Raw genomic sequence first — 127,667 nt, forward strand, 5'->3', positions numbered from 1 at the left:
ATTTCGGAGACATGGATAGAGCAGGGAGAGGAATGGTTGTTGCAGGTGCCGGGGTTTAGATATTTCCGTTTAGATATTTCAGTGAGATAAGCTCAGGGAAGGTGGTAAGAGAGAGGGGGGGGGGGGGGGGGGGGGGGGCATTGTTAGTTAAGGACAGTATTACGGTGGCAGAAAGGACGATTGATGAGGACTCGTCTACTGAGGTAGTTTGGGCTGAGGTTAGAAACAGGAAAGGAGAGGTCACCCTGTTAGGGGTTTTCTACAGGCCTCCGAAAAGTTCCAGACGTGTAGAGGAAAGGATTGCAAAGATGATTCGATAGGAGCGAAAGTAACAGGGTAGTTGTTATGGGGGACTTTAACTTTCCAAATATTGACTGGAAACACTATAGTTCGAGTACTTTAGATGGGCCCTTTTTTGTACAATGTGCGCAGGAGGGTTTCCTGATGCAGTATGTAGATAGGCCAACAAGAGGCGAGGCCATATTGGATTTGGTACTGGGTAATGAACCAGGACAGGTGTTAGATTTGGAGGTAGGTGAGCATTTTGGTGATAGTGACCACTATTCGATTACATTTACTTTAGCGATGGAAAGGGATAGGTATATACCGCAAAGCAAGAGTCATATCTGGGGGAAAGGCAATTATGATGCGATGAGGCAAGACTTAGGATGCATCGGATGGAGAGAAAAACTGCAAGGGATGGGCACAATGGAAATGTGGAGCATGTTCAAGGAACAGCTACTGCGTGTCCTTGATAAGTATGTACCTGTCAGACAGGGAGGAAGTGGTCGAGCGAGGGAACCATGGTTTACTAAAGCAGTTGGAACACTTGTCAAGAGGAAGAAGGAGGCTTATGTGATGATGAGACGTGAAGGTTCAGTTAGGGCGCTCGAGAGTTACAAGTTAGCTAGGAAGGATCTAAAGAGAGAGCTAAGAAGAGCCAGGAGGGGACATGAGAAGTCTTTGGCAGGTAGGATCAAGGATAACCCTAAAGCTTTCTATAGATATGTCAGGAATATAAGAATGACTAGGGTAAGAGTAGGGCCAGTCAAGGATAGTAGTGGGAAGTTGTGCGTGGAGTCCGAGGAGATAGGAGAGGTGCTAAATGAGTATTTTTTTGTCAGTATTCACACAGGAAAAAGACAATGTTGTCGAGGAAAATACTGAGATACAGGCTACTAGAGTAGAAGGGCTTGAGGTTCATAAGGAGGAGGTGTTAGCGATTCTGGAAAGTGTTAAAATAGATACGTCCCTTGGGCCGGATGGGATTTATCCTAGGATTCTCTGGGAAGCTAGGGAGGAGATAGCTGAGCCTTTAGCTTTGATCTTTAAGTCACCTTTGTCGACAAGAATAGTGCCAGGAGACTGGAGGATAGCAAATGTTGTCCCCTTGTTCAAGAAGGGGAGTAGAGACAACCCCGGTAACTATAGACCAGTGAGCCTTACTTCTGTTGTGGGCAAAGTCTTGGAAAGGTTTATAAGAGATCGGATGTATAATCATCTGGAAAGGAATAATTTGATTAGCGATAGTCAACACGGTTTTGTGAAGGGTAGGTCGTACCTCACAAACCTTATTGAGTTCTTTGAGGTGACCAAACAGCTGGATGAGGGTAAAGCAGTTGATGTGGTGTATATGGATTTCAGTAAAGCGTTTGATAAGGTTCCCCATGGTAGGCTATAGCAGAAAATACGGAGGCATGGGATTCAGGGTATTTAGCAGTTTGGATCAGAAATTGGCTAGCTGGAAGAAGACAAAGGGTGGTGGTTGATGGGAAATGTTCAGACTGGAGTCCAGTTATTAGTGGTGTACCACAAGGATCTGTTTTGGGGCCACTGCTGTTTGTCATTTTTACAAATGACCTGGAGGAGGGCGTAGAAGGATGGGTGAGTAAATTTGCAGATGACACTAAAGACGGTGGAGTTGTGGACAGTGCAGAAGGATGTTATAAGTTACAGAGGGACATAGATAAGCTGCAGAGCTGGGCTGAAAGGTGGCAAATGGAGTTTAATGCAGAAAAGTGTGAGGTGATTTGTTTTGGAAGGAATAACAGGAAGACAGAGTACTGGGCTAAGGGTAAGATTCTTGGTAGTGTGGATGAGCAGAGAGATCTCGGTGTCCATGTACATAGATCCCTGAAAGTTTCCACCCAGGTTGAGAGGGTTGTTAAGAAGGCGTACGGTGTGTTAACTTTTATTGATAGAGGAATTGAGTTTCGGAGCCATGAGGTCATGTTGCAGTTGTACAAAACTCTGGTGCGGCCGCATTTGGAGTATTGCGTGCAGTTCTGGTCGCCGCATTATAGGAAGGATGTGGAAGTATTGGAAAAGATGCAGAGGAGATTTACCAGGATGTTGCCTGGTATGGAGGGAAGAACTTATGAGGAAAGGCTGAAGGACTTGAGGCTGTTTTCGTTAGAGAGAAGTTTAAGAGGTGACGTAATTGAGGCACACAAGATGATCAGAGGATTAGATAGGGTGGACGGTGAGAACCTTTTCCCTCGGATGGCGATGTCTAGCACGAGGGGACATAGCTTTAAATTGAGAGGAGATAGATATAGGACAGGTGTCAGAGGTAGGTTCTTTACTCAGAGAGTAGTAAGGGTGTGGAATGCCCTGCCTGCAACAGTAATGGACTCGCCAACACTAAACGCATTCAAATGGTCATTGGATAGACATATGGACGATAAGGGAATAGTGTAGATGGGCTTTAGAGGGGTTTCACGGTCGGCGCAACATCGAGGGCCGAAGGGCCTGTACTGCGCTGTAATGTTCTATGTTCTATGTTCAGGCCAGCTCCAGGGGATCTCCGAGGCGGTCACATAAGAACATAAGAACTAGGAGCAGGAGTAGGCCATCTGGCCCCTCGAGCCTGCTCCGCCATTCAATGAGATCATGGCTGATCTTTTGTGGACTCAGCTCCACTTTCCGGCCCGAACAACATAACCCTTAATCCCTTTATTCTTCAAAAAACTATCTATCTACCTTAAAAACATTTAATGAAGGAGCCTCAAATGCTTCACTGGGCAAGGAATTCCATAGATTCACAACCCTTTGGGTGAAGAAGTTCCTCCTAAACTCAGTCCTAAATCTACTTCCCCTTATTTTGAGGCTATGTCCCCTCGTTCTGCTTTCACCCGCCAGTGGAAACAACCTGCCCGCATCTATCCTATCTATTCCCTTCATAATTTTAAATGTTTCTATAAGATCCCCCCTCGTCCTTCTAAATTCCAATGAGTACAGTCCCAGTCTACTCAACCTCTCCTCATAATCATAATCCAACCCCTTCAGCTCTGGGATTAACCTAGTGAATCTGCTCTGCACACCCTCCAGTGCCAGTATGTCCTTTCTCAAGTAAGGAGACCAAAACTGAACACAATACTCCAGGTGTGGCCTCACTAACACCTTATACAATTGCAACATAACCTCCCTAGTCTTAAACTCCATCCCTCTAGCAATGAAGGACAAAATTCCATTTGCCTTCTTAATCACCTGTTGCACCTGTAAACCAACTTTCTGTGACTCATGCACTAACACACCCAGGTCTCTCTGCACAGCAGCATGCTTTAAAATTTTATCATTTAAATAATAATCCCGTTTGCTGTTATTCCTACCAAAATGGATAACCTCACATTTGTCAACATTGTATTCCATCTGCCAGACTCTATCCCATTCACTTAACCTATCCAAATCCCTCTGCAGACTTCCAGCATCCTCTGCACTTTTTGCTTTACCACTCATCTTAGTGTCATCTGCAAACTTGGACACATTGCCCTTGGTCCCCAACTCCAAATCATCTCTGTAAATTGTGAACAATTGTGGGCCCAACACGGATCCCTGAGGGACACCACTAGCTACTGATTGCCAACCAGAGAAACACCCATTAATCCCCACTCTTTGCTTTCTATTAATTAACCAATCCTCTATCCATGCTACTACTTTACCCTTAATGCCATGCATCTTTATCTTATGCAGCAATCTTTTGTGTGGCACCTTGTCAAAGGTTTTCTGGAAATCCAGATATCCACATTCATTGGCTCCCCGTTATCTACTGCACTGGTAATGTCCTCAAAAATTTCCACTAAATTAGTTAGGCACGACCTGAACCCATGCTGCGTCTGCCCAATGGGACAATTTCTATCCAGATGCCTTGCTATTTCTTCCTTGATGATAGATTCCAGCATCTTCCCTACTACCGAAGTTAAGCTCACTGGCCTATAATTTCCTGCTCTCTGCCTACCTCCTTTTTTAAACAGTGGTGTCACGTTTGCTAATTTCCAATCCACCGGGACCACCCCAGAGTCTAGTGAATTTTGGTAAATCATCGTTAGTGCATCTGCAATTTCCCTAGCCATCTCTTTTAGCACTCTGGGATGCATTCCATCAGGGCCAGGAGACTTGTCTACCTTTAGCCCCATTAGCTTGCCCATCACTACCTCCTTAGTGATAACAATCCTCTCAAGGTCCTCACCTGTCATAGCCTCATTTCTATCAGTCGCTGGCATGTTATTTGTGTCTTCCACTGTGAAGACCGACCCAAAAAACCTGTTCAGTTCCTCAGCCATTTCCTCATCTCCCATTATTAAAACTCCCTTCTCATCCTCTAAAGGACCAATATTTACCTTAGCCACTCTTTTTTGTTTTATATATTTGTAAAAACTTTTACTGTCTGTTTTTATATTCTGAGCAAGTTTACTTTCATACTCTATCTTACTCTTCTTTATAGCTTTTTTAGTAGCTTTCTGTTGCCCCCTAAAGATTTCCCAGTCCTCTAGTCTCCCACCAATCTTTGCCACTTTATATGCTTTTTCCTTCAATTTGATACTCTCCCTTATTTCCTTAGATATCCACGGTCGATTTTCCCTCTTTCTACCGTCCTTCCTTTTTGTTGGTATAAACCTTTGCTGAGCACTGTGAAAAATCGCTTGGAAGGTTCTCCACTGTTCCTCAACTGTTCCACCATAAAGTCTTTGCTACCAGTCTACCTTAGCTCTCTCATCCCATTGTAATCTCCTTTGTTTAAACACAAAACACTAGTATTTGATTTTACTTTCTCACCCTCAATCTGTATTTTAAATTCCACCATATTGTGATCGCTCCTTCCGAGAGGATCCCTAACTATGAGATCATGAATCAATCCTGTCTCATTAAACAGGACAAGATCTAGGACCGCTTGTTCCCTCGTAGGTTCCATTACATACTGTTCTAAGAAACTATCGCGGATACATTCTATAAACTCCTCCTCAAGGTTGCCTTGACCGACCTGGTTAAACCAATCGACATGTAGATTAAAATCCCCCATGATAACTGCTGTACCATTTCTACATGCATCAGTTATTTCTTTGTTTATTGCCTGCCACACCATAACGTTACTATTTGGTGGCCGATAGACTACTCCTATCAGTGACTTTTTCGCCTTACTATTCCTGATTTCCACCCAAATGGATTCAACCTTACCCTCCATAGCTCCGATGTCATCCCTTACTATTGCCCGGATGTCATCCTTAAATAACAGAGCTACACCACCTCCCTTACCATCCACTCTGTTCTTCCGAATAGTTTGATACCCTTGGATATTTAACTCCCAGTCGTGACCATCCTTTAACCATATTTCAGTAATGGCCACTAAATCATAGTCATTCACGATGATTTGTGCTATCAACTCATTTACTTTATTCCGAATACTACGAGCATTCAGGTAAAGTACACTTATGTTGGTTTTTTTTTTACCTCTGTTTTGAATCTTAACATCTCCAGTTTTATTCCTTTTAGTATTACTGGGCCTATTCACTGAGCTCCCCTCAGTCACTGTACCTTGTACTGTCGCCCTTTTTGATTTTTGACTATGTCTTCTCTGCCTTGCACTTTTCCCCTTACTTCCTTTTGCTTCTGTCCCTGTTTTACTACCTTCCAACTTCCTGCATCGGTTCCCATCCCCCTGCCATATTAGTTTAAACCCTCCCAAACAGCAAACACCCCCCCAGGACATTGGTTCCAGTCACGGATGATGTGTCACAGATATCACCTGCACCATTGCAGAGACAAGCACTTCTTTGGGTGAACCTAGTAGACAGGCTTCTGGGTCACTATCTGGTGAGCACTGCAGTGCTTCTGATGGACAGGAGATGGAGACATAAATGTCCCAGGGATCAGACAGTTGTAGGTCTGCTGGATCCCAGGACTCAGCTGTGCCCCAAGCAAATGCCGTGCCTCTGGCCACATTCGTCCCTCAACTGCTGGAGATGCAAAGGCAGAGCCAAGGTTTCCAGGAAGGGTGTCAGCGCTATTCCTGTGACTGCGAGGCCGAATGGAAGAGTCCCAAAGTCTTCCGTCGCAGGAAATGTTGCCGGCATTGCCTGGCGCCCGGGCCATCCCTGCAAGCGTGGCATCTCAGTGGAAAGCTTGGGGAAAGACGTCAGAAACCTGACTGGAGAATACCCGAAGCATAGATCAGTCCCTAGTGAGCCTGTGCATACATCTCAAGTCTCCTCACTGGCATCATTTGCCAAAACCTCAGCGGGTATCCCTTGATCCTAAGAAGCCATCCCTGCAGCCTGAGGTGACCCTCAAATATTTCAGGGATTTGCGATTTCCCAAGAGCGAAGCTATCATACATGCTCCCTGGAAAATGTGCAAATGCGTACATGATTCTCGTAGTTACAGACCATCTGGACCTCAAGGGAGTCCCTGATGCCACCAGGCACATAGAGCTGTGAGTGCCATCGATAGCCCCCTGCACCTGTGGCAGACCAGCTCTGCTGCCAAGTCCAGTATCTAATTCTAAAGTAATGTAGTCCGAAGGCCTGGCATAGAGTGCATTTGTGACCTCACAGATGCATTTGTGGGCGGATTCCTGTGAGATGCCACACAGGTCACCCGTTGTGCCCTGGAATGACACCTTTGTATGTATGTCTAGAGTTGCGTTGATCTTCACGGCCACAGAGAGCGGGTGCCCGCCTCCTCCACATGGCGCCAAGTTGGCAATAATGTTGCATAGCTGCCGCACTGCCTCCATGTTGAGGCCGAGTCTCCAATGGCAAATGTTGTCCGACAGCTCTACGAAGGACCTGGGTCCTGTAAACCCTTGGTCTCCTTCTTTGCCTTTGAGGCCCCTGTTTGGCTTGTGCTGCATCCAGCCCTTGAGCCTGCCATGCGGCCCCTGGACTCCTGCCGCTGGGTTCTCCCTGGGAGAGGCCGCTCATTGCTGCTGGAATCTGTGTTCCTCCAGCGCTGTTATAAGCAGAATTTCCAACACCACTGGCTCCATCCCGAGATCTCTCAGAAAGCTGAGAGGGATGAGAGTAAGTGAGAGAGAGTAAGAGAGACAGTCAGGTTGGTGTTTCAGTCGTTTAACTTCAAACCCTATCCTCACCCTTTGTCCTCCCGATCCTAGAAGCAGCCATTCCTGCACCTTATCATGCGGCCAGCGTGACTCTCATGGCTGGTGCCCTTCCAACTTCAACGAATGACCGGCCCAATCAATAATCTTCCCTCAGTACTGATGCCAGTGAAGCAATCAAAATCCCTCCTTCCAACACCACTCTATGAGTCACACATTTAATCTGATTGACCATATGCCAATTTGGGCATAGTTCAGGGAACAATCCGGGGATGATTACCTTGGTATTCTGCATTTTAATTTGGTCCTTAGCTCCTCAAATTCTCCCATCACAACATCCTTCCAGTTTCTATCCATGTCATTGGTTCCCATGTGGACCCCAACAATTGGGTCCTCTCCCTCCCACATCAAGTCCCTCTCCAACTGGGAGATGTCCTTAACCCTGGCACCAGTCAAGCAACACAACATTCTAAGCTCCTGGTTCTGACTGCAGGGAATAGTATCTATCCCTCGACTATACTGTCTCCTACCACCATAACGTTCCTCCTCGCTCCTGTAGGGAAATAGGTGTTTAATGATCAGCTTCAGTTTAGCTTAAACACAAAGTATGTCAACCATCCTAATCGTATACTATCCTTTTAAACTGTAATCAATAGGGAATCAGCATTTGACATCAGGTGACTTTGCTTAGCCTCATTTGGCAGAGAAAGGCATCATGGAACTTTTAGACAAGCTTAGAGGCAACATACTTGTGAGTTGATTACAGAACTGCCAAGGGGCCCCTGTTACACTTATTTCTTCAGCTTTCAAGGTTAAGCCGACAAGCTTAAATCTTTGTACAGTAGAAAACATTATCAGAACTGGGTGTTATCATCAAAGGAAAAGTGTAAGGGATGTGGGAAGGAGAAAAGAATGACAACAGCCGTGCTCTTTATTCAATTAGTTTTAATTTGTCGTATTTTAGGGAAAAAAGCATTTGGCTCAATGAATTCTTTATATTAGAGTTCATTTTTGTAATACTGTGTGGCTAGATTAGTGACTGTTTAATCATTTTACAATTGTATCACACATGACTATGGAGTCATACCTGGCACAAAGGAAGATGGTTGTGGTGGTTGGAGGTCAATCATCTCAGCTCCAGAGTATCATTGCAGGAGATCCTCAGGGTAGTGTCCTCGGCCCAACCATCTTCAGCTGCTTCATCAATGACATCCCTTCCATCATCAGAAGTGGGGTTGTTGAGGGTGGCATGGTGACACAGTGGTGAGCACTCCTGCCTCATGGGTCCCAATCCCGGGTCATTGTCTGTGTGGAGTTTGCACAGTCTCCCTATCTGTACATTGGTCTCACCACCACAACCCAAACATGTGCAGAGTAGGTGGATTGGCCACGCTAAATTGCTCCTTAATTGGAAAAAAAAGAGTATTGGGCACTTTAAATTTGTAAAAGAAAAAAAAAAGTGGGTATGTTTGCAGATGACTGCACAATGTTCAGCACCATCATGACTCCTCAGATAATGAAGCAGTCCATGTCCAAATGCAGCAAGACCTGGACAATATCCAGCCTTGGGCTGATAGGTGGCAAGTTACATTCATGCTACACACGTGCCAGGCAATGACCATCTCCTACAAGGGAGGATCTAACCCACCGCCCCTTGGCATTAAATGGCATGAACATCGCTAAATCCACCACAATCAACATCTTGGGGATTACCATTGATCAGAATCTGAACTGGACTAGCCATATTAATACTGTGACTACCAGAGCAGATCAAAGGCTAGGAATCCTATGGCAAGCAACTCATCTGCTGATCTCGCAAAGTCTGTTCACCATCTACAAGGCACAAGTCAGGAATGTAACTCTTCACTTGCCTGGATGAGTGCAGCTCCAAAAACATTCAAAAAGCTCAACACCATCCAGGACTAAGCAGCTCATTTGATTGCTACCCTTTTCAGAAACATTCAATCCATCCACCACCAAGGAACAGTGGCAGCCATCTGTACCAGCTACAAGATGCACTGCAGCTACTTGCCAAGGTTCTTCAGGCAGCACCTTCCAAGCCCACTACCTCTCGAAGGACAAGAACAGCAGATATCTGGGAACCCCACCACCTGGATGTTCCTGTCCAAGTCACTCACCACCCTGACTTGAAATTATATTGCCGTTCGTTCACTGCCACTGGATCAAATTCCTGGAACTCCCTCGCTAGCAGCACAGTGGGTATACCTACACCTCAGGGCCTGCAGGGGTTCAAGAAGGCAGCTCATCACCACCTTCTGAAGGGCCACTAGGGATGGGCAATAAATGCTGGCCTTACCAGTGACGCCCACATCCCATAAATTAATTTTTTTTAAATAGGAATAGGGGGATAGAGTAGCTGAATTCATGACTGAAAGATGGTCCAGGAGGAAAGGTTTTCATTTCCTGGATCACTGGGTCTGTTTCTGGGGAAGGTGGGACCTGTACATGTCAGGCGGCGAGCACCTGAATCGTGTTAAGAATTGGGGAAGATTCAAAAAATGAAATTGGGATAAAAGAAAATAAAACAGATTGATGGCTGAAGAGATGTGTTAGCATACCAGTGCGAAAAGCTTGTGTTTACCTGGATGACTCGAGGAAAACGGGGTGTAGAAAAGGTAACTTTGAGGGGGTGTAGACTTCACAGGGTGGATAACATCAAGGTGAAAAATGATAGATCCATAACACCATGGACTGTGGACAAGGGGAGACCAAGACAAATACAGACACAGCTACTATCAGCCACACCCAGTGGCAGGAACAGTCGCCCGAAAACAAGTTATTGCTGAACATGCAATTGGTTAAGCTCACAACTTGAACTGAGCAGATTTCATTTTCACTGAAACTGACGCAAGTTTTCCTAAATGTGGCCACGTAACCTGTGCATGGTAATTATTTACTGGATTTAACTCATAATATAATATTGCATGTTGTTTGGGAACAAAGGGACGTCTCAGAGTTCCAGGGAACGTAGGTAGTTGGAACCAAGAGGTTGTGTGTGTGTATAGTCACCATTGTACTTACATGTTGTAGTGTATTTAGTGTTGTGTTCGGTTGCTTCCTTGATCATGAAGGTACACACAGAACACGAAGATATGATTGCTACAAGTATTTATTCTTGATGGTAACCATCCATCTCTATGTACTTACGATTCCGTCTCCTTTACTCTAAAACCATGGAGGAAGATGCTTGTCCTTTTGTCCATCCTACTGCCAAGTGCCCGCCTCCCGTCCGTCCCCAAATATATATATGTCTGTGTCTGGTTCCACCTGCTGGCAGGAGGTCAGAACTGTCCCTACATGTATTGATCAGTGGCTATGTGCACGTCATGCTGTTATATGCAAATATATACATTAGCACAACTATATACAATTATACATAAATATATCTTTCTGATATCACCACATCCCCTTTCCTTTGAAGAAACATGCTTTTACAATCATGTGCCTTAAGCATCCTTATTTACAATCACATTTTTGTTTTAAAATCAAATATTCAGTCACGGGTTCAGTCTATCAGGCTTTCGCCACATTCTGCACGACCGCCTGAGGACTATCTGGGTTCGTGAGTGTGCCCCATCTGCACCAATTACTGATCCCTTCCCCGGCACCAGTGCAGATGCATTGGTTGCACCAGGGTGTGGTGAATCATCTTTGCCTATTTCTTTCTTGGGGGTATATTCAGACTCATCTGCTGGGTTGAGTACAATAGGTCACTTCACCTTGACTAGGGCTCTTCAGTTTGGCGCAGAAGTGAGCCATCCTTGGTGAGCACCCTATACGAGTGCAGCTCGCTTTCTGGACAACCATGGCTAGCCTTGTCCACCCTCTGCCATTGGGAGCCTCAACTCTGATGGTATCTCATATTTGCAAAGGCTGGAGTGCCTTTGCAGATCTGTGATATGCCTTCTTCTGCTTTTTCTTCTGTAGGACGAGCTTCGTCTGGAGCTTTCGATCAACTGTGGGGGGCCACCATGGAGGGCAGGGTTGTTGGCAGCTGCCTGTTCATCAACAGTTGTGCTGGTGACAGGCCATCTACTAGTGGGGCTGACCGGTAGCTGAGCAGGGCAAGGTACATGTCTTCCCCGCTGTCTAAAGCCTTCATGAGCAGCTGTTTAACTATGTGAATGCCCTTCTACGCCTTCGCGTTCAACTGTGGATAGAGCGGGCTCTATGTGATGTGTTTGAAATCATACCAGCGAGCAAATGTGGTCTATTAATAATTGCTGAAGCAGGGATCATTGTCCGACATGATAATGGACGGTATGCCATGCCAGACAGAAATCGATTTTATTTGCTGGATCACACAGCCAGCTGTCGCATTGGGCAACTGCGTCACCTCAGAATAGTTAGAAAAGCAATCGATGACAACCAGGTATCTCTCCTTCGAAAGTGGAAAAAGTTCATACCAACTTTGTACCATGGGCTGGCAATAATGTCTTCCACCTGCATAGGCTGCAGCGGAATTTGTGACAGGTATCACACTGCTCCACCATGCCTGCTACGTCCTGGGTGACGCCAGACCTGTATACCCGGGCCCTGCTTTTGCATTTTTCAATGCCCAAATGTCCTTTGTGCAGCTGTTTTAACATGAGCGTCTGTAGCGAGTGGGGGATGACAATCCTGTACTGCCTTAAAAGCAAACCGTACACCTCAGAGTTTGGGGCGAATGTCGCAACAGGTGGGGCATGCACTTTTTGGCCAACTCCCCTTTAGACACCTGGTTACCTTTTGAAGCACCGGATCCTTGGCAGTTTTTGCCTTGATCAGCTTCGATTTCTCATCCGATATCGGTATGATGCAGCCACCATGTTGACATGCACTTGGACTTTGTCTCCCCCGGACAGACTTCATTGATGGACGCAGCACTTGAGAGTGTGTGAGCGACAGCCAGAGATTTGCCTGGTGTGTAGATCAAGTTGAATCAGAACGCTGAAGCTTCATCATGAGCTGTTGTTCTATGGGGACATCTGGCATAGGTCCTTGTGGACTATCACGACCAATGGCCTGTGGTCCGTCTCAACCAAAAATGTAGGAAGCCCATACACGTAATTGTGAAACTTTTCAAGCCCTATGACAAGTCCCAGACATTCCTTCACGATTTGTGCATACCTGCACTCTGTATCCATCATGGCCCTCGAAGCATATGCTACAGGCAGCCAATCCCCATTCGCATTCTGTTGCAACAGCACCGCTCCGGTCCCATCTTGAGATGCAGCCGTGGAGATTTTTGTCCCATTGGCTGGGTTAGAAAAGGCCAGCAGGGGCGCCATTGTAAAGGAGACACAAAGCGTTCTCCATTGCTGCTCATGCTTCGCCAACCACTCGAAGACCACATCCTTCTTAATGGACTCCCTGAGTTGGACGTCTTGGAGGCAAGGTTGGGAATGGATTTTCCAATGAAATTGGTCATACCCAGAATTTGCAGTACACTCTTTTTATCCGTGGGCCTCAGCGTATTAATGATGACCTTGATTTTCTCATCATCCGGCTGTACGCCCTTTTGACGATATCCTGTCTCCCAGAAAAGTGATGCTATCCACACCAAATTGGCATTTCTCCTGATTAAGTTTGAGGCCATTTTTACTGACCCTTTGAATTACTTGCAGGAGCCAAGCATCATGTTCCTCACGTGTGGATCCCCAGATTATTATGTCATCCACATATCACATATGTGATCTATGGCCCGATTAAATATTTCTGAAGCAGAGATGATTCCGAAGGGCACCCACTGAAAACAGTACCGGCCAAAGGACGTGTTGAAAGTGCACAGTCTTGTACTTGGCTCATCCAGCTTGAGCTGCCAGAAGCCCTGCGACACATCCAGCTTGCTGAAGCATGTCGCCCCCGCCAACTCAAACGCAATTTTCTCCCTTTTTGGGATGGGGCAGAGCTCTCTTTTGATGCTCACATTGAGGTCCTTGTGGTCCATGCAAAGTCTCAGATCCCCTTTCCTTCTCTTGATGCATACCATTGAGTTCACCCAGTCCGTGGACTCTTCAATGCGCTTGATGACACCCAGGGTTGTCATCCGCTGCAGCTTGAAATTCGAGGAGGTGACTAGGTGTGTCGATGACACCAGTGCAGTTGATGCAGTCTACATGGACATCAGTTAGGCTTTTGACAATGTTGCACATGGGAGACTGGTCAAGAAGGTAAGAGCCAATGGGATCCAGGATAATTTGGCAAATTGGATCCAAAATCTCTGGAGTAGTACTACAGTCTGTATGCTTCACCTGACGTATGTATCTATGTATTTCTATTGTGTAACTATCGTATGTCCTATGTGTTTTCATGTATGCAATGATCTGTCTGGACTGTAAGCAGAACGATACTTTTCACTGTACCTCGGTACATGTGACAATAAACCCAAATCCAATCCAAATGACATGAACTTTAGTCAACAAATGCTAAAGCTTAATTTGGTTTTGAACCATCTTGACAAAGTAGTCCATATCTTTTAGGGACCCTTTTGCTTTTTTTGTTAATCCTGATATGTTCAGTCTGAGTAGACCTTCAAATCCAACTACTCGGCTAATATTTATGGTAGTTGAGTGGTCCAGTTGGTGGGTAGGGAAGAGGGAGGTGAGGCTGTACTTGGTATATTCGGCAGGGATCAAGGAGTAATTGCTAGTATCCAGGAGTTAGATATGGTTTTAATTCTTTTCATTTTTCCTGGGTAACTATTATGAGACCCATCCAAAATCTTCAATTTAGATTGAAGTACCAGATGGTTCCTGGTGCAAGGTAATTACCCACTGAAAGTTTGAACTTCCCAGGTAATTTCCATGCAGTCCTTTAGTGAGACCCGCAACGTATCTTCTGGGGTACCTCATGGGTACAGATCACACAGGGAATAGAAATCCTGCACCTGTAACTAATTGTGCTTTACTTCTCTAAATTGGTAACTTCAGAATAATTAACAAAACTCAAATAATCGATTTGATTAAAAAAGTTAATTAACAAATTAAAAAGAACCTTGGGAGGATGGATTGCTTGTGTAACTGCACCATGTCAATGTTTGTGGACAGCATTTTAATCCCAAACAGCCATATTTATGATATGTAGCTGCAGCTTGATGACATTTCGCTCAGAGTTGTTGAGTGAATATTTTGATGAAGAAATTTCAACTGTCCCCAGTCTGCAGGAATTTGCTGTTCAATTCCTATAGATTTGCGATTTTAACGGCATTGGTATTGACAGTAATTGAGACTCCATCAGAGACTGACAGAAGCCTCATTATATCAAGTTTTATTCATTCCGCGATGAAGTAACAAGCCATTCAGCCCAACAGTTCTACGTTGATATTTAAACTCGACATGTACTTCCTCCCATCCCTCTTCATCTGATCCTACTGGCATATCCTTCTCGCCTTTTCTTCTTCATGATCTTCATTTTTAGGAATCCCAAAGACGTCAATAGGCATGTAAATAGTGAAAGGGTGGTAAAAGGAGTAGGGACCTAAAAGGGAATTTAGACATGGAGGCAGGGGATATTACTCAGGTGTTAAGATAATACTTTGCATCTGTCTTTACCAAGGGGATAGACACTAACAAGGCCATGGTGGCAGCACCTTATCAAACACGTTCTAGAATCTAGATTTACCACATTCACAGGTTCCCCATTATCCACCTTGCTGGTTACATCCTCAAAGAACTCAAGCAAGTTTGTCAAGCATGACTTACCCCTTATAACCAAGCTGCCAATGGTGGATTGAGGTTTGTCTTTCTAAATGTTTAGCCATCTCCTCCTTAATGATTGATTCCAGCAACTTCCCCACCACAGAGATCAAGCTAACAGGTCTACAGTTTCCTACTTTTTGCCTCTCTCCCTTTTGAATAGGGGCATCACATTAACGCTTTTCCAATCCACCGGGACCCTTCCGGAATCCAGGGAATTCTGAAATATCATAACCAATGCATCAACTATCTCCGCTGCCAATTCCCTTAATACCCTAGGGTGCAGGCCATCAGGTCCCAGAGGCTTATCTGCTCTTATTCCCATCAGTTTATTCAATACCGTCTCCCGAGTAATAGTTCCTCTGCATTAACAGTAGTTTTTGGAAACTGTTTATTATCTTCTACACTGAAGACAGAGGCAAAATAGTGGTTCACTGCCTCCACCATCTCCCCATTAGTACCTCACTAGCCATGAAAAGCTGTTGGAAAATTAGCGAGGCCACTGAAGAGAATTTACAAAATATTCCTCAGGGGGACCAAGAGGAATTCAGGAACTAAATGGAAATCTGGGCCTCTGTCCCGGGCATTTCTCCACTTTCTCACCAGCAGACAACACCTTCCATCCTACCATCCTGCCTGCCTCCTCCTCCTGCTTCTGGCAGGCACACTCCACTGTCCAACCTTTGGGTGCTCCTATCAGTCAGCTGCCACATTCTGTCAGAAATGGCTGCGCAGGTAAATAGCAACATTCAAATGACACTGTGGAGCTAAAACCTGCCAAGCCTTCTACTCAATTTAATGCACAGAATCATAGAGTTTAGGAGGATGTGATGGTATGGTGGCAATGTTGCCGTAGTAGCAATCCAGAAGCTCATGCCCTGGCAACATGGGTTCAAGTCCCACCATGGGATTTAAATTGAATTAATAAGCCTGGAACTTAAAAGCTTAGAGTCACCATGAAACAATTATTATACAACCCCCCACTTGACAGATTAAGTAATGCCCACAAGGGAAGGAAATAGTCCATCCTTACCAGGACTTACAGTTTGGTTGATTCTGAACTGCCCTTTGAAATGGCCTCGCAAGCCACTCAGCTCTATCAAACTGCTATGAATTTTACAAAAAGGAATTAAACTGGAGAGACTGCTTGTTATTGACCTGGGCCCTGTCAATCCTGAAAAATCCTTCTTACCTTGGGAGTTTGTGCCAAAATTTGGAGAGATGTCATACAGACAGCTACAACCTGACATTGTCATACACTCAGAATTGTACCTTACAGATAATGTCCCAGACACCGCTGTTGCTAGCCTTGGGTAGGTCCTATCCCAGAGGAGGAGGTAGCACTATGGTACGGTCAGGAGGGAGTTGCTCTCGTAAGTCTCACGTCAAACATCGGCAAGGAAACCTCCTGTTGGTTAACGTGTACCGTCCCCCCCTCAGCTGATGAATCAGTACTCCTCCATGTTGAACACCACTTGGAGAAAGCACTGAGGGTGGCTAGAGCTCAGAATGTACTGTTGGTGAGAAACTTCAGTGTCCATCATCGAGTGGCTAGGTAGCACCATTAGCTGGCCTAGTCTTAAAAGACATAGCTGACAGAGCTGAACTGCGGCAGATGGTGAGGGAACCAACAAAAGGGAAAAAACCTTTCTGAGCCCATCCTCACAAATCTACCTGTCATAGATGCCATGACTGTCTTGGTAGGAGTGACCAGTGCCGGAGGGGATAGTTGGCACTGAAGACTTGTGCCCCAGACCTAGCTGTGCCCTTCACCAATCTGTTGCAGCACAAAACTGGCAACTACCAGGCAATGTAAAGAACTACCCAGGTGTGTCTTTGACACAAAAAGACAGATCCAGCCCAACCAATTACCACCCCATCAGTCTACTCATGATCATCAGCAAAGTGATGTAACGGGTCATCTACCGCACCATCAAGCGGTCCTTATTCAGCAATAACCTGTTCGCTGATGCTAATTTTGGGTTCTGCCAGGACCACAGTTCCTGACCTTATTACAGCGTTAGTTCAAACATGGACAAAAGAGCTGAATGTCAGAGGTGAGGTGAGAGTAACTGCTCTTGACACCAAGGCAGCATTTGACTGAGTGTGGCACAAAGGGATCCGAGCAAAACTGGAATCAATGTGATTCAGGAGGAAATCTCTCCACTGGTTGAGGTCATACCTAGCACAAAGGAAGATGGTTGTGGGTGTTGGATGTCAATTATTTCAGTCCCGGGGCATCACTGGGACTGAATTCCTCATGGTTGCGCCCAAGGCCCCACCAGCTTGAGCTGCAATGACCTTCCCTCCATCATAATCTTTGGAGTGGAGATGTTTGCACAGAATTGCACAATGTTCACCACCATTTACAACTTCTCAGATACTGAAGCAGTCCATGCCCATATGCAGCAAGACCTGGATGACATTTAGGATTGAGCTGACAAGCGGCAAGTTACATTTGCGTTGCCAGGATAGGCAATGACCATCTCCAACAAGAAAGAATCCATCCACCCCCCTTGACATTCAATTAGAATCGCTGAATCACCCACTGTGCATGCAAGAGGTCAGAGAATGGGATTGCTGCAGAGATTAACTCACCTATTGACTCTCCAAAGGCTGTCCACCACCTAAAAGGCACAAATCAGGAATGTGATAGAGTACTCTCCACTTGCCTAGAGGAGTGCAGCTGTAACAACACTCAAGAAGCTTGACACCTTCCAGGACAAAGCATTGATTGTTCCCCATCCATCGCCTTAAACATCTACTTCCCTCCTTCACCACTGGCGCACATTGGTGTGTGCCATCTACAAAATGCACTGCAGAAAATCTACAATGCTCCTTTGACTGTCCATTTGGAATTCATAACTTCTACCACCTAGAAGGTCAAAGGCAGAAGATGCGTGGGAACACCGCTACCTGCAGGTTGCTGTCCAAGCCACACAACATTCCGACTTGGAAATACGTGGCTGTTTCTTCACTGTCACTGGGTCAAATTCCTTCAACTCCCTTCTCAACAGCACTTTAGGTGTAACTAACCTAAGGAACTACAGCGGTTCAAGAAGGCAGCACACCATCACTTTTCTGAGAGCAATTAGGGATGGGCAATAAAAATGTTGGCCCAGCCAGCAACGTCCACATCCCTTGAAAGAATGCAAAAATGGTGGGATTTTCCGCCCCCCCCCCCCTTCCCCTGGCGAAGGCAGCCCGACATTGGCCAGCGGCAGGATCTTTTCCCGTCATTTGCATCTTGTGCCGCCGGGCTACCCATGGCAGTGTGTTGCCACTGACGGCGGGGCCATAAGATCCGGCCAACGGGAATGGATGGGAAACTTCAGTCGAGAAACTGACCCTAATATTTTGCAGCACTGGCATCTCAGGAAGTTCAGTCAGTTAGGGAAAGTTTATAATTTGGAAAAAATAAAAGTACATTTGTATTCACCACGAATAAGGAGAGAGGGGTGGGATCTAAAGACAATGGAGTCAGGATCAAATGAGGTTCACCTTCAGTCTTCCGGTTTGTCATCTATCAGTTAAGTAACTGTCCTTCTATCTCTTTCCTGATAAGCATTAGTCCATGTGTCAGACATGTGTGAGTGTCAGTGAGGGTTAATTAAATTCCGACAAGAATAAATTGTTCATTGACCTGTCTGTGAGGTAACCTTGATATCAAATTCCAGACAGGAATCATTTAGTCTACTCATTGAAACATAAACAGACCTAATAATTGACAAATCAGCCACAGACAGCAGTTTAAAAGAGTTTACCAATATTTTATCATGGTGCTGCCATCAGAAAAACACATTGCAATTAACCTAAAGCAGTTTGTGAGTGTAATAAAACTCCCCAAACTGATATTCTTCTATTTTTGTCTTTTGGATGTAGTGTTAAAGCAAAGTAATATCCGCCTGTCAAATGTAAAACAATCCATTGTCGAAGGAGAGCAATAAAGATCTTTCAGAGTCATGTCAACATGTATCCTTAATGAACTGGACCAAATGTTGTCTGTCGCCCCTTGTGGACACAACATTCCAGGTTCGCCTCTATAACTGCAGTGGCTGCATATAAACGAGTAATCCATTGGTTGCGAAGTACTTTGGGGTGTCCTGAAGGTGTGAAAAGTGTTGCATGAGTGGAATTAGTGAGTCATATTCGGCTGAGGCGCCCAGAAGATCCCAACAAACTTTAAGAGAATTAATCTGCTGTGAGGGTGGTGGAAATGTATATCGTACATACCCTTATGATGATGTATCAGTGAGAGGAGTTCACACGTAAGCTGGGAGTTTGTCATACCATGTGGAAAGTGACATTTGGGAGGTTTAAAAAAATGTTTTGGTGATGTGGAAGCCATCCCTAATTGACCTTTAGAAGGTGGTGGCGGTTAACCGCCTGCTTGAACCTCTGCAGTCCATGTGGTGGTGTTTGCATTGAGTCCTGAGAGGGAAGGGCGATCCTGGGTGATTAGAACATAGAACATTACAGCGCAGTACAGGCCCTTCGGCCCTCGATATTATGCCGACCAATGAAACCAATCTAAAGCCCATCTACACTACTCCATTATCATCCATATGTTTATCCAATGAGCATTTAAATGCCCTTAGTGTTGGTGAGTCCACTACTGTTGCAGGCAGGGCATTCCATGCCCTTACTACTCTCTGAGTAAAGAACCTACCTCTGATATCTGTCCTATATCTATCTACCCTCAATTTTAAGCTATGTTGCCCCGTGCTAGCCATCACCATCTGAGGAAAAAGGCTCTCACTGTCCACCCTATCTAATCTTCTGATCATCTTGTATCCCTCTATTAAGTCACCTCTTAACCTTCTTCTCTCTAACAAAAACAGCCTCAAGTCCCTCGGCCTTTCCACATAAGATCTTCCCTCCATACCAGGCAACATCCTGGTAAATCTCCTCTGCACCCTTTCCAATGCTTCTACATCCTTCCTATAATGCGGCAATTAATGCACACAATACTCCAAATGCGGCCGCACCAGAATTTTGTACAGCTGCAACATGACCTCATGGCTCCGAAACTCAATCCCTCTACTAATAAAAGCTAACACACCGTACGCATTCTTAACAACCTTATCAACCTGGGTGACAACTTTCAGTTATCTACGTACATGGACACCGAGATCTCTCTGCTCATCCACTCTACCAAGAATCTTACCATTTGCCCAGTACTCTGTATTCCTGTTACTCCTTCCAAACTAAATCACCTCACACTTTTCTGCGTTAAACTCCATTTGCCACCTCTCAGCCCAGCTCTGCAGCTTATCTATGTCCCTCTGTAACCTGCAACATCCTTCTGCACTGTCCACAACTCCACCGACTTCAGTGTCATCCGCAAATTTACTCACCCATCCTGCTACGCTCTCCTCCAGGTAATTTATAAAAATGACACAAACAGCAGTGGCCCCAAAGGGGCTGGTGGGGGGGTAGCCACAAGGGGCAAATGCGATGTTCCTAGGAAGGCGTGGGAGCTACTCCAGGGCGGGCCACCACTGGGGTAACATTGACGGGGTGGGGGTGTTATGGTTTGCACCATGAGAGAAGAAAAACACTAAAGCTGAGTGAACAACAGCACCACTAACATATGTCACCCATCCTCAAGCTGCAATCCACAGTTGTAGGGCCTGAGTAGTGTAGAAGGGCTCTGCTACTGATCCGGAAGACTGGCCATCAGGTGGGACGACCCTCTCGATCACCCGCTGCCTCGGCTTGTTTAAGGCGAGTTTGGCCATAATCAGGAACAGGTTCACGAGGAGATCCTCCTCTTTCCCCCACTGGACCATTAACATTCCTGAGCCTCTCTGCATGTGCCGATTATGCCCATTCAGTTAGTTGGGCGATATATGATTTTGCTACTTATTGGGCTCACTGATGAACCTTTTCAGCGATGAGCCCCCATTCACTAAAGCCCACGGCTTGCAATCAGCATTCTCTGATAGGGCCAGCAGAGCTTCTGCACCCAATATAAAAGGCAAAGGTTTTTGAGCTCACCAGGTCACCCTGTTCCAACATGTGTGTTGCAGTGGCCTTCCCCAACACTGCCCCACCCCACCCCCTCTGGGAGGTCTGCGCACAGGGCCATTCAGTTCAGCATGGCCCTTAAGGGAGACCTGAGGGCCACTAGGTTCTCCAAGGTAGATGCTCACCTTTGTCTCTGAGTTGCGAGAGGCTCATGTGGGATCTTAGCCAGTGTGGCTGAGAGTAAGGGAGTGGAGCTCAGTGAGAAGGTGCTCATAGCAGTGAATGGCCATCAGTGGTATGCTCCATGACTTGAATGGGCAATGGGTCAGAGCAACAGCAGGACTCCTCAGTGCTCACCTCCTGTTTCCTTTCTTTCAGCTATTGCAAATATACAATCATGGAACCTGTGGAGTTGGCTGTCATCTTACTAGCTATGGCACAGGAGAGGCGACACTGGCATCAACGCGTGGCTGCAGCGGCAGAAGCAGCACCCTGAGGAGGAAGGGGTGGCCTGGTCTGCTCAGCTGCCAAAGGCTGCAGCACACAAAGCCAGGTCAGAGTATGCCGATGGCAGATACGTTACCTGTAGATGAGTGAGAACCGTGTGCAGGAGGAGACTGTGGATGTCCCGGTGGACAGTTGTCCACCTTTGCCAGGTTATTCCGGAGTTGGTGCCACATGGGCTCAGAGTTTGCCCACTTCCTGCCGCCCTGAAGGTTACAGCCGCCCTGAACGTAAGTGGCTCGTTTCAGGGTTGCACCGTCAGGTGGCATTTCCTCGTCCACCACAAATAAGTGGCGGGATCAGGCTAGCTAAGGTACCAGGGACTTAGGGTCCGCTCACATTTCTGGATTCCCCCCAAGTCCTCCAGGACTACGTGCTCCCTTCATGAACCGTAAGAGATTCCACACTCTGAATGTCCAGATCGTCTGCGACAGTGCCAAACACATCCTGCAAGTGTCTGCCCGGTTCCCAGGAAGCGTTCCATGACATTTACATCCTTGGCCGCTCTCAGGTCCCGCACCTGTTTGATGGAGCTCAGGGCTACAGAATTAGTGCCTCAGGAGCAAGGGGTACCCCCAACAAGATGTGGCTGATGGCGCCTGTGCAGAGGCCACAGACCGAAGCAAAGACTCATTTACAACGGGGCTTATGCTGCAACGTGCATGTTGGTGGAGCAAACATCAGCATCCTTGAGATTTATATCCCACAGAGGGCCCGTCCATAATTGCCCTTGAGTTAAGAATCAACCACACTGCTGTGGATCTGGAGTCACATGTATGCCAGACTAGCTGAGGACAACAGATATCCTTCCCGAAAGGACATTAATGAACCAGATGGGGTTTTACAAGTAGGAACTTCATGTTCATCATTAGACTTTTAATTCCAGTTTTTAATTGAATTCAGTTTTCACCATCTGCCGTGGTAGGATTTGAACCCGGATCCCAGATCATTTCTGGATCTCTGGGTTACTAACCCAGTGACAATACCACTAGACCACTGCCTCCCAATCATTGTGGTGTTGTGTGCTGTGCGCTGTGCTCTCCATAACTTGGCACTGCAATGGGGCGAGGAACTGGCACAGCAGGAAGTAGACAACAGGCAAATCTCCTCAGATGAGGAAGACGTCGAGGAGGCCGCCTATGGGAAAACCCCGGTGGAGGCAGAAGGCCTACGGCGGTGGAAGAACCCGAATGGGGCACAAGGTTAGAGACGCCCTGACAGCGTCTCACTTCAAGGTTGACCAGGACTAGGGTGGGCACTGATGTCCCACAATGGCGGGTAGGCCTTCTTCCCTGTGTGTTGTCAGCAGGACGACAGCCCTAATATTGCTCTTTTCATGGGCAGGCTGCAGGTACCCAAGGACCGTACGATGCAGGAGGATGCTGAATTGCAGGGAGGTGAGAGCTTGTTCCTCAGAGATCTCCAGCAAATGTGACTGATGCCTGATGGAAGGTGATTGATCAGGGTAATTTCACGGGGTTGAGAAGCGGAATGACACATCTCTGCTGATATAGGCTCCTCCGAAGTTAGGATGCCATTGAGATTCTGTACTACTGGTTTAAATTGAACAGCTCTCACAAGGCTTTAGCCGCTGGCTTCCTCACACTGCAATATCAGGCTTCCCCATATGAATGCCTTGGCAACTGTGGAGGGGGGAGGGGAGGTTTCCTGATTACCAGGGTGACACCATCATTACTATGTCATGTCATCATGAGGGAAGGTCAAACAATTGGCTGACATCCTGACAGACAGTAGATAGAGGCAATGCCGGCAATGGCCATCCAGCCTAGATGCAAAGATGGAAGGGCATGCAGCAATAAAATCAGAGCGGGGAGGCACTAGGCAGGTGCAAAAAGCACCGCATGGACTCACCAAGGGTCCTTAGGCAATACTTTCCAAACTCATGCCCACTACCATCTGGAAGGACAAGGGCAGAAGGTGCATGAGAACACCACCACCTGGAGGTTCCCTTCCAAGTCACTCACCATCCTGACTTGGAAATATCCGCCATTCCTTACCTGTTGCTGCGTCAAAATCCTGGAACTGCCTCCCTAATAACAAAATGGGTGCACCTACTACACCACATGGACTGCAAGAAGGCAGCTCACCACCTAAAGGGCAATTAGGGATGGGCAACAAATGTTGGCCTGGCCAGCGAAGCCCACATCCCGTAAGAATTAATTTTTTAAAAAATGAATTCCGAATATGACGGCTAACATCATCCATTCCCACTCTGTGATACTATGAGGCGCAGATTCTTGTGCCGGGTTTTACAGGGATTTTCTCGCCGGCTCTGCTGGTGAGTTACCCACCGCTATTTAATGACGCTTAGTCACTTTTTTGGGACCTGGGGAGTTTCTCACTAGCTTAACCCACACTTAGAATTTTTTAAAGCATTGCGGAGCTGACTTCAGAGATCGGGGCGCCATTTTGAAAGGGTGCCCCCGATCTTTAAATGAGCTTGTGGGTCCCCCCCCCCCCCCCCCCCCAACGCATCGGCAATGTCACCCCCTCACACATAGACACTACCTCACATCTCCCAAGTGAGGACACTGCGCCATGGGGTTCCCCCCTCTTTAGGCCCCCCAACCCCCCTTACAGCACCTTTTCCCTTCTAGAACCCCACCCATCACTCCTCCAACCTCCCGGAGGCCTCTACCTATCTGCCCTGCACTCTCCCACTATTGAAACCACCACTTCAACCTAATTTCATGGGCATGGCCCCCCTCACCCCCTGGCACTGTCACCCTGGCACTGAGGAACTCTTGCACTGCCATCCAGGCAGTGCTCCTGCTGGCTTGGGAGTGCCATCTGGGCAATGCCAGAGTGGCAGTGCCAAGGTACCCATGTTTCAGGGGGAGGGCCAGGGAGCCATGCCCATTACCCATCGTTGCTTGTTTCGCTCCCAACAGCGTCGCCAATACTGTTGCTAATATTAATGATGTTGGTGAACCACAAGCCTTCCCTTATATTGATCAATGACCACACAACCAGTTAGTTAGTTCAAAAGACGGTTTATTTACAGACACAAGAGTTACCTTGACATGCAAACACAGTATCTACTATGAGTTAAACTACACCTATCAGCTACAATAACCTATACTTAACTTCAGGGCAACCGGCACTGTGCAAATGGACAAGGCCTTTATCTGGAGTTCACTTGGCTGGTTCGAAGAAAGCGGCTCTTTCTCTGCTGGGCTCATCCATCAGGTAGCGATCGTTCATCTTGAACTTGGTTAGCTGTCCCTGCTGCAATTGGTTTGGCACAGGCCGGATCCAAGAGACAGAACCCATGGCTCTATTCTCTTTTATCCCTCTGGGATTTTGCGCTCTTTGGGGCGGTCCATAACCTTGGACCCAATAGTTCGACAGGGCTCTGATCACTGTCTTCAATTTCGGCCAATAAAGGGGCGGGTGCCTTGGTAGCTGGGCAGGTCCTCAGAGGTCATTGACCTTGGCAGTTGGGCTTTCTGAGTGAAGGGAGTGGTGCCGATCAGTCTGTGGTTGTACCGGTTGCTTGATTGGAGTTCTATTATCCTGGGAAAATGGGCCATTAAAATGCAAACGAGCAGGGGGGTTTCGATCAGGTCTGGTTACCTGTGTTTCAAATACACATCAGCTCTGTATCTATCCGGGTCCTAGGTTGGCCATAATTCCCATGGTCCTTTGCAGATGGCCATCTTAGATGGCTACACCATATCACCCAGGGATCACCGATGGCCCGGGATACTCCCCTGGGTGCCGTTCCGCCTGGTCCATGTTTGTGTGGACCAGCACTAATTGGTGCCCGGCTGCAGCCTCCCTGGGGATGCCAGAGAATCGAGGGAGGCCGGTGGATCCCGCGCAGGTAGGCCGTAAGATCTACTTCCGTGAGCGTCATTTGGTCCCGCCCATTTGAGGCGGGGTTCCGACTTCGACATCTCGCGGGACTCCAGCGAATCGCGCGAGGCGTGGAGGCTGTTGGAAGGCTCGCTGAAGGGCTTTCCCGAGATTCTCCAGCAGCGTTGTGCTCTTCCTTGAGCAATCCGGACGGTGTTGCTGGTGGCGCTGACCGGTTCTGCCTCCTGCGCCCAGGTACGACGAACGGCGGCAGCTGGCAGCCTCCTTCCCATGCTGGGGTACAGGGTCCCCCTCCTTTCCACCATGGTGTCCATGAGGGTCTCCAACTCGACGTCGATGAAATGGGGTGCTGCTTGTCTTGCTGCTATTTTTTTGTCCGGGATGGTGTGTGTGGGGAGTGAAGTGTATATATGGCTGCAACTTGGCAGCCTCCTGAATGTCAATCGCAAAACCGGCTAATCCGGCACCGTTTCTCATTGGAATCGATTGCATACCACGTGTGAGCAGGAGTAAGATCCTTTATGGTAGCAGAATCGGTCCAGGTGCAGTGCCAGTTTTTCTGTCGTGAAAGTCCACGAATTCTGCATTGGCGTCAAACATAGTCTCAGAAACAGAGAATCCCGCCCTGGATGTCTGAAATGAGAAGAATTGATTCTTCATCCAAAAGCATCAGTGATTCTATACGAAGCTCCTATCGGTCTCAGTCCAACGTCACATCTGACCTCTTTCATGTCCATCACACTGGCTTCATCATCGTCAACTACTTTACCCACTATATTATTTGACGGTGGCATAGTGGTTAGCACTGCTGCCTCACTGCACCAGGTACATGGGTTTGTTTCCGGCCTTGGGTGACTGTGCGGAGTTTGCACGTTCTCCCCATGTCTGCATGGGTTTCCTCCGGGTGCTCCAGTTTCCTCCCATAGTCCAAAGATGGGCCGTTTAGGTGGATTGGCCTTGCTAAATAAATTAGGTGAGGTTACAGGGATACGGTGGGGGAGTGGGCTGAGGTAGGGGGTTCTTTCAGAGGGTCGGTGCAGACTTGATTAACCAAATGCACTCTAGGCATTCTATGGAATCTAACTGTCGCACATTTTAACAGAATAAAAGAAAAACTTACAGGCCCCGAACATCAGCAAGCTCACTTGGAATTGGTAATGGACCAATGTACTGGATATTTCCTGGAGCAGGAGGAGGGAGGAGGAGGTAGGGTGAGGAGGAGGAGGGAGGAGGAGGTAGGAGGGGAGGGTGAGGAGGAGGTGGAGCAGGAGGGGGAGGGAGGAGGAGGTAGGAGGTGGAGGGTGAGGAGGAGGTGGAGGGGGATGCTCCGCGGGGGGGGGGGAGGTAGGAGGGGAGGGTGAGGAGGGGGAGGAGTGAGGGGGTGGGGTGAGGGGGTGGAGTGAGGGGGTGGAGGGTTAGGGGAGGGAGGAGGAGGTAGGAGGGGAGGGTGAGGAGGGGGAGGAGTGAGGGGGAGTTGGAGCAGGAGGAAGGAGGAGGAGGTAGGAGAGGGAGGGTGAGGAGGAGGTGGAGGGGGCAGCTCCGCCTGGGGGGAGGGGGCAACTCCGCCTGGGGGGAAGGGGCAGCTCCACTGGGGGGGGGAGGGGCAGCTCCGCCTGGGGGGGGGGGGGCAGCTCCGCCGGGGGGGGGAGGGGCAGCTCCGCCTGGGGAGGGGGGAGGGGCAGCTCTGCCGGGGGGGGGAGGGGCAGCTCTGCTGGGGGGGGAGGGGCAGCTCCGCGGGGGGGGGGGGTGGAGGGGGAGCTCCTAGGGGGGGGGCAGCTCCTGGGGGGGGGGAGGGGCAGCGCCGCCTGGGGGGAGGGGGAGGGGCAGCTCCGCGGGGGAGGGGAGGGGCAGCTCCGCCTGGGGGGAGGGGGAGGGGCAGCTCCGCGGGGGGGGAGGGGCAACTCCGCCTGGGGGGAGGGGCAGCTCCGCGGGGGGGGAGGGGCAGCTCTGCCTGGGGGGGAGGGGGAGGGGCAGCTCCTCGGGGGAGGGGCAGCTCCTGGGGGGGGGGGGGGGGCAGCTCCGCCTGGGGGGAGGGGGAGGGGGAGGGGCAGTTCTGGCTGGTGGGGGGGAGGGGGAGGGGCAGCTCCTGGGGGGGAGGGGCAGCTCCTGGGGGGGGGGGGGCAGCTCCGCCTGGGGGGAGGGGGGGAGGGGCAGCTCTCGCGCATGCTCGGAGGCGGAGTTTGCGTTCCCGCCCGGGGTAAATGCGCGGGAACCGGGAGCAGCTACGCGGAGAGGGGAAGCCGCAAAATGTCCAAATTCCTCAACCCCAGCGTGGACACCTTCACGGTCTGGGACTACCTGGTCTTCGCCTTGCTCTTCATCATCTCCGCGGGCATCGGCGTCTTCTTCGCCATCAAGGAGCGGCACCGCAACGTGGACACGCGCGAGTACCTGAGCGGCGGGCGGCGGTTGAGCTTCGGGCCGGTGGGCCTGTCCCTCACCACCAGCTTCATGTCGGCCATCACCGTGCTGGGCGGCCCGGCCGAGGTCTACCGCAACGGCGCCGCCTTCGTCCTCTTCTCCTTCTCCTACATCTCCGTGGTGATCATCACGGCCTACGTCTACCTACCCATCTTCTACCGCTCCGGCATCGCCAGCACCTACGAGGTGAGAGGGGGGCTCGGGCCCCCCACCCCAGGGCCCCCCAACACTGCCAACCCGGGGTCCCCAACACCGCCACCCCGGGGTCCCCAACACCGCCACCCCGGGGTCCCCAACACCGCCACCCCGGGGTCCCCAACACCGCCACCCCGGGGTCCCCAACACCGCCACCCCGGGGTCCCCAACACCCCCACCCCGGGGTCCCCAACACCGCCACCCCGGGTCACCCAATACCCACCACCCGGGATCACCCAATACCCCCCACCCGGGGTCACCCAATACCCCCCACCTGGGGCACCCCAACCCCGGGGTCCCCAACACCCCCACCCCGGTGTCCCCAACACCGCCACCCCGGGTCACCCAATACCCACCACCCGGGATCACCCAATACCCCCCACCCGGGGTCACCCAATACCCCCCACCTGGGGCACCCCAACCCCGGGGTCCCCAACACCCCCAGCTTGGGGTCCCCAACACCCCCACCCCGGGTCCCCAACACCCCCACCCCGGGGTCCCCAACACCGCCACCCCGGGTCACCCAATACCCACCACCCGGGGTCGCCCAATACCCCCCCACCCGGGGCACCCCAACCCCGGGGTCCCCAACACCCCCACCCTGGGGTCCCCAACACCCCCACCCCGGGTCACCCAATACCCCCCACCTGGGGTCCCCAATGCCCCCACCCTGGGGTCCCCCACCCGGGGCACCCCAACTCCAGGGTCCCCAATGCCCCCACCCCGGGGTCCCCAACACCCCCACCCCGGGACAGCCCCACCCCGGGGTCCCCAACACCGCCACCCCGGGGTCCCCAACACCCCCACCCCGGGGTCCCCAACACCCCCACCCCGGGGTCCCCAACACCGCCACCCCGGGTCACCCAATACCCACCACCCGGGATCACCAAATACCCCCCACCCAGGGTCACCCAATACCCCCCACCTGGGGCACCCCAACCCCGGGGTCCCCAACACCCCCACCTTGGGGTCCCCAACACCCCCACCCCGGGGTCCCCAACACCCCCACCCCGGGGTCCCCAACACCGCCACCCCGGGTCACCCAATACCCACCACCCGGGGTCACCCAATACCCCCCCACCCGGGGCACCCCAACCCCGGGGTCCCCAACACCCCCACCCTGGGGTCCCCAACACCCCCACCCCGGGTCACCCAATACCCCCCACCTGGGGTCCCCAATGCCCCCACCCCGGGGTCCCCCACCCGGGGCACCCCAACTCCAGGGTCCCCAATGCCCCCACCCCGGGGTCCCCAACACCCCCACCCCGGGACAGCCCCACCCCGGGGTCCCCAACACCCCCACCCTGGGGTCCCCAACACCCCCACCCCGGGACAGCCCCACCCTGGGTCCCCAAACACCCCACCCCGGGGTCTCCCAACACCCCCACCCTGGGGTCTCCCAACACCCCCACCCTGGGGTCCCCAACACCCCCACCCTGGGGTCCCCAACACCCCCACCCTAGGGTCCCCAACACCCCCACCCTGCCCCCCCCCAACACTCACACCCCGGGCTCCCCAAGACCCCCACCCCGGGGCCCCCAAGACCCTACCCCGGGGTCCCCAAGATCCCCACCCCGGGGTCCCCACGACATCTGCCACCCCATAAGTCACTGGAGCAGAAGGAGGCCATTCGGGCCATCAGTCTGCTCTGTCCTTCAATAAGATTATGTCTGCTGTAATCCTCAGCACCGCTTTCCCGCCTTGTCCTCGTCATCCTTTATTCCATCACTGATTAAAAATCTGTCCATCCCAGCCTTGGGTGTACTAAACGACCCAGCCTCTACAGCCCAATCCGGTAAAGAATTCCACAGATCCAATACCCTCCAGAAGACAGAATCATTGAATGCACAGTGCGGAAGGAGGTTATTCGGCCCATTGTGTCCTGATGTGGGGTACATTGGCGAGACCATGCAGACGCTGCAACAATGGATGAACGGACATCGCGCGACAATCACCAGAAAGGAATGTTCCCTTCCAGTCGGGGAACACTTCTGAATCGACGCAGGCTGGGAGGGCCGAAGGGCCTGTTCCCGTGCTGTAATTTTCTTTGTTCTTTATTGAGTCTGCACTTGGAAAGAGCACCCTAGTTAATCCCACACATCCACCCTATCCCAGTAACTCCACCTAACCTTTTGGACACTTAAGGGAAATTTTACATGGCCAATCAACCTGACCGTGACCTGCACATAGGAGCAGAATTAAGCCATTCAGCCCACCCAGTCTGCTCTGCCATTCAATCATGGCTGACATGTTTGTCATCCCTTCCAGGAAGAATACCTCCTCCTCTCAATGGGGGTCGAGATTGCTGTTCTGAAGGCTGGCTAGTTGAGGTTGCGCGGTTGTTTGAAGGTAAGTAGTGGGAATGGCCTTGGTAAGATGTTCGTCTTCATCGATGACGTGTTGAAGGCTCCGAATAAGATGTTCCGCTCCGGGGAAGTACTGGATGACAAAGGGTACTCTGACCATGACACCACAGAACCCTGCCATGGCAACCTCTGCAAGACGTGTCAGATCATCGACAAGGATACCATCACACGTGAGAACACCACCCACCAGGTACACAACACAGACTCATGCCACTCGGCCAATGTTATCTACCTCATACAGTACAGGAAAGGATGTCCCGAGGTGGGGTACATTGGCGAGACCATGCAGACGCTGCAACAATGGATGAACGGACATCGCGTGACAATCACCAGGCAGGAATGTTCCCTTCCAGTCGGGGAACACTTCAGCAGCCAAGGGCATTCAGCCTCTGAACTTCGGATAAGCGTTCTCCACGGTGGCCTTCATTATGCACGACAATGTCGAATTGCCGAGCAGTAACTCCGCATGCATGAGAACGGCCTCAACCGGGACCTTGGATTCATGCCTCACTACCACCCCCCACCATCTGGCCTGGGCTGCAAAATCCTACCAACTGTCCTGGCTTGAGACAATTCGCACCTCTTTAACCTGTTATCCCTCCCTCCAGTCATACCGTCTGGACCTGTAAAGACGTAGTTACCTGCAAAGTCTCGCATTCAAAGTATCATCTTGCATCGTTGGCTTTGTCTATTTGTGTTTATGTATCCTACCTCTACACTCAACTGATGAAGGAGCTACGCTCTGAAAGCTAGTGATTCCAAATAAACCTGTTGGACTTTAACCTGGTGTTGTAAGACTTCTTGTTGTGACTCTTAAATGGCCCAGGACTTAATTCAAGGGCAATTTGGGATGGGGCAATAAATGGCTGATCAGCCTTCTACAAACTATGCAGCGAGTGCTTGACAACAAGTCATCAGTCATGATCTCATTGAATGGTGGGGATGGGCCATATAGGCTACCTCTGCTCCTTGGTCTTATGACGCCTCTAGCCAAGCTGCTCCAGTACAGCTACAACACTGGTATCTACCCGGCAATGTGGAAAATTGCTCATGTATGCTCGGTACGCAGAAAGCAGGACAAATCTAACCCAGCCAACTGCCATTCCCATCAGTCTACTCTCGATCATTAGTAAAGCGATGGAAGCGATTATCAATAGCCCTATCAAGCAGCACTTGCTTAGCAATAACCAGCTCACTCCTGGTTTCCGTCAAGGTCATCAGCTCCTGACCTAATTACGGCCTTGGTTCAAACGTGGACAAAGACAAATTCCAGAAGTGAGGTGAGAGTAACGGCCCTTGACATCAAGGCAGCCTTTGGTTGAGTGTGGCATCAAGGAGGCCTACAAAACTGGAGTCAATGGGAATCGGGGAAAAACTCACGGCTGGCTGAAGTTGTACCTGGCACAATGGAAGATGGTTATAGTTGGAGGTCAATTATTTCAGCTCCATGACATCACTGCAGGAGTTTTTCAGGGTAGCGTTCTCAGCCCAATCATCTTCAGCTGCTTCATCAATGACCTGACTCGTCAGATACTGAAGCAGCCCATGTCCAAATGCAGCAAGAACTGGACAATATCCAGATTGGGCTGGCTATTAACAAGTAATATTAGTGTCACACAAGTGCCAGACAACGACCATCTCCCAACAAGAAAGAATCTAACTATTACCCATGAAATTCAATGGCATTACCATCACTGAATCCCCCACATCAACATCCTGGAGGTCACCATTAGCCAAAAACTTAACTGGACTAGCCATAACCTGGAATGAAGAACTTGTCATATGAGGAAAGGTCGAGGACTCTGGGTCTGTACATGTTGGGGTTTAGAAGGATGAGGGGGGGATCTTATTGAAAATTAAAGGATACTGCGAGACCTGGATAGAGTGGACGTGGAGAGAATATTTCCACTTGTAGGAAAAACTAGAACCAGAGGACACAATCTCAGACTGAAGGGACAATCCTTTATAACTGAAATGAAGAGGAATTTCTTCAGCCAGAGGGTGGTGAATCTGTGGAACTCTTTACCGCAGAAGGCTGTGGAGGCCAAATCACTGAGTGTCTTTAAGACAGAGATAGAAAGGTTCTTGATTAATAATGGGATCAGGGATTATGGGGAGAAGGCCGGTGAAAGGGGATGAGAAAATATCAGCCATGATTGAATGGCGGAGCAGACCTCATGGGCCGTGGCCTAATTCTGCTCCTATGTCTTATGGTCTTAGAATCTTGTGGCGACAAAAGCAGATCAAAGACTTGGAATTCTGCAGCGAGTAACTCGCCTCCTGACTTTCCAAAGCCTGTCCACCATCTAACAAGGCAGGACTGTGATAGAACACTCTCCACTTGCCTGGATGAGTGCAGCTCCAGTAATAGTCAAGAAGCTTAACACTATCCAGGACAGAGTAGTCCGCTTGATTGCTGCCCCTTCCACAAACATTCACTCCCTCCATAGTGGTAGCTGTATGTACCATCCGCAGGATGCAGGAACTTATCAAGACTTCTTGGACCGCACCTTCCAAACCTGTGACCACACCTTCCAAACCTGTGACCACTACCACCTCGAAGGATAAGGGCAGCAGATAACTGGAAACACTACCACCTGGAGGTTCCCTCTAAATTACTCACCAGCCTCACTTGGAAATGTATTACCATTTCTTCATTGTTGCTGGGTCAAAATCCTGGAACTCCCTCCCTAACACTACTGTGGGTGTACCTACACATCAGGGACTGCCACAGTCAAGAAGGCAGTACACCACTACTTTGAAGGGCAATTGGGAATTTCCTGATAAAATCCTGGCCTAGCTAGCGACCTCCATAAATGATCTTTGAAAAAGTTAGAATACAGGTAAGTGGACAGTTTGCAAAAGACCATTTCAAAATCATCCGTTGAGGACTGGACTGATGTAATTCTTAAGTTATTCCAAAGAGTTGAAGGAAGAGAACAAACTTTAAAACTTCAGGTGGAGAAGGTACTTGTGGTGCTCAAAAAGAAGCGGAGAAACAAAAGAGGATTAAAAAATTCGGCAATTTTAAACCAAGCAGGATTACAATCTTCTTCTGAGAGAACATGAGAAGCATCTTAACAACATTCTTGAACTGGCGAATGGAGATTTTGACCAGAGAAGAAATGAGATGTCAGCGCACAAAAATGCAATTTTGATTTTTCTAAATTGAATTGATGAATTTACAGCATTTGAGTTTGGAAAAGAGCTTGAAAATAGAATTATGCCTACAGTTAATGAACAGGATGATTGGACTGTAGACCTAATTGAAACTTTCTTTGTTGTGTTACAAACTGGGAAGAAGAAGGAAAAGCAACACCAGGCTTGAACTACGAATGCAATGATGTACAAATTCTGATAATGCTGTTACTTGTATTGCCTTGTAGTTGTGGCTTGTTTTCAGAGAGAGGTGTAACAAAAGGAGTGATTGAAACCCTGGATGTGGATCCTCTGTGAAAGCATCCCAGTAAAAGCCCTGTGTGGGAGAAGATTTCCAAAGTGATCTTCAAGACTGTAGTTTGGAAAACCTTGCGTGAAAGCCAGCATTCCAGTGAGACCAGTTGGTTCACAGTGTTACAGGCATCTGGGGGAAATTAATGTGTAATCCACAGAAAATTTATTGGGTGACATCTATCACTTGGTTTCAGAATGTGGTGAGTCTCCAGATTTCACGAATTGGTTGTGTATTTACTGAGTAATAGGAGAGTGAGTATTGGATTTTGTAACTTTAATTATCCTTCTAAATCTCTATATATTTGTAAAGGTATAGCTGGGCTGAAGGAATAGTGTATTTATAATTTCTTGTTTAATATTAATTCTTTTGTTAGAAGTTAATCAGCAGTCCCACGACTTTGTTCATCCATATCTCTAAACAGAAAATTAAAGTTACAATCTATTATTCAGGGGTTCCGCTCTTGGATCTGACTGCCCTGCAGCAACATCAGCTGGGATTGTAACCATTGAAATGGCAAACTTTTTTAGGTACGGTTCGGTGTTCTGTTGATTTACTCAGTCAAATGTGTAATAAAAATGCATTGATTAACTTTACACCTGACCCCCTGCTGTAATTTCTCAAGCAATTTCCTTATCAATGTCAGCGATTTTCGACAATGCCAGAAAAATCGTATCAATTTCTTCAGAAAAGGAAAAGTATGCAAGAACTGAGAGTTGGAAGCGGTTTTGCTGATCACGTACTGCTCAACTACAAACAATTTCTATATATATATATATATATATATATCCGGAAAGCAGTGAATATTGGATCTGAGATTCTCAGTGACCCTGGTTGCTAATTTAATCTGTCAGTCTCATTTCAGCAAGGAGCTGGGATAGTTTGGTGAGTGGCTCACCGGTCTCTGAGCTACATAATCCGGTCTTTGAGCTTCACATCCGGTGTTCAAGTCTCAGGACTCGCTGGCTACAAAAGAATGCAACTATCGATAAAGGAAAGCCAGAACGTGCTGGTCCCCAGCCTGCATAAATGAGGAGGGATGGTAACAGGATGGGCACCTGGCTGTAAAACAACCCACCAAGTTCCCCTAAACAATTTGCTTGATATGGAAGTGTAAATAACCAGCATTGTGGTAACCCCATAAACCTTGGGGAAAAAACAAGAGAGGATAGAATTTCCATGCAATTAATGAATCTGGAATTGAAAACTACTCTCAGTAATGATTCTACTCATGTCCTTCACAGAAGGAAATTTGCTGTCTTAAAATGACCTGGCATACATTTTCACAGACTCAGCAATGCTGTTGACTCCTCTGTCCTCTTAAATGGCCGAGCAAGCCACTGAGTTGTAACAAACCAGACAGCCTGTGCTGGTTCAAGAAGGTGGCTCACCCCTTCCTTCTCAAGGACAATTAGGGATGGGCAACAAATACCCGCATCCCAAGGAAAGAAAGCTGCCAGGAGGGTTCATGATGGCTGTTGAATGAATCGTGGGTAATCTCAGTCATGTCCCTCGTCCTTGTGGGTTGTTGGATAGGCCCCTCAGCATGTGGTGAAATGATTTGGAGCCCATGTGTACCAGAATTTGAAATTGGGGGTCCTGTAACTAGTGCAGGACCTAGATTTGGATGTTCATCCATCTTGCAGCAGTTGGACTATTCTCCATTTACTGGTTAAGCGGAGTACCACATTAGTTGTGGCAACGAGGGACTTTTCACAGCAACTTCATTGAAGCCGACTTGTGACAAAAAGTTATTATTATTAATCAAGGTGCTGACCTGCAGTCCCTGATTTTCAGCCGCGGTCTGCCTGCTTTTTAGATGTAAAAAAGGCAGCACTGTGTTGAAGTTCCACCCAGTTCCAGTGCCAACAGGTTTGTACATGAGCATGTTTTTCAGTACACCTTTGAGAAGGTGCTTTCATGTATTTGTCTAAGCAGGTTTTCACAGGTGACACTGCATTAGAAGATGACTACTGCTGCATTTGATGTTTTCCAGTTTGTTGAACTATTGTAAACAATATTTTAGTGCTAATGGACAGCAATTATATTTGTTTTAAGCATAGCCACAAAGAACAAAGAAAAGAACAGCACAGGAACAGGCCCTTCGGCCCTCCAAGCCCGTGCCGACCATGTTGCCCGTCGAAACTAAAATCTTCTACACTTCCTGAGTCCATGTCCCTCTATTCCCATCCTATTCATGTATTTGTCAAGATGCCCCTTAAATGTCACTATCGTCCCTGCTTCCACCACCTCCTCCGGCAGTGAATTCGAGGCACCCACTACCCTCCGTGTAAAAAAACGTGCCTCGTACATCTCCTCTAAACCTTCCCCCTCTCACATTAAACCTATGCCCCCTAGTAATTGACCCCTCTACCCTCGGGAAAAGCCTCTGACTATTCACTCTGTCTATGCCCCTCATAATTATGTAGACCTCTATCAGGTCGCCCCTCAACCTCCGTCGTTCCAGTGAGAACAAACCGAGTTTATTCAACCGCTCCTCATAGCTAATGCCCTCCATACCAGGCCACATGCTGGTAAATCTCTTCTGCACCCTCTCTAAAGCCTCCACATCCTCTGGTAGTGTGGTGACCAGAATTGAACACTATACTCCAAGTGTGGCCTAACTAAGGTTCTATGCAGCTGCAAATGACTTGCCAATTCTTACACTCAATGCCCCGACCAATGAAGGCAAGCATGCCGTATGCCTTCTTGACTACCTACTCCACCTGTGTTGCCCCTTTCAGTGATCTGTGGACTTGTACACCTAGATCTCTCTGACTTTCAATACTCTTGAGGGTTCTACCATTCACTGTATATTCCCTACCTGCATTAGACCTTCCAAAATGCATGACCTCGTTTGTCCGGATTAAACTCCATCTGCCATCTCTCCGCCCAAGTCTCCAAACGATCTAAATCCTGCTGTATCCTCTGACAATACTCATCGCTATCTACAATTCCACCAACCTTTATGTCGTCTGCAAACTTACTAATTAAACCAGTTACGTTTTCCTCCAAATCATTTATATATACTACGAACAGCGAAGATCCCAGCACTGATCCCTGCGGAACACCACTAGTCACAGCCCTCCAATTAGAAAAGCACCCTTCCATTGCTACTTTCTGCCTTCTATGACCTAGCCAGTTCTGTATCCACCTTGCCAGCTCACCCCTGATCCGTGTGACTTCACCTTTTGTACCAGTCTACCATGAGGGACCTTGTCAAAGGCCTTACTGAAGTCTATATAGACAGCATCCACTGCCCTAACTGCATCAATCATCTTTGTGACCTTCTCGAAAAACTCTTATCAAGTTAGTGAGACACGACCTCCCCTTCAGAAAACCGTGCTGCCTCTCACTAATACGTCCATTTGCTTCCAAATGGGAGTAGATCCTGTCTCGAAGAATTCTCTCCAGTAATTTCCCTACCACTGACGTAAGGCTCAACGGCCTGTAGTTCCCTGGATTATCCTTGCTACCCTTCTTAAACAAAGGAACAACATTGGCTATTCTCCAGTCCTCCGGGGCATCACCCGATGACAGTGATGATCCAAAGATTCCTGTCAAGGCCTCAGCATTTTCCTCTCTAGCCTTCTTCAGTATTCTGGGGTAGACCCCATCCGGCTCTGGGGACTTATCTACCTTAATATTTTTCAAGACGCCCAACACCTTGTCTTTTTGGATCTCAATGTGACCCAGGCTATTTACAGTCCCTTCTCCAGACTCAACAGGTACCAATTCCTTCTCTTTGGTGAATACTGATGCAAAGTATTCATTTAATACCTCGCCCATTTCCTCTGGCTCCACACATCGATTCCCTTGCCTATCCTTCAGTGGGCCAACCCTTTCCCTTGCTACCCAGTCTTCATATACTCTGCTCACACCATCAGTACAGGGTATAAAGTGAAGCTGAAAAGGCTGTTTTAATTAGATGTAATGGATATTTCCCAATTTACTCCCTGAATCTGACTGCACAACATCAGCTGCTGCAGAACCTTTGACCATCAATCGTCTCCATCACAAAGATCGCCGACTCTCAAAACTGTTAAGATCATCCACACTACCATTTCTGCCTCAGGAGATCTCAGCAGAGCAGGGGATTTCTCCCAGGATCCTGGCCAAAAGTGACCCTTTAAACAACAGCAAAACACACCAACTGGGCATTTTTTCTCATGACTGGTGTTGTGTTCTTTGTTTTAAGTTCTTTCAGGATGGTGACGGTTGTAGTGCTAACAAAGAACAGCTGTGTTTAATAAACAAAGCTAATTCATTACACAATACTGAATTAGATTTGAACATATTACTAAGAAATTGGTTGAGTAAAGATTACACGACACATTTACACTATTAACTATACTATTAGTCAACTATCTCACAACTATATCTCCATCTATCGCCCATAGGTCAAGGAGGCATATGATATTTATATGGTTGCGCTATAGCACCATCTAGTGACCCTTTATGTGCTTTACAATATCCACATATTGGGACATGCGGGACCTGGTAAGGATTGGTTGTCATGCTTGTTTAATAAACAACACACTCTGGGAGCTTTTGCCACTCCCAGCAGCGTGTTCCTCGGTGGTGGGAGTCGGCCTGGCGGTGTTTTTTTCTGGTCTCGCCGCTGTCAGTGGGCTTTGCCGTTGAATCCACTCCATGGGTTCGCCGTCAGCGGGACCAGAAGATCCCGCTGGCGCGAATGGTCAGAAAATTCTGCCCTCAATTTCCAAAAGTAATGGCTTGGCTATTCGGCATTTTGGGACATCTGAGAATGTGCAAGATGGCACAAAAAAGGTTTTTCTCCGCCGATTCACTTTTGGATAAGTGTATAATTTTGCTTCTCTTTCCTTTTCTATTTCAGTATTTGGAATTGCGGTTCAATAACGTGGTTCGTCTTGCTGCTACTGTTATGTATGTCCTGCAAACCGTAAGGAGCCACAATTGTTGAAATTCAGTTGTGAAATTTATAGTTCCATTTTGCTTGAAACAAGAAAGAGTTAAATTGATTTTATTTTTTGATCTTCAGATTCTCTACACAAGTGTTGTAATTTATGCACCGGCTCTGGCACTGAGTCAAGGTAAGTGTAATGGAATGGTAATTATTGAACATTACAAGTTATTTACTCAGGGAAAGCTTGTCCAGGTTTTGAAGTTTAGTGCAGTAAAAAGGTCCAGTAATTCAGCATCTGAAACCATTGCTGTTTGCTGTGAGCAAGATTTTGCAAGATTTCTATTAAAGAATAAATAAATAAATATAACAGCTGCCAAAGTTCTTCCCCAGCTGTATTATATCACCCCTGAAACATGCAACAATCCAAATTTGCTCCTATTTTGATCAATATTTAACATAAATCGCTTTTAAACCCTATTTTGGCTGTTTTTGAATTGGTCTGAAGATTCATAGTAGCCCTACAGTGAATTGGCCCATCGAGTCCATACCGACTCTTCGAATGAGCACTCTACCCGTGTCCACTGCCACATAATAATAATCTTATTGTCATAAGTAGGTTTACATTCCCACCCAATCCTATCCCCGTAAACTCATAACCTAACTTGCACATTCCTGGACACTTAAGGGGCAATTTATCACAGCCAATCCACCAAACCCGCACATCTTTGGACTGTGGGAGGAAACTCCGGAGCACCCGGAGGAAACCCACGCAGAGAACGTAGAAACTCCACACAGACAGTGACCCAAGGCTGGAATTGAACCAGGGTCCCTGAGGCAGCAATGCTAACCACTTTGCCATCCTTATTCAGAAGAAAACATTGGTAATTTCAGTGCAATTTACTTTTTAAATTATTTTCTTTATCGTTCATGTTTAATTTCCTTTTTATATTTGAAGTTTATTTGCATTTTAAGTATGTGCATTCTTCTTCCTTAGTGACTGGTTTTAATCTATGGGGTTCAGTGTTTGCAACAGGAAGTGTTTGCACCTTCTACTGCACCCTGGTATGTATATGTGCTTGCATTCATCAATCAATAAGGCACTTGTGCAACAATTTCACAGGTCTAGAGTTGAGCTTTCTGAAACAAATACTCACTATTTTGTATGACATTTATCCCAATATTTTATCGGTTATAATCAATATCCCCTTGAAGCTCTACGACTGCAGTAACCCGGGAGATTCCCCACAGGCCTAGCATAAGTTGCCATGTGTACAATCCAAAGATGTGCAGGTTAGGTGGATTGGCCATTCTAAATTGTCCCTTAGTGTCCAACCGGTAGTTGGGGTTGTGACGTTACAAGGATAGAGCGGGGGAGTGGGCCTAGGTAGGGTTCTCTTTCAGACGACTGGTTTAGACTCGATGGGCTCAATGCTCTCCTGCACTGCAAGGATTCTATTCTATGATTCGCTGAAAAATATTCGATGCTCAGATCATGCATGACAAAAAGGCATTAGAGGGCAGTTTGTTCTCAGTGACATTTAAGTTTTATTTTACTTCTTGTTTTCATTCTGTGAGTTCTGCGATAAAAAGCTCCCACTGATACAGTCTGAAATGAAAACAGTATTTATATGGGAAATGAGAAACAGACTGTGAAAGGAAGGGTAAATCAGCAGATGAGGCCAGAGATTACAAAGATAACAAAAGGGCAAAACTAAAGGCTCTTTATTTGAATGTCCACAGCATTTAAAACAAAGCAGATGAATTGATAGTGCCAATAGAAATAAATAAGTACGATCTGGTGGCCATTACACAATGCTGCAGGCTGACACAGTCTGTGAACTTAACATTGAAGAGTACATGCCATTTACGAAGGACTAGAAGCCCACAAGGTGTAGGGGTGGCTCTGTGATTTAGTGATATTAGCACAATCGAGAGGGATGACCTAAGTTCACTGCCAAGTTCCACATGCATGAGTACGGCCTCAACCGGGACCTTGTCGCATTACATTCACCCCCCCCCCCCCCCCACCATTTGGCCTGGGCTTACAAAAATCCTACCAACTGTCCTGGCTTGAGACAATCCACACCTCTTTAACCTGTGATTATCCCTCTTTCCAGTCGCACTGTCTGGATCTGTAAAGACTTAATTATCTGCAAAGACTCAATTTCAAAGTATCATCTTGCATCATTGAATTTGTCCATATATGTGTTTGTGGAACCCAACTCTTCATTCACCTGAGGAAGGAGCTGCATGCAAAAAGCTAGTTATTCAAAACAAACCTGTTGGACTTTAACCTGGTGTAAGACTTCTTACTGTGCCACCCCAGTCCAATGCCACCACCTCCACATCATAAGCGCAGGAGACCAGTATGTAGAAGAGGGTTGGGTAGAGATGAGAAATGGTAAAGGCAAGAAGTCACTTGTGGGGGTGGTGTACTGGCCCCTTAATATTTACCACTTGGTAGGACAGGGTATAAAGGAGAAAGGAAGCTTATCAGAATGGTGCAATGATAATCATGGTGCATTTTTATCCACATATAGACTGGAAAATCATATAAGCAAAGGCAGCCTAGATGGAGAATTCACAAAATGTTTTGCGATAGTTTCTGAGAAGACTACTGTTGTGGTTTAAGAATAATACCACTCAAGTGTGAGAGTTCTAGTAGTGGAGGTTTTTATTCAACATAAGACCATCCATGTTGAACACGACTTGGAAGAAACACTTGAGGGGGATGAGAGCAGAATATATCTGGTGGGGGACTTCAATGTCCATCACCAAGAGTGGCTCGGTAATAGTACCACAGACTGAGATGGCCAGCTCCTAAAGGACAGAGCTGCTAGACAGGGACAGGTGTTGAGGGAACCAACAAGAGAAAAAAAACCATACTTGATCTCATTCTCGGCAGCCTGTCTACTGCAGATGCAACTGTCCATGACATATCGGTAGAAGGGACGACCGTGCAGTTCATGTGGAGACAAAGTCCCGTTGTTACATTGAGGATACCCTCCATCGTGTTGCGTGGCACTTTTACCGACTTTGAAAAGAACTACCACTGGCATCCATGAGGCACTGTGGGTCATCAGCAGCAACAGAATTGTACTCAACCACAACATGCAACTTCATGGTCCGGCATATCCCCAACTCTATCATTGCCATCAAGCCAGGAGACCAACTCTGGTTCAATGAAGAGTGCAGGTGAGCATGCCAGGAGCAATACCAGGCATACCTAAAAAAAATGAGCTGACAATTTCGTGAAGCTGCAGCATAGGACTACTTGTGTCCGAAGCAGGATAAGCAGCAAGTAATAACAGAGCTAAGCGATTCCACAACAAACCCATCAGATCTTAGCATTGCAGTACTGCCACATCCAGCCCTGGACAATTAAACAACTCACTGGAGGAGGAGGCTCCGTAAAATATCCCCATCCTCAATGATGGAGAAATCCAGAACATCTGTACTCAAGACAAGGCTGAAGCATTCGCCACAATCTTCAGCCAGAAATGCTGAGTGGATGATACATCTCAGTCTCCTCCAGAGGTCCCCAGCATCACAGATTTCAGTCTTCAGCCAACACAATTCACTCCATGTGATATCAAGAAATGATTGAAGGCACAGGATACTACAAAGGCTATGGGCCCCGACTGCTCTCACAATAACACTGAAAATCTCTGCTGCAGAACTTGCCACACCCCAGCCAAGCTGTTCCAGTACAGCTACAACACTGGCATCAACCTGGCAATGTGGAAAATTGCTCAGATGTGTCCTGTGCACAAGAAACAGGACAAATCCAACACAGCCAATTATCAACCCAGCCAATAACCGCCCCATCGGCCTACTTTCCTTCATCAGCAAATTGATGGAAGGAGTCATCAACAGTGTTATTAAGTGGCACTTATTCAGCAAAAACCTGCTTACGGACGTTCAGTTTGAGTTCCACCAGGGCCAGTTAGCTCCTGACCTTATTACAGCTTTGGTTCAAACATGGATAACAGAGCTAAATGCCAGAGGTGAGCTGAGAGTGAGTGCCCTTGACATCAAGACAGCATTTGATCGATGGGCATCAAGGAGCCCAAGTAAAGCTGGAATTAATGGGATTCAGGGGGGAAACTCTCTGCTGGTTAGAGTTATACCTGGCACAAAGGAAGATGGTTGTGGTGGTCAGAGGTCAATCATCTCAGCTCCAGGACATCAAAGCAGGAGTTTGTCAGTATAGTGTCCTAGGCCTAACCACCTTCAGCTGCTTCATCATAGACCTTACTTCCACCGTAAGGTCAGAACTGGGGATGTTCGTAGATGATGATTGCACAATGTTCAGCACCATTCGCAATTCCTCAGATATTGAAGCAATCTATGTCTAAATGCAGCAAGGCCTGGACAATATCCAGGCTGGCACAGTCAACATCCTGGGGGTTACCATTGATCAGTAACTGAACTGGACTAGCCATATTAATATTCTAGCTACCAGAGCAACTCAAAGACTTGAAATCCTACAGCGAGCAATTCACTCCCTGACCCCCCCCCCCCCGGCCAAAGTCTGTCCACCATATACAAGGCACAAATCAGGAGTGTAATATAACTTTTTCCACTTGTCTGGATGAGTGCAGCTCCAGTAACACTCGGGAAGCTCGACATCATCCAGAACAAAGCAGCCCAATTGATAGCTCCCCCTCCCATAAACATTCAATCCCACCACCGACGAACAGTGGCAGCCGTGTGTACCATCTACAAGATGCACTGCAGTAACTCGCCAAGTTCCTTCAGCAGCATCTTCCAAACCCGTGACCGTTACCATCGAGAAGGACAAGAGCAGCAGATACCAGGGAGTTCCACCACCTGGAGGTTCCCCCTCCAAGTCACTCACCACCCCGACTTGGAAATATGTCGCCATTCCTTCACTGTCAAAATCCTGGAACTCTCGCTAACAGCACTTTGGTGTACCGACAGCTCAGGGGTTGCAGCGGTTCAAGAAGGCAGCTCCCGATCGCCTTCTGAAGGGCAACTAAGGACGGGTAATAAATGCTGGCCCAGCCAGCGATGCTCACATCCCGCAAATAATGTAAAAAAAATTAACATCAAAGAAAATGATTTGTTAAACAGTTCTTAAACATGAGGAAAAACGTAAACTTACTATCTATACCTGCTACCAGCTCCAATTAAGCAATCCAATACAGTTCAAATGCCACTTATAAATAAAGTTAGCAAACAGTTTACTTGCTTAGTTGTGCAGAGACTTTTGAAGAGAGAGACCCTTTCAGGAGCAGAACCAGTCTCAGTGCCCGCAGGTCCGCTGTGCCAACCCCTGGATCGTGTGTACCCATAATAGGGGCAACTCCAGCCCCTGCCTGTCTCTCCCATCAACATCCAATAACACCCACGGACTGTGAAGGCCTCCGGCCAAATGATTGAAGGCTATTGCCAATAGGGAATTGACAATTGTACTTGAGTGAGCGCTTCACACCTCCCAAGTAAATTCTAGTGGGTGGGCGTGCCATGTAGCATATGGGAGTTATTGCTCAGCATCCCAATCTGACTGGTGCCTGGATACTGTGCCTGAACTCTGAAAGAAGCAACAACGTACGCAGAAGCCAACAACCGGACACCCACGGGCTTGGCACTAACACTGAGGACATTTCCGTGACCAGGGGGTGGGTGAGTGCACTTGGTAGGGCACTAGCACCTGGTCCAAGTAATATTTATATGCAGGTGTACAGGGTCTGGGATCTGGTGACCAGGGGCCTGTGCTGCAGCCGAGGGTGGGTGGGCAGGGTATGTCGGATGGCAGGGGATTTTGTTAGGGGGGAGGGGGGCGGTGGGTGAAGCAATGGGGGAATGGAGGGTCCTGGGGTGGAAGACACCACTGGTAGCCAGTCTGTCTCCCTCTCCAATTCCTTACGGATATTACATGAGATTACGCGGAGGCTGCTATTGCGGCGCTGCTGGCAAGCCAGAGCGACCAGACGCCGGTGAACACGGTGGCAGCAACGTCGACAGAGACTCGAGGCGGCCCATGTACCGGGCCCAGTCCCCACACCCTGTGGACCTGGCCGCCCATCAGGCCAAGGAGGGACCAGTCGACAGCCCAGGGTGCACAGGGGTCGCTGGTCCTTCGAACAGATGATGGACAACGTGTCCTCAACAAGGGGACAGTGCGGCACCTGTGCCATGTTCACGTGGACTTGGCACCACAAGATGGAGGAGGATAGCCGCTTACAGCCTTCACGTCCATGCCTCAGGATCATTCTAGGGCTCGCGCAGGACTTGTGTGGCATCTAAAAAGCATCTAAAGTGCCCACAAGTGCGTCCGTGAGGTCATGGAAGCCCTTTTTGCCCGGGCAACAAACTATATAAACTTCGACATGCCCTCCATGTTCCTGTGGCTCCAAGTCTTGCAGAATAATTCATAAGTGAGCCACTAGTTCCATTGACAGGCAAAACCTTCAGAGACACTGGTTCTAGCTCATTTGCAAGAATGTCATGCACCATCTGTGCACCCTGTGTCTTGGAAGATACCTCCAAGTGACCTCTCTCACCTTTCCTGCCTGCAGAGCAGGCTCTGTCATTCCTTCCTCCTTGGGCTTTGTTTAGGCCTCTGGAGAGCTAGGCACCTCTGTTGATATCCTGTTTCCTCTCTGTGGGCCAGAAGAATTGCCAGTTCCGCAGGCTATCTCGCTCATTGTTTCCTCGCTCAAATCGCTGCAAAATGAAAGAGAGAATTATGGTTAGCATTTGTCTCCTTGCAGACAACATTTGCCCAATCACCTTTCGGAGCAGCATGTTGATAGCCAGTAACTCGTGCTGGTGCCAACCTTGATGACCGGTTCACTCCCTGACTGGGCACCACCCTTGCCTCACTTGATGAGTGACCACAACTTTGGCCACTCTACTGCATCCTGAGCTCCCATTTCAGATGCAGGCATTGTCTCAAGCTTCACTCCAAGGCCTTGTGTGCAACCCATTCAACGGGGCACACAAGTCAAAATGCACCTAAGCACACATCGACTCCCTACAGTGCAGAAGGAGGCCATTCGGCCCACCAAGTCTGCACACAGCCGAGGCCCACTTCCCCCGGCCTATCCCCGTAATCTACCTAACCTGCACATCTTTCAACACTAACGGGCAATTTAGCATGGCCAATAAATCTCAAGCTTAGAAGATAAAAGTACCGAAATAAAATCCTGAACTTCAGAAAGATACTAATTGGATGTCATCCCAGTTCATCAAAAATCCTTTATCCTTTTATTTTATCAATATTTCCGTTGCTTTTCAACCACCTTTTGCCCACTGTTGTGCGGGTGTGTGTGGGTAGATAGGAAGGGGTGTTTGGGTCAGGTGAATTGGCCATGCTAAAATTACCCCTTAATGTCAGCAGAGCTGCAGGTTAGGTAGATTGGTCATGATCAATGTGTGGAGTTAGGGAGATAGGGCGGAGGTGTGGGTTTCGGTGGAATGCGATGGGCCGAACAGCCGCCTGCACTGTGGGGATTCTATGATTCGTTAAGTTATTCACCTAATCTGCACATCTTTGGACATCTCAGGGTTTGTTGCACTCTCCTCAGGCAGTGTGGCCTTGTTAACTGTCCAAGGAGGTGGAGGTGCTCGCCCCCAGTTGGACAGTGATCTCATCAGTGCCCTGTACAACTGAAGCACAACCTTGCAACTTTTGAATTCAATTGCAGGGAGACTAAAGCAGTTGTCAGCACACTAAGGGTTAACTGCTTAGTGGTAATCAGTGGCACTCGCACACATCAGTGGTGATTTATTGGGCATAATTCAGACAGCAGTTTGACTCCAGCATGTTAATTGACTTCTGCTTGAATGATGTCTGCTGCAACGGAATGTTCATTGCTAACATGTCTTACCATTTGACTTGCCCTTGTCAGTAATGAGCTTGCTGTGACCAGTGCCGCCACCCCACTCCCCCAACTCAACATTTAAGTGGATGCGTCAGTTGGAGATGACTGGCCACCCACCACTGTACCAGTGTATGGGCCCTGCAAAAAGGTTGTGACCCAGGAGGAGAACCTCAGGAACAGTGATTTTAATACTTGACTGTCTTCCCTCTCTGGCCTGGAGTCTTTTCCCCTCTGACCCTGACTCTTCTGCCCTCTCCATCCCATCCCACCTCTACTGCCTCCAAGTTTTCATCCTGCAGCACTCTGATCTTTGTCCCTCAATAATAATAATGATATTTATTGTCACAAGTAGGCTTATATTACCACTGCAATGAAGTTACTGTGAAAAGCCCCTCGTAGCCACATTCCGGCGCCGGTTCGGGTACACTGACAGAGAATTCAGAATGGCCAAATTACCTAACAGCACGTCTTTGGGGACTTGTGGGAGGAAACCCACGCAGACATGGAGAGAACGTGCAGACTCTGCACAGACAGTGACCAAGCTGGGAATTGAACCCAGGATCCTGGCGCTGTGAAGCAACAGTGCTAACCACAGTGCTACCGTGCCAACCATCCATGAGGGCTTCCCTAGTGTCCTCTGGCCCCTCTGAAAAAGCAGTGCCGCTTTGTGAGCTCTCCATCTCCAGTCTCTCCTCAGAGGTCAGCTCGCCAGATGCACGCCTTTTGAAAGCAGTTGTGATTTGTACTGACCCCATCACACCGACGTGGGTGGATCTTTGGATGGGGAGGAGGGCTAATTTTTTATGGGGTGGCCTGGTAATTAGATGTGAATTTATTGAAATAAGTTTCTTGCCGTTGCATGGTTTGAAAAGTGGTTCGCCACTGGCAGGGGAAGGGGACAATTGAGACAAGCTTTCCCACCCACTTACAACATGACTTGGGTTTCGCGTGAGATTTTCCGCTCCTGAGCTCAACACCGCCCCTGAAAAAATGGGAACAGAAAACCCTGGTCATATCACCTCTGCAGTTGTAGACTTTCTGTCTCAGCAGGGCTGACTCCCTGTCTGTTTTGTTATCTCTTTAATGGGGAGGGAGGGGGGTGGGATTTGCAAACAGTCAAATTAAGGGACAGCCCCTTAAATGCAGCAGTTGGCTACCATGCAGGCTACTGACTCTGTTTATGCCTTCTGTGCTGTACAGGGAGATTCGTACCTTTACGCAAATTGAGACTCAGTTACGTCATAGGCTGACTGCAGCAGGGCGGCAACTGGGGGGGAAAGATAAAGCGTTCTTCCAGGTTGGTCAAAAAGATTTCCTTTGTGGGGCCCAGAAACACAAGAGTGTCCCTGTGGACCTTAGAAAATACTTCCACTTCCGTTATTTGTGTGAAACTGTCCCAATATCCACTCTTTTCCCACTTAACTAGAAGCCGGCTGATGTCCAGGGAACACCCCAATCTTCCCTTCCCATTGGCTGCTCTCCATGCTCTTCTCCCATTCCAGGCAGGAAGTGGATTGCCAGCATTGGAGCCAGACTCAAGAGATTAAAATTGCCCTCATCTCCTGCTGCCTCTGGCAGCTGCTCTCAGCAATCTTGCACATGAACTAGCACCCCTGTTCAGCCCCCCCCCCCCCCCCCCCCCACCCCTCACACGCACACACACACACAGCTAGTAACAGCCTATTACAATTTTAAAAACATGACTCTTCTCGAGGATGAACATTTAACATCCGTGTTGCTGCTTCTTTAAACTTTCTTAGGGTGGTTTGAAGGCAGTGGTGTGGACAGACGCGTTCCAGCTAATTGTGATGGTTTTGGGATTCTTCATAGTTCTTATCCAAGGAACCATCAGTTTAGGAGGAAGCAAGAAGGTGATGACGATAGCTGCGGAAGGCGACAGACTAAATATATTTGAGTAAGTAACCCTGCATAGCGACCACTGAGACTTCCTTAACATACAAAGTAGTTGAAGTTTAGATATCCCTCTTAATATTGACAAAGAGTTCATTACTGACAAGTGATTAACTTGCCCTGCTGGGGGTGGGGGGATCTTTCTTGGTGAATCAGAAAGTATTTTCTTATTGAATTTTCTATAATAAATTCAACAATACTGATTTGAGGCTATCCTTCTGAAAGTTACTTCTGAATCATAATTGCCGGGTATTGCATTGTCAGGAAGAGGACAGAGGAATGGATGTAATGGCCAGGTCACTGTTGTTGGTGTAGGCATTACAAGTGGGTGCTGCCTCCGCTCAGACATTCAGAGGCCAGCTACATGAGTTCTCACAGCAGCTGCTCATGAGTGACTCCAGAGTCTTCCACTGGGTCAGCGGTGAAGATGGCATCAGATGCTGACACCATATTCAAAGGTTCACCAGCCATGTATTCACTGTTCAACCAACAGTGGAGTCCTCCCCTTGATTGCAATCAATCTTCTGATGTTCCTTGACCGAAACCTTCACCCAAGGAGTTGACCAGAAACCTACAGCAATAATGGCGGAAAGAAGACCCAGGGTGGCCCCACACTAAATGCATCCTTGCAAGTTCTCCTCCAGGCTTCTAGGGCAAGGCAGGAGGTCATCTTCCCCAGGGAGGAGAAGAATAGCCCACCTAAACAAGCAAATGTGGACAAAAATTGCAAAGGACGACATCAGTCATGGGTCATCTCTAGAATCTGAATCCACTGCCACAAATGCATCTGATAACTCCTTCAGCCACAAAGGTGAAATAGTCCACAGCTCTTTCCCCATTGATGCTTGAATGTGGCAATGCGAACAGTTCAGTTAGTGGAGTGAGAGTGACCACCTAATCTGTGGCGCATATCCTGATAGAGACATTCTGCTTCTTGGTTAGAGGTGCCCATCTGTTATTGCTGTTGCCCACAAGGTCTCTCGAGAGTGTGGTTATATGTAGATGGCATTCATGCTTCCCCATCGTGGACCACTGAGCCCGTAACAGCATAGGCATTGTTTCTGTACCAAAGGAAAAGCTAACAGACTTCCTTCTTGTGACCAAAGGAGTAACTGGGACACAATAGGGTTAGCACAGCTGCTTTACAGTGCCAGGGACCCGGATTAGATTTCCACCTTGGGGAGACTGTGTGAAGTTTGCACGTTCTCCCCGTGTCTGCGTGGGTTTCCTCCGAGTGCTCCGGTTTCCTCCCACAGTCCAAAGATGTGCAGGTTAGGTGGGGTTGCGGGATAGGGTGGGGGAGTGGGCCTAGGTAGGGCGCTCTTTTGGAGGGTCAATGCAGACTTGATGGGCAGAATGGCCTCCTTCTGCACTGTAGAGATTCTATGATTCTATCAAAGACCCAAGACTGGAAAAGGGTTGCTGTTTCTTCACATCTTGACCTGTTCCACCCCATGGAGGAGGAGCCTTTGGAAATGACAGTTGCAGATGGAGAGACAGGAATGGCAACCAGGAGAGTGAGAAAATCATGGTCAGGGGATTAGAGTGTGTCTCTCACGTACAACCCATGTTCCTCTTCTCTCTCATAGATTAGGGTGATTCCGAGGAGCAGAAAGCTGGAGAGATCGGGGATATCTGACTGCCTCTGAGTAGGCGTAGGGATCTTCAAAGGAGGGATTGTCATGTCTGTGCCCCATATCCTCCAACAGTGCAGATACTGTCATGTCAGTGAATGTGTGTTTGCGAGTAGATTCAGAATCACAGCTTGGTGAGCATATCACAGACCTGCCCGAGCAGCTGGTGGAGGCTGTGACAGCTGAGGCCACTGACTTTGGGAGGACTGTGTGAATATAGATCCATACTGAGCTCCAGAGCGCTTATGTGCCTCCAGCGATGTCAGCAACATAACAGTTTCTGCAGCTGCAACTTGGGATAAGGAAACATCTGGCGAAGATCCCGGAGGCTAGGCACATCCATGAGCGGATGATGGACAAGTGCATCCAGTCCTTGACCACTGTCATGTCTTGCACATGGTTTCCTGCATGGAACGATGGGTGACCCCTGTAAAATGAAATAGCAGCTCCAGCAGACTGATCAGTGACAAAGATGAGTGCAGAGCTTCAGCCATTCCTTCATATCAAGGGAGTGAATCGAATTGGGTGAAGATTGACATCTGTGAACCCTCATAGATGTATCATCCACTCAGCACTGAAATAAACTCTTGCCTGTGCTGGAACTGTTAGTGGAAGAGTATTTAAGCAGGATGAATAGAGAATTATTATGGTGCAACAAAGGAGAATGTGCTCCAATGTTTTCTGAAATTGGGCTTGCTGGAGAAAGCAGAGAAGAGGAGAGTTATAATCTATCCACAAGAGGCCAGAAGACCCTTCAGACAAACTTTGTGAAGGCAGTGGGCTAAGATATCCACAGTGTCCAATGCAGGAGTCAAACCTGAGGATCCTGATGAATTCTGCTTAAATTTTAATGACCTCACATGATATTAATATATTTTTAGTTCCCATGTTGTGGTAGTCACCACTAGTGGCATATTATATGTATTACGGCACTGCCCTTACATTAAGGGTACAACGGTAAATCCCTGCCTGCTGGCTCCTCCCAGCAAGCGGCGTATAAAAGTGTGTGCTCTCTGATGCTGCAGCCATTCTGGTTCCAGCTACAGGAGGCACAGCATCTTGCTGAATAAAGCCTCGATTGTTCCACTATTCTTGTCTTTGTGGTAATTGATGATGCATCAATTTATTGAGCAAGATTACGTTCAACCAGTGAATCAAGTATACACCAGGCACCTCCTGGCCATGAGACAGCAACTCCCCGGGGAGTCTCTGGATGATTTCTGGCGTGCCCTACTCATCCTAGATAGCAACTGTGACGGCCAGGCAGTTTCGGCAGTCCAGCACTCCAAACTTTTAATTAGAAACGCTTACGTCACGGGCATCAAGTCTGCGTATGTCCGCCAGCGGCTACTGGAAGGGGGTACGCTCGATCTTGCGGGTACTAGGAAGCTCGCTAATTCGTTAGAAGTGGCCTCCCGTATTGTTCAGTCCTACGCCCCCGATCGCGCGGCACCATCGTGGGCCCCACCATCTGCCGACTCCAGCTCACCGCAAGCCTGCGCCGCACGGCAGCCAGCCAACTCTGGGGGACCCCGAGTGTTATTTTTGCGGGCAAAACAAACACCCCAGGCAACGCTGCCCGGCGCGGAGCGCTACCTGCAATGGGTGTGGAAGCAAGGACACTTTGCTGCTGTTTGCCAGGCCGGTTGGTCGCCGCTGTTTCCAGGCCCAGGGGTGCAGGCATTTTCCCCTCTGCAAGACATGTGCGGCACGTGTGCGCTGCCATCTTCCTCATCGCAAGCCACGTGCGGACTGTGGGCGCCGCGTCTTTGATGCTGCCCGCCGTGGGCGCCGTTTTGGACGGCGCCTCAGGACCCCTGCTCGCCTGGCCGTTCATCGCCTGCCGCTATCTCCGCCACCACTGACCAGCCTGGACCTCCCAGCATCTGCCGCAGCTCGCCTCTCTCACCCTGGATCAGTCGCAGCCCCATAACCTCGCGACCACGACCACGACGGTGAAGATTGATGGGCACGAGACGACCTGCCTCTTTGACTCCGGAGCACCGAGAGCTTCATCCACCCCCCTTCGGTACACCCCGTCACCCAGAAAATCTCCCTGGCCTCTGGATCCCATTCCGTGGAAATCCGGGGGTACTGCATCGCGACCCTCACCGTCTAACGCGTAGAGTTCAGCAACTTACGGTTCTACGTCCTCCCCCACCTCTGCGCTGCCCTGTTACTCGGCATGGATTTTCAGTGCCATCTCCAAAGCCTAACTTTCAAATTCGGCTGACCCCGACCTCCGTCACCGTCTGCGGCCTCACGACCCTTAAGGTCGATCCACCTTCCCTGTTTGCGAACCTCACCCCGGATCGCAAAGCCGTCGCCACTAGGAGCAGGACCTTCAACAGGTCGGAGGTTCAACGGCTTCTGCGGGAAGGGGTTAATGAGGCCAGCAACAGCCCCTGGAGAGCTCAAGTGGTGGTAGTGAAGACTGGAGAGAAGCACAGGATGGTCATTGACTGCAGTCAGACCATCAATCGGTACACGCAGCTCGACGCGTACCCCCTCCCACACATATATGACATGGTCAATCAGATTGTGCGGTATCGAGTCTTTTCCATAGTGGACTTGAAGTCCGCCTACCACCAGCTCCCCATCCGCCCGGAGGACCGCCAATATACTGCGTTCGAAGCAGATGGCCGCCTCTATCACTTCCTTAGGATTCCCTTCGGCGTCACTTATGGGGTTTTGGTCTTCCAGCGAGAGATGGACCGAATAGTTGACCGGTACGGACTGCAGGCCACCTTCCCGTACCTAGATAACGTCACCATCTGCGACCACGATCAGCAGGACCATGACGCAAACCTCCAAAAATTCCTCCAGACAGCCAAACTCCTTAATCTCACATACAATAAGGAGAAATGCGTGTTCCGCACCAACCGCTTAGCCATCCTTGGCTATGTCGTGGAAAATTGAGTCCCAGGGCCCAACCCCGACCGCATGCGCCCCCTCCTGGCGCTCCCTCTCCCCCACTGTCCCAAGGCCCTGAAATGATGCCTGGGGTTTTTCTCGTATTACGCCCAGTGCGTCCCTAATTATGCGGACAAGGCCCGCCCACTCATTCAGTCCACAGTTTTTCCCCCTGGCGGCTGAGGCCTGCCAGGCCTTCAACTGCTTCAAGGCAGACAGCGCCAAGACCACGATGCACGTGGTCGATGAGTCCCTCCACTTTCAGGTGGAGAGCGATGCATCGGACGTAGCTCTGGCCGCCACCCTCAACCAGGCGGGCAGACCTGTGGCCTTCTTTTCCCGCACCATCCATGCCTCCGAAATTCGGCACTCCTCTGTCGAAAAGGAGGCCCAAGCCATTGTGGAAACTGTGCAACATTGGAGGCATTACCTGGCCGGCAGGAGATTCACTATCTCACTGACCAACGGTCGGTTGCCATAATGTTTAATAATACACAGCGGGGCAAGATCAAAAATGACAAGATCTTGAGGTGGAGGATTGAGCTTTCCAACTATAATTATGAGATCTTGTATCGCCTGTGCACAAGTGGACCGACTCCAGGCTCTCCAGTATGACCTATGCCACACGGGGGTCACCCGGTTCTTGCATTTTACCAAGGCCCGGAACCTGCCCTACTCAATTGAGGAGGTCAGGACCGTCAACAGAGACTGCCAAGTCTACGCAGAGTGCAAGCCGCACTTCTACCTGCCAGATCTAGTGCACCTGGTGAAAGCCTCCTGCCCCTTTGAATGCCTCAGCCTGGACTTCAAAGGGCACCTCCCCTCCATCGACCGCAACACGTACTTTCTGAACGTGATTGATGAGTACTCCAGGTTCCCTTTCGCCAACGCATGCCCCAGATATGACTTCTGCCACGGTATTCAAAGCCATGCACAGCATCTTCACTCTTCGGTTTTCCCACCTATATCCACAGCGATCGGGGATCCTCTTTCATGAGCGATGAGCTGCGTCAGTTCCTGCTCAGCAAGGGCATCGCCTCGAGCAGGACGACCAGCTACAACCCCCAAGGAAACGAGCAGGTGGAGAGTGCTGGCCGTGCGGTCTAAAAATCTCCCGATCTCCCGCTGGCAGGAGGTCCTCCCCGACACGCTCCACTCCATCAGATCGCTCCTCTGCACCGCGACTAACGAGACCCCTCATGAACGTGTGTTTGCCTTCCCTAGGAAGTCCACCTCCGGGGTCTCGCTCCCAACATGGCTGACAGTTCCTGGACCCGTCCTCCTCCGGAAGCATGTGCGGACCCATAAGTCAGACTCCCTTGGTCGAAAAAGTCCACCACTTACATGCAAACCCGCAGTACACCTACGTGGCACAACCCGACGGGCGCCAGGACACAGTCTCCCTCTGGGACCTGGCACCCGCTGGATCCCCACCCACGACCTGACACCCCCCCCCCCCCCCTCCGGTTGCCTCATTCACCCCTGCACCACTCATCCTCCCTCCAGTGAACCTCACAGCAGCCCCCACCCCAGCAGGATCCGTCCTCCCACTGGATCCACTCAGTTGTGACGAAGACGAGGACAACACGCTCCCGGAGTCGCAGGTGACCAAGTCAGCGGCCACATCACCACCAGGACTGAGGCGATCGCAGAGGGCAAAACCCTGATAAAGTATTTGGTTAGATGTAAAACACTTTGCAGTAACTTGTGATAGTGCAATGAGCATTAAAAATGCAGGTCTTTCTTTCTGATTAACCATAAATATAAAAGGCAGCAGGGTTAAAGTTAATCGGTCGGATTCTCCATTGCTGAGACTAAGTGTTGATGCCAGAGCAGGATTCGTGAACGTACAACAGCAAAACTGGCGCCGCATGTGGACCGATTTAGCAACCGTTGAAGGGCTGGCATCGACCCACGTGGAACACAGTCGATTCCAATGAGAAACGGTGCCCGATTCACCGGGGCTGTGATTGACACTCGGGAGGCTGACAAGCTGCAGCCGCACATATACACTTCACCCCCCACACACACCATCCCGGCCAACAAGGTGGCAGCAAGAAGCGTGGCCCCGTGGTTCACCGACGCAGAACTGGAGACGCTGCTGGAGGCCGTGGAGGAGAGGTGGGCGACCCTGTACCCCGGGGTGGGAGCGAGGCTGCAGCTGGCAGAAGTGACCAGCGCCGTTGGGCTTGCAGCGCAGGAGAAAACCTCAGGGCGGCCAGATGACTAGGCAGTACTGTGCCCCTCGCGCTAACACTTGCCCCACACACCCATAACCCCACCCCCCTCCCCAGTCGAACCCCTATCCTGCAGAACATACCGGCGCCCATATCATCCGCCATGGCTGGGTGTCCTGGTCACCAAGATGGCGGCCCCCGTGAGTCGCACATGTCATGCAGAGGCGGAGTTGGCAGACACGCTGCAACATTGTGGGGTCTGCGGGCCTGCAAGTTGAAGGGGCGATTGTTCTGGATAGCGGTAGAGTTTGAGGGTTTAGTTTTAGACAGGCATACCTTTGCAAAATGTCCTTTTCGACCGCTGCGAGCCGGGCAGTGCTGCCGTGGGTGTTGGGGCTCACCGCAGAAATGGCACGATGGTGCTCCGTGGTGGACGTGCGGCGCAGGCCTGGGGCAGTCTCTGGTCGGGGGTCCATGATGGGGTCGCGTGGTCGGGTGGGAACAAATTCAAACTTTGGAAAGCGACCTCCAGCGAGGTTGCTAGCGTTACTGTGTCAGCGAGTTCCATATGCTGGGAAGCAGTTACAGCCTGAAAGTTACATTCCCGTGCAAGAGCTTTTAGGTCGCGCAGGTAGCCCTCTAGCGACTCTGCGGGGCGTTGGCGGCGGGTAGTGAAAATATGGCGCGCATAAACTTAATTTACAGGCCGCACGTATAGGCGGTCAAGTAGAGTGAGGGCTTCGGTGTACGAGTCGGTACTATCGAGTTGAGTAGAAATGCGATGGCTTACCTGTGCGTGTAGGAGACTGAGTTTCTGCTCTTCAGTGACAGCGGAGGTAGTTGACGCAGCCAGGTAGGCCTTGAAGCACCGAAGCCAATGTAGAAAGATTTCCTTCGCTTCTGCGGCCTGCGGGTCGAGTTCCAGTCAATCAGGTTTGAGGGCTGATTCCATGGTGGTTTTTTTAAGTATATTAAATTGATGCGACCATCAATTCACTCAAGACACGAGTGGAAGTAAACTGTGGCTTTAATTGACTTACAACTGAGCCTGCCTGCGACCAGAAGAACTGAGGGCAGGGCCGCGCAACAGCTCACAGATGGAGCCCACAGGGACACAGTGATACACATTGTGAATTATACGCATTATACATTCACCAAAGTCTTGTGTCTTGCAGGAGCTGCTGGTGATGGGGTGGACCCTTCTGGTGTCCCCTGAACCCAGCCACAGGCACAATCCAGGTGCCGACCAGTGACGAGGGCTGGACCGACACGGATGGGAGCCATCGACCAGAATCCCAGGACATCCCGGAGCTTAAGTCCGGGGATGATACAGATTTCCCATCACAGCTGTCTTCAACACCCTCCACCATCCCAGAGATACTCACTTCGGCTGGGCACTTCACGGTGAAGAGATTCCTGGTGCACACCACACACAACAGGTGGAAGTAAACTCCCGAGGGGGCAGATGGTCAGAGGGCGAACCAACCTCATGGACTAGCTGTGATCCAGACAGGTTTCGGGCTTCTGGAATGGACGATCCTATTGATTGTGGAGATGCAGTCGCAGAGCAATTTGGTGCATGAGAAGTTGTTGGCGAACTTCCAGCAACTGCAGGTGCAGCTGGTGGTGTCTAACCTCATGCAGGAGCAGGAGGTGGTGCCAACTATCTGTGCCACGCAGGCCAACACCGCACGGATGTCTGGAAACCTTGGGACGAGGGCTTCGGCCATGGATCAACATGTCCACGGTCTGGGACACTGTGTAGGCAGTGGCCGAGACCAATGACGGGGCTGTCCTCTCACAGGCAGCTATGTACCAGGGCCACCTGGACATTGCAGTGGCACGTCTGAGCACGGCCCAGTCACAGCAGGCCATGGCTTAGAGAGTCGGTCGCATTGCCCAGGTGCTGGCTGGCATGGCACAGACACAGAGGGAGATGGCCCAGTCCCAGAGGGAGATGGCGTAGTCACTGGCTGATGTGGCACAGACCCAGAAGGTGGTGGCACAGTCCCAGACAGAGGTGGTCTACTACCCGTACTCCATAGCTGCGAGCAGCAGGCCTCCAAGTTTGGCAGCGGGTAGCATCAGGGATTAGCTCCGCTTGCACCCCTGGAGGGCATTGAGCACCCTGAGGGAGGAGGAGGAGGTGATGGGCCCTGCGCCGATGACTCCCGCAGGGGAGGTGCTGGAGCACCGCAGCACCTCGTACCTCCAAACCCCACCCGCCTCCACTCCTGATGTGCCATCTGGGGATCCACCTAGGCACAGTGTTAGCGCCCTTAAGGCCAGAAAATTAGACACCAGTTAAGTTGCCTTGGTGCTGTCAGATTGGTGTGAGGGATGGGCCATGATGCAGGTGACCCTCTCAGCTTCATATTGGAGTGTTCCTCCAGAGTGGTCCAAGCACCTGAATCGCATCTTCAGGATGCCAAAGCACCACTTGATCATGCCCCTGATCGCTGCATGGGCGTTGTTGTAGCAGATCCCCACATCGTTCTGTGGCCTCCGGATAGGCGTCATCAGCCACAACAGCAGTGGATAACCCTTATGTCCCAGGAGCTAACCGCTTCAATGGAACCCCTTTCAGTTTGTGAGAAGCAGCCTGTCATCTGCAGGTGCTCATCGGGCGACATGCATCCCGTCAACCTTCCCCTGGACCCAGGGCATCTTGGCGAATGTGGTGATTGCCGCTGCCTGGGCATCCTGGTGGATGGGGTGGCATGGTAACACAGTGGTTAGCATTGTTGCTTCACAGCACCAAGGACCCGATTTGATTCCCGGCTTTGATTACTGTCTGTATAGAGTCTGCACTTTCTCCCCGTGTCTGCGTGGGTGTCCTCCGGGTGCTCCGGTTTCCTCCCACAAGTCCCGAAAGACGTGCTGTTTGGTGAATTGGACGTTCTGAATTCTCCCTCTGTGTACCCAGTCACCGGAATGTGATGACTCGGGGCTTTTCACGGTAACTTCATTGCAGTGTCACAAGCCTATTTGTGACACTAATAAAGATTATTATTACGTTTGGTCCACATTGGAATGGATGTATTGGGCATATAGGGCCTCTGTGATGGCATCCGAGAGTGTTCCTTTTACATATGTAAAGAAGTCCAAAGTATCCTTTTCTCACCTGTCATACGGTGGCACGTGAAACTCACCACTTTGTTCGTCATCATCATTGAACATAGTCGTAGGCCACAGGTTGTGCTAGGCATGCACAAGGGTGTCGTTATCTACGGTGTTCCATGCATCAGCAGCAGCAGATGAGATCCTTCATGGTCAACTCCTTTGGAAACCTTACACACCCACTCCTCTGTTCACTGCTGCCAACATGCTGTTCAAGAAAAAGTCTTTATTTACTCTTCATTGAATTAAGAATACCTTGGTCACATGGCTGAATTAATGAAGTCACATCTAGGGGAAAGTAGATGGCATAAACATTCTTGACGAAACGTTCGGCCAGGGGACGTGCAGAACAGTTGTCAAGGAATAATAAAATATCTTGCTGTCGTCATCCAGTTCAACGTCCTGCAGTGGGCACGAGCTGCTGGTACAAAATGTTTGTAAAACCAATCAGAAAAGATGTCCCTGGGTCACCCATGCCCTCTTGTTGGAGTAATAATGGACTGACTAGAACATAGAACAGTACAGGCCCTTCGGCCCACAATGTTGTGCCGACCATTTATCCTAATCTAAGGTCAACCTAATCTACACCCCTTCAATTTACTGCTTCAATGTTTCTGTCCAAGAGTTGCTTAAATGTCCCTAATGACTCTGACTCCACCACCTCCGCTGGCAGTGCATTCCACGCACCCACCACTTTCTAGTTATTCACTCCTTTAAAACAGCGAGGACGCGTTCTCTTACCTCCCACAGCAAATTTACCCTTGTGCGTGTCTGCTGCATTAGCACATCCCAGCACAGCCAATCTTGGCATTGTTTCCAGCTGAAGGGGCCTTTTCGTCAACTGTGTCTTCCTGGGACAATAACAGCAGAACAACAATGTCTCACCAGCATTTGTTCTGGCGTTAGATTTCCATCAGTGATGATCTTGGCAAACTCGTCAATGAATTTGTTTGCTGCCTCGTGATCAGCAGAAGCTTTATCACCACAAATCTTTAAAAGTCTAATGCCGTGTCTTTTAAATTTCTGCAAGCAGTCTGCTAACTATTCACAGTCACCTACAATTCTAAGTTTGTCATGATAGATCTTCACTTGTTTCATGATAAGCGGCATACATTCACTCTGACGCTGACGAATCCAGTCTTTCAATACATGATCAAGATCTTCATTTTTTAACCTTTTGCAATGTTTTTCCATTTTTCATTATCTTCTGCTCATCACTTTCAGCATAGAATTTTAACAGTTTGACCTTTTTCTTCAGATCATAGATGGTGGTCGTTCCAAAGCCATAGTCCTCTGTAAGGGGCATCACACTTGCACCACGGTCCAGTTTTTGTAAGAAGTTGACTTTGCGTGTTGTAGATAAGCACACATGCTTCCTTTTAGCGGTATCTGCAGGCCCTTTTGACATTTCAACGTGATAATCACAGTGAGTACACAAATGTAAAGCACTGAAGTCTCGTTTCGATGAGATTTTGGCACCAAAACAGCCCAAGTTAGGGCTTGTGACTGTCTGCAGCAGGTTGGGACCTGCGCATGTGCCACACGTTGGGATCTGTGCATATGTGTCGCATTGGAACCTGTGCATGTGTGGCGTGATGGGACCTGCGCATGTGTGGCGCATTGCTACCTACACATGTGTGGCATGTTGGGACCTGTGCATGTGCGGCAAGTTGGGACCTCTGTATGTGTGTCGCATTGGGACCTGTGCATGTGTGTCGCATTAGGTCCTGTGCATGTGTGCCATATTGGGACCTGTGCATGTGTGTCACATTGAGACCTGTGCATGTGTGTCGCATTGGGACTTGTGCATGTGCGGTGTGGTGGGACCTGCGCATGTGCAGCGCATTGCTACCTACGCATGTGCGGCCTGTGCATGTGCAGCATGTTGGGTCCTGCGTATGTGTGTAGAATTAGGACCTGTGCATTTGTGCCGCATTGGGACCTGTGCATGTGCAGCGTGTTGGGACCTGCGCGTCGCCGGGGAACTTTCTCCAGAGCCTTGTGGAATTTCTCATTCATGGTGTCACATCAGCGCTCAAATAAAATTGTGGATTTTGTAATTTTTAGGAATTTCGGATAAGGGATGCTCAACCTGTACCTCACGTTTATGGCCTCACTCCCTCCTCACACAGTTAACACTGCCGTAAGCCTCACATCCACGCCTCCTAGCTTGCACAGACCGCCAGCTATTCCAGCGTGACAGCCACATCACCCAAACTGATTGCGCCACACCCACTGACTCACTTTTCTTTCCCGTCTAGGCCAAGGTCGTACAAAAACGAACGTAGCAGGAGCTAACCAGTGTGGAGCGGACACAAATGAACATCCTTACCCCACTGCATCAATCATCGCAGATAATTTGATCAAGGGTGTGTTAAAACCATCACAATGACAGCACCCTCATTCTCATTGAACACTTCCTTCTGAATTACCAGCTGCACTCCTTCCTTTCTCTCCCTCCCTTGACCTCAGTCCTGCCCTTACCTCTTCCATCTTTCACATATTCAAGAATTGCAGCTGACTGAGCAGTGATAGAACAAAAGATGGAAGAGAAGGAAGACAGTGATGAAGAAGAAGCATCATCATTCACGCATGCTCGTAGCAACCAGCTATAGTCCTGATACAGCATGTTATTTTGAAAATAGTTCCAAAATGGGATCTGATGTGCTCTATTTTCTATGTTCTATGAATGGCATGAGAAGCTGGGCAGAAGTGGCCTCGTATGGGGAGGGTACAAGTGTACTGGAGGCGCCAGGTCCACTGGTGTAAGACCATAAGATGTAGGAACAGAAATAGGCCATTCAGCCCATCGGGTCTGCTCTGCCATTCAATCTGATTATGACTGATCTGATATAATCCTCAGCTCCACTTTGCCTCCTTCTCCAAATAACTGATTAAAAATCTGTCTATCTCAGCCTTGAACATACCTAAAGGCCCATTCTCTGCACTCCTCTGTGGTAAAGAATTCCACAGATTCAATACACTCTCAGAGAAGAACTTTCTCCTCATCTCTGTCTCAAATGGATGACCCCTTACCCTGAGGTTATGCCCTTTGGTCTTGCAGGCTGCCACAAGGGAAAACGACCTCTCAGCATCGATCCTGTCAACCCCCCAAGAATTCTATTATGTCTCAATAAGGTTGCCTCTCATCCTTCTGAACTCCAATGAGCTCAGGCCCAACCAATCAATCTCTCATAAGAAAATCCCTCCATACCCGGAAGCAACCTTCTCTGGATTGCCTCCAATGGCAAGATATCTTTCCTTGGATAAGGAGCCCAAATCTATTCACAGTATTCCAAGTGTGGTCTAACCAGTGCCTTGTATAGTTACAAGGACTTCCCTATTTTTATACTACATTCCCTTTGAAATAAAAGCCAACATTCCATTTGCTTTCTCAATTACCCGTTGAACGTGCATGCTAGCTTTTTGTGATTTATGCACGGGGACTCCTAAATCCCTCTGAGCTGATGCTTTCTGCAATCTTTTTTCCATTTAAGTAATATTCAGTTCCTTGATTCTTCCTACCAAACTGCATAACTCCATTCTATTCCATCTGCCAAGCTTTTGCCCACTCACTTAACCTGTCTATAATCCCTCTGTAGACTCTTGTGCCATAGAACAGTACAGCACAGAACAGGCCCTTCGGCCCTCGAAGTTGTGCCGAGCATTGTCCGAAACCAAGATCAAGCTATCCCACTCGCTGTCATTCTGGTGTGCTCCTTGTGCCTATACAATAACCTCTTGAAAGTTCCGAAAGTGTCCGATTCCACTATCACAGCAGGCAGTCCATTCCACACCCTAACCACTCTCTGAGTAAAGAACCTACATCGGACATCCCTCCTATATCTCCCACCCTGAATCTTATAGTTATGCCCCTTGTAACAGCTACATCCACCCGAGGAAATAGTATCTGAACGTCCACCCTACCTATCCCCCTCACCATCTTATAAACCGCTATTAAGTCGCCTCTCATCCTCCTCAGCTCCAAAGAGAAAAGTCCGAGCTCCCTCAACCTTTCCTCATAAGACCTATCCTGCAAACCAGGCAGCATCCTGGTAACTCTCCTTTGCACCATTTCCAATGCTTCCACATCCTTCCTATAATAAGGTGACCAGAACTGCACACAATACTCCAAATGTGGTCTCACCAGGGTCATATATAGTTGTAGCATAGCCTCGCGACTCTTAAACTCAAGCCCTGTGTTAATAAACGCTAACACACTATAACCTTTCTTCACAGCCCGATCCACTTGGGGGGCAACCTTCAGAGATCTGTGGACATAAACCCCAAGATCTCTCTGTTCCTCCACATTCCTCAGAAGCCTGCCGTTTACTCTGTAATCCGCATTCAAATTATTTCTACCAAAATGAATCACCTCGCACTTATAAGGGTTAAACTCCATCTGCCATTTTTTGGGCCCAGCTCTGCATCCTGTCAATGTCTCTTTGCAGCCTACAACAGCCCTCCACCTCATCCACTACGCCACCAATCTTAGTGTCATCAGCAAATTTACTGACCCATCCTTCAGCCCCCTCCTCCAAGTCATTGATAAAAATCACAAATAGCAGAGGACCCAGCACTGATCCCTGTGGTACACCGCTGGTAACTGGTCTTCAATCTGAAAACTTTCCATCCACCACCACCCTCTGTCTTCTATGTATAGCCAGTTATTTATCCAATTGGCCAAATTTCCCTCTATCCCACACCTCCTCACTTTCTTCATGAGCCGACCATGGGGAACCTTATTAAACGCCTTACTAAAATCCATGTATACGACATCAACTGCTCTACCTTCATCTACACACTTGGTTACCTCCTCAAAGAATTCAATCAAATTTGTGAGGCAAGACTTTCCCTTCACGAATCCATGTTGACTATCCTGGATTAAGCTGCATCTTTCCAAATGGTCATAAATCCTATCCTTGAGGACCTTTTCCATTAACTTACCAACCACCAAAGTAAGACTAACTGGCCTATAATTACCAGGGTCATTCCTGTTCCCTTTCTTGAACAGAGGAACAACATTCGCCACTCTCCAGTCCTCTGGCATTACCCCTGTGGAAAGCGAGGACCCAAAGATCAAAGCAAAAGGCTCTGCAATCTCATCCCTTGCCTTCCAAAGAATCCTTGGATATATCCCATGTGGCCCAGGGGACTTGTCGACCCTCCGGTTTTTCAAAATTGCTAATACATCCTTCCTCAGAACATGTACCTCCTCCAGCCGACCCACCTGTATCACACTCTCAGCCTCAAAAACATGGCCCCTCTCCTTGGTGAACACTGAAGAAAGGTATTCATTCAACGCCTCTCCTATTTCTTCTGACTCCATGCACAAGTTCCCACTACTGTCCTTGACCACCCCTACCCTCACCCTGGTCATTCTTTTATTTCTCACATAAGAGTAAAAAGCCTTGGGGTTTTCCTTGATCCGACTCGCCAAGGACAAGTCAAATGCTCTACCACTGAGCTATACCCCCATATAGGTGTCATCCCACCTATTTTTGTATTATTCTCAAACTTGGCAATAGTGCATTCACTTCTCTCGTCCAAGTCGTTAATGTACTCCATACTCAGCGAGACCTTGGTGTCCTCGTGCATCAGTTGCTAAATGTAAGCGTGTATGTACAGCGTGTATGTACTCCCTCTGTCTGCAAAGTGATATTTATCCTGTCCATGACCAGGAAACCCAGGAATGTTGTTGAGAGGAGAGTAATATTTGGGATTCCTTTGAATTTGGGACAGGAGCTGGTTTATCACAGTGGGCTAAATAGCTGGCTTGCAATGCAGAACAATGCCAGTAGCGTGGGTTCATTTCCCGTACCAGCCTCCCCGAACAGGCGCCGGAATGTGCCAACTCGGGGTTTTTCACAGTAACTTCATTGAAGCCTACTTGTGACAATAAGCTATTATTATTATTATTGGAGAGTTTGTGTTTCTCATACAAGTGAATACGCTGGCTCGACTTTAGTTTAGGCTATGTAATCAATAGTCAAGTGCCCTAGAGTTGTATTTATTGTCCAAATTGGAAATTTGTAGGACATGTGCTAATCCTAAAACCGTGCTGTAACATTGGCTGAACAGTGTCTCTCAGACAGGGAGGCTATCATTAGAAATTAGATCCTGCTGAGGAAATGGACATGGTGCTTGTTTAGCATTGCTTCCATCCCAATGCGAAATTGTGCTCCCCTTTCGCAAGTGCTGTTCATAGTCCTGAACAAATGTCTGGCATCTGGGTGTTTGGCCATTTTAAAGGCTATCACTGCAAGGTTATCTGGGATTTCTGCCAGTGGAGCTGGACATTCACAGTGAACCGGACATTCATTTGCACAATGTAATAGATGTTCCATATTATTCCAACACTTTATTGCTTAAAATCCCTCTCCTACCCTTAGCACACAGAGCTACTGCAACTTACAAATTACAAACGATCAGATGTATCAACAAAACAAATGACAGGGACCATAATATTAAAGTGAGAAGACCTGGCGAAGATGGTTAAAAACAATTGTTTCCTTCCCGCCACTCCATGGCATTCAGGATGGCTCTAATTCAGAGACAGGTATGCCAAGCCTGCGCCATAAGACCTCCCAGAAGTCATACCAAACCATGAGAAAATACTTGGATATTGGCCTCAATTCTGGACACCACACTCCAGGGCTGATATCAAGGTCTTAGCAAGGGTACCGAAAAGATTGACAAGGATTGAATCAGAGATGAGGAACTTCACTTATGTGGACGGACTGAAAGAATTAGAATTGGTCTCCTTTGCATGGAAAGTTAAGAGGACATTTAAAAAATAATCTTATTCTCCGCACCTTTAGGCGCACCGAAGTGGCTCCAGCTCCGCCGATGGCGCCAACGGCCTTTGGCGCTATGCCGCCCGGCGTTCGGGCTGGCCGAAAGGCCTTCGCTGGTCCGCGCATGCGCCAGAGCATCAGTGGCTGCTGACGTCACCACCGGCGCATGCACGATGGAGGGGGTATCTTCCACCTCCGCCATGGTGGAGGCCGTGGCGGCGGCGGAAGAAAAAGAGTGCCCCCATGGCACTGGCCCGCCCGCCAATCGGTGGGCCCCAGAGGTGGTTTAAACCACGTCGGCGGGAGAGGCCTGTCAGCGGCGGGACTTCGGCACATCGCGGGCCGGAGAATCGGCGCGGTGCGCACGCCAATCGGCGGGACATGATTCCCACTCCCGCCGATTCCCGGGTGGTGGAGAATTCCGGCGGGGGCGGGATTTACGCCGTTCCCGGGCGATTCCCCGACCCTGCCGGGAGTCGCAGAATTCCACCCCATGTCTTTTGGGTCTTGTGGGAGGAAAGCGGAGCACCCGGAGGATACCCAGGCATACATGGGGAGAACATACAGACTCCACACAGACAAGGAGGCAACTCACCACCACCTTCTGAAGGGCAACTAGGGATGGGCAATAAATGCTGGCCTAACCAATAATGACCACATCCTGTAAATTAATTTTAAAAAAGAAGATTCACTGGATTGATCCCGGGTATGGAGGGATTTTCTTATGAGGACAGGTTAAGTAAATTGGGCCTGTAGTCATTGGAGTTTCGAAGAATGAGAGGCGACCTTATTGAGACATACAGGATTCTTGGGGCTTCATGGCATAAATGCTGAGAGGATGTTTCCTCTTGTGGGAGAGGACCAAAGGGCATAATTCAGAGTAAGAGGTCGCCCATTCAATAGAGATGGAGGATTTTGTTCTCTGAGGCTATTAAATCTGTGGAATTCCTTGTTGCATGGAGCTGTAGTAGGGGCTGGGTCGAGGCTGTCTTATATTTATTACCGCAAGACAAAAATAAGTAGAAGTAAAAACATAGTTCAGGGTTTATTTAAGATGTTGCTTCCACAGGGCAAGCTGGTGAACTCCCAAAAAGCCTGTGAAATGCTCTGCTGACATCATTGTGAATCACGTGACATTTCACCAGACAATAGTGTTTCTTGAACAAATAACACTACTCTCCCTTTACTCCTTTAGTGCCAACAACTTTTCTTTTGAACACTAAGGGTCCTTGTTTACTCCAGTTTATTCCCTTATTTACCCATTTTTTAAATTTCTGCTCTTACACTTTTGATCCATGGATGTTTAATGGACCTATGACTTCAAGGCAAAGCAGCCTGCACCTTTCATTCGAACAGGAAGATCCTGAAGGCTGTCCTGTTTTAGACTGAGTTCAGTGATGACCTGGATTGATTGATTGATGTGGCTGGTGGTCAATGAATGAGCCTAAAAGTGGTACTCTACCCGGTAACAGGTGGTGATTGAATCTGTCCCACTGAAATGATTCAGAGACTTGAAGAGCTATCAGTCTTTTTTTCCCACTCTGTTTTCTCCAGAAATAACCTGCAAATTGTCCCCAAAAGTTCACTCTGTGAACTACATCTTTGTGAAAAAGGCTGATGCAAGCAGAAACCAGAATCTAATAACTCTCTCTGCAGAACAGGCTGGTCCAAAGCTCTCTCGGAAATGCTGTGAGTAAGATATTGCATACCGCAATGAAGACCATTACGGGCTGTAGACCAGAGACTTGAAACCACACTCATACTGTAAAGAAAGTGCACTGAAGAATTCATCATCTCAAACATTTGACCTTAACCTTATTATTTTACTCCTTTTCAGTCCTCTGTGTCTGTCTGTCTTTTGTGTGTGGGTAGAAGGTGGAGCAGTTAAAGGGTGAAGTCAGGTTTTAGCTTGTTGTTAAGCAGATGTACGTACTGCGTATTTCATATTTGTTTTAGTTATAAATAAACTAACTGTTTAAACTTACGAACCTGGTGACTGAAATTTTGGACATCCAAGGTCAAATATTTCAAGTATTTTTATAAGAGTTATTGGTGAATTCACTTGTGTTGTGACTCTGGGATGAGTGGGGCTGGAATTGACCACACGTAACAATACTTAAACAACAGATCTGACACAATATTTATCTAATTATATTGTCAAGTTATTTATGCATATATACATCAGTAAGACAGTCTCTGGTGGACATCTGTCTTGTTTGGGTAATATCCGATATTCAGGAATTTGGCTCTTTGAGACCTTGGGAGTGGCTTCCTGTTCACTTAATGATGGTACTTATTGTGAAACTAACTCAGCATCTGTCTCTGCACTGACAATTCTGTAGTGACAGTTCCGCAGCAGTAGATCTCAGTTCTGTTGCATCACTGCCATCCAACATAAAGTTATAGGTCAGGTGAACTCCATAATACACTTCGGAGTTTTTAAACCATAAAACAAAATTTTGAATTTGGCTTGGATGATCACAAGAGCCTACTCATCAGGTGTTATTCAACATCCTTCCTGGACACTAATTAAAATAAGCTTTATTCTAATAACTTAATTAACATTTATATATAACCCAACAGCAAGAATTTTTATCAATTGCAAACATAAAGACCCCACGCAGCTGCAGTAATCTATGTATAACCCTTAATGAATTCCCCCTTAACTGTTCCAATTCAAAAACAAATTCCCCCAGAAAACTTTTTAAGGGTGCGGCCCAGCACTCTGCATTCTCACTTGAATAAGACTGGCTTTCCCTGAGATTCTGACCCCATCTCATCAGCAGCTTTAAACCCTTGCGGAAAGCAAACTATATCTTTTAAGTTACCAAAACAGCAGGTAGCTATAATCAATGAGTTTTTCCTTGGAACAACTCTTTAAAATAAAAAGAGAGAGACAGGCCAAACACTTCTGTTCTTTGCTGAGTCCACAGCAGCCAAATGTGAAAGCGAAAGCAAACCTCACAGCTCAGCTCCACCCACAAAAATGACATAATTGAAGCCATGTGATAAGACAAAAACCTTTCTTAAGGGGACACTCACATTAACTCTCCTATGTGAATATCTCTGGTGAAAATTCTGCACTTATTCTTTGTGAAGCTAATAAAAGGTCAGCATGCCGACACCATACCCGTTCATTGCTTGTTTAAATTATGTAAGAAATCGGACCTGTCTTGGTTTGAATGATGGCTGGATTTTCTCTCATGGCATAACTTTTAGCTAAAACAAGTTCCAACACCTGGAGTACTGTGTACAGCTTTGGTCTCCTTACTTGAGCAAGGATGTACTGGCACTGGAGGGGATGCAGAGGAGATTCACTAGGTTGATTCCTGAGTTGAGAAGATTGGCTTATGAGGAGAGACTGAGTAGACTGAGACTATAGTCAATGGAATTTAGAAGAATGAGGAGGATCTGATATAAACATATAACATTATGAAGGGAATAGTTAAGGTGGAAGCAGGGAGGTTGTTTCCATTGGCAGGTGAAACTAGAACGAGGAGCATTGCCTCAAAATATGGGGGAGCAGATTGAGGAGGAACTTATTTACCCAAAGGGTTGTGAATCTGGAATTCCCTGCCCAGTGAAGCAGTTGAGGCTACCTCGTTAGATGTTTTTAAGGCAAAGATAGTAGATTTTTGAACAGTAAAGGAATTAAGGGTGACGGTGAGCAGGTGGATAAGTGGAGCTGAGTCCACAAAATGATCAGCCATGATCTTAGTGAATGGCGGAGCAGGCTCGAGAGGCCATATAGCCTGCTCCTAGTTCTTATGTTCTTATTAAAGACTCTACTCTTCACGTTTTGCTCTCTTTTCACCATTTGTCTTTGATACTGTCGCCTGATAATTTCCGAAGTAGGTGGTATCAAGAGGTTCAATTACGTTCTCAATTTCCTCTTGAATAGTAGCATCGCCGGTGAGCTTTTCATTGTTGAAGCGCTGAATTTCTATATGACATTGAAAGTAGTTAACAAATCTGGGTTAAGAACTTTGATCTCTTGATGCCTTAACTCTGTGTTTGAGCAATTGTACAAACGTTTGATCTTTGGTTGCCGGGTGATAAGGATTTAATATGGCGGATATCAATCCCGTTCAAATAATCTTCAAACTCTGTTGATGTAAATCGTGTCCCAATATCAGTGACAAGTTGCTTCAGCCTTCGGAACCTTGCAAACACCTCATCTAGTCTCAATTGACTACCTGGTTGTTGTGGACTTCATGATTGTGACTTCCAACCATTTGAATGTGAGTCAAGCATCACTAGGATTATATGCCCCTCAATTGGACCAATATAGTCAATATGAATTCTCTGCCATGGCTGTGCAGGATAGTCTCATTAATGCAAAGCTTGCAGGGGTGGAATATTCCTTAAGGTAGTGCACGATTGGCACAGCCCTACCTTTGCCTCAATTGGGGCTCTAATTCCAGTTACCAGAGGTAGCTGTGTGCCAACTCCTTCATCCTAACCATACCAGGATGTCCTTCTTGGAGCGTTCAAAGATTCGTAGACATGGTGGGATGATCACTCAAATACCCCACAGAAGAACTACATTTTGAGCTGCCAACTCAAGTCATCTATTGATGTAATAATAATCTTTATTAGTGTCACAAGTAGGCTTACATTACAGTGCAATGAAGCTACTGTGAAAATCCACTCGTTGCCACACTCTGGCGCATGTTAGGGTACACAGAGGGAGAATTCAGAATGCCTAATTCACCTAATCACGTCTTTCAGGACTTGCGGGAGGAAATCGGAGCACCCAGAGGAAACCCACGCCGATGGGAAGAATATGCAGACTCCGCACAGACGGTGACCCAAGCTGGGAATTGAACCTGGCGCCGTGAAGCAACAGTGCTAACCCCTGTGCTATTGTGCAGCCCAGTGAGTTCCTTTGCTGTAAATTTGAAAAATCCTGCATCTGCAGAGAATATAGATAATCTTGCCAGAGAAGCCTCTTGACCTCGAAGGGAGAGGAGCTATGTATTCTCCCTCTCCCTCATGGAAGGCTTATGGTCTTGAATGCAGACTTGTTAAAGTGACTTTTTGGATTATATCCATAACCTTCTCCATCACTGGATCATTTGTACTTGAGATTAAGTTACCGGTATGTTTTCAAGATGAGAGAGGTAGAAGATATTTACGAAATTTGCATCAGATTTTTGGTCGATGGCCCCATAATTGGAATGTGCCTTTAAGCAGAAGAGTTCTTGCCAGAACAATGTGTTCCTATGTTTAGTAGTTTAGAGAGGAGAAACAGTCTCACCGAAGCCGAGTGAATCTTAGGAATTGGTCTCAGAGGAAGTTGGTTTGATTGGCTAACTGGAAACTCATGGGTTAGCCAGGGACAGTGTTCTGCCTGGCATCAATCAGTGATTGGTTCTTGCATGGTGCTTCAGTGAGAGCTTGGAAGGAGAAGGAACACTTGCTGAAAGAACTGCTTTATTTTTCTAAAGCTAGTCAGTCCCTTTGCTGTAAACTTGTCCTGAAGCTACAGAGAAAATATGCAACCTTGCCAGAGAAGCCTCTAAACCTCCCAAGCAAGGGGAGCTGTGTTCTCTCCCTCTCTCTGCTGCCAATTGCCTGCTGTCTCCGTGAGTCTGCAGTGAAGATCCTTACAAGCTGAAGTAAAAGTAAGTGCCCAACTGAAGGCCTACCCTTGAGAAAGAAACTAACTGGAAGACATCCATCCGAAACAATGATCCTGGTCCTTTTATTAATATTTTCCTTACAGCTCAACCTCCCTTTACCTCTCAACCGCCCTTTTTCCTCTGTGTTGTTTGTCCGTGTGTGTGTGTCCTTCCAAGATTGTCATTTGCTAATTTTCTCCTGGTTTAGGTGGGGATTTGCAACAATATGAGTGTTTTTCGCGAAACCGAGTTGAGAAAAGTCACAGCATGCAGGTTTTCCAGTGTCTGATTTGCTACAAGATACAATTGTAATCTTTCCTCATCAGGATTTTATGTCTCATAATCCCCGTCAAACATATCCATGGTGCCACTTTTTCCCGCCATTTTCCGAATCCCACTTCCCTGACCTGTGCTTCTTCAACCTTCAGCCTTTCTCCCTTCTGTTTATTTCCTGAAAGCAAGCAATCGCCAAGCCCACAAGCAAACTAGTTCTTCCCTTGCCTGGACTATCGATTCCCGAACAGTAGGCTGCAGCGTCGATAGCTTTCTGGGTCCCCATTCCCCTGGCCCATTTACAGTGCCACATGCACGGGTGCCGCAGCTTCTACCCATTACAAGCAGTAAGTAAACCTGAAACTTTGATTCTTTTGTTGAAAAGGTATGCTCCAGTAAGTCTCAGTTGTGCCCCAATTAATGTTTGAAACCCTTATTTCGCACTAACGGCCGCCGTGATCGATGGACTGACTAGCCGACGCCTCTCTACGATCTGAATGTTTTATTTTATTTCCACACATTTATCGATTATGTTAGCCCGAGTGTCGACGATAGTTTTCTTCAGACCTCCAAATCTTCATTGACGATTGTTCGTGGCCCGACGGTCCGCTAATTACTTTTATTCTTGGTCTAAATCTTGGTTGATGGTTGCTTATGGCCTGAATCCTCGTTGATGGTTTTTTTATGCCAAATCCTCATCGCCAGTTTTCTCTTGCCCAAATCCTTGTTGCTAATTTTTCCTTTTGTTCCATAATTGTTGTTTCCGCAAAGATAAACCAAGTAGTGGTGCCACACTTTAAGTTTAGAAAAACATAGTGCAGGGCTCATTAAAAGATAAGAACAGAAAATGCTAGACAATCTCAGCAAGTCTGGCTGCATCCGTGGAGAGAGAAGGGAGCTAACGTTTCGAGTCTGGATGACTCTTTGTCAAAGCTGGAGAGAACTGAAAATATGGTCAGAGTTATACTGTTGTGATGAGGGGGGGGTGGGGAGAGCAGTAGGGTTGGATAGAGAACCGGCGAAAAGTGGAGATTCACAAAGATGTGGACAGAAAAACAAAGGGAATACATAAATGGGGTGATCAAGACTAAGAAGGGTGCTGATAGTGAAGCATTGAGTGATCAGAACACGTAATTGCAGAGCAACGGTAAGCAGTGTGTCAAAAGGCAACTTGGAACAGGGAACAGATAGTCCAAGTGGGATGGGGGGAGATGTTGCTCCGACAGAGTGAGATGGTGAACTCCTCAAAAAGCCCCCAAAATGTTCAGCTGATGTCACTGCAGATGATGTGACATTTCACCAACGAATAGTGTTACTTGAATACATAGCACTGAGACAGATTTTAATCAGTACGAAAATCAAGGTTTATGTGGATAAGGTGGGAAAGTGGAGTCAAGGATTATATCAGATCAGCCACGATCTCATTGAATGGTGGAGTGGAGTCAAAGGACCAAGTGGTCTACTCTACGTCTGCTCCTCCATCTAATGGTCAAGGTCTTAGCATACAATTACACCATGGAAGCATCAAAACAGACTTGGGTGGGCCAAACTATTACTTTACTTTTAATGTTCATGGTTCCAATATGGATTCACTTCAGAATTTTCAGACTTTACAACTGACTGGAATGTTGCTTGAGAAAGTAAATTGAGAAGACAAGACTTGCTTTGTTTAATTTATGCTTGAATTAGTTTTTCTACAGATCCTTTCAGGCGTCATACATTTTGGACCTTGGTAGTAGGAGGCACGTTTACCTGGTTAGGAATTTACGGAGTGAATCAATCCATCATCCAAAGATGCCTTTCGTGCAAATCAGAAAGACATGCCAAACTGTAAGTGCAAAGCTGTTTGCTTCCTTGACCATCCAATATGGGCAATTCATGCATATTTCTCATGACCCTTTTCCATTGTTGTGCTCAGTCGATGAAGGGTGTTAGCACTGCAGCTTGAAACGTCTGGTTGAAGAATGCCTAGCTACAAATTCAGCACTCTCGGCTCTGCCCCAACACTGCCTCAATTTAAGTGACATTTTTGTCAATTTCACACACCAACTGTGACTTCACTCGGTGAGATTCAGGTTCTAAATTAGGGACAGCTTTATGCTGTTAGTTAGCAAGACATTCACATAGGATCCTTACAGGCATAGGAAACTATCACTCCTTTAGTCTGGAATGGGTTTGAATCTAGATTCTGGTCTTGAAACTCTCAGTATCACCTATTTTCCAAAACAGAATTGTTGCTGTCACAAAGTTATCTGTAATATTTGGGGGGCCTATTTAGCTCAGTTGGCTGGACAGCTGATTCATGTTGCAGAGCAAGGCCAACAGCACGGGTTCAATTCCCGTATCGGCTGAGGTTATTCATGAAGGCCCAGCCTTCTCAACCTTGCCCCTTGCCTGGGGTGCAGTGACACTTAGGTTAAACCACCACCAGTCAGCTCTCGCACCTCAAAGTCTAGAGAAGCCTATGCTTATCTGGGACTATGGAGACTTTACCTGTAATAGTTTTAGCAGTCATGCCCGATCACTATTCTTAATGAATTAGATTTCTTTTCATTTTTAATTCTATTTTAAAATGCTATACATGAGTGACTGCACAAAGGAACTGAACATTATCTTAATATTCGTAGACATGTTACAATACAGTACACGTCCAGATCCTTTGCATGATGACTATTTCGTGTTTAACAGCAGGATGAGGTTTACCACACCAATTCTGATTACATGATGTTCCTTTCGTTCCTGGAAGAAAGCATATTGCAGATCAAAACCTCATCATAATTAGAATCACAAAGATGACCATACAAACGAACATGAAACCGTCCGAATTAGGAACAGGAGTTTACCAATCAGACCATTACGCCTGCACTGTCATTCAATAAGTGCTCATCTAAATCCTTCTTAAATGTTGTGAGAGTTCCCGCCTCTACCATTTTTACAGGCAGTGAGTTCCAGATTCCTCACATCCCCCTCTAAACTTCCTGCCCCTTACCTTAAATCTATGAACTATGGTTATTGACCCCTCCGCTAAGGGGAAAGGTTCTTTTCTATCCATCCTATCTATGCTTCTCATAATTTAACACACTTCAGTCAGGTTCCCCATTCAACCTCCTCTGCTCCAAGTAAAACAACCCCAGTCTATCCAGGCTCTATTGATAGCTGAAATGCTCCAGCCCAGGCAACATCCTGCTGAATCTCCTCTGCACCCTCTCCAGTAAAAGCACTTCCATCCTATAGTATGACAGCCAGAACTACACACAGTACTCCAGTTGTGGCCTAACCCGTATTTTATACAGCTCTATCATAACTTCCCTGGTCTTATATTCTATGTCTCGGCTCATCAAGGCCAGTATCCGATATGCCTTGTTAACCACATTATCTACCTGTCGTGCTGTCTTCAGAGATTTATGGAAGTACACCCCAAGTTCCCTTTGGTCCTCAGTACTTCCTAACGCCTACAGTTTATTGTTTATTCCCTTGCCTTGTTAGTCCTCCTAAAATGCATTACATCACACTTTTCAGAGTTAAATTCCATTTGCCACTGTTCTGCCCATCTGACCAGCCCATCTATATCATCCTGTAATCTAAGGCTATTTAATCTAAGGAGGTAATCTCCTCACTATTTACCGCACTACCAATTTTCATGTCATCTGAGAAATTACTGATCACACCCCCTACACTGATGTCCAGATCACTAAAGTACACTACAAACAGCAAGAGACCCAGCAGCAATCCCTGCAGTACACCACCAGACACATGCTTCCAGTCATGAAAGCAACCTTCAACCATTGACCTTTGCCTCCTGCCACAAAGCCAATTTTGAATCCAATTTGCCAAATTGTCCTGGATTTCTTGACCAGTCACCCATGCGAGACCTCTGTCACAAGCCTTACTGAAATCCTTGTGGACTAAATCAACTGCACTACCCACAGCTACACATCTGGTCGCCTCTTAGAAAAATCCAATCAACTTTGTAAGACAAGATCTCCCTTTGACAAAACCATGCTGACTATCCTTCATTAATCCTTATCTTCCCAAGTGGAGATTAATTCTGTTCCTGAGAATTTTGCCAATAGTTCCCCTACCACTGAATGTAAACTCACTGGCTTTTAAATTCTAGGTTTATCTCTACCACTCTGCTTAAGTAATGGTATCACATTAACTGTCCTCCAGTCCTCTGGCACCTCTCCTGTGGCCAGAGAAGAGTTGAAAATTATTGTCAGAGATTCTGCAATATGCTCGCTCACCTCTCGGAGCAGCCTGGGTACATCTCATCTGGGCCTGGGGGTTTATCTACTTTCAAGCTCACTAAAACTGTTAGTACCTCCCCCCTCTCAATGTTAATTTGTTCAAATACACCACAGTACCCCTCCCTGATTTTCATACCAACATTGTCCTCCTCCATAATGAACACAGATGCAAAGTACTCATTAAAACCTCACCTACATCTTTGGTCTCCAGACACACATTGCCATATTGGTCCCGAATGGGCCCTACTCTTTCCGTGGTTATCCTCTTGCCCTCAATATACTTAGAAAGCACCTTCGGATTTTCTTTCATTTTACCAACCAGTGTTTTTTTCTTGCCCCCTCTTTGCTGTCCTAATTTGTTCTGAAAAAAAAATGAAAATGAAAATAGCTTATTGTCACGAGTAGGCTTCAATGAAGTTACTGTAAAAAGCCCTTAGTCGCCACATTCCGGCGCCTGTTTGGGGAGGCTGTTACGGGAATTGAACCGTGCTGCTGGCCTGCCTTGGTCTGCTTTCAAGGCCAGTGATTTAGCCCAGTGTGCTTGAAGCAACCCTCTATACGTTCTGTACTCCATCAGGGCTTCCACTGTTTTGAGCCCTCGGTATCTGTCTTAGGCCTTATTTATTTTCCTTATCCAACCCTGGATATCCCTCGATAACAGTTCTTGAGTGAGATGCACGGTGCCTACCTCCCTCCCTTCTTCTGACTGGTGGTCACCAATTCCCTCTCTGATTGCACTTCCTTGATCTGCAGGGCAACCATGTCTAAAAGCGTGACATCCCCATAACTTTCAGCCGCACGGATGCACCTCGGTGCCTCCAGCTGACGTTCAAGCTCAGAAACCTGGAGCTCAAGTTGGTCAAACCTAATTTTCTGCACACGTAGTCTTCCAGACAGTAAGAGTGTCTATGAATTCCCACATGCTGCAGGTGGTGCAATACACAGGACTGAGATCTCCTGCCATAACTTTCCTTAAAGGACGCTTATTTTAAATTTATGCGCAGTAGAAATTTATGTGGAACTTTTACCTTAATGTAGCTTTGAAGTGGAGAAAACAACTCATCCACAACCTACCAGTCAGCTCTTTCCCTTGTACTGACATCACTTTTCAGTAATTGACATCAACTTCCGGTGTCATTGAGTGTCAGGAGCTCTCTGCCCCGGCCCGCTGTTCCCTCACGGGTCAGCCCCTGAGTGTCTGACGTGCTTTGATCTACCTGCTGATCCCTCACTGATCAGCTCCTATAGCAGTAACATAATCTTATTATTGATATTCCTCAGACATTTATATACATTGATTTTCCCCCTCTTTTCCAAATTCCTACTGCCCCAATTAAGCCACTTTGTTCAAATACCACTTTGTTTCAGAACCACTCTTTTCAGATCACCTTGCTTTTATACTCGTCCCAAGTTCCCAGTTATGACTCAACTGCCCTCGATGTCATGATTAGCATCTATTCAAAAAACAATGCTTACAACTGGCAGGCAAGTTCTGTTAACTAAAGGTCTAAAGTTCTAAATTGAAGTCAAACTACTAATCTAGGCTTCCGTTTTTACAGATTTAATTTATCAACATTTACCAGAATTGCCCAGTGTCTCCAAATTCCCAATAAAGCCACTCTTGTTCTAGATTCTCCCACAGGAGGAAAATCCACCCTCAGGATCTTATACATTTTCATCAACTCACCTCTTCCTCTTCTAGACTCCAGAAATTAGCCTAGCCTGTACATCCTTTCCTGATACGACAATCCACCCATTCCAGGTGCCCACTTACTTAACCTATCTATATCCCTCTGTAGCTTCCATATGTCCTCTTCACAACTTACTTTCCGACCTGTCTTCGCATCAGCAAATTTATCAACCACACCTTCAATTCTTTTATCCAAGTTATTTATATAAACTGAAAACAGTTAAGGCCCCAGCACTGATCCCTGTGGCACCCCACTAGTTACATCTTGCCGATGTCTAAGCAAAACACTATGCTTACTATCTGCTTCCTGTTAGCCAGCCAATCTTCTATCCATGCTAATAAGTTACTGCTCAAACAAAGGCTCGCAACTTCCTAGCTTCCTAGTGTGGTATTTAGGGGATACCCTAAAGATCTGCTGGAGAACCCCTCTTGGAAGTAGCGTTTACGCCACAATTTTCCAGATGTGCTAACTTTCTCAAGGTCAATTGCACTTTCCTGGAAACAATCCAACAAAGTGATTTAAATTGTTAACTTTGGATGGGGCAGCACGGTGGCGCAACTGGTTAGCATGGTTGCTTCACGGCGCCGAGGTCCCAGGTTCAATCCCGGCTCTGGGTCACTGTCCGTATCGAGTTTGCACATTCTCCCCGTGTTTGCGTGGGTTTCGCCCCCACAACCCAAAAAATGTGCAGGACAGGTGGATTGAATATGCTAAATTGTCCCTTAATTGGAAAAATGAATTGGATACTCTAAATTTATAACAAAAAACTTTGGATGGTTCAATTGGTATTACACAAATAACAGTAACAGACCAAGCCCAATACAGGACAGGAACACACTTCTGAACCCCCAGGGGATTCCCCTACCCTCCCACCCCATGGAATTCCTAATCCCCTCCCCCGCCAACCTGCACGGGATTCTTTACCCCCCCCCCCTCCCCCCTTGACCTGATCCCTACCCCATAGACCTGATCCAACCCCAACCCACCTGAATGACCCAACCTCACCCCCCGACCTAACCACTGGTCTAACTCCCATCCCCGACACCCACTTCCCCAAACCCCTCCACCATCTGCTGATGCCTGATCCCACCCTTCGATGTCTGACTCCTTCCACCCTATGTCACAAATCTCCCCCCCCCCCCCCCCCCCCCCCGATGTCCGACCCCCACCCTCCTCTCATTGTCTGACCTCTACCTCTCTGATATTCAATTCTCCATGTCTGAACTCCCACCCCATTAGACACTTGGGGGGCGATTCTCCGCACTCACGACGGTGCGGAGAATAGCGGGGGTCGTAAATTTTTATGGCCACGCTGGTCTGACGCCCTCCCGCTATTCTCCCCACTCCCGCCTCCCGACACGAATCGCTGCCCGCCGTTTTTTTACGGCGAGCAGCAATTCTCAGCTGGCCGATGGGCCGAATTCCAAGCCCTTTACGACCGTTTTTAGGAACGTCAAACACACCTGGTCTGACCGTTTGTAAAAACGGCCGTAAAGTCGCAATCTGGGGAACCATGGCACTGATTGGCACGGCAGAACCACGGCCATGCCAAGGGTGCCATGGGCCCGCGATCGGTGCCCACCGATGGCGGGCAGCGGGTACTTACCTCGCGCACTCTTTATCCTTCCGCCGCCCCGCTGTATCCATTCGCGGGGCGGCTGAGGGGCATACCGGCCCGCGCATGCGCGGATTTCACGCAAATGCGTGATGACGTCATCCGCGCATGCGCGGGTTGGAGTCTTCCAATCCGCGCATGCGCGGCTGACGTCATGTGACGCGTCAGCCGTCGCAAACTCTGGCAAGCGGGCTTAACGAAAAGCGGAGTTCACGGCCGCGGCATGCTAGCCCCGACCGGGGACCAGAATCGGTTCCCGGTCGGGGGGGGCGGAGGCTGGCGTCAAACCCGCCCGTTTTTGACGCCAGCCTTACGATTTCTCCCGGTTTCGGAGAATCACGCCCTTATTGTCTGCCTAGTCTGTTATTTTCAATTGGCCTGCATTTTGGCATCTGGTGCTGTAAAATAGTCGGGGGGGGGGGGGGGGGGGGGCAACCTATTAACAATAACTAAGAACAATTTCTCAACACCAGGTTCATAGTTGCTTCTGAGATGTTTCTTCCATCCTGTACAATGAAGACTCATGCAAAATACCTGTTCAATTCATCTGCCATCTCCTTGATTTCCGTTATCAATTCTTCAGACTCATTTTCTGCACGATTCACTTTGTTAAATCTTTTCTTTTTTAAACATTTGTAAAAACTCTTATGTTCTATATTATATTTTATATTTCTGGCTAGCGTTTTCTCATACTCTAATTATTCCCTCTTATTAATCTTATTGGGCTGCATTCTTCCACCCCGCCCGCCACAAGATTGCCATGGGCGAGACACGGACAATGGAGAAGTCCATTTATTTTAGGCGGGATTCTCTGGTCGCCGGGCGGACGCGGCCTGAGAATCCCCCCAACGGTCATAATTTGCTTTTCCTTTCTGTCCAGTCTTCTGACGTCGTCTGTTTTTCCACAGTTTGAGCAGTAGGTTTGATACAATCTTCAACCTATCTCCTTCACCACAGAACCTGGATCCATCCCTTCGACTTCTTACTCATTGCAACGTATTTATTCTGTATATTCTGAAATATCCCTTTAAGTGTTTACCCTGCATCTCTGGTGACCGCTTCCTTTACCTAATTTACCAATACATCTTCGCCAGATCAGCTTTCATGTCCTCATAATTGCCTTATGTAAGTTTAAAAACACCGGGCAGAATTTTACATTTTTGTTTTGTCAAAGTGCTGGCCCAGGCAAGAAAAGCAGTGTGCAGCACACCAGCTGCACAGCCAACATTTCTCATCATGTTTTCCAGCACTCAAACAAAAATGGTGATGGCGTGCCGTAGGCACTCGATCTTCAAAACTAAAAATCAGCACACAGAACACCCCCACGGGCACGGGGAACCCACTCCAACATGTAGCCCCCTAGAGGAATACCCCCACAGCATTGCGCCTTGGCACTGTCCTTGTGCTAGGGGGCTGTGCCAAGGAAAGCACCAGGGAGCTGCCCGGACATGTCGCTCTTCATCTGGGGGCTGTACTCAATGCACCCCCAGTGTGTTTGGCCTCTCGCTGGATTTTGCAGCCGCAGTCCCACTTTCCTCCCTCAATCTAAATGTAAAATTCAATCATATCTTTGTCGCTGCTATCTTGGGGTGCCTTCACTATGAGATCACTATGAGACTATAGACTGGTATAGTCTGTTCTCTATTTGGCTCTAGAACAAGCTGTTCAAAGAAGCTATCCCGAAAACATTTAATGAAATCCTCATGTAGGCTACCTTTGCACATTTGATTTTTCCAGTCCATATGTAAATTAAAATTTCCCATGATTATCACTGTGGCATTCTGACGAGCTCCAATAATTTGTTCCTTTATGCTCCACCCTACCATGTGGTTACTGTTAGGGGGCCTGTAAATGACTCCCATGTGTGACTTCTTGCCTTTACCATTTCTCATCTGTGCCCAAACTGTTTCCATGTCCTGCTTTCCAGAACTTGGGTCCTCCCTCTCCATTGTACTAAAACCAACATTAAATAACATAGCCATCCCTCCCCCTATTCCTCGCTTCCCATCCTTCCTAAATATTCGCCTCCTCTTTAATTCTCGCCCGCGTGTTGGATCTGGTCCCCAACCCCTTTAAACCACTTACTGAGATGCCTAAACCTAAACCTGCCTAGGTTCCTTTGCATAGTGGGGCTACCTGTAGACCTAGCAGTGGCCGTCACTCCTTGATGGCACGACTGCGTCTACAGAGCTGCTACCCTCCCAATGGTCAACAGCTCTCGAAGACAGGACTTCTTGCACAAAAAGGGTCGGAGGTCTTATTTCGAAGCAATAAACACTACTGGCATCTGTCAGGATCTTGGGTGTTTTTTTATTTTATTCGTTCATGGGAGGTAGGCTCCGCAGGCTGTGCCAGCATTTATTGCCCATCCCTAATTGCTCTTGAGGGGGCAGTTCAGAGTCAACCACATTGTTGTGGATCTGGAGTCACAGGTAGGCCAGACCAGGTAAGGACGGCAGATTTCCTTCCCTAAAGGACATTAGTGAACCAGATGGGTTTTTATGACAATCGACAATGGTTTCAGGGCCATCATTTGGCTTTTAATTCCAGAATTTTATTGAATTTAAATTTCACTATCTGCTTGGGGGGATTTGAATCTGGGTCCCCAGAGCGTTACCCCAGGTCACATCAAGTCAGGAATATGATGGAATTCTCTCCATTGACTGAAGCTCCAACAACTTTCAAGAAGCTGAGCACCATCCAGGACAAACCAACCCACTTGATGGGCACCCCATTCGCTTCGCTCCCCCCCCCCCAACCACCACCACTGATGCACAGTTGGCGGCAGTGTGTACCATCTACAAGATGCACTGTAGCAGCTTGTCAAGGCCCCTTTGACAACACCTTCCAAATCCTAGGCCTCTAACATCTGGAAGGAGAAAGGCAGCAGATGCAGAGCGGAGCGTTTCAAGAAAGCACCTTGCCTTAAGGGTAATGAGGAATGAATGGGTGGCAAATGCTGGCTTTGCCAGCGACAACCACATCCAGTCAAACAATGCAAATAATTGACAAAACTAAATTCTTGTTCTAGGGCACTGTTACTGAATTTGTTTGGACTCTGGGTGATCAACATCTGCGCAGTGTTCTGTGGGCTGATTATGTATGGGTTTTACGCACACTGTGATCCTTGGACTGCAGGGTTCATTTCAGCACCAGACCAGGTAAGCAATAAAACTAAATATAATAAAGCCCTGCAACACGAATCTTCTACAAAATTATTGCAGCATTTACAAAGATTATTATTAACCATCTGTCTACTTTGCACCTTACAGAGTGTTGGCAGCACACAGCCAAGAGGGGATTATTTCCTGAATTTGTCTGTCAGAAACGTATTATTGAAGTTGCTTCTAATGTTAACAAAACGTATGATTAATGTGTCATTTGTGCTACTGCTAATCTAGGAACATGTAGTGCAATCTCAAAGACGGGGTGAAGGGGTGGTGGTGGGTTGATAGTGGAGTGAAACGAAATGAGGCCGGTATCAGTGCACCTAATTTTATTTCAGATGCTGACTGCAGGTTTACACTACATCATTAATAAAGCTGCTTTAAATTGACACTACAGTTGTAATATAATTTGATACAGGATGTCCTGCACTAAACATTTTGGGCCCACGCAAAGGTTGGCATATAGCTGATAATGAAAGCCACGTGCATTTTTAATCTATTCTGTAGCTGTACGAAATTTATTTAGAGGAACTTCACAGTTGTGTCGCCAGTGAAAGGAACACTGCAGGGGAAAAATTAAATGCAATGAATGGGCTGAATTTTACGTCCCCGTCATGGAGTGGGGTGGGGCTGGAATATGCGGCGGGCCATTCAAAAGTCCGTTGACTCCAGCGGGAGTGGAAAATCCAGCCAGCGGAACATTGCACCCTTGTGATCACAATGATTGCAATTTTCAATGCAACGTTGAGTTTCACGATGGACAGTTTGGGGAGGATGGAAGTCACCCATTAATCAAACCTGGAAACCATTCTACAACAATGATGTTATAAGTGGGATCTGCGATTAAGAGATGTTAAATTGTGAAAATGAAAACAACGTCTAAAGAAGATATTTTCGCACATTCTTTAACAATTTTTTTTTTCCTTTTTGAAGCTAATGCCCTACTTTGTTATGAATATACTGTCGCACTTCCCAGGGCTTCCTGGACTTTTTGTAGCCTGCGTATACAGTGGCACACTTAGGTCAGTATTTGGAAGTTTCTGCACCAACATCACTCGCTGAAATAGCAATGTCAAAAGCACAATGATAGGTTGTCAAAATAATGTGGTGATCGAGCCTTCTTTCTTTCTTGGTCTACAGCACAGTAGCTGCCAGCATTAATGCGCTGGCGACTGTAACGTATGAAGACTTTGTTTCGCATTTCTTCCCCAACTTGACAAGCAAGATGAGCATGTGGCTCAGCCACGGCTTATGTAAGTATTTTCAGTCCCTCAAACCCTTGCCGAAGGAGGATTTGAAGCTGACATAAACGTAATACGCTTCCAGGTGTCCTGAACTCTGCCTGCTGGGCTGTGCTTGGAGTCTTCTTGAACATAGAACATACAGTGCAGAAGGAGGCCATTCGGCCCATCGCGTCGGCACCAACCCACTTAAGCCCTCACTTCCACCCTATCCCCATAACCCAATAGCCCCTCCTAACCTATTTGGTCACGAAGGACAATTTATCATGGCTAATCCACCTAACCTGCATGTTTTTGGACTGTGGGAGGAAACCGGAGCACCCAGAGGAAACCCACGTAGACACGGGGAGAATGCGCAGACTCCGCACAGAGAGTGACCCAGCGGGGAATTGAACCTGGGACCCTGGTGCTGTGAAGCCACAGTGCTATCCACTTGTGCTACCATGCTACCCCTTAGAATATTGCATTTTAATTTAATTCTGCGTCAGAATTTCTTTCCCCATTAAATCCTGGTAAACATTGCATGTCATGTTACATTGCTAGAATTATTGATCCGGGATTGTTTATTTTTTAATTTACACGCAAAAGCAGAACAAAGTGGTTAACTGAGATTATATAGTGCGGATTTTCCCCTCCTGGGACTACTTATTTATTAGGCTCAAACAGAGGGTTCCGCCCTTTTGGCTGTATTCTTATTTTTTGGAAATAAAACAAGCTTTGAAACAGAATGCAAATGAGGCAACAGTGACATCTTAATATTTCCCGCCTTATTTACCTGCCTAAGCTTGCACTCATCCAAATCTCTGCTCTCTGTATCCTAACTCAAAGCAAGTCTCATTCACCCACCACCCTGTGCTCGCTGTCCTGAATTGGCTGCCAGTTTGGGATCGCCTCAGTTTCAGAATTTTCAGACTTTTTTCTCAAATTCATTCCTGATCTGTGCCCTCCTTAGCTCTGTAACATCCTCCAGTCCTTATGTGGCTTTGAGACATCTGCGCTCCTCCAATTCGGTGCATACTTTAATCGCTCCACTAATGACAACTGTACCTACAGCTGCCTAAGCTCCCAGTTCTGGAATTACCTCCTCATATTTCTCCACATCTCCAGCTTTCTGTTCTCTAAGGTACTCCAATTAGCGAATCTTCTTGTCCAAACCTTTTGGTCATCTTTTTTAACATCTTCTCATCTGGCTCGATATCAGATTTCTATCTGACATTTGACCCAGTGGAAAACCATGGGAAATTTCGCTGTTTTGTTTTGTGATTTATAAAGCAATTTGCGTCATTATCTTCACCTGTCAGAATCCCAAGATCGTGTTGTATCCGCAACAAGTGATTGTTATTGCTTCTGTCCAGTTCCTTTAGATTTCAGGATCTGAAGAGCAGCAAACAGTAGCATGTCAATGCTGATTAAAAATATATTTTTCCATGAAGCAGCACAGGGGTCTTTGATCTAGAGACCTTCTGCCCGTTCTTTTTAAATAAAAGCCAAATTGTTCTGAAGTTGGTGGGCGAGATTCTCTATTTGAGAGACTAAGTGCTGACGCGAGCAATGAATGGGGGGTTTTTCCACGGCCCAGGACATGCTAATAGACCAGAACACACGGCATGTGAATTAGTGCAATTCCGCGCACGCTGGCGTGTGATTCGCTGGATCGAGAGCGACACTGGAGAGCTTATCACGCTAGGGCTGCATGTAAGCACTCCACTCCCAACATACTATCATTCCAGCCAAGAAGATGGCACCTAGGAGAGTGATCCCAAGGTTCGCCGACGCAGAGCTGGGGATATTGCTGGATGCCACAAAGGAGAGGCAGGACACCCTGTTCCCCAGGGTGGAAAGGAGGCTGCATCTGCCAACGCTATGGCACTTGACACCAATGGGACCAAAGGTTATGGGGAGAAAGCAGGATTAGGCTATTGTATTGGACAATCAGCCATGATCGTGACTAATGTCGGAGCAGGCTTGAAGGGGCGAACGGCCTCCTCATCGTATCTTCTATGTTTCTATGTCAACCGGGCCTGGGCAGAGTTGGCAGAGGCCATGAATGCCCTGAACCCCAGGTGCCGGAGGCCGCATGCATCCCACCCTGCACCACATTCCAATACCTAAACCGCTCAACATGGCCGGTTGCATTGCACACACACAGGCCACTAGCTGCAGACTCCCTGTCCTGCCCGCGTCAGAGTGTCTCACATTGTGTAGTGTAATTCCCCAACCCCCCAGACGAAGATGGCCCACAACCGTAAGGAGCGGGAGAAGACTTGAGGAGGCCCGCCGGACCTGTGGCTTCTCACTGCCACGGAGCAAAGCATGATGGACCTGGTCAGTAGGCTGGGAGGGCAGGTAGTCTCTGAGGCAGAGGTCGGCATGGGAGAACCAAGTGAGCCCCCAATGAATTGCAATGTCCCTATGGCACGTTAGTCTTCCCTCACCGCTATACCACGCCTACCAGCGATCTAACCATGCGTATTGCCTTTTATCTTGCAGGGTCACCTGGCGGCGAGGTGGGACCATCTGGCGTATCTCAGTCCCAGTCGCAACCCTGCAACACCCCAGACCATCAGTCCGGGAACGACACTGACTTCTCGTGACTGCTGTCACCGACTCCCTCCACCATTCTAGAGACACTTCAGTGGGTCATTAAAGTGAAGGGGCTCCTGGGACACTCTCTGGTATGAACAACATACATGTTGGGGAACGTAAGGAGAAGGTCGGAACTCCCGAGGGGGTTGACAGTCAGAGGGTGCCCTGACCTCGGGGACTAGCTGCCATCCAGACGGTTCTCAGGCGTCTGGAAAGGCGGTCCATCAATGTTGGAGATGCAGGCGCAGGGCCAGACACTACAGGCCTGCAGGTGTAGTTGAAGGAGTCCAACCATCTGCAGGAGCAGGAGGCAGTGCTGACAATGTGTGCTACCCAGAACAACACCAAGCAGGTGGCATCTTGAGGTGGGAAGCCTTGACTGAGGGTTACGGTCATGGATCAAGATGTCGAAGGCCTGGACTCTGAGTGTTGTGGCCAATGCATAGGACAGGGCAGCTATGTGATGAACACTGCTGCCTTAGCGCCAGGGACCCGGGTTCAATTCCGGCCAAGTTTAGAACATGGAATTTACGGTGCTGAAGGAGGTCCTTCGGCCCATCGAGTTTGCACCTGTCCTTGGAAAGAGAACTCTACTCAAACCCATGCCTCTACCCTATCCCTGGAACCCAGTAACCCCACTTAACCTTTTTTTTGGACACTAAGGACAATTTAGCACGGCAAAATCCATCTAACCTGCGCATCTTTGGACTGTGGGATGAAACCGGAGTACCCGTAGGAAACCAACGCAGACACAGGGAGAACGTGCAGACTCGTCCTCCAGCATGTCACTCCTCTCCAGCGTGATGTTGTGGAGAAGGCAGAAGGCCAGCACATGTGGAGCCCCGCTCGGGCCCCACCAAAGCGGTCCAGGCACCTGAAGTGCATCTTGAGGATGCTGATGCAACGCTTGATTGCGTTCCTGGTTGCTGCAGTTCTCCACTTTGGTCTGGGGCCTCCGGACAGGTGTCATTAACCACAACCACAGCGGATTACCCCTTTCGCCCAAGAGCTAACCTCCCATCTGAGGGAGCACCTCGAAGGTGTCGGGTACAATCAAGTGCTCCAGGATGAATGCGTTGTGCACGCTGCCCGGGTATCAGCGATAGATGTGCATGATATGCAGACAGTAGTCATATACCAACTGCACGTTCATGAAGTGGAAGCTTTTCCACTTTATGAAGGGCACCCCTTCATGTTCCGGTGCCCGTAGTGGGTGCATGTGTCCCACCTATCACTATCCTGACAGCCACCCGTTGCGGGTGTCCTCCTCCATACCCACGCGGTTCCAGGTGCGCAGAGATGTTGCACAGTCTCCCTGCTCAGCCAGAGTATTCGGTGACACACTCAGTCCAGCAGGCCCTCAAATTACAAGCCGATATACATAAGGCTTGATGCGGTGCCACCATCCCACCTCCCCCTCGGGCTGTTGGACGGCCTGGTCCCCAGCCTCACCAGCTGGCCCCTGCTCCTCCTGGGCAGGCTCATGTTCTGCAGGATCCTCCCCGAGATGCTCCTGTTTGTGTAGCTTTAGTGCATCCACAAGGGCCGCTGCAGCCAGGCAGATGGCAGCTATTCCTGGCTGAAATCTGCAACTCATTATCTGCAGGGGCCAGGCACCGGGGGAGGCTCTAACCCTGTTAGCAGGGGTATTAGTGGCTGCTGCTTCCCATGCTAGCAATACGCTATGCCACCCCTGTCCTTGACCCTCCTGTGAGGCTACTGTGGGTCTCCTGCTTGAGTGGGCCGTGTGAAAACCCCGCCAGCAGAGGTATCACAAGGATGGATGGGAGCAGGGGCGCAGTGAGCAGTCAGGGCTTGGTGGCAGCCTGTGGACTAGTTGATAGTGCCACTGGTGGAGAGCCTGCACTGAGAGGGACAATGTGCTCGGGAGAGTGCCAAAGGCCACGGTGCATGCATCCGCTGTTCGGGATATGCTCTGCTCTTCCCCTGCTCCCCTTGCAGTGGGGCAGCGCCTGGGATGGGTACACTGTGGATTGCCAGCACCTGATGAGCCACTGACTGCTCTGGACCAAGCCCATCCTTGTTGATGGGTTGGCTGGGGTTGGAGGGTTCCGAGGGGGCTGATCTGGAGGAGTGGGGTGGGGGTGAGGGGCGGCACTCATACGGCCAGCTGGTGGTGCTCTGCACATGTACAATGGGCACTCAGTGGAGTGCTCAGCCAGATGACTGTCTTGCAAACTTCGACAGTGGTGGCCTGTGCCTAACCTGGTTCTGGGGTGACACCCGAACGCCACGACCCATCTCCTGGTCACCCTGTAGTTAACCGCCTGGCGGGGTGAAGCACCACGGAGGTCCCGAGGATACTGGGCCAAACCCAATAATGAAATGAAAATCACTTATTGTCACGAGTAGGCTTCAATGAAGTTACAGTGAAAAGCCCCTAGTTGCCACATTCCAGCGCCTGTTCAGGGAGGCTGTTACGGGAATCGAACCGTGCTGCTGGCCTGCATTGGTCTGATTTCAAAGCTAGCGATTTAGCCCAGTGTGCTAAACAGCCCCATGATATGCTAATGCATGCAAATGCCATTTTTGTATATGCCATCGGGGGAGGAGGGTGTGAAGGAGCACTTTGTCACCACCAGCAGGGCCCCGGAGCATGACGATCGGTTCGGCGCCAACCTCAATTCTCCTCCCGATTCAGAGGTCGCAGGATGGTGAATCCACCCGGTGCTGCAGAGTTGGCTGCCCTTTGTATCCTCTGTTCTTTGCTTCGAGACCCTGTCTGCCATGTGTTAAGTGAATATTGGATTTACACAAATGTGGATGGGATCAGCGCCAAATAGTAAACAAGAGATATGGGAATTGTTATTTTGCGCAGTGACTTTAGAAGATGGAATGACCCATTTGACGCAGTGGCGGAAGTTGAATACACAGTCCTCATTATATTAGACATGAATAAAAGGAGCGCGCATAAAAGGAATGGGGAATGTGCAGGAAAATGGAAGAAATTGTATATGCGAGGGAGCTGACACAGGTCAGAATTACCTTTATCTGGTCTGTAAAATTTTCCATATAAAATTGACTGTATCAAAGCAGCCTCTGGTTACATAGCCAGCCAACTTTCCATTCTCTGCATTTCAATCAAGTCGAAGTGCATTCTGGCCGGCCGAACCACTAGTGCCAGTTTTATACACTGAACTGTGTCTTCAGTTATTCTCTTTTTCAGCAAAGGAAGGTATTCCAAGCTTCCACTGGTGATAAAGATGTTACAACTAACTTCTCAGACCGAAATGTGTTTTTCAGGGCATTGCGACCAGTAATCTTGTGGTTATGACTAAATTCTTAGCATTAACCTTTATGAAACTTAAAAGAACCTTCTAATATCTATTATTTATATTGTCATACAGGCGTGATGTTTGGTGTAATTTGTACTGCGATGGCAGTTCTGCCATCCCTCATGGGAACCATCATACAGGTAAGTCCAGTGCAGTGTGTAAGGATTGTCTGCCTTCTAAAGTGCTATTATACTTCCCTGCTGGTGATTCTAAACTGACAGATTGCCAGCTTTTTAACCTATTTTATATTCTGCCCCAAATGAATATGGGTGTTTTAAGATGCAAGTCTCGTAACTTATATCAGATGCATTGGCACAGATGCAGATTGCTCGCTATATGAGGTAGATGGTAAAACAAGTAGTGCCAATAAAAATGGCCCAAGTTACGAGTAAACCAGCGTGTGTATAGGTTCTCAAACTTTATTTAAGGTTGACACAGCACAGCAGAAAGTACCCATCCTGTAAAACTGCCGATTTCTGACATATTTCACCTGCATTTTCCTTCTCCAACACAGGGCTCCTGGTTGTCGTTAAGTAATGCTGGATTGTTTGAAGCCTGCTCTTGTCCTAGATGATAGTGCTCATGGGTGTTGGAAGGCCATGCAGCTTCATGCGAGTAACAGGATGAGGGTGAAGTGCAATTTTAAAGGGACATGCAGCAGGAACATAATCCTCAATGATCTTTGATATATCAGGTGCAATGGTCTCTGTTGCTGTCAGACTTGTGATATGAGGCAGCATTTTCTCCACAGAACTCAGGAAAGGCCTGTGTGCCTGCCCCCTCTTCCTGTCCCTCATTGCTTCTACTTTGCTACCCCCTTGTTGCATGACGTTGGTGTGATCATACCTATACCACTCCATACAATTTTGGTCTCCTTACTCATTATTTATACTGGAGGCAATTCAGATAAGGTTCACTGCTGGTTCCTGGGATGAAGGGGTTTCCTTATCACAATCACAGAATTGTTACATTACAGAAAGAAGCCATTTTCCCATCATGTGTGCACTAGCTCTCTGAATAAGCAATTAACTTGGTGCCATTCTTCTGTCTTCACCCCATAACGCTGCATATTCTTCAATTTCAGATAATAGTCTAAATCCCTTTGGAAAGTTTTTCTTGATGGCCTCCTTGCAGTGCCAGCACCCCTGTGGAAATAGGGCATCCCTCAGTCCTAGGACCTCCAGCTTATCACCTATGGACCTGGGAGTCATCGCTTTGCAATGCTGTTCCATTTGCTACAATTATAGTACTGACAACAGCTTTATTTTCCATTATAACAACTCAAATTTAAATGATGCAGGTTAGCCTTGCGCACTGTGGGGCCTTCAGCCAAGTACGCAGCCAGCCAGCAGCATAAAACCAAGTTTTCGCTGCATGCTACCTTCAGACTAATAATTAAGGCAAGTACAGCAAAGCTAACTTGAAGATAAACCCGAACCACGTTCTCTAAGGATTTGATATTTATCTGTTGACAGGTGGTCTTACACTGAAACAATCCCTCCTATGGCTCTTGGAATCATAGAATTTCAAGTCTGCACCAGCCCTTGGAAAGAGCACCCTACCTAAGCCCATACCTCCACCCCATCCCCGTCACCCCACCTAACCTTTTTTGGACCTCTGGGGCAATTTTAGCTTAGTGAATCCACCTAACCTGCACATCTGTGGTCTGTGGGAGGAAACCGTAGCACCCGGAGGAAATCCATGCAGACACGGGGAGAACGTGCAGACTCCGCACAGACAGTGACCCAAGCCGAAAATCGAATCTGGGACCCTGGAGCTGTGAAGCAACTGTGCTAACCATTGTGCTACCGTGCTGCCCAATTTTAATCACAACAACGGCATATATTTCAGCATAATAGGCTTGTGTATTTTCTACCATGCTCTGTGATATTTTGCTCTTAATGAAATTGTACAACATGTCAAGTGCAAGTTTTTTTTTACATAGAATTTACAGTGCAGAAGGAGGCCATTCGGCCCATCGAGTCTGCACCGGCTCTTGGAAAGAGCACCCTACCCCCTATCCAAGGTCAACACCTCCACCCTATCCCCATTACCCAGTAACCCCACCCAACACTAAGGGCAATTTTGGATACTAAGGGCAATTTATCATGGCCAATCCACCTAACCCGCACATCTTTGGACTGTGGGAGGAAACCGGAGCACCCGGAGGAAACCCACGCACACACGGGGAGGATGTGCAGACTCCACACAGACAGTGACCCAAGCCGGAATCGAACCTGGGACCCTGGAGCTGTGAAGCGATTGTGCTATCCACAAGGCTACCGTGCTGCCCACCTCCAAGAGCTTGTTGGCCCTTTTCAGGGAGTTCTCCATTTTATGAAAATAAACCAACAAGGTTTCAGGTTCCTCACAGCATCTGTAATCAGATCTCTTCCGAAAATGGGACTGGGCAATACTGGATGACAATTCCCGCTGCCTCGGAAAGGCAGCCAGCATAATTAAGGACCCCACGCACCCCGGACATACTCTCTTCCACCTTGATATAAAAGTTTGAGGTCATGTCCGAACCGACTCAAGAACAGCTTCTTTCCGACTGCCATCAAACTTTTGAATGGACCTACCTCGTATTAAGTTGATCTTTTCTCTACACCCTAGCTATGACTTTAACATTACATTCTGTAGTCTCTCCTTCCTTCCCTATGTACGGTATGCGTTGTCTGCATAGCTTGCAAGAAACAATACTTTTCACTGTGTACTAATAGATGAGAATAATAAATCAAATAATAATAGGGCAGCACGGTAGCCTTGTGGATAGCACAATTGCTTCACAGCTCCAGGGTCCCAGGTTCGATTCCGGCTTGGGTCACTGTCTGTGTGGAGTCTGCACATCCTCCCCGTGTGTGCGTGGGTTTCCTCCAGGTGCTCCGGTTTCCTCCCATACTCCAAAGATGTGCAGGTTAGGTGGATTGGCCATGCTAAATTGCCCTTAGTGTCCAAAATTGCCCTTAGTGTTGGGTGGAGTTACTGGGTTATGGCGATAAGATGGAGGTGTTGACCTTGGGTAGGGTGCTCTTTCCAAGAGCCGGTGCAGACTCGATGGGCCGAATGGCCTTCTGCACTGTAAATTCTATGTAATATCAAATCAAAAACCCCAACCTTGTGCCTGATAATGGGTTCTGATAAATTTTTAGCCCTTACCATTTTCTTTCCATCTCCGGTAGTGAGATGGACTGGGTTTGTCGTGTCCAGAACGTGAGATAACATTTAAGATTGAGTCTTATTTTATCAGAACCTAACCATGCTATTTTCTTCCTCTCCTTTTTGGTATTGGCGGACCCATATCCTTTAGCTTCCTCAATGTCCTTTCATGCCTCTTTCAGTGCCAGATTAAGGAGAAACTTTGCATCAACTGACTTTGTGTATTTCCCTGAAGCAGTGCTGATTTGTTGGTCATTTCCTAATCAGCTTTCCTCTGTGCTTAGGATACATAATAATAACAATCTTTATTATTGTCACAAGTAGGCTTACATTAACACTACATTGGAGTTACTGTGAAAAGCCCCAGTACCTACACTCCGGCACCTGTTCGGGTACACAGAGGGAAAATACAGAATGTCCAATTCACCCAACAAGCGCGTCTTTCGGGACTTGTGGGAGAAGACCGGAGCACCCGGAGGAAACCCACGTAATTTCCCATAATTAAAGCCCATAATTTCTCTCTGTAACCGCTGACTGATGTGCTGTGTGCATTCCTTACCGTCTCTTATTCCAGCATTGCCACAATATGCTATTTTTTGTTTCCTGTGATTATACATCAATACTGAAGCGAGTAAGTGGAGTCTCAAGCTTTTTCCTGTATTAACTGTTCATTTCTAATTCACAGGTAGCACTCAGTATTCACGGCATGTGTGGGGGGCCTATGCTTGGGTTGTTTTCCTTGGGCATTTTATTTCCTTGCGCAAACTGGTTTGTAAGTATATAGTTTGTCCCTATCCTTACCATTGTACTTTTGTTTCTCACTGCTTTGAGCACAAATGCATTAAACATCTGACTCGTGCAGGGTGCTATTGGAGGCTTGGTAACTGGAATGATCTTAGCGTTCTGGCCCGCAATTGGTGGGTTTATTTACCCTGCACCAGTGTCAAAGAGGCGACCCTTATCTTTAAGTACCAGCGGTTGCATTCCACTGAACACATCGAATCGTATATTCAGTCCGTTGCTAACCAAAGCCCAAAAAGAGATGTACAGGTATGATTATGCTATTTTTGTTCAAATTGAGACAAAATTATGTAAATTGACAGTGATGGTGCTGCTCCTTTTCATTGGCAGGCCACCGTTGGCAGATAACTGGTATTCTATATCGTACCTCTACTACAGTGCTTTTGGATTCCTGGGGTCGGTGGGAGCTGGACTTATAATAAGCTTATTATCAGGTCTGTTGTAGCATTTTTCTTCAATTAGTCTTTGTAAAGAGTTCTCCAGCTCTTTCCATTTTTCACATTTTTACATCTAATCCTTTTAAATATATTTTTGAATTTTTAGACCAAGGTTTGCAATGATATGGAACAATTCTTCCTCACCCAATTGTAAGATCACATTGCAAATGGTCATCAGCGGGAATACTAGTGCATTATTAACTGCACTCCGGGGCTGCACAGCGGTTAGCACTGCTGCCTCACAACGCCAGGGACCCGGGTTCAATACCAGCCTTGGCTGCGACTTTCTCCCCAAGCAGCTTTTTTCAATCAAGGGCTGGATAAAAGGGACCGAGAGCCAATGACGGCTGAGTAGTTAGGAGGTTCTGGGAGTGAAATTAGGTAGTGTTTTGGAGAGTGCTTTTCTGTGTTGGGTTGCGGGCTTGTCACGTCACCTTGGGCTAGTGCGCAGTCAATTCCAGTCCAACTTGACCTGGAGTCACAACACAAGTGAAATTAAATGTTATTTAAAATACCCAAGGTACTTGACTGAGCCCAATAAACTGCAGCCACCAGATTTGTAACTTTAACACACAAATAACCTTTTATTATGTACAGTATTATAATTAAACTGACAAAAATTGTAACTGACCATCTACTGTCCCTTTCCCAACTCCCCTTTCAAAATACCCTCACTATACACACACAGACAAACAACACAGGGGAAAGGGTGATCGAAAGCTAAAGAAAGTATTAATAAAATTAAAGGGATAAAGGATGTTTGATGCAGTAGAATGACTTCCAGTTTTATGCACAAGCATAGCTTCCAGTTAATGTTTTTCTGGAGTTAAGGTTTTTGTTTCGGTAGTTCTTCCTTCTTGGCTTGAGTTCATTTTCTCTAGTAAGGTTGTCTACTTTCTCTGTAGATTCAGGATTGTTTCAATTTCACAGCACTCTGGTTTTAGAACGAAAAGGCAGTTCTTTATTTCAGCAACGCAAGAGAGACTGTCCCTTTTGCTTCCAAGGTCTAAACACTTCTGCACAGCCCTCTCAAAAAGCTTCACACAGGAGCCAATCACTGAACTGACGCTGCCAGGCAGAACGCTGTTCCTGGCCAACCCACAAGTTGCCAGCCAACCAATCTAACCAACCTCCTCCAAAAGCTGATTCCCAAGATTCACTCAGCACCCATGAGTCTGTCTCTCCTCTTCAAAATACAAAACCTAGGAATACAATGTCCTGAAAAGCAGGCTGCTTCAGCTCAAGTCCTCTGCTTAAAGGCACTTTCCGAATATGGGTCCACAGACCAAAATAACAAAAAAAAAGTGGGAAAGAAGAAAATAAACAGGAAGAACTCTTACAGACTTACAGGACATTGTTGTCCTCTGGCAACGGAGATTTGGGTCCCTCTGTCAACATTTGCACACTGGTGAGCCTTATTTGCAAACGTGCAAAGGGGTATTATATACTCGGCAGGCAGCAGCTACTCCTCTGAGGAGGACTGGGAACAAGGAGAAAGGAGATCTGGAGGTGGCAGGTGTACCCTTTGGCCAGAGGTGCAGGCACAAGATCATCAAGGCCAACAGGGAGCACAAGGAGAGCACCCCCGCAGAACATGCTACTATGCAGCTACCAGGGTATACAGGCAGCAATTAACCCAGACATGACAGAGGTCCATATCGCAGAAGACTGCATCTTTCAAAGGAGGCAGTGGCAGCCATCTGCCAGATGATTAGCCTGGAGATGGCCTCTCATTGTGTGGGTGGACACCAAATGCCCTTTGCTCTAAAGGTCAAAATGACACAAAACTTTCATACCTCCGGATTGTTCCAGAGCACTGTGGGTGATCTTTGTGGAGTCTTGTAATCTGGAGGCAGTACCCCACGTGCATGGGGCCGCCACACATCCTGAGGATCCGGCTGCCCATTAGGCTGAGGAGGGAGCCAGAAGGGGAGGCCAGCGATGGCCCAAGGTGTACAGGCATCATTGGTCATGCAGTGAGCTGACGGACACTATGCTGCAGAAGCCTGCGCCTCCGCAGGGAGACAGTGCGGCACCTCTGTCATGTCCTCACTGACATGGAACCCCGTGGAGGAGGAGGAGGACACCTGCTCCCAGTGCCCATGATGGTCACCGCAGCCCTCAACCTCTATGCCACTGGGTAATTCTAGGGCTCGAGTAGGGACCTGTGTCGTATATACCAATCTTCCGCTTACAGGTGCATCTTGAAGGTGATGGATAATATGTATGCCCGAGCATCAGACTGTATCACTTTTGACATGGACCAGGTCCACCAAAATGTCCAGGCTGCAAGGCTTGCTGCAATTGCCGGGATGCCTCAGCTCTACGGGGCAATGATGGCATGCATGTCATCCTGCAAACACCAGGGCATCAGGGAGTGCGCTGTATTAACAGGAACGAGTGCCACTTCCTGCATGTTCAGATCATTTGCGATCACGTCAGAATCATGCACTTGTGTGCCCGCTACCCTGGGAGTGTGCATGCAGCTACATCCTGGGGCACTCTGAGATCCCCAGTATCTTCGTGGACTGCCCCAGGATGACGGGTTGGCTTGTGCAACACAAGCAATGCAAACAAAGAAAAGTACAGCACAGGAACAGGCCCTTTGGCCCTCCAAACCTGTGCTGATTATGATGCCCTAACTAAAAACAAAACCTTCTGCCCTTTCTCGGTCCATATCCCTCTATTTCCTCCCTATTCATGCATCCACCCAGATGCCTCTTAAATGTTGCTAATGTGCCTGCTTCCACCACATCCTCTGGCAGCGCGTTCTAGACACCCACCACTCTCTGTATGAAAAACCTACCCTGCACATTTCCCTGAAACATTCCTGCTCTCATCTTGAACCTGTGCCCCCCTGTAATTGACACTTCCACCCTTGGAAAAAGCCTCTGACTATCCACTCTGTCTCTGCCTCTCATAATATTTGACCAGAGCTGCACGGAATACTCCAAATGTGGCCTAACCAAGGTTTTATACAGCTGCATCATGATTTCCCAACTCCTGTACTCAGTGCCCCTACTGATGAATGCAAGCATGTCATATGCCTTCCTAATCACCTTGGGCACCTGTGTTGCCACTTTTAAGGAACTGTGAACCTGCACGCCTAGATCTCTCTGTATGTTAATATTCCAAAGGGTTCTGCCATTTGCAGTAAAATTCATACCAAGACTTGATCCTCCAAAATACATCACCTCGCATTTGTCCGGATAATACTCCATCTGCCATTTCTGTGCCCAAGTCGCCAATCTATCTATATCCTGTTGTATACTCTGACAATCCTCGGCACTATCAGTAAGTCCGCTAATCTTGGTGTCATCTGCAAACTTACTAATCAGACCATCCACATTTTCCTCCGAATCATTTATACTACAAACAACAGTGATCCCAGCAGTGATCCCTGCGGAACATCACTAGCTACAGATCTCCATTCTGAAAACACCCTTCCACCGCTACTTTCTGTCTTCTATAACCAAGTCAGTTCTGTATCCATCCACGCCGAATCCCATGTGATTTTAGTTTTTGTACCAGTCTTCTATGTGGGACCTTGTCAAGCGCCTTACTGAAGTCCATATAAACTACATCCAGAGCCCTTCACGCATCAATTTTCTTTGTCACCTCTTCAAAAAACTCAATCAAGTTAGTGAGAAATGACCTTCCCCGTACAAAACCATGCTGCCTGTCACTGACTAGCCCATTTTTCTCCAAATGTCCCCCAGTATCTTTCCCAAAAGCTTCCCCCCCACTGATGTCAGGCTCACCGGCCTATAATTTGCTGGATTATCCCTGCTTCCTTTCTTAACCAAGGCAATATCATTGGCTATTCTTCAGTCTTCTGGAACCTCGCCTGTGATCAGAGGATATGAAGATATCTGTTAAGGCCCCAGCTATTTCTACCCTTGCCTCTAAGTACCAGCTGAGCTCATGGCTGATGACTCCAATGCAATGAAAGCGAGGTGGGGACCCGTTATTGGCTGTTTAGCACAGGGCTAAATCGCTGGCTTTGAAAGCAGGCCAGCAGCACGGTTTGATTCCCGTAACAGTCTCCCCGAACAGGCGCCGGAATGTGGCGACTAAGGGCTTTTCACAGTAACTTCATTTGAAGCCTACTCGTGACAATAAGCGATTTTCATTTATAGTGGGGCTCACGTTGCCACCCATGCTGCCATTGAGCAGTTCATCAGACTACTGAAAATGGAGTAATCTGAGGAGGATGATGAGGCGGACCACGCGGGGATGGATGACGAGTCTGAGGAGGATCTGAACAATGGAGTTCAAGCGGCGGTAAGAGTCCTTAAAAGGCGGCAAAGGCCCTCCGTCACCAGCAGAGGTGTCCGTCAGCTCAACCGCGCTGCCCATTTCCCTTCCTCCCCCAATCGCCCTTCCCCCCATTTTCGTCCCTCCCCCATTTCCCTCCCTACCCTCATTCCCGTCTCCACCCCATTTCCTGCAACCCCAGCCCCCCCCCCCCCCCCCCCCCCCCCCCCGCCCCCCACTCCAATCACACCGCCCTCTCACCGACACCTTGTTACCATCTCCAAGGGTCCGTGTTACATCACTCCAAAGTTGGTGGGCCTGTGTCGGCACTGTCAGCGGGTCAATATACAAGGCAAGGAGGGTGATGATAACTCACTGTGAAGAAGAAAGCTCTCGTGCTGCTCAGTCTATGCCAATGTCTGGCTCCTGTCTTTCTGCTGACAGCGTGCTCCCACCCATCCTCTGAACGGAGTCTGTATCGGGGGCTTTTGAGGGGCAACTGGAGTGAGCTCCAGACTTCTGAGTCATCTAGCACAGCAAGTCCTGGAGGCTCCCCATTGTCTGCACCATGGTACTTATGCCGTCAGCGGTGCTCCTCAGTGACTGGCCCATGCTCTGCAGTGCCTCAGCAATGTCCATCTGTATCTGGAACATGTCCCTCAGTGACTGGAACATGGTTACAAGACCCTCAGACGTGGTCATCACAGACTGAACCATGTCTTGCACACCGCCCCTCAAGATTCGGACCTCGTGCTGCAGGCTTTCCACTACGATCGCCACCCGAGCAGTGTTGGCCTCGGTACCATGCATTGTCAGCACCATCTCCTGTGCCTGCAGCCTTTGGGACTCCTCCAATCAGCCTTGTAGACACTGGAATGTACTTGACAGCCCCTCCTGAATCTTACAGCTGTGTCCTATCAGCTGCATGAGCTCTGGGATTATCTTGTCCATCGGCTCAGCATCTGGCTTGGAGCCAGCTGTGTCCTGGGATCCAGCAGACCAACGACTGCTGTTTCCCCTAGGTGTTTCTGCCTCCACTTGATGTGCATCAACAACAATATGGCACTCACGAGATTGTACCCCAGAGGCTTGTCCACGAATTTGGCCCACCTCTGCGCTGGTGGAAGGTGGCCTTTTTGGTCGTCTCCTTGGAACTCTTCCCCCGAGGAGTTCCCTTGAATGGCAGCAGAAGTGCGACTCCGAATCCGGCGTCATCAGGTGGAGATCCTGCGAGACAATGGACATGTGATCAGTGAGAGGGAAGGGTCATTTTTTCTGACGTGAACAACTCACTTGAGACAGGCCATCTGGGTGAAGAGGCAGTGGATCCTCACCTCTCTTTTGCAGGCCAACCTCACTGTCAAGTGACTGCTGTCTCCTTGGGCAACTCTGCAATTTCCATGACCTGTTCCTCATAGTGGGCGAGAACTTGAATCTCTGGAATTCCTCCGCCCGTCTTGGCCCTTTCCTGCTTGTTTTGGGCTATCTTCTGCAGGGACAAAGAGGGGACATCGTGAGCTACATGCTTGATGGGTCAGGGAGGTCTACAGCAGGTAGCATGTGTGGGCACCCCACCTGGACATGAAGGGGTTGGGTGCCAGGGGGTTCTGAGGAACAAGCACAAAGATCGGATATGGGGTGGGTACGGTGTTTCAGCCAGTCGATTGTGAGATGAAGGGGGAATTTGGGACTTTAAGGGCTGGCAGACGGAACTGATGCCAGCAGAGAGGTGACAACTTACCCTTGCAGCTCATTGGAGTTCGTTGGTCTTCTAACAACATTGGATGGAATTCCTCCGTGTCATACTGCCCGCTGCTACCACTGCCTCCCAGGCGGCATCGCTGACCCTGCTGCTGGTTCTCCGACCCCCTCGGGGAAACAGGGTGGCCTGTTTCTCATCCACAGCATCGAGAGGCCATCAAGAAGGTTGGCATTCCCTAAGTGAAGAGCAGGTATGCACGCTGCTATGCTTGTGTGTAGATTGAGAGTAGAAGCTGAGGCGCGAGTCGGGCGAATCAGATGGTGAGGGAGCCAGTAATGATGGGAATCTCGTGGGAGCTCTGTGGTGGTATGATTAACGTAGCTGCCTGCCATTGGTGCAGAACACCGGTTTACCATTGGCCCTGGTCGATCATGTGCCTCTCAACCGATTGGTTGAGACCAGTCATGTGACGGCTCCCCGATTGGTCGAGAGGCTGAGTTAACCCCGCCTCCAGGGTGAGGTATAAATACCCAGTACGCCCGGCGGTCGTCCATTTACTGTAGTCGACCGCAGGGCTAACATCTAGCTTATTAAAGCCTTACTTTTGTACAGAAACTCGTCTCGCGTTCAATTGATGGTTCATGCTGAGGCGCGAGTCGGGCGAATCAGATGGTGAGGGAACCAGTAATGATGGGAATCTCGTGGGAGCTCATTTTTGGATCGAAGTGCCATTGGATACGGGCCGTGATCTCGCCAATATGGCTGTCGCAAAACTCCCCGCCAATCATGTCCAAAACCAGACTTTTTAACTTGAGTCCATTAAATCGCGCCCTCTGTTTCTCTTGCCACAGATGCTGCCAGACCTGCTGAGTTTTTGTAGTATCTGCAGTATTTTTTTTTTATTTTAATGTTGGACCCACTTCTAGGATAACGTAAAACATGTGTTTTCATCAGGCTTGTCCCTTTCACAAGCCACAAATTGTTCCAAACTGACTGGACTGCAATGTTGCTTTTATGATATATTACCATCGCTGTTTTCTGTGCAATGCTGTAAAATATTCTAAAAAGCAATATATCTGGCTGTTAACAATTCTAGTGTTTCCCACGGAGCTGATCTTACTGTCTGCTGCAAACATTGAACATCAGGGAAAATAAGTATTGACGGGAACAGAAAAAAAATGTGATTTGAGCTAGTTTAGGTTTACTCCTGGAAGGCCTGAAACTTTGCATCGGCATTGGTGTCTTATTCTGTCGAATAAATACTTCTTGAAAATGCTTTGGAAATTATAATGTGAATAGCAAGGTGCAATGAAAGAACACAGCATGGCCTTGCAGGAGCAGATGACAAAGAGAGGACATCGTGAGCTGCATGCTTGATGGGTCAGGGAGGTCTACAGCAGGTAGCATGATGACGATCTAACTGCATTTCTGACAGGTGCAAAATAGTCTTGAGGTGTTCTATTGAATTGCTGTCTCTATTACCAGGGCCAAAATACAGACATGAAGTAAAGCCTTCATTAATCAGGCCAGTCTGCAGTCTGATTTGCATTTGGTTGGAGCAGTTCAAAAAGACCCGTTGGTATGGAATGCTTCACAGAGGGAGACCCAGCACAGAGGTTGGACTTTCTTCTAAATATCCTTTACAGTGCACATTTATATGACGGGTAAATTATGCTTTTCACCACTGTACATAATGACATCGTTTTGAATATATCCTTTACCCGTGAGTCAAAGCAATTTCAACCTAATGCTCAGGAATTGTCAAGGGGCTTTGTACAAATCAAGGTCCAGGAGGGTGTCAGTTTCTTCCTTAATGCAACTCAGAGCATTCACATGTTCTCCATTGGTGATGTTTAATTGGCATTGCTTGAACTGATAATAAAATAGTAATGTCATTCAAAAACTTATATTATTGAAGAATTGTAAATTCAAGCTCTTTTACCGAGTCAAAAATTTGTTAAAGAAATAATTACCTTGAGATAAAATACACCGGGCAGGATTCTTCGCTTGCCGACACTGATTGGGCGAAGAATAGCCCCCGACGCCAAAATCAGAGTAGGCACCGGTTTGATGCCAAATCAGGATGCTCCGGCACCCCGGAAATATCGTAACTGCGTTGTTCGCCATGCAGCGTTTTAAGTACAGTAGGAAATATCATTAGCGGGCCGGATACCCTATTCTCCGGGGCCTCCGAGATTCACCGCCTCCGATGGGCTGAGTTCCCGACGGCGTCATTCACTTGTGGTTTCAACATTCGTGAACCTGGTGTCATGGCCGCTGAGCGAGAGAGAGGAGGGAGGAAATGGAGTGGAGTAACTGGGGGCTGCCGGCCCTACACCGGTCGTGCTGGGTATGGTAGGGGGCTCCTGCCAGGGCCGGGGAAGGGGAGGTGAGTATAGGCCAAACAGCCGGTGGTGCCCCCCACAAGACTGGGGCGGTGCCCGCCATTACGGCAGCCATCTTGCTGCACACCCACTGACTATCCACCTCGGCCCCTGGTTGTACACAATGACACCGATCATATGGGTGCTCCCACCACCACACCCTCCGGCATAGCGCGCCTCCACCCACCCCACCCCAGGCCCAAAAACCCCACTCAACCGGCCGCCACTCACCGGGAGACCACCCAGGACCATACCCATGCCAGCCCCCAATGAGGGCAGTGCCAGCTAACGGTACCCCTGACATCAGGGATGGGCACCAGAATCGGGGGCAACTACGGACCGGACACCGGGGCATGGGGGTGGGGAGGGACATGTGGGGTCGGAGCTCGCACTGCCAACCAGGGCCACTGTGTAGCCCATGGAACCTGGTTGGGCATGGGAGTATGTGTCACCCTAGCATGTTAGACCTTTCACCCCCTGCAGACAATGGAGTTTGGAGTTCAACCAGCAATGGTAGCTGCCCTGGTGATGATCACAGATCGGCGGGTTGCCCTCCGGCTGCATGAGCTGGTGCCGCTCGGAGAGGAGGGGAAGTTGCAGCAGCAGAGCGAGCAGCAGCAGAGCCACCAGCAGAGGACCAGGCTGCAGAGGAATGGGCTACAGAGGGGTATGTGATGGCCTCACAGATTGGAGGACCAGCCACCCAATAGGACAAGGAGGAGAAGGAAGTTCCAAGGAGGCACCGCATGTGTACTGGCATTGCATGTCATTCGAGGACCTGCCAGACAGATCATGCGGTCGGAGACTCCGGATGAGCAGAGAGACAGTGCGACACATCTGCCAGATGATGGTGTACGTGGCACCGCGGGGCTATGGTATGGACACCCGCTCCCGGTGACCATCAAGGTGACAGTCGCACTGAACTTTTACGCAACGTGGTCCTTCCAGTCGCTGAGTGGAGACATATCCTGGATTTCAAGGGCCTCAGCACACAGGTGAATCCGCGCCATCACGGAGTCCCTATATGCCCATTCAGAGCAATACTTGATTGATTGATTTGATTTATTGTCACATGTACCGAAGTACAGTGAAAAGTATTTTTCTGCGGCGAGGGTGATGCACGATCAATAACTACTGAAACAAAGGAGTAGTCCGAATTTAAGGCTTTAATACAAGATGTTTCCCCAGCAGCTCGAGTTCAGAAAGAAGGATGGCTGCTGGGACCACGGGTTCTTATACCCCGCCTCATTGGGCGGAGCTACCTTACGTCTCGACCAATGAAAAAGCAAACACTTGGGCCAATGAGCAATGAGCCTTCTCCACCAATGGCAGCTCACATTCCCAGGTACCGTAGTACCTCTAGTCATACTACCACAGAGGGAACGTGCACAGTACGTACATAGTAGACAAAAAGAATAACCAACAGAGAACATTAAGAAATGGCATGCATGATACACCATCAATAATACATGACGAGTTGATAAAGTTAACTGAGGCTTTGATACACTAAGCAGCAAGCCTCCAGCCTGTGGACCCGAACTGGGGCTGGAGGTGGAGACTTGCCGCTCTTATACAGAAGCCCTGAGGGGAGGAGCCACAGGCGGAGCCAACCTGGACAAGCCCAGGCATGTCTGATACAGTACAGTCCAGACAATACAATCACGTGGTTTACCACATTCACCTCCTGTTCAAAAAAAGTCCGGCGGGGGTGGAGTGGTCTTAAAGGTCCAGTCTGTCGGGGGCCTTGACCTTCTGCCGTGATCGCCTCAGTCCCGGCTGTGGTGTTGGCGCCGGCGTCGAGGCCTGCGCGTCCGGGAGCGTGTTGTCATCAGCTTCTTCACCCAGATGTTGAGTCGGCGAAGGATGGGGTGGTGTCGGGGCAGAAGTAGTGGTATTTGTCGCTGGTGGGCCTGCGGGTGTCAATTCGCGAGGGAGGTGGGCAGTGGTGGTGGAAGACGATGTAGAGTGGGGGATGGTGGTGGTGGTGATGGTCTCTGGGGAGCCTGCAGGAGCCAAATCCCGAAGGGAGACTGTGTCCTGCCGCCCTTCCTGGTGTGCCACGTAGGTGTATTGGGGGTTTGCATGGAGCAGCTGGACCTTCTCGACAAGGGGGTCGGTTTTATGGCTCCTCGCATGCTGCCGGAGAAGGACGGGCTCTGGGACTGTCAGCCAGGACGGGAGCGAGACCTCGGAGGTGGATTTCCTGGGGAAGGCAGGGGTCACGTTAGTAGCTGTACATAGGAGCGACCGGATGGAGTGGAGCGCATCGGGGAGGACCTCCTGCCAGCGGGAGACTGGGTAATTCTTCGACCGTAGGGCCACAAGTACGGTCTTCCAGACCGTCGCGTTCTCCCTCTCCACCTGTCCATTTCCCCGGTGGTTGTAGCTGGTCGTCCTGCTGGAGGCGATGCCTTTGCTGAGCAGGAACTGACGCAACTCGTCGCTCATAAAGGAGGAACCCCGATTGCTGTGTATATAGGCGGGGAACCTGAACAGGGTGAAAAAGCTTTGCAAAGCCTTGATGACGGGTCCAGAGGTCATGTCAGAGCAGGGGATGGCGAAGGGGAATCTGGAGTACTCATCAACGATGTTGAGGAAGTACACGTTACGGTCAGTGGAGGGAAGAGGCCCTTTGAAGTCAATGCTGAGGCACTCAAAAGGGGCGGGAGGCCTTTACCAGGTGTGCTCTGTCTTGCCGATAGAAGTATGGTTTGCACTCGCGCAGACTTGGCAGTCCCTGGTCACGGACCTCCTCGATGGAGTAAGGCAGGTTGCGAGCCTTGATGAAATGGAAAAAGCGGGTGACCCCCGGTGACAGAGGTAGTTGTGGAGGGCCCGGAATAGGTCTACTTGTGCGCTGGCACATGTACCGCGGGAGAGGGCATCTGGGGCTGATTGAGCTTCCCAGGACGATACAAAATATCGTAATTGTAGGTGAGAGCTAGATCCTCCCCCTCAGAATCTTGTTGTTCGTAATCTTGCCCCGCTATGCGTTATTGAACATGAAGGCAACCGACCGTTGGTCAGTGAGGAGAGTGAATCGTCTGCCGGCCAGGTAATGCCTCCAGTGTCTCACAGCTTCGACGATGGCCTGGGCCTCCTTTTCGACAGAGGAGTGTCGAATTTCGGAGGCATGGAGGAGACGGGAGAAGAAAGCCACGGGCCTGCCCACCTGGTTGAGCAGGCGGCCAGAGCAAAGTCCGACGCGTCACTTTCCACTTGAAATGACCAACCCACCCTCGTACCCATCAGGTTGAGCGCTGAGGCAGGGTTGAACGATGTGAACATGTGTTTATTGTGAGCCAGCCCCGATAACCGAACTGTGCCCTGCACCCGTGCTAACCTTTCTGGTGTCTAACTTTCTGGCCTTACGTGCCCTAAAGCTACGCTTAGATCTTTCCCAGATGGTGCAGCAGGAGTGGAGGCAGCCTGCTGGGATTCCTGCCCTGCGACAAGGGTCCCCGGTGGCGCGCGTCTCCTGGGGCGACCCGGCCTGGATGGACCCGGCAGCTGCTCGGGTGTCCCGGGTGGCATGGTGCCACCCTGTTCTGCCCACTGCCTACCAGATGCACCAGGGACTGGAGAGGGGAGTCCGAGGTGCTGCGGTGTTCCGGCACCTCCCCTGCGGGAGTCAACGGTACAGGCCCCAGCACATCCTCCATCCTCGGGGTGTCCGATGGACCCCGAGCTACTCCATGGGATGGGGGTGCGGGTGGAGCCCTCCTCTGAGGCTCCCCCGCCACCTGGCTCTGCCAGTCCTGGAGGCCCGCTCTGGTCCCGACCAGGGTCTGCACGCTAGCGGCCATGGAGCACAGGGAGTGGACCATCTCCGTCTGGGATTGCACCACATCACTCTGCGACTGTGCTAGCACCTCTGGGTCTGTGTCACATCAGTCAATGACTGGGCACCCCGCCCAGTGTCTGCGCAACACTGGCCAGTGACTGGGCAATGCCGTCGATGTTCCCAGCCATGGCCTGCTGGGCCATGCTGAGGAGCGCCGCTGCGATGTCCTGGTGGGTACGGTACATGGCTGCCTGTGAGAGTCGAGCCCTGTCCTGGACCTCGGCCACCGCCTGTACAAAATGCCCCAGACTTGAACACACTGATCCAGAGTCGAAACCATCGTCCCCAATGCCTCAACCGCAGACACCACCCGTGCGATGTCAACCTGGGTGGCACGCATGGCCGGCACCACACCCTGCTCCTGCACGCGGATGGACACCTCCACCTGCAGGTGCTGGATGATCGCCGTCATCCCCTCTTTTTGTCTCTGGCTCTCTGACTGCATCTCCACTGTGGTAGGCACTGGATGTTCCAGGAGCCCGGGACCCATTTGGGTGGCGGCTGGTTCCTGGGGCCGGACTGCCCTCCGACCATCGAGTCCCTCGGCTGTTCCTACCTCCACCTGGTGTACTGGATGAGATGTGTGGTGCCCATCAGATAGTGTCCCAATAGCCTCTTCACTCATGTGCCTAACCGAGGTGATAACCTCTGGGATGACAGAGGGTGCAGGAGACAGCTGTGACGGAAAGTCAGTGTCATCCTCCGATCAGGGGTGTCCTGAGTCTCGGGTGGAGGGCTGGTGTTTAGGCTGCTCTCCCCATCAGTGCTCAGCTGTCTGTCGGGCACCGGCTCTGGCACTGGCTGGGGCGGGGGGAAACAATTCCAGATAGGCCGGTCCCATCTCCGGCATGTCCTGCAAGACACAAGATGACATGTATGATTAGACAGCAGGTTGGGGGGCGTGGTGGGGGGCTTGAGTGGAGTATGGGGCGAAGGGGACATCGACACGCGTGTCATGGGCAATCGCTGCTCAGCAGGGTCTCACTTGCTCGCCCGTGATCACACTTCTCCCCAGCTACATCCCTTTCTTCCGGGCCACCGGCCACCTTCAGGGCCCTCTGCTCGGGGCTGGTGAGGGGCCGCAGTTCTGCTTGTCCCCCTCCAGTCTTCTGCTTCCGGCAGTTGTGCGCGACCTTCTTCTGGGAGAGGGGGGGTGGGGGGGGGACGGGACACATGCAACAACACTGTCAGACGGTACGATGCAGCCCAGGGGTTGGGTGGATGGTAGCTGCGGTGGCCAGGACTCCCAGCCATAGTGGATGGCATGGGTGCAGGCAAGTGGGGAAGGATGGGGGTTCGGCCGTCCCCCGGGTGGAGGGGCCAGGTTAGAGGTGTCTGGGGGGGGGGGGGGGGGGGGGTGATTAGTGCAAGGAGCCAGCGCAGCCAACTCACCCTGAGGAAGTTGTTGAATTTCTTGCGCCGCTGCATGTCAGTCCGGGCGATGTTGCCCATGGCTCTGACCACCTCACCCACCTGTACCAAGGCATGGCAGCACGTGGCACCCTTTCTCACAGGCCGAGGTATAGAGTCATCTTTCTCTCCTCCATGGATTCCGGGAGGGTGTCCAGCTTAGCGTCCCTGAACCGTGACGCTGCTCTCCTTCCAGCCACCTTGTTGGCTGGGATGGTGTGTGTTGGGTGATGGACCAATCAAGTGTGGCTGCAATTTGTGAGCCTCGTGCACCAATCACGGACCCGATTAATCCGGCACCATTTTTCATGGAATTGATTGCATCCCACGTGGCGACGGTGCGAGCCCATTTAAAGTATCTGAGTCGGTGCAGGTGTTGCGTCAATTTTTCAACACAAAGGGCAGGATTCTGTGATCCTGAGGCTAAGTGTTGACGCCATCAGAAATGCCATCCCGCTTCCCGACGCATCAACTCGGCCTCAGTATCGGCAGTTCTGGCCCCTATAGGGGGTCAGCACGGCACTGGAGCGGTTCACGCTGCTCCAGCTGCTGATCCCACTGCGAACTGGGTGCCACGGGGTCCGCGCATGCGCAGTTGCACCGGCACCAACGGGTGCATGCCTAGTGGCTTCCTTCAATGCGCCGGTCCCAAGACAACATCGCGCAGGACTACAGGGGCTAGAGCGGAAGAAAGGCCGCCAGACAGAGAGGCCGGCCCGCCAATTGTGGGCCAGGCCACATCGGAGGCCCCCCCCCCCCCACTCCTCTGTGGTCGGAACCCCCCATCCCCACCCACAGGCCACCCCTCCGACCCTTCCACGCCGAGTTCCCGCCGGCTGAGAGCAGGTGTGAACGGTGCCGGCGGGACTCAGCGTTTTTACAACGGCCACCCGGGCCAAGAATCGGCAGGCCAGCCGTGTAGAGCAGCCCCCAACCGGCGCCAATGGAGAATCGTGGGGCAACATGGCGCAATTTGCGCCGGTCGCGAGGATTCCCCGGCCCGGCCCTGGGCTGAAAGAATCCCACCCAAAGAATCCAGCCCAGCATCTATTTGCTAATCATAATTACCCTGTATAAATGCAATCATTTTAAATTAAGCTTATTTTTGATTGTCGAGTTTTTGCTTGGTGGTTGTCCCTTTAAATTTGACCACAATATGGAAATAAAAGCAACATTACTTTCGGCATGTTTCTGAAAGCTTGCCTGGACCTCAAAACTAGGGTGGACATCTTGATGGTATGACTTGACCGTGAGGATAACCTAAGATTTGACAGCCAAAATATTCTTGAGTAAAAAGGGTGAGAGAAAAGGAATGTCATGATAATAACCTATGAATCACTTCTTAACAAAGCCGACAATGTCTCAGCATGGTCTTCCTTTGCTGATACAATTTTTTTAAAGTGTTATGTGTTGTTTTACACATACATCAGATTTTCTTCAGTGATAATTTCTGACAATTTCATTACAGACTGACAAGGAAAAGCAAAAACAAGGTGATGAGTTGATAATGAAAACACCAACAGAAGAGCCCAGTCCGGAAGGATTGAGAATTTCAACTGTTTATGTCGAAGCACAGCAGCCTGATAGTATTGGTGATGCTGCTCCAGATGAAGAAATTGCTGTTCCTAATGCTGATTCTGTTGAAGATACAGAAATTTCTGCTAATGTTGATGCTGTTAAAGATACAGACCTGTAGTTGCGCAAGATATTTGAGATGGATGTTGAAGAACTGTGAATCTGAAATTAACAAAAGTGAACTATTATTAAAGGAGCGGACGAAACAATCATTTGACTCATATATCAGTTTTTTTTAAAAAATCACAGGCGGATTCTCCGGCCTCCCAGCCTCGTGTCCCTCGTCGGCTGGAGACGCGCCTTTCACTGGCGGCGGGATTCTCTGCTCCCGCTGCTGTCAATGGGATTTCCCATTGAAGCCACCCCATGCCGCAGGGAAACCCCTGGGGCGAGGGTGCTCTGCCAGTGGGCCCAGAGAATCCTGCCACCAGCGAACGGGCGGAGAATTCGGCCCACACGTTTGCAAATGGTTAACGAGCCGAATGGGGGAGAAAGCTATTACCTAGCTATTCGGAGCTGTGCACTTCATCGGACACCTGCAAAAGGTCCCCCAATTCAACAGTGGACAGCAGGGTGGGTGACGGGAAGGATTGAGTGCTGAGAGCTCTCGCCATTAATTAACTCTTCAATAAGAGTACTTTCAGAACAACAGGAATATCAGTATGTTACGTTCCACTTTTCATGAACGGGATAATGAGTTTTTATCTTGGAGAGTTTGATGAACTCTTTCGGGAGGGCAACTGCATGCTATTGATTTCATGTAACTGTTTGCAGATAATAAACTTGTGTTACAATACCCAGACCAGAACCTCAATTTATATTAGGAACTGGACAAGACTCCAACAATCTTTTCAATTTGTGAACTGTGGGGACAAGGATATTGCCCTAGGAGGGATTCCACTGACAACGAGGAATCTTTTATATGGAAAGAAACTTTGCTTTAACTCAGAATTAACCCCATTAACACTCAGGGAAAATAAACAACCTTTCAATTAACATTTAAGCAGCTCTGAGAAAAATGAGGAAAGGACTTTGAGCTGACTTTTCCACCAACTTCTCAAATTTACTTCAAGCAAAATCAGCACATAAAGATCAAATGCCACTTATAAATAAAATTAACACTCTCAGTGGCTTACAGATTTAATCACAAAGTACTTGGGAGAAGTCAGTCTGAGAGACACACCTCTTTTCCGCAGGAACCCAAAGCACAACTCTCAAAATGAAGCTATAACAGCAGGGGCAGGGCAGGGCTGGAAACCAAAACTAGAAACAGACCCAGCCCCTCCCCTGAGTAACATCACAGCCTGCCCAGCTGTTAACCCCTTGATCACAGTTTTAGAAGACATAAAATCTGGCTTATAACCCAAGCTATTTTGTTAACATTACTGCAACAGATACTTTGTACAATACACGTTAACAATTCCCGGTTTTCCTATTCAGGTCGGTCTCCAAACATTCCCTCAATTCCTCCCTCACCCTCTGCCAACTTTTCTCTCCCTCATCTCACCCGTCAAAATCAGCTTCACGACCGTGACGGAATATGTTTTCTCTTTTCTCTCTCTGAACAGATGCCTTAGCTTGAGGCTTGAAAGCTGAGAAAAGTACCTTACTGCTTTCGAGTGAACTTCCTCTCCAAATTAGTCAATTCTACTTCCCCATTAAAATGAATAATGTGTTCGGGTGCGTTTGAAGCAAACTGCAGGACAAAAAAATACAAACAGAATAATAACAGAAATGCCATCATAAAATCATTGCAACTGGTAATTTCCAGGCTGTTCTAATCCCAAAGGAAAACGTGGAACAATCACGACAATTTCAATTTGAGAATGATAAGGTATCCGCACTGAACTTTCAAACCACTTCTGGAAATTTTAAATGTAAACATTCATTCAGAGAAAAAAGACAGTATTAAATTTACATAGTTAACAGCAGTCCTATAAACATTTTCCAAAATAGGTCTTAAACCATAAAACAGAGGAGCAGAATTAGGCCATTCGGCCCTTCGAGTCTGCTCTGCTATTCAATCACGGCTGATATGTTTCTCATCCCCATTCTCCTGCCTTCTCCCCATAATCCCTGATCCCCTTATTAATCAAGAACCTATCCGTCGTAAAGAATCTCATAGATTTGGCCTCCACAGCCTTCTGCGGCAAAGAGTTCCAGAGATTCACCACCCTCTGGCTGAAGAAATTCCTCCTTCTCTAAGTTTTAAAGGATCACCCCTTCATTCTGAGGTTGTGACCTCGGGTTGTAGATTTTTGTACTAGTGGAAGCTTCCTCTCCACATCCACTCTAGTTAAACTCAAAGCTAAACACCCCTTTTAGGAAACAGTCCTCAGATTTGCTTGATAAAAATTTCAATAAAATTACCATAAACGTCAACAATTGCTAACTAAATACATACTTTGGTTCTATCTTCACAAATGAGAACACAAATCGGATACCAGAAATGTTGGGGAACGCAGAGTTTAGTGAGAGGGAGGAACTGAAGGAGGTCAATATTAGTAGAAAAATGGTGTTGGAGAAATTGATGGGATTGAAGTGGCCTGAGAAATAATGGATGCATTGGTGGTCATCTTCCAAGATTCTGGAAGTTTCTACAGATTGGAGTGTAGTTAATGTAACCTCACTATTTAAAAAGGGAGGTAGAATAGACCAGTAAGCCTGACGTCAGTCATGATGAAAATTCCAGAACCCATTATCAAAGATTCTAGAGCCGAGCACTTAGAAATCAGTGGCAGGATCGGACAGAGTCAGCATGGATTTATAGCAAAAGAAATGAGGCTTGACAAATCTTCTGGAATTCTTCGAAGATATAACTGGTATAGTTGACGAGTGGGAGCCAGTGGATGTGGTTTATTTGGACTTACAGAAGGCTTTCAATAAAGTGGCGTATAAGAACAAAGAAAAGTATAGCACAGGAACAGGCCCTTCGGCCCTCCAAGCCCGTGCCGACCATGCTGCCCAACTAAACTACAACCTTCTACACTTCCTGAGTCCGTAACCCTCTATTCCCATCCTATTCATGTATTTGTCAAGATGCCCCTTAAATGTTACTATTGTCCCTGCTTCCACCACCTCCTCCAGCAGCGAGTTCCAGGCACCCACTATCAAAGAATAAAGAAAATTACAGCACAGCTTTGGCCCTCCCAGCCTGCGCCGATCCAGATCCTTTATCTAAACATATTGCTTATTTTCCAAGGTCTACTTCTCTCTGTTCCCCACCCGTTCATATATCTGTCCAGATGCATCTTAAATGATGCTATCGTGCCCGCCTCTACCACCTCCGCTGGCAAAGCATTCCAGGCACCCACCACCCTCTGCGTAAAAATCTTTCCACGCACATCTCCCTTAAACTTTCCCCCTCTCACCTTGAAATCGTGACCCCTTGTAATTGACACCCCTACTCTTGGAAAAAGCTTGTTGCTATCCACCCTGTCCATACCTCTCATAATTCTGTAGACCTCAATCAGGTCTCCCCTCAACCTTCGTCTTTCCAATGAAAACAATCCTAATCTACTCAACCTTTCTTCACAGCTAGCACCCTCCATACCAGGCAACATCCTGTTGAACCTCCTCTGCACCCTCTCTAAAGCATCCACATCCTTCTGGTAATGTGGCGACCAGAACTGCATGCAGATTTCCAAATGTGGCCTAACCAAAGTCCGATACAACTGTAACATGACCTGCCGACTCTTGTACTCAATACCCCGTCCGATGAAGGCAAGCATGCTGTATGCCTTCTTGACCACGCATCAACCTGCGTTGCCACCTTCAGGGTACAATGGACCTGAACTCCCAGATCTCTCTGTACATCAATTTTCCCCAGGACTCTTCCATTGACCATATAGTCTGCTCCTGAGTTAATCTTCCAAAATGCATCACCTCACATTTGCCTGGATTGAACTCCATCTGCCATTTCTCTGCCCAACTCTCCAATCTATCTATATTTTGCTGTATTCTCTGACAGTCCGCCTCGCTATCTGAAACTCCACCAATCTTAGTATCATCTGCAAACTTGCTCATCAGACCATTGATACCTTTGTCCAGATCATTTATGTATATCACAAACAACAGTGGTCCGAGCACGGATCTCTGTGGAACACCACTAGTCACCTTTCTCCATTTTGAGACAATCCCTTCCACCACTACTCTCTGTCTCCTGTTGCCCAGCCAGTTCTTTATCCATCTAGCTAGTACACCCTGAACCCCATACGACTTGACTTTTTCCATCAACCTGCCATGGGAAACTGTATCAAATGCTTTACTGAAGTCCATGTATATGATATCTACAGCCCTTCCCTCATCAATTAACTTTGTCACTTCCTCAAAGAATTCTATTAGGTTTGTAAGACATGACCTTCCCTGCACAAAACCATGCTGCCTATCACTGATATGTCTATTTTCTTCCAAATGTGAATAGATCCTATCCCTCAGATTCTTCTCCAACAGTTTGCCTACAACTGACGTCAAGGTCACAGGTCTATAATTCCTTGGATTATCCCTGCTACCCTTGTTAAACAAAGGGACAACATTAGCAATTCTCCAGTCCTCCGGGACCTCACCCGTGCTCAAAGATGCTGCAAAGAGATCTGTTAAGGTCCCAGCTATTTCGTCCCTCGCTTCCCTCAGTAACCTGGGATAGATCCCATCCGGTCCTGGGGACTTGTCCACCTTAATGCCTTTTAGAATACCCAAAACCTCCCCCTTCCTTATGCCAACATGACCTAGAGTATATCCATCCCTAGCCTCAACATCCATCATGTCCCTCTGCTTGGTGAATACTGATGCAAAGTACTCATTAAGAAGCTCACTCATTTCCTCGAGTGGGCCAATCCTTTCTCTAGTTACCCTCTTGCTCCTTATATACAAATAAAAGGCTTTGGGATTTTCCTTAACACTGTTAGCCAAAGATATTTCATGACCCCTTTTAGCCCTCTTTATTGCACGTTTGAGATTTGTCCTACTTTCCCGATATTCCTCCAAAGCTTCATCAGTTTTGAGTCGCCTCGATCTTATGTATGCTTCCTTTTTCATCTTAGCTAGTCTCACAATTCCACCCATCATCCATGGTTCCCTAGTCTTGCCATTTCTATCTCTCATTTCCACAGGAACATGTCTGTCCTGCACTCTAATCAACCTTTCCTTAAAAGACTCCCACATTTCAAATGTGGATTTACCCTTAAACAGCTGCTCCCAAGCCACATTCCTAAGCTCCTGCCGAATTTTGTTATAGTTGGCCTTTCCCCAATTTAGCACTCTTCCTTTAGGACCACTCTCGTCTTTGTCCATGAGTATTCTAAAACTTATGGCATTGTGATCGCTATTCCCAAAGTAATCGTCGACTGAAACGTCAACCACCTGGCCAGGATCATTCCCCAATACCAGGTCCAGTATGGCCCCTTCCTGAGTTGGACTATTTACATACTGCTCTAAAAAAAACTCTCCTGGATGCTCCTTACAAATTCTTCTCCATCCACGCCTCCAACACTACACGAGTCCCATTCAATGTTGGGGAAGTTAAAATCGCCTATCACAACCACCCTTTTGCTCCTACATTGTTCTATATCTGTCTACATATTTGTACCTCTACTTGACGCTCGCTTTTGGGAGGCCTATAGTAAAGTCCCAACAATGTTACTGCACCCTTCCTATTTCTTAGCTCTATCAATATTGCCTCAGTGCTCGAATCCTCCATCGTGCCCTCCTTAATCACAGCTGTGATATCATCTCTGACCAGTAATGCAACTCCTCCTCCCTTTTACCTCCCTCGCTATCCCTCCTGAAGCATCTATACCCTGGGATATTTAGTTGCCAGTCTTGCCCATCCCTCAACCAAGTCTCAGTAATACCAATAACATCATATTCCAGGTACTAATCCAAGCCCTAAATTCATCTGCCTTACCTGCGACACTTCTCGCATTAAAACAAATGCACCTCAGACCACCTGTCCCTTTGTGATCATCATCTCTTCACTGTCTACTCTTCCCCTTAGTCACATTGAGTTTATTGCTGCCTCTTTACTGACCTCTAACTTCCTAATCTGGTTCCCATCTCCCTGCCACATTTGTTTAAAACCTCCCCAACAGTGTTAGCAAAAGCACCCCCGAGGACATTAGTTCCAGTCCTGCCCAGGTGTACACCATCCGATTTGTAATGGTCCCACCACCCCCAGAACCGGTTCCAATGTCCCAAAAATCTGAACCCCTCCCTCCTGCACCATCTCTCAAGCCACATATTCATTCCAACTATTCTTGAATTTCTACTCTGACTGTTTCGTGGCACTGGTAGTAATCCTGAGATTACTACCTTTGAGGTCCTACTTTTTAACTTATCTCCTAACTCCCTAAATTCTGATTGTAGGACCTCATCCCATTTTTTACCTATATCGTTGGTGCCTATATGCACCACGACAACTGGCTGTTCACCTTCCCCCTTCAGTATGTCCTGCAGCCGATCTGAGACATCCCTGACCCGTGCACCCGGGAGGCAACATACCATTTGGGAGTCTCGTTTTGGACCACAGAAATGCCTGTCTACTCCCCTTATGATTGAATCCCCTATGACTATAGCCCTGCCAGTCTTTTTCCCGCCCTTCTGTGCAGCAGAGCCAGCCACGGTGCCATGAGCCTGGCTACTACTGCCTTCCCCTGGTGAGTCATCTCCCCCAACAGTATCCAAAACGGTATACCTGTTTTGGAGGGAGATGACCGCAGGGGACACCTGCACTACCTTCCTGCTCTTTCTCTGTCTTTTGGTCACCCATTCCCTGTCTCCCTCACCAATCCTAATCTGCGGTGTGACCAACTCACTGAACGTGCTATCCACGACCTCCTCAGCATCGCGGAGGCTCCAAAGTGAGTCCATCCGCAGCTCCAGAGCCGTCATGCGGTCTAACAGGAGCTGCAGCTGGAAACACTTCCTACACATGAAGAAGTCAGGGGCATCGGCCACATCCCTGAACTCCCACATTCAGCACGAGGAGCATAACACGGGTCTGGGATCTCCTGCCATTTTCACACTTTACCTTAACTGATTACAAATAAAGTATCAAAAAATGAATAAATGAAAGGAATAAGGATTTTACTTACAATCACAATACTTACCAACGCACAGAGTTAAATTTCTCACAGCTACTGCTAATTGGAGCACTTTCCTTACCAGCCAATCAGGTCACTGCTTTGTTGTGATGTCACCCTTCAAGGTACATTTTTAAAGAGATAAACTTACCTTCCCGACAACCAAGGTTGTGTTTTTTGGTTAGAGGAGGGGGTGGGGGGGGGGGGGGGTGGGGAAACACTGAGGAAGTGTTTCGAGTTTACCTGTCACTTGACAACAGTCCCTCCACAAACCACCTTCAAATTACGCTGACCGCACTGCACGTATGCAAATCTCCCTGGAACAGCCAATCAGTAGTTCCGCTCTGCTGCCCCCTGAGATTAGCGTGTAAAATTAAATTGCATGGGAATAGGGGCAGTGCACTGAGATGGACAGACAGTTTGATGTGAGGCAAAGTATTTCATTTGCCCAAAATGGCATAACAATATGTATTGATTATTTAGATGAGGGTACTAAATGTAATATCTCCAAATTTGCAGATGACACAAAGCTGGGTGGGAGGGTGAGCTGTGAGGAAGATGCAGAGATCCTTTCGATTTGGACAAGTTGAGTGAGTGGGCAAATGAATGGCAGATTTAGTATAATTTGGATAAATGTCGTTATCCACTTTGATACCAAAAATGGGTAGACAGATTGTTATCTGTATGGTCATATATTAGGAGAAGGGAATGTGCAACAGGACCTGGGTGTCATTGTACACCAGACACTGAAAGTAAGCGTGCTGCTACAGCAGGCGGTAAAGAAAGCATGTTGGCCTTCAGAGTGTGAGGATGCAAGTACAGGAGCAGGGATGTCTTGCTGCAATGGTGGAGGGCCTTGGTGAGGCCACACCTGGAATAATGTGTTGGTCTTATGTGGAGAAGGATGTTCTTGTTCCAGAGGGAGTGCAGAGAAGATTTAGTAGACTGATTCCTGGGACTGACGTATGAGGAGAGATTGAGTTGTTTAGGATTCTATTAGCTGGAGTTCAGAAGAATGGCGGGGGGGGGGGGGGGGGGGGGGCAGTGGAGGTTATCGTGGAAACCATTAAAATTCTAACAGGACTAGGCAGGTTTTATGCAAGAAGGATGGTGGGGGTGTCCAGAACCAGGATCACAGTATGAGGATATGGAGTCGACCATTTATGACAGAGATTAGGAGAAATTTCTTCACCCAGAGAGTGGTCAACCTGTGGAATTTTTTACCAAAGAAAGTAGTTGAGGCCAAAACATTGCACGTGGTCAAGAAACAGATATACCACTTGGTGTGAACGGGTTCAAAGGATTTGAGAGGGAAGGCAGAATCAGGCTATTGAGTTGGATGATCATAATGAATGGTGGAACAGGCTTGAAGGGCTTAGTGGCCTCTTACTGCTCCTATTTTCTATATTTACATGCCATAGGGTCTCAGAGGGTGGCTGCAGGCTGCTTCCTTCACAGGTCTGTAATGTCACACATGTTTTCCAGTGTCTCATGGCACCACCCACCTATACAGCCTCAATCTAAACAACAGCGATGTATAAATGTCATTATGACCATGTGAAATTAATTCTGCATTTAACCATCCTGTTCCTGACTTGCCATGAAGGAAAATGTTTCACCCAATAGCACGTGTATCCTTCCTATTATGAACAAGAAAATGGTAAAAACAAATATTGATTGGGTATCGGTGTGATTTCCCCTCCCCCAGCCCACATAGGGGCTGCATGCGATCTATATGGGAATAGTTTCAGGTTATACAGTTGCTGGCTACAAAACTTAATACAACGGACAGGTTGGGAGCACTAGTATTGCTTACAAACTGTTCAGTCCAGCTAAAATAAAACAATCATTTGTTTCTAGTTGAAATGGTCTTGAAGTAAAACTTTATTCCTAAACTGCTTTAAGAATTGAAATAAATATTCAGAATAAGTGCAACAGCCGGCTATTCGGCCCCTCAATCCTGCTCCGCATTTTAATAGGCTCATGGCTGTTCTGATAATAACTTCAAATCTACATACTGCAACCACCCCCACAACCCCCCCCCCCCCCCCCCCCCCCCCGCCCTCATCGGTAAACCTAAAACCACCGCCTTCCTTACCAAGAATCTATCAACCTCGACCTTGAAAATATTCAAAGACTCTGCTTGCACCGCGTTTTCAGGAAGAGTGTTCCAAAGACGGAGAGGAAGTAATTCGCCTCACTTCCATTTCAAATGGACGTGTCCTTATTTTTAAACTGTTAACCCCTCGTTCCAGATTCTCCCACAAGAGGAAATATCCTCTTCACATCCACCCTGTCAAGACCCCCTCAGGATCTTGCGTGTTTCAACCAAGTCGCCGCTTAGTCTTGTAAACTCCAGCAGGTACAAGCCTCGCCTGTCTCACCTTTCCTCCTCCATTCCAGGTATTAGCCTGGTAAACCTTCTCTGAACTGCTTCCGATGCATTTAGACCCATCCTTAGATAATGAGACCAATACTGTACACAGTCCTCCAGATGCGGTCTCACTAGTGCCCTGTGCAACTGAAGCAATACCCCCCCTACTTTTGTATTCAATTCCCCTCGCAATAAATTATAACATACTATTAGCCTTCCTAATTACGTGCTGTACCTTTTGTGATCCATGCAGCAGGACACCCAGATCCCTCTGCATCTCAGAGCTCTGCAACCTCTCACCATTTAGACGATAGGCTTCACTTTTATTCTTCCTGCCTAAGGATAATTCCACATTTTCCAACATAACAATAATAATCTTTATTAGTCTCACAAGTAGGCTTACATTAACACCACAATGAGGTTACTGTGAAAATCCCTTCCTCGCCACACTCCGGCGCCTGTTCGGGTACACTGAGGGAGAATTCAGAATGTCCAATTCACCTAACAAGCACGTCTTGTGGGACTTGTGGAAGGGGGGGGGGGGGGAACCCACGCAGCCACGGGGAGAAGGTACAGACTCCGCACAGACAGTGACCCAAGCAGGAATCTAACCCGGGACTCTGGCACTGTGAAGCAACAGTGCTAACCCCTGTGCTACCTTATGCCCCATTTGCCAGATCTTTGCCCACTCACTTAGCCTAATTGTATATTTTTGTAGCCTCCCTATCCTCATCACAACTTCCTTTCCAGCCCATCTTTCCGTCATCAGCAAACATCCCTTCAATCGCTTCATCCAAGTCATTTATCGTAAACAGTTGCTGTCCCAGCACTGATCCCTGAGGCACAGCACTCGTTACATATTGCCAACCTAGGCAACACATTTACACCTACTCTATGCTTCCTGTCAGCCAGCTAATCTTCGAGTCATGCCAATATGTTACCCTCCCCCCCACCCCCCCCCCCCCCCCCCCCCCACACACACACACACACACCACACACTCCCTGACTTTCACACTGATGGAACCATCAATTCACCAGACACGTGTTTCCGATGTGAATCTAGGCTTTAATCGACTTACTTCAGAGCCAGCCTGTTACCTGTCGATGAACTCGTAGTGACCCAGGCTGACTCTGGACATGGGTACTTATACAGCTGCACTAGGGGGAGGAGTCGTGGGCGGAACCAAGGGTGGAGCCGAGTACAAGTTCCTAAGTGCTCCCAGCGCTACTCCCCCTAGTGGTTGGACAGCGCTACTGCGCTTACAACAACAGTGTGAATTAACTTACATATTAACATACATTACATTCACCACACACACCTGTCAAAATGGCAAAAAGTTGGAAAGTTTCTGATAAATCACATACACTTTGTCTTTTTTCAAATGCCGGTGTATCAACGTAATCATTTCCAAGCTCCTTACAGTAATCCCGACTTCTTATGTTTCTTGAATGATGATATGCCTTTTGATTAGTCGGCACAGCTGTAGAATCCAAAGAATGGAAAACAAAACTACCAAACACATAAACTGACTGAGGTGAAGAGGGACCCCAAGAGATCGTTAGTCCATTCAAAATCAGCTTTCAACAATGGCTAAATATTGAACTTGGTCTCAATTTACACAGCAGCTACAATAATTTCACAAAATAGTTCCCTTGAGGCAACAAGTTGTATCTAGTAGGATAAAAGGAGAAATATTTCTAGTGGTGCTACATGTCAATTCACCAGGGAAAGCTGCAGACAGGCTGGTACATGCACAACCTGTGCGGTGTTCCTCAACGATATCAGTAAAACATGCTTCGCTGGATGTGCAGACCATGGCCCAAGTCTCAACTTGTCCTTGTTATGTTATGGTGGCGTGGAACCACAAGGTTTCCCTCCCCACACCCCCCAATATTTTGTTAGATACAAACTGTGCAGAAGGAGACCATTCGGTCCATCAGGTATGCACTAGCCCTCCTGAAGAGCATTCTATCTAGACCCACTCCCCTGCTCTATCACTGTTAAGTCTGAGCACATGGGCATGTGGGCTGGAAGCACACAGCTTTCTTTTGCAAGCTTGAGTGAATCACCGTGCTGAACCGGCTGAATGCAAATTAAATGACAGCGCTAACTTGGTTGACTTGCTAACTTGGTTGACGCTAACTTGGTTGACTTGCCCCAATGTTAGGTCAGTTTTTACCCCTTTCTACTTGCACTTTTATTTTTTCGTCCATGCCATGCGGACGTTGACAGCTGGCTGTGTCAGGATTTACTGCCCCTCCCAGAGGGCCGTAGGAGTCTATAGGCGCGATCTTCCTGGAGATCCTCTCCACTTTGAGCCGGCAGTTGCGGTGTCGATGGTAGCCATGATGTGGAGATGCCAACGACGGCATTGCTGTGGGTCTGGAGTCGCATGTAGGCCAGACCAGGTAAGGGCGGCAGATTTTCATCTAAAGGACATGAGGGAACCAGATAGGCTTCTCCGACAATGGTTTTCATGGACACTTTTTAGACTTTCAATTCCAGATTTGTATTGAATTCAAATTTCACCATCTGCCTTGGCAGTATTCAATTCCGGGGGTCCCCGGAGCATTACCCTGGGTCTCGGGATTACTAGACCAGTGGCAATACCACTTCACCACCACCTCCACTCTCGGTCCAGGATTATCGAGCAGAGGCAGAAGGCATCCGGAGACATTTGTTTGGTAGGTTATTATTTTATATTGTTGCTGTTTAGCGTTTGTAAATGTGTTCGAAAACAAATAATTGATCACTTATAATTGATCATAAAATCAAATTAAAAATTACTTTAAAAGAAAGAGAAAAAAACATTGCTAAAAAACTTTTACATACCTTTATAAATATGTAAAATATGTTGCCCCGTTGTCTTCAATATAAACCTGCCTTTTAAATGCCCGTCCTCAATGGGCGTTCTCGTAGCTGCTGAGTCACTAGGGGGCGTTGCCAGATAAAACCTCCGCTGCGCTGGTGCCTGTGTACGCTGTCCCGCTGGAACCTGCACAGACTGTCCCACTGGATCCTGCACAGACTGTCCTGCTGGAACCAGCACAGACTGTCCCGCTGGAACCAGCACAGACTGTCACACTGGATCCTTCACAGACTGTCCCACTGGATCCTTCACAGACTGTCACACCCTGCACAGACTGTCACACTGGATCCTGCACAGACTGTCCCGCTGGAACCAGCACAGACTGTCCCGCTGGAACCAGCACAGACTGTCCCGCTGGAACCTGCACAGACTGTCCCACTGGAACCTGCACAGACTGTCCCACTGGATCCTTCACAGAGTGTCCCACTGGAGCCTGCACAGACTGTCCCACTGGAGCCTGCACAGACTGTCCCGCCCTGCACAGACTGTCCCACTGGAGCCGGCACAGACTGTCCCACTGGATCCTTCACAGACTGCCACACCCTGCACAGACTGTCCCACTGGAGCCTGCACAGACTGTCCCACTGGAACCTGCACAGACTGTCGCACTGGATCCTTCACAGACTGTCCCGCTGGATCCTGCACAGACTGTCCCGCTGGATCCTGCACAGACTGTCCTGTCCTGCACAGACTGTCCCACTGGAACCTGCACAGACTGTCCCACTGGAACCTGCACAGACTGTCCCGCTGGAACCTGCACAGACTGTCGCACTGGATCCTGCACAGACTGTCCCACTGGAACCTGCACAGACTGTACCGCTGGAACCTGCACAGACTGTCCCGCTGGATCCTGCACAGACGCACAGGAACCTGCACAGACTGTCCCACTGGATCCTGCACAGACTGTCCCACTGGATCCTTCACAGACTGTCACACTGGAGCCTGCACAGACTATCCCACTGGAAACTGCACAGACTGTCCCACTGGATCCTGCACAGACTGTCCCACTGGAAACTGCACAGACTGTCCCACTGGAGCCTGCACAGACTGTCCCACTGGAACCTGCACAGACTGTCCCGCTGGATCCTGCACAGACTGTCCCACTGGAACCTGCACAGACTGTTGCACTGGAACCTGCGCAGACTGTCCGGCTGGAACCAGCACAGACTGTCACACAGGATCCTTCACAGACTGTCCCGCCCTGCACAGACTGTCCCACTGGAGCCTGCACAGACTGTCCAGCTGGATCCTGCACAGACTGTCGCACTGGAGCCTGCACAGACTGTCCCACTGGAACCAGCACAGACTGTCGCACTGGAACCTGCACAGACTGTCCAGCTGGATCCTGCACAGACTGTCGCACTGGAGCCTGCACAGACTGTCCCGCTGGATCCTGCACAGACTGTCCCACTGGAGCCTGCACAGACTGTCCAGCTGGATCCTGCACAGACTGTCGCACTGGAGCCTGCACAGACTGTCCCGCTGGATCCTGCACAGACTGTCCCACTGGAGCCTGCACAGACTGTCCAGCTGGATCCTGCACAGACTGTCGCACTGGAGCCTGCACAGACTGTCCCACTGGAACCAGCACAGACTGTCGCACTGGAACCTGAACAAACTGTCCCGCTGGAGCCTCCACAGACTGTCCCACTGGATCCTTCACAGGCTGTCACACCCTGCACAGACTGTCCCACTGGAGCCTGCACAGACTGTCACACTGGATCCTTCACAGATTGTCACACTGGAGCCTGCACAGAGTGACCCACTGGATTCTTCACAGACTGTCCCACTGGAGCCTGCACAGACTGTCCTACTGGAACCTGCACAGACTGTCCCACTGGAGCCTGCACAGACTGTCCCACTGGATCCTGCACTGACTGTCCTGCTGGAACCTGCACAGACTGTCCCGCTGGATCCTTCACAGACTGCCACACCCTGCACAGACTGTCCCACTGGAGCCTGCACAGACTGTCCCACTGGAACCTGCACAGACTGTCGCACTGGATCCTTCACAGACTGTCCCACTGGAACCTGCACAGACTGTCACACTGGATCCTGCACAGACTGTCCTACCCTGCACAGACTGTCCCACTGCAGCCTGCACAGACTGTCCCGCCCTGCACAGACTGTCCCGCTGGATCCTGCACTGACTGTCCTGCTGGATCCTGCACACACTGTCCCGCTGTATCCTGCACAGACTGTCCCGCCCTGCACAGACTGTCCCGCTGGATCCTGCACAGACCGTCCCGCTGGAACCTGCACAGACCGTCCCGCTGGAACCTGCACAGACCGTCCCGCTGGAACCTGCACAGACCGTCCCGCTGGAACCTGCACAGACTGTCCCGCTGGAACCTGCACAGACTGTCGCACTGGATCCTGCACAGACTGTCCCACAGGAACCTGCACAGACTGTCCCACTGGATCCTGCACAGACTGTCCCACTGGATCCTTCACAGACTGTCACACTGGAGCCTGCACAGACTGTCCCGCTGGATCCTGCACAGACTGTCCCACTGGAACCTGCACAGACTGTCCCACTGGAACCTGCACAGACTGTCACACTGGAACCTGCGCAGACTGTCCGGCTGGATCCTGCACAAACTGTCCCACTGGATCCTGCACAGACTGTCCCGCTGGAACCAGCACAGACTGTCACACAGGATCCTTCACAGACTGTCCCGCCCTGCACAGACTGTCCCACTGGAGCCTGCACAGACTGTCCAGCTGGATCCTGCACAGACTGTCGCACTGGAGCCTGCACAGACTGTCCCACTGGAACCAGCACAGACTGTCGCACTGGAACCTGCACAGACTGTCCAGCTGGATCCTGCACAGACTGTCGCACTGGAGCCTGCACAGACTGTCCCGCTGGATCCTGCACAGACTGTCCCACTGGAGCCTGCACAGACTGTCCAGCTGTATCCTGCACAGACTGTCGCACTGGAGCCTGCACAGACTGTCCCACTGGAACCAGCACAGACTGTCACACTGGAACCTGAACAAACTGTCCCGCTGGAGCCTCCACAGACTGTCCCACTGGATCCTTCACAGGCTGTCACACCCTGCACAGACTGTCCCACTGGAGCCTGCACAGACTGTCACACTGGATCCTTCACAGATTGTCACACTGGAGCCTGCACAGAGTGTCCCACTGGATCCTTCACAGACTGTCCCACTGGAGCCTGCACAGACTGTCCTACTGGAACCTGCACAGACTGTCCCACTGGAGCCTGCACAGACTGTCCCACTGGATCCTGCACTGACTGTCCTGCTGGAACCTGCACAGACTGTCCCGCCCTGCACAGACTGTCCCGCTGGATCCTGCACAGACTGTCCCACTGGATCCTGCACAGACTGTCCCACTGGATCCTGCACAGACTGTCCCACTGGAACCTGCACAGACTGTCCCACTGGATCCTGCACAGACTGTCCCGCCCTGCACAGACTGTCCCACTGGATCCTGCACAGACTGTCCCGCCCTGCACAGACTGTCCCACTGGAGCCTGCACAGACTGTCCCACTGGAGCCTGCACATACTGTCCCGCCCTGCACAGACTGTCACACTGGTGCCTGCACACACTGTCCCGCTGGATCTTGCACAGACTGTCCCACTGGATCTTGCACAGACTGTCCCACTGGAACCTGCACAGACGGTCCCACTGGAACCTGCACAGACTGTCCCACTGGAACCTGCACAGACTGTCCCGCTGGATCCTTAGCAGACTGTCACACTGGAACCTGCACAGACTGTCCCGCAGGAACCTGCACAGACTGTCACACCCTGCACAAACTGTCCCACTGGATCCTGCACAGACTGTCCCACTGGATCTTTCACAGACTGTCCCACTGGAGCCTGCACTGACTGTCACACTGGATCCTTCACAGACTGTCACACTGGAACCTGCACAGACTGTCACACTGGAGCCTGCACAAACTGTCCCACTGGAACCTGCACAGACTGTCCCACTGGAGCCTCCACAGACTGTCCCACTGGAACCTGCACAGATGTCCCACTGGAGCCTGCACAGACTGTCACACTGGAACCTGCACAGACTGTCCCGCTGGAGCCTGCACAAACTGTCCCACTGGATCCTGCACAGTCTGTCCCGCTGGATCCTGCACAGACTGTCCTGCCCTGCACAGACTGTCCCACTGGAGCCTGCGCAGACTGTCCCGCCCTGCACATACTGTCCCGCTGGAGCCTCCACAGACTGTCCCACTGGAGCCTCCACAGACTGTCCCACTGGAACCTGCACAGACTGTCCCACTGGAGCCTGCACAGACTGTCCCGCTGGAGCCTGCACAGACTGTCCCACTGGAACCTGCACAGACTGTCACACTGGAGCCTGCACAGAGTGTCCCACTGGATCCTGCACAGACTCTCCCACTGAAGCCTGCACAGACTGTCCCTCTGGAACCAGCACAGACTGTCACACTGGAACCTGCACAGACTGTCCCACTGGATACTGCACAGACTGTCACACTGGATCCTGCACAGACTGTCCTGTCCTGCACAGACTGTCCAACTGGAGCCTGCACAGACTGTCCTGCCCTGCACAGACTGTCCAGCTGGATCCTGCACAGACTGTCGCACTGGAACCTGCACAAACTGTCCCGCTGGAGCCTCCACAGACTGTCACACTGGAACCTGCACAGACTGTCACACTGGAGCCTGCACAGACTGTCACACTGGATCCTGCACAGACTGTCACACTGGTGCCTGCACACACTGTCCCGCTGGATCCTGCACAGACTGTCCCACTGGAGCCTCCACAGACTGTCCTACTGGAGCCTGCACAGAGTGTCCCACTTGATCCTGCACATACTGTCCCGCCCTGCACAGACTGTCCCACTGGAACCTGCACTGACTGTCCTGCTGGAGCCTGCACAGACTGTCCCGCTGGATCCTGCACAAACTGTCCCACTGGAACCTGCACAGACTGTCCCACTGGAACCTGCACAGACTGTCACACTGGATCCTGCACAGACTGTCCCGCTGGATCCGGCACAGACTGTCCCGCTGGAGACTGCACAGACTGTCACACTGGAACCTGCACTGACTGTCGCACTGGAACCTGCACAGACTGTCCCACTGGATCCTGCACAAACTGTCGCACTGGAACCTGCACTGACTGTCCTGCTGGAGCCTGCACAGACTGTCCCACTGGATCCTGCACAAACTGTCCCACTGGAACCTGCACTGACTGTCCTGCTGGAGCCTGCACAGACTGTCCCACTGGATCCTTCACAGACTGTCACACTGGATCCTGCATAGACTGTCACACTGGAGCCTGCACAGACTGTCCCACTGGATCCTTCACAGACTGTCCCGCTGGAACCTGCACAGACTGTCCCGCTGGAACCTGCACAGACTGTCCCACTGGAACCTGCACAGACTGTCACACTGGAACCTGCACTGACTGTCGCACTGGACCCTGCACAGACTGTCCCACTGGAACCTGCACAGACTGTCACACTGGATCCTGCACAGACTGTCCCGCTGGATCCTGCACCGACTGTCCCGCTGGAACCTGCACTGACTGTCCCACTGGAACCTGCACTGACTGTCCCACTGGACCCTGCACAGACTGTCCCACTGGAACCTGCACAGACTGTCCCACTGGATCCTGCACAGACTGTCCCGCTGGATCCTGCACCGACTGTCCCGCCCTGCACAGACTGTCCCACTGGAGCCTGCACAGACTGTCCCACTGGAGCCTGCACAGACTGACCCGCCCTGCACAGACTGTCCCACTGGAACCAGCACAGACTGTCGCACTGGAACCTGCACAAACTGTCCCGCTGGAGCCTCCACAGACTGTCACACTGGAGACTGCACAGACTGTCCCACTGGAACCAGCACAGACTGTTGCACTGGAACCTGCACAAACTGTCCCGCTGGATGCTCCACAGACTGTCACACTGGAGCCTGCACAGACTGTCCCACTGGATCCTTCACAGACTGTCACACCCTGCACAGACTGTCCCACTGGAGCCTGCACAGACTATCCCACTGGAGCCTGCACAGACTGTTCCACTGGAACCTGCACAGACTGTCACACTGGAGCCTGCACAGACTGTCGCACTGGATCCTGCACAGACTGTCCCACTGGAACCTGCACAGACTGTCCCACTGGAACCTGCACAGACTGTCCCGCTGGATCCTGCACAGACTGTCCCGCTGGATCCTGCACAGACTGTCCCGCTGGATCCGGCACAGACTGTCCCGCTGGAGCCTGCACAGACTGTCACACTGGAACCTGCACTGACTGTCGCACTGGAACCTGCACAGACTGTCCCACTGGATCCTGCACAAACTGTCGCACTGGAACCTGCACTGACTGTCCTGCTGGAGCCTGCACAGACTGTCCCACTGGATCCTGCACAAACTGTCCCACTGGAACCTGCACTGACTGTCCTGCTGGAGCCTGCACAGACTGTCCCACTGGATCCTTCACAGACTGTCACACTGGATCCTGCATAGACTGTCACACTGGAACCTGCACTGACTGTCCTGCTGGAGCCTGCACAGACTGTCCCACTGGATCCTGCACAAACTGTCCCACTGGAACCTGCACAGACTGTCCCACTGGATCCTGCACAAACTGTCGCACTGGAACCTGCACTGACTGTCCTGCTGGAGCCTGCACAGACTGTCCCACTGGATCCTGCACAAACTGTCCCACTGGAACCTGCACTGACTGTCCCACTGGATCCTTCACAGACTGTCACACTGGATCCTGCATAGACTGTCACACTGGAGCCTGCACAGACTGTCCCACTGGATCCTTCACAGACTGTCACACTGGATCCTGCATAGACTGTCACACTGGAGCCTGCACAGACTGTCACACTGGAACCTGCACAGACTGTCCCGCTGGAACCTGCACTGACTGTCCTGCTGGATCCTGCACAGACTGTCCCACTGGAACCTGCACAGACTGTCCCACTGGAACCTGCAC

At 48.8% G+C, this 127,667-nt stretch overlaps 1 protein-coding gene across 1 annotated transcript; it reads left to right on the plus strand.

Moving 5' to 3' along the window:
- The first annotated feature begins 27,514 nt into the window (after positions 1–27,514).
- Positions 27,515–108,594, plus strand: slc5a12 (solute carrier family 5 member 12). Its single transcript, XM_038808320.1, has 15 exons — positions 27,515–27,954; positions 38,639–38,704; positions 38,804–38,855; positions 39,663–39,730; positions 48,282–48,436; positions 72,660–72,800; positions 81,555–81,684; positions 82,624–82,712; positions 82,831–82,943; positions 88,886–88,953; positions 92,658–92,744; positions 92,835–93,022; positions 93,104–93,207; positions 100,655–100,785; positions 108,276–108,594. The coding sequence occupies exons 1-15, from the start codon at positions 27,595–27,597 to the stop codon at positions 108,501–108,503; spliced, it is 1,980 nt and encodes a 659-aa protein (XP_038664248.1). The 5' UTR covers positions 27,515–27,594; the 3' UTR covers positions 108,504–108,594.
- Positions 108,595–127,667: the final 19,073 nt, after the last annotated feature.

Source organism: Scyliorhinus canicula, chromosome 9 (genome assembly GCF_902713615.1).
Source record: "Scyliorhinus canicula chromosome 9, sScyCan1.1, whole genome shotgun sequence".
NCBI classification, from domain to species: domain Eukaryota; kingdom Metazoa; phylum Chordata; class Chondrichthyes; order Carcharhiniformes; family Scyliorhinidae; genus Scyliorhinus; species Scyliorhinus canicula.

Bases quoted from the DNA above. Each gene is read 5' to 3' on its own strand.
- slc5a12 (XM_038808320.1), top strand. From the start codon at position 27,595: ATGTCCAAATTCCTCAACCCCAGCGTGGACACCTTCACGGTCTGGGAC. The intron at 48,437-72,659 runs GTAAGTAACCCT...TGCTTGAATTAG, and splicing joins GACAGACTAAATATATTTGA to TTTTTCTACAGATCCTTTCA. The intron at 82,944-88,885 runs GTAAGTATTTTC...ATTGTCATACAG, and splicing joins GTGGCTCAGCCACGGCTTAT to GCGTGATGTTTGGTGTAATT.